Raw genomic sequence first — 144,179 nt, 5'->3', positions numbered from 1 at the left:
TTTTCAAAGTTCATTTTGGATTTCTTTCGTTGAAATGCAAGAGTTGGAATATTTCAGTAGTGTTTTTTTGTGCTTTACCTTGTCACAGTTACATTCTCTTGATTTTTCAAAGTTCATTTTGAATTTCTTTCTTGAAATGCAAGAGTTGGAATATTTCAGTAGTGTTTTGTCTTGGTTTACCATGTCACAGTTACATTCTCTTGACTTTTCAAAGTTCATTTTGAATTTTTTTTCCTTGAAATGCAAGAGTTGGAATATTTCAGTAGTGTTTTGTCGTGGTTTACCTTATCACAGTTACATTCTCTTGATTTTTGAAAGTTCATTTTAGATTCCTTTCCTTGAAATTCAAGAGTTGGAATATTTCAGTAGTGTTTTGTCGTGGTTTACTTTGTCACAGTTACATTTTCTTGATTTTTCAAAGTTTATTTTGGATTTTTACATTCTCTTGATTTTTCAAAGTTCATTTTGAATTTCTTTCATTGAAATGCAAGAGTTGGATTATTTCAGTAGTGTTTTGTCATGGTTTACCTTGTAACAGTTACATTTTCTTGATTTTTCAAAGTTTATTTTGGATTTTTACATTCTCTTGATTTTTCAAAGTTCATTTTGAATTTCTTTCATTGAAATGCAAGAGTTGGATTATTTCAGTAGTGTTTGTCGTGGTTTACCTTGTCACAGTTACATTCTCTTGATTTTTCAAAGTTCATTTTGAATTTATTTCATTGAAAGGCAAGAGTTGGAATATTTCAGTAGTGTTTTGTCGTCGTTTACCATTTAACAGTTACATTCTCTTAATTTTTCAAAGTTCATTTTCAATTTCTTTCGTTGAAATGAAAGAGTTGGAGTATTTCAGTAGTGTTTTGTTGTGCTTTACCTTGTCACAGTTATATTCTCTTGATTTTTCAAAGTTTATTTTGAATTTCTTACGTTGAAATGCAAGAGTTGGAAAATTTCAGTAGTGTCTTGTTGTGCTTTACCTTGTCACAATTACATTCTCTTGATTTTTCAAAGTTCATTTTGAATTTCTTTCGTGAAATGCATGAGTTGGAATATTTCAGTAGTGTTTTGTTGTGCTTTACCTTGTCGCATATACATTCTCTTGATTTTTCAAAGTTCATATTGAATTTCTTTCGTGAAATGCAAGAGTTGGAATATTTCAGTAGTGTTTGGTCGTGGTTTACCATGTCACAGTTACATTCTCTTGATTTTTCAAATTTCATTTTGAATTTCTTTCGTGAAATGCAAGAGTTGGAATATTTCAGTAGTGTTTTGTCGTGGTTTATCTGGTCACAGTTACATTTTCTTGATTTTTCAAAGTTCATTTTGGATTTCTTTCCTTGAAATACAAGAGTTGGAATATTTCAGTAGTGTTTTGTCGTGCTTTACCTTGTCACAGTTACATTCTCTTGATTTTTCAAAGTTCATTTTGAATTTATATAATTGAAATGCAAGAGTTGGAATATTTCAGTAGTGTTTTGTCGTGGTTTACCATATAACAGTTACATTATCTTGATTTTTTCAAAGTTCATTTTGGATTTATTTCGTTGAAATGCAAGAGTTGGAATATTTCAGTAGTGTTTTGTCGTGGTTTACCTTGTCACAGTTACATTTTCTTGATTTTTCAAAGTTTATTTTGGATTTTTCCATTCTCTTACTTTTTCAAAGTTCATTTTCAATTTATTTCGTTGAAATGCAAGAGTTGTAATATTTCAGTAGTGTCTTGTTGTGCTTTACCTTGTCACAGTTACATTCTCTTGATTTTTCAAAGTTTATTTTGTATTTCCTTCTTTGAAATGCAAGAGTTGGAATATTTCAGTAGTGTCTTGTTGTGCTTTATCATGTCACAGTTACATTCTCTTGATTTTTCAAAGTTCATTTAGAATTTCTTTCGTGAAATGCAAGAGTTGGAATACTTCAGTAGTGTTTTTTCGCGGTTTACCATGTCAAAGTTAAATTCTCTTGATTTTTCCAAGTTCATTTTGAATTTATTTTGTGAAATGCAAGAGTTGGAATGTTTCAGTAGTGTTTTGTCGTGGTTTACCTTGTCACAGTTACATTCTCTTGATTTTTCAAAGTTCATTTTGGATTTCTTTCCTTGAAATGCAAGAGTTTGAATATTTCAGTAGTGTTTTGTCGTGGTTTACCTTGTCACAGTTACATTCTCTTGGTTTTTCAAAGTTCATTTTGGATTTCTTTCGTAAAATGCAAGAGTTGAAATATTTCAGTAGTGTTTTGTCGTGGTTTACCTTGTCGCAGTTACACTCTCTTAATTTTTCAAAGTTAATTTCGAGTTTCTTCCGTTGAAATGCAAGAGTTGGAATATTTCAGTAGTGTCTTGTTGTGCTTTAACTTGTCACAGTTACATTCTCTTGATTTTTCAAAGTTCATTTTGGATTTCTTTCGCAGAAATACAAGAGTTGGACTATTTCAGTTGTGTTTTATAGTGGTTTACCTTGTCATAGTTACATTCTCTAGATTTCTCAAAGTTCATTTTTAATTTCTTTCGATTAAATGCAAGAGTTGGAATATTTCAGTAGTGTTTTGTTGTGGTTTACCCTGTCACAGTTACATTCTCTTGATTCTTAAAAGTTCATTTTGAATTTCTTTCGTGAAATGCAAGAGTTGGAATATTTCAGTAGTGTTTTGTCGTGGTTTACCTTGTCCCAGTTGCATTCTCTTGATTTTTCTAACTTCATTTTGGATTTCTTTCCTTGAAATGCAAGAGATGGAATATTTCACTAGTGTTTTGTCGTGGTTTAGCTTGTCACAATTACATTCTCTTGATTTTTCAAAGTTCATTTTGGATTTCTTTCCTTGATATGCAAGAGTTGGAATATTTCATTAGTGTTTTGTCGTGGATTACCTTGTCACAGTTACATTCTCTTGATTTTTCAAAGTTTATTTTGGATTTTTACATTCTCTTGATTTTTCAAAGTTCATTTTGAATTTCTTTCGTTGAAATGCAAGAGTTGGAATATTTCAGTAGTGGTTTGTTGTGCTTTACCTTTTCATAGTTACATTCTCTTGATTTTTAAAGTTCATTTTGAATTTCTTTCATGAAATGCAAGAGTTGGAATATTTCAGTAGTGTTTTGTCGTGGTTTACCATGTCAAAGTTACATTCTCTTGATTTTTCAAAGTTCATTTTGAATTTCTTTCGTTGAAATGCAAGAGTTAGAATATTTCAGTAGTGTCTTGTTGTGCTTTACCTTGTCAGAGTTACATTCTCTTGATTTTTCAAAGTTCATTTTGGATTTCTTTCGTTGAAATGCAAGAGTTGGAATATTTCAGTAGTGTTTTGTTGTGCTTTACCTTGTCAGAGTTACATTCTCTTGATTTTTCAAAGTTCATTTTGAATTTCTTTCGTGAAATGCAAATGCTGGAATATTTCAGTAGTGTTTTGTCGTGGTTTACAATGTCACAGTTACATTCTCTTGATTTTTCAAAGTTCATTTTGAATTTCTTTCGTGAAATACAAGAGTTGGAATATTTCAGTAGTGTTTGTCGTGGTTTACCTTGTCACAGTTACATTCTCTTGATTTTTCTAAGTTCAATTTGGATTTCTTTCCTTGAAATACAAGAGTTGGAATATTTCAGTAGTGTTTTGTCATGGTTTAACTTGTCAAAGTTACATTCTTTTGATTTTTCAAAGTTTATTTTGGATTTCTTTCCTTGAAATGCAAGAGTTGGAATATTTCAGTAGTATTTTGTCGTGGTTTACCTTGTCACAGTTTCATTCTCTTGATTTTTCAAAGTTCATTTTTGGATTTCTTTCGTTGAAATGCAAGAGTTGGAATATTTCAGTAGTGTTTTGTTATGGTTTACCTTGTCACAGTGACATTCTCTTGATTTTTCAAAGTTCATTTTGGATTTCTTTCCTTGAAATACAAGAGTTGGAATATTTCAGTAGTATTTTGTCGTGGTTTACCTTGTCAAAGTTACATTCTCTTGATTTTTCAAAGTTCATTTTTGGATTTCTTTCGTTGAAATGCAAGAGTTGGAATATTTCAGTAGTGTTTTTTTATGGTTTACCTTGTCACAGTGACATTCTCTTGATTTTTCAAACTTCATTTTGAATTTCTTTCGTTGAAATGCAAGAGATGGAATATTTCACTAGTGTTTTGTCGTGGTTTAGCTTGTCACAATTACATTCTCTTGATTTTTCAAAGTTCATTTTGGATTTCTTTCCTTGTTATGCAAGAGTTGGAATATTTCATTAGTGTTTTGTCGTGGCTTACCTTGTCACAGTTACATTCTCTTGATTTTTCAAAGTTTATTTTGGATTTTTACATTCTCTTGATTTTTCAAAGTTCATTTTGAATTTCTTTCGTTGAAATGCAAGAGTTGGAATATTTCAGTAGTGGTTTGTTGTGCTTTACCTTTTCATAGTTACATTCTCTTGATTTTTAAAGTTTATTTTGAATTTCTTTCATGAAATGCAAGAGTTGGAATATTTCAGTAGTGTTATGTCGTGGTTTACCATGTCAAAGTTACATTCTCTTGATTTTTAAAAGTTCATTTTGGATTTCTTTCATTGAAATGCAAGAGTTGGTATATTTCAGTAGTTTTTTATCGTGGTTTACCTTGACACAATTACATTTTCTTGATTTTTCTAAGTTCATTTTGGATTTCTTTCGTTGAAATAAAAGATTTGGAGTATTTCAGTAGTGTTTTTTAGTGGTTTACCTTGTCACAGTTAAATTATATTGTTTTTTCAAAGTTCATTTCGGATTTATTCGGTGAAATGCAAGAGTTTGAATATTTCAGTAGTGTTTTGTCGTGGTTTACCATGTCACAGTTACATTCTCTTGATTTTTCAAAGTTCATTTTGAATTTCTTTCGTGAAATACAAGAGTTGGAATATTTTAGTAGTGTTTAGTCGTGGTTTACCTTGTCACAGTTACATTCTCTTGATTTTTCTAAGTTCAATTTGGGTTTCTTTCCTTGAAATGCAAGAGTTGGAATATTTCAGTAGTGTTTTGTCATGGTTTAACTTGTCAAAGTTACATTCTTTTGATTTTTCAAAGTTTATTTTGGATTTCTTTCCTTGAAATGCAAGAGTTGGAATATTTCAGTAGTATTTTGTCGTGGTTTACCTTGTCACAGTTTCATTCTCTTGATTTTTCAAAGTTCATTTTTTGATTTCTTTCGTTGAAATGCAAGAGTTGGAATATTTCAGTAGTGTTTTGTTATGGTTTACCTTGTCACAGTGACATTCTCTTGATTTTTCAAAGTTCATTTTGGATTTCTTTCCTTGAAATACAAGAGTTGGAATATTTCAGTAGTATTTTGTCGTGGTTTACCTTGTCAAAGTTACATTCTCTTGATTTTTCAAAGTTCATTTTTGGATTTCTTTCGTTGAAATGGAAGAGTTTGAATATTTCAGTAGTGTTTTGTTATGGTTTACCTTGTCACAGTTACATTCTCTTGATTTTTCAAAGTTTATTTTGAATTTCTTTCGTTGAAATGCAAGAGTTGAAATATTTCAGTATTGGCTTGTTGTGGTTTACCTTGTCACAGTTACATTCTCTTGATTTTTCAAACTTCATTTTTGATTTCTTTCGTTGAAATGCAAGAGTTGGAATATTTCAGTAGTGTTTTGTTGTGCTTTACCCTGTCATAATTACATTCTCTTGATTTTTTAATTTTCATTTTGGATTTCTTTCATGAAATGCAAATGCTGGAATATTTCAGTAGTGTTTTGTCGTGGTTTACCATGTCACAGTTACATTCTCTTGATTTTTCAAAGTTCATTTTGAATTTCTTTCGTGAAATACAAGAGTTGGAATATTTCAGTAGTGTTTGTCGTGGTTTACCTTGTCACAGTTACATTCTCTTGATTTTTCTAAGTTCATTTTGGGTTTCTTTCCTTGAAATGCAAGAGTTGGAATATTTCAGTAGTGTTTTGTCATGGTTTAACTTGTCAAAGTTACATTCTTTTGATTTTTCAAAGTTTATTTTGGATTTCTTTCCTTGAAATGCAAGAGTTGGAATATTTCAGTAGTATTTTGTCGTGGTTTACCTTGTCACAGTTACATTCTCTTGATTTTTCAAAGTTCATTTTTGGATTTGTTTCGTTGAAATGCAAGAGTTGGAATATTTCAGTAGTGTTTTGTTAGGGTTTACCTTGTCACAGTTACATTCTCTTGATTTTTCAAAGTTCATTTTGGATTTCTTTCCTTGAAATGCAAGAGTTGGAATATTTCAGTAGTATTTTGTCGTGGTTTACCTTGTCAAAGTTACATTCTCTTGATTTTTCAAAGTTCATTTTTGGATTTTTTTCGTTGAAATGCAAGAGTTGGAATATTTCAGTAGTGTTTTGTTATGGTTTACCTTGTCACAGTGACATTCTCTTGATTTTTCAAACTTCATTTTGAATTTCTTTCGTTGAAATGCAAGAGATGGAATATTTCACTAGTGTTTTGTCGTGGTTTAGCTTGTCACAATTACATTCTCTTGATTTTTCAAAGTTCATTTTGGATTTCTTTCCTTGTTATGCAAGAGTTGGAATATTTCATTAGTGTTTTGTCGTGGCTTACCTTGTCACAGTTACATTCTCTTGATTTTTCAAAGTTTATTTTGGATTTTTACATTCTCTTGATTTTTCAAAGTTCATTTTGAATTTCTTTCGTTGAAATGCAAGAGTTGGAATATTTCAGTAGTGGTTTGTTGTGCTTTACCTTTTCATAGTTACATTCTCTTGATTTTTAAAGTTTATTTTGAATTTCTTTCATGAAATGCAAGAGTTGGAATATTTCAGTAGTTTTATGTCGTGGTTTACCATGTCAAAGTTACATTCTCTTGATTTTTAAAAGTTCATTATGAATTTCTTTCATTGAAATGCATGAGTTTGTATATTTCAGTAGTTTTTTATCGTGGTTTACCTTGACAGAATTACATTCTCTTGATTTCTCTAAGTTCATTTCTTATTTCTTTCATCGAAATGAAAGAGTTGGAGTATTTCAGTAGTGTTTTTTTGTGGTTTACCTTGTCACAGTTACATTATCTTGATTTTTCAAAGTTCATTTTGGATTTCTTTCGTGAAATGCAAGAGTTAGAATATTTCAGTAGTGTTTTGTCGTGGTTTACCATGTCACAGTTACATTCTCTTGATTTTTCAAAGTTCATTTTGAATTTCTTTCGTGAAATACAAGAGTTGGAATATTTCAGTAGTGTTTGTCGTGGTTTACCTTGTCACAGTTACATTCTCTTGATTTTTCTAAGTTCATTTTGGGTTTCTTTCCTTGAAATGCAAGAGTTGGAATATTTCAGTAGTGTTTTGTCATGGTTTAACTTGTCAAAGTTACATTCTTTTGATTTTTCAAAGTTTATTTTGGATTTCTTTCCTTGAAATGCAAGAGTTGGAATATTTCAGTAGTATTTTGTCGTGGTTTACCTTGTCACAGTTTCATTCTCTTGATTTTTCAAAGTTCATTTTTGGATTTCTTTCGTTGAAATGCAAGAGTTGGAATATTTCAGTAGTGTTTTGTTATGGTTTACCTTGTCACAGTGACATTCTCTTGATTTTTCAAAGTTCATTTTGGATTTCTTTCCTTGAAATACAAGAGTTGGAATATTTAAGTAGTATTTTGTCGTGGTTTACCTTGTCAAAGTTACATTCTCTTGATTTTTCAAAGTTCATTTTTGGATTTTTTTCGTTGAAATGCAAGAGTTGGAATATTTCAGTAGTGTTTTGTTATGGTTTACCTTGTCACAGTTACATTCTCTTGATTTTTCAAAGTTCATTTTGAATTTCTTTCGTTGAAATGCAAGAGTTGAAATATTTCAGTAGTGGCTTGTTGTGCTTTACCTTGTCATAGTTACATTCTCTTGATTTTTCAAAGTTCATTTTGAATTTCTTTCGTGAAATGCAAGAGTTTGAATATTTAACTAGTGTTTTGTCATGGTTTACCTTGTCACAGTTGCATTCTTTTGATTCTTCAAAGTTCATTTTTAATTTCTTTCGTGAAATGCAAGAGTTTGAATATTTAAGTAGTGTTTTGTCGTGGTTTACCTTGTCACAGTTACATTCTCTTGATTTTTCAAAGTTCATTTTGGAATTCTTTCCTTGAAATGCAAGAGTTTGAATATTTCAGTAGTGTTTTGTCGTGGTTTATCTTGTCAGAATTACATTCTCTTGATTTTTCAAAGTTAATTTTGGATTTCTTTCGTAAAATGCAAGAGTTGGAATATTTCAGTAGTGTTTTGTTGTGCTTTACCTTGTCATAGTTACATTCTCTTGATTTTTCAAAGTTCATTTTTAATTTATTTCATTGAAATGCAAGAGTTGGATTATTTCAGTAGTGTTTTGTCGTGGTTTACCTTGTCGCAGTTACATTCTCTTAATTTTTCAAAGTTTATTTTGGATTTATTTCCTTGAAATGCAAAAGTTGGAATATTTCAGTAGTGTTTTGTAGTGGTTTACCTTGTCACAGTTAAATATTATTGATTTTTCAAATTTATTTTTTGATTTCTTTCCTTTAAATGAAAGAGTTGGAATATTTAATTATTGTTTTTTCGTGTTTTACATTGTAAAAGTTAAATTCTCTTGATTTTTCAAAGTTCATTTTTGGATTTCTTTCGTTGAAATGCAAGAGTTGGAATATTTCAGTAGTGTTTTTTATGGTTTACCTTTTCACAGTGACATTCTCTTGATTTTTCAAAGTTCATTTTGAATTTCTTTCGTTGAAATGCAAGAGTTGGAATATCTTAGTAGTGTTTTGTCATGGTTTACCTTGTCACAGTTACATTCTCTTGATTTTTCAAAGTTCATTTTGAATTTCTTTAATTGAAATGCAAGAGTTGGAACATTTCAGTAGTGTTTTGTCGTGGTTTACCATATAACAGTTACATTCTCTCGATTTTTCAAAGTTCATTTTGGATTTATTTCGTTGAAATGCATGAGTTGGAATATTTCAGTAGTGTTTTGTCGTGGCTTCCTTATCAGAGTTACATTATCCTGATTTTTCAAAGTTTATTTTGTATTTTTACATTCTCTTAATTTTTCAAAGTTCATTTTCAATTTCTTTCGTTGGAATGCATGAGTTGGAATATTTCAGTAGTGTCTTGTTGTGCTTTACCTTTTCACAGTTACATTCTCTTGATTTTTCAAAGTTCATTTTGGATTTCTTTCGTTGAAATGCAAGAGTTGGACTATTTCAGTAGTGTTTTGTAGTGCTTTACATTGTCACACTTACATTTTCTTGATTTTTCAAAGTTCATTTTGAATTTCTTTCGTGAAATGCAAGAGTTGGAATATTTCAGTAGTGTTTTGTCGTGGTTTACCTTGTCACAATTACATTCTTTTAATTTTTCAAAGCTCATTTTGAAATTATTTCATTGAAATGCAAGAGTTGTAATATTTAAGTAGTGTTTTGTTGTGGTTTAGATTGACAATGTTACATTCTAAAGATGTTCAATAGTTCATTTTGAAATTTTTTCCTTGAAATGCAAGAGTTGTAGTATTTCAGTAGTTTCTTGTAATGTTTTATAGTGTAAAACTTAAATTATCTTCATTTTTCAAAGTTTATTTTTGGATTTCTTTCGTTGAAATGCAAGAGTTGGAATATTTCAGTAGTGTTTTGTTGTGGTTTACCTTGTCACAGTTACATTCTCTTGATTTTTCAAAGTTCATTTTGAATTTCTTTCCTTGAAATGCAAGAGTTGGTCTAATTCAGTAGTGTTTTGTCGTTGTTTATCTTGTCCCAGTAATATTCTCTTGATTTTTCAAAGTTCATTTTGGATTTTTACATTCTCTTGATTTTTCAAAGTTCATTTTGAATTTCTTTCGTGAAATGCAAGAGTTGGAATATTTCAGTTGTGTTTTGTCGTGGTTTACCATGTCACAGTTACACTCTCTTGATTTTTCAAAGTTCATTTTGAATTTCTTTCGTGAAATGCAAAATTTGGAATGTTTCAGTAGTGTTTTGTCGTGGTTTACCTTGTCAAAGTTACATTCTCTTGATTTTTCAAAGTTCATTTTGCATTTCTTTCCTTGAAATGCAAGAGTTGGAATATTTCAGTAGTGTTTCGTCGTGGTTTACCTTGTCCCAGTTATTTTCTTTTGATTTTTCAATGTTCATTTTTGGATTTCTTTCGTTGAAATGCAAGAGTTGGAATATTTCAGTAGCGTTTTGTTATGGTTTACCTTGTAACAGTTAAATTCTCTTCATTTTTTAAAGTTCATTTTGAATTTCTTTCGTTGAAATGCAAGAGTTGGAATATTTTAGTAATGTTTTTTCATGGTTTACCTTGTAACAGTTACATTTTCTTGATTTTTCAAAGTTCATTTTGAATTTCTCTCATTGAAATGCAAGAGTTGGAATATTTCAGTAGTGTTTTGTCATGGTTTACCATGTCACAGTTACATTCTCTTAATTTTTCAAAGTTCATTTCGAATATCTTTTGTTGAAATGCAAGAGTTGGAGTTTATTTTGGATTTTTACATTCTCTTGATTTTTCAAAGTTCATTTTGAATTTCTTTCGTTGAAATGCAAGAGTTGGAAGATTTCAGTAGTGTCTTGTTGTGCTTTACCTTGTCACAGTTATATTCTCTTGACTTTTCAAAGTTCATTTTGGATTTCTTTCGTTGAAACGCAAGAGTTGGAATATTTCAGTAGTGGTTTGTTGAGCTTTACCTTGTCATAGTTACATTCTCTTGATTTTTCAAAGTTCATTTTGAATTATTTCCGTGAAATGCAAGAGTTGGAATATTTCAGTAGTGTTTTGTAGTGGTTTACCATGTCACTGTTGCATTCTCTTTGTTTTTCAAAGTTCATTTTGTATTTCTTTCGTTGAAATGCAAGAGTTGGAAAATTTCAGTAGTGTCTTGTTGTGCTTTACCTTGTCACAAATACAGTCTCTTGATTTTTCAAAGTTCAATTTGGATTTCATTCGTTGAAATTCAAGAGTTGGAATATTTCAGTAGTGTTTTGTCGTGGTTTACCTTGTCACAGTTAAATTCTCTTGATTTTTCAAAGTTCATTTTGAATTTCTTTCATTGAAATACAAGAGTTGGAATATTTCAGTAGTGTTTTGTCGTGGTTTACCATATAATAGTTACATTCTCTTAATTTTTCAAAGTTCATTTTCAATTTCTTTCGTTGAAATGCAAGAGTTGGAGTATTTCAGTAGTGTCTTGTTGTGCTTTACCTTGTCACAGTTACATTCTCTTGATTTTTCAAAGTTCATTTTGGATTTCTTTCGTTGAAATGCAAGAGTTGGAATATTTCAGTAGTGTTTTGTTGTGCTTTACCTTGTCACAGTTACATTCTCTTGATTTTTCAAAGTTCATTTTGAATTTCTTTCTTGAAATGCAAGAGTTGGAATATTTCAGTAGTGTTTTGTCTTGGTTTTCCATGTCACAGTTACATTCTCTTGACTTTTCAAAGTTCATTTTGAATTTTTTTTCCTTGAAATGCAAGAGTTGGAATATTTCAGTAGTGTTTTGTCGTGGTTTACCTTGTCACAGTTACATTCTCTCGATTTTTCAATGTTGATTTTGGATTCCTTTCCTTGAAATGCAAGAGTTGGAATATTTCAGTAGTGTTTTGTCGTGGTTTACCTTGTCACAGTTACATTTTCTTTATTTTTCAAAGTTTATTTTGGATTTTTACATTCTCTTGATTTTTCTAAGTTCATTTGGAATTTCTTTCATTGAAATGCAAGAGTTGGATTATTTCAGTAGTGTTTTGTCATGGTTTACCTTGTAACAGTTACATTTTCTTGATTTTTCTAAGTTTCTTTTGGATTTTTACATTTTCTTGATTTTTTTAAGTTCATTTTGAATTTCTTTCATTGAAATGCAAGAGTTGGATTATTTCAGTAGTGTTTTGTCGTGGTTTACTTTGTCACAGTTACATTCTCTTGATTTTTCAAAGTTCATTTTGAATTTCTTTCATTGAAATGCAAGAGTTGGAATATTTCAGTAGTGTTTTGTCGTGGTTTACCATTTAACAGTTACATTCTCTTAATTTTTCAAAGTTCATTTTCAATTTCTTTCCTTGAAATGCAAGAGTTGGAGTATTTCAGTAGTGTCTTGTTGTGCTTTACCTTGTCACAGTTACATTCTCTTGATTTTTCAAAGTTCATTTTGGATTTCTTTCGTTGAAATGCAAGAGTTGGAATATTTCAGTAGTGTTTTTTTGTGCTTTACCTTGTCACAGTTACATTCTCTTGATTTTTCAAAGTTCATTTTGAATTTCTTTCGTGAAATGCAAGAGTTGGAATATTTCAGTAGTGTTTTGTGCTGGTTTACTATGTCACAGTTACATTCTCTTGATTTTTCAAAGTTCATTTTGAATTTCTTTCCTTGAAATGCAAGAGTTGGAATATTTCAGTAGTGTTTTGTCGTGATATACCTTGTCACAGTTACATTCTCTTGATTTTTCAAAGTTCATTTTGGATTTCTTTCCTTGAAATGCAAGAGTTGGAACATTTCAGTAGTGTTTAGTCGTGGTTTACCTTGTCACAGTTACATTCTCTTGATTTTTCAAAGTTTATTTTTGGATTTCTTTCGTTGAAATGCAAGAGTTGGTATATTTCAGTAGTGTTTTGTTGTGGTTTACCTTGTCACAGTTACATTCTCTTGATTTTTCAAAGTTCATTTTGGTTTTCTCTTCTTGAAATGCAAGAGTTGGAATATTTCAGTAGTGTTTTGTCGTGGTTTACCTTGTCACAGTTATATTCTCTTTATTTTTCAAAGTTCATTTTGGATTTTTACATTCTCTTGATTTTTCAAAGTTCATTTTGAATTTCTTTCATTGAAATGCAAGAGTTGGATTATTTCGGTAGTGTTTTGTCGTGGTTTACCTTGTCACAGTTACATCCTCTTAATTTTTCTAAGTTCATTTTGAATTTCTTTCGTTGAAATGCAAGAGTTGGAATATTTCAGTAGTGTCTTGTTGTGCTTTACCTTGTCACAGTTACATTTTCTTGATTTTTCTAAGTTCATTTTGGATTTCTCTCGTTGAAATGAAAGAGGTGGAATATTTCAGTAGTTTTTTGTTGTGCTTTACCTTGTCACGGTTACATTCTCTTGATTTTTCATTTTGAATTTCTTTCGTGAAATGCAAGAGTTGGAATATTTGAGTAGTGTTTTGTCGTGGTTTACCATGCCACAGTTACACTCTCTTGATTTTTCAAAGTTCATTTTGAATTTCTTTCGTGAAATGCAAGATTTGGAATATTTCAGTAGTGTTTCGTTGTGGTTTACCTTGTCACAGTTGCATTCTCTTGATTTTTCAAAGTTCATTTTGGATTTCTTTCCTTGAAATGCAAGAGTTGGAATATTTCAGTAGTGTTTTGTCGTTGTTTACCTTGTCCCAATTATTTTCTCTTGATTTTTCAAAGTTCATTTTGGATTTCTTTCCTTGAAATGCAAGAGTTGGAATATTTCAGTAGTGTTTTGTCGTGGTTTACCTTGTCACAGTTACATTTTCTTCATTTTTCAAAGTTCATTTTGAATTTATTTTGCTGAAATGCAAGAGTTGGAATATTTTAGTAGTGTTTTAACATGGTTTACCTTGTAACAGTTACATTTTCTTGATTTTTCAAAGTTTATTTTGGATTTTTACATTCTCTTGATTTTTCAAAGTTCATTTAGAATTTCTTTCATTGAAGTGCAAGAGTTGGATTTTTTCAGTAGTGTTTTGTCGTGGTTTTTCTTGTCACAATTACATTCTCTTAATTTTTCAGTGTTCATTTTGAATTTCTTTCGTTGAAATGCAAGAGTTGGAGTACTTCAGTAGTGTCTTGTTGTGCTTTACCCTGTCACAGTTACATTCTCTTGACTTTTCTAAGTTCAATTTGGATTTCTTTCCTTGAAATGCAAGAGTTGGAATATTTCAGTAGTGTTTTGTCGTGGTTTACCTTGTCACAGTTACATTCTGTTGATTTTTCAAAGTTCATTTTTAATTTCTTTCATTTAAATTAAAGAGTTGTAATATTTCAGTATTGTTTTGTCTTGGTTTAACTTGTCACAGTTACATTCTCTTGATTTTTCAAAGTTCATTTTGAATTTCTTTCATTGAAATGCAAGAGTTGGAATATTTCAGTAGTGTTTCGTCGTGGTTTACCATATAACAGTTACATTCTCTTAATTTTTCAAATTTCATTTTCAATTTCCTTCGTTGAAATGCAAGAGTTGGAGTATTTCAGTAGTGTCTTGTTGTGCTTTACCTTGTCACAGTTATATTCTCTTGATTTTTCAAAGTTCATTTTGGATTTCTTTCGTTGAAATGCAAGAGTTGGAATATTTCAGTAGTGGTTTTTTGTGCTTTACCTTGTCATAGTTACATTCTCTTGATTTTTCAAAGTTCATTTTGAATTTCTTTCGTGAAATGCAAGAGTTGGAATATTTCAGTAGTGTTTTGTCTTGGTTTACCATGTCAGAGTTACATTCTCTTGACTTTTCAAAGTTCATTTTGAATTTTTTTTCCTTGAAATGCAAGAGTTGGAATATTTCAGTAGTATTTTGTCGTGGTTTACCTTGTCACAGTTACATTCTCTTGATTTTTCAAAGTTCATTTTTGGATTTTTTTCGTTGAAATGCAAGAGTTGGAATATTTCAGTAGTGTTTTGTTATGGTTTACCTTTTCACAGTGACATTCTCTTGATTTTTCAAAGTTCATTTTGAATTTCTTTCGTTGAAATGCAAGATTTGGAATATTTTAGTAGTGTTTTGTCATGGTTTACCTTGTCACAGTTACATTCTCTAGATTTTTCAAAGTTCATTTTGAATTTCTTTCATTGAAATGCAAGAGTAGGAACATTTCAGTAGTGTTTTGTCGTGGTTTACCATATAACAGTTACATTCTCTCGATTTTTCAAAGTTCATTTTGGATTTATTTCGTTGAAATGCATGAGTTGGAATATTTCAGTAGTGTTTTGTCGTGGCTTCCTTGTCAGAGTTACATTATCCTGATTTTTCAAAGTTTATTTTGGATTTTTACATTCTCTTAATTTTTCAAAGTTCATTTTCAATTTCTTTCGTTGAAATGCAAGAGTTGGAATATTTCAGTAGTGTCTTGTTGTGCTTTACCTTGTCACAGTTACATTCTCTTGATTTTTCAAAGTTCATTTTGGATTTCTTTCGTTGAAATGCAAGAGTTGGAATATTTCAGTAGTGGTTTGTTGTGCTTTAACTTGTCAAAGTTACATTCTATTGATTTTTCAAAGTTCATTTTGGATTTCCTTCGTGAAATGCAAGAGTTGAAATATTTCAGTAGTGTTCTTTCGTGGTTTACCTTGTCAAAGTTACATTCTCTTGATTTTTCAAAGTTCATTTTTGATTTCTTTCATTTAAATTCAAGAGTTGGAATATTTCATTAGTATTTTCGTGGTTTACCTTGTCACAATTACACTCTCTTGATTTTTCAAAGTTCATTTTTGTATTTCTATAATTGAAATGCAATAGTTGGAATATTTAAGTAGCGTTTTTTAGGGTTTACCTTGTCACAGTTACATTCTCTTGATTTTTCTAAGTTCATTTTGAATTTCTTTCGTTGAAATGCAGGAGTTGGAATATTTTAGTAGTGTTTTGTCTTGGTTTACAATGTCACAGTTACATTCTCTTGATTTTTCAAAGTTCATTTTGAATTTCTTTCATTGAAATGCAATAGTTGGAATATTTCAGTAGTGTTTTGTCGTGGTTTACCATATAACAGTTACATTTTGTCGATTTTTCAAAGTTCATTTTGGATTTATTTCGTTGAAATGCATGAGTTGGAATATTTCAGTAGTGTTTTGTCGTGGCTTCCTTGTCAGAGTTACATTATCCTGATTTTTCAAAGTTTATTTTGGATTTTTACATGTTCTTAATTTTTCAAAGTTCATTTTCAATGTCTTTTGTTGGAATGCAAGAGTTGGAATATTTCAGTAGTGGTTTGTTGTGCTTTACCTTGTCTTAGTTACATTCTCTTGATTTTTCAAAGTTCATTTTGAATTTCTTTCGTGAAATGCAAGAGTTGGAATATTTCAGTAGTGTTTTGTCGTGGTTTACCTTGTCACAGTTACATTATTTTAATTTTTCAAAGCTAATTTTGGATTTCTTTCCTTGAAATGCAAGAGTTTGAATATTTCAGTAGTGTTTTGTCGTGGTTTACCTTGTCACAGTTACATTCTCTTGATTTTTCAAAGTTCATTTTGGATTTCTTTCCTTGAAATGCACAGTTACATTCTCTTAATTTTTCAAAGTTCATTTCGAATATCTTAAGTTGAAATGCAAGAGTTGGAATATTTCAGTAGTGTTTTGTCGTGGATTACCTTGTCACAGTTACATTCTCTTGATTTTTCAAAGTTTATTTTGGATTTTTACATTCTCTTGATTTTTCAAAGTTCATTTTGAATTTCTTTCGTTGAAATGCAAGAGTTGGAAGATTTCAGTAGTATCTTGTTGTGCTTTACCTTGTCACAGTTATATTCTCTTGACTTTTCAAAGTTCATTTTGGATTTCTTTCGTTGAAACGCAAGAGTTGGAATATTTCAGTATTGGTTTGTTGTGCTTTACCTTGTCATAGTTACATTCTCTTGATTTTTCAAAGTTCATTTTGAATTATTTTCGTGAAATGCAAGAGTTGGAATATTTCAGTAGTGTTTTGTAGTGGTTTACCATGTCACTGTTGCATTCTCTTTATTTTTCAAAGTTAATTTTGTATTTCTTTCGTTGAAATGCAAGAGTTGGAATATTTCAGTAGTGTTTTGTCGTGGTTTACATTGTCGCAGTTACATTCTCTAGATTTTTCAAAGTTTGATGTGTATTTCTTTCATTAAAATGCAAGAGTTGGAATACTTCAATATGGTTTTGTTGTGGTTTACGTTGTCAGAGTTACATTCTTTTGATTTTTCAAAGTTCACTTTTGATTTCTTTCGTTGAAATGCAAGAGTTGGAATATTTAACTAGAGTTTTGTGCTGGTTTACCTTGTCACAGTTACATTCTCTTGATTTTTCAAAGTTCATTTTGGATTTCTTTCCTTGAAATGCAAGAGTTGGTATAATTCAGTAGTGTTTTGTCGTTGTTTATCTTGTCACAGTAATATTCTCTTGATTTTTCAAAGTTCATTTTGGATTTTTACATTCTCTTGATTTTTCAAAGTTCATTTTGAATTTCTTTCGTGAAATGCAAGAGTTGGGATATTTCAGTTGTGTTTTGTCGTGGTTTACCATGTCACAGTTACACTCTCTTGATTTTTCAAAGTCCATTTTGAATTTCTTTCGTGAAATCCAAAATTTGGAGTGTTTCAGTAGTGTTTTGTCGTGGTTTACCTTGTCAAAGTTACATTCTCTTGATTTTTCAAAGTTCATTTTGGATTTCTTTCCTTGAAATGCAAGAGTTGGAATATTTCAGTAGTGTTTTGTCGTGGTTTACCTTGTCCCAGTTATTTCCTCTTGATTTTTCAATGTTCATTTTTGGATTTCTTTCGTTGAAATGCAAGAGTTGGAATATTTCAGTAGCGTTTTGTTATGGTTTACCTTGTAACAGTTAAATTCTCTTCATTTTTTAAAGTTCATTTTGAATTTCTTTCGTTGAAATGCAAGAGTTGGAATATTTTAGTAATGTTTTTTCATGGTTTACCTTGTAACAGTTACATTTTCTTGATTTTTCAAAGTTCATTTTGAATTTCTTTCCATGAAATGCAAGAGTTGGAATATTTCAGTAGTGTTTTGTCATGGTTTACCATGTCACAGTTACATTCTCTTAATTTTTCAAAGTTCATTTCGAATATCTTTTGTTGAAATGCAAGAGTTGGAATATTTCAGTAGTGTTTTGTCGTGGTTTACCTTGTCACAGTTACATTCTCTTGATTTTTCAAAGTTTATTTTGGATTTTTACATTCTCTTGATTTTTCAAAGTTAATTTTGAATTTCTTTCGTTGAAATGCAAGAGTTGGAAGATTTCAGTAGTGTCTTGTTGTGCTTTACCTTGTCACAGTTATATTCTCTTGACTTTTCAAAGTTCATTTTGGATTTCTTTCGTTGAAACGCAAGAGTTGGAATATTTCAGTAGTGGTTTGTTGTGCTTTACCTTGTCATAGTTACATTCTCTTGATTTTTCAAAGTTCATTTTGAGTTATTTTCGGGAAATGCAAGAGTTGGAATATTTCAGTAGTGTTTTGTAGTGGTTTACCATGTCACTGTTGCATTCTCTTTATTTTTCAAAGTTCATTTTGAATTTCTTTCGTTGAAATGCAAGAGTTGGAAAATTTAAGTAGTGTCTTGTTGTGCTTTACCTTGTCACAATTACAGTCTCTTGATTTTTCAAAGTTCAATTTGGATTTCTTTCATTGAAATACAAGAGTTGGAATATTTCAAAAGTGTTTTGTCGTGGTGTACCTTGTCTCAGTTACATTGTCTTGATTTTTCTAAGTTCAATTTGGATTTCATTAATTGAAATAAAAGAGTTTGAATATTTCAGTAGTGTTTTTTTGTGGTTTACCATGTCACAGTTACATTCTCTTGATTTTTCAAAGTTCATTTTTTGAATTTCTTTCGTGAAATGCAAGAGTTGGAATATTTCAGTAGTGATTTGTGGTGGTTTACCTTGTCACAGTTACACTCTCTGAAATTTTTCAAAGTTCATTTCGAGTTTCTTTCGTTGAAATGCAAGAGTTGGAATATTTCAGTAGTGTCTTGTTGTGCTTTAACTTGTCACAGTTACATTCTCTTGATTTTTCAAAGTTCATTTTGGATTTCTTTCGTTGAAATGCAAGAGTTGGAATATTTCAGTAGTGTTTTTTGTGGTTTACCTTGTCACAGTTACATTCTCTTGATTTTTCAAAGTTCATTTTGAATATATTTCGTGAAATGCAAGAGTTTGAATATTTCAGTATTGTTTTGTCATGGTTTACCATGTAACAGTTACATTATATTGATTTTTCAAAGTTCATTTGAATTTCTTTCGTGAAATACAAGAGTTGGATTATTTCAGTAGTGTTTTGTCTTGGTTTACCTTGTCACAGTTAAATTGTCTTGATTTTTCAAACTTCATTTTGGATTTCTTTCCTTGAAATGCAAGAGATGGAATATTTCACTAGTGTTTTGTCGTGGTTTAGCTTGTCACAATTACATTCTCTTGATTTTTCAAAGTTCATTTTGGATTTCTTTCCTTGATATGCAAGAGTTGGAATATTTCATTAGTGTTTTGTCGTGGCTTACCTTGTCACAGTTACATTCTCTTGATTTTTCAAAGTTTATTTTGGATTTTTACATTCTCTTGATATTTCAAAGTTCATTTTGAATTTCTTTCGTTGAAATGCAAGAGTTGGAAGATTTCAGTAGTGTCTTGTTGTGCTTTACCTTGTCACAGTTATATTCTCTTGACTTTTCAAAGTTCATTTTGGATTTCTTTCGTTGAAACGCAAGAGTTGGAATATTTCAGTAGTGGTTTGTTGTGCTTTACCTTGTCATAGTTATATTCTCTTGATTTTTCAAAGTTCATTTTGAATTATTTTCGTGAAATGCAAGAGTTGGAATATTTCAGTAGTGTTTTGTAGTGGTTTACCATGTCACAGTTGCATTCTCTTTATTTTTCAAAGTTCATTTTGAATTTCTTTCGTTGAAATGCAAGAGTTTGAATATTTCAGTAGTGTTTTGTTGTGCTTTACCTTGTCACAATTACAGTCTCTTGATTTTTCAAAGTTCAATTTGGATTTCTTTCCTTGAAATACAAGAGTTGGAATATTTCAGTAGTGTTATGTCGTGGTTTACCTTGTCACAGTTTCATTCTCTTGATTTTTCAAAGTTAATATTGGATTTCTTTCCTTGAAATGCAAGAGTCTGAATATTTCAGTAGTGTTTTGTCGTGGTTTACCTTGTCACAGTTACATTCTCTTGGTTTTTAAAAGTTCATTTTGGATTTCTTTCGTAAAATGCAAGAGTTGAAATATTTCAGACGTGTTTTGTCGTGGTTTACCTTGTCGCAGTTACACTCTCTTAATTTTTCAAAGTTCATTTCGAGTTTCTTTCGTTGAAATGCAAGAGTTGGAATATTTCAGTAGTGTATTGTTGTGCTTTAACTTGTCACAGTTACATTCTCTTGATTTTTCAAAGTTAATTTTGGATTTCTTTCTTTGAAATGCAAGAGTTGGAACATTTCAGTAGTATTTCTTTATGCTTTACATTGTCACAGTTACATTCTCTTGATTTTTCAAAGTTCATTTTGAATTTCTTTCGTGAAATGCAAGAGTTGGAATATTTCAGTAGTGTTTTGTCGTGGTTTACCATGTCACAGTTACATTCTCTTGATTTTTCAAAGTTCATTTGAATTTATTTAGTTAAATGCAAGAGTTGGAATATTTCAGTAGTGTTTTGTCTTGGTTTACCTTGTCCCAGTTACATTCTTTTGATTTTTCAAACTTCATTTTGGATTTCTTTCCTTGAAATGCAAGAGATGGAATATTTCACTAGTGTTTTGTCGTGGTTTAGCTTGTCACAATTACATTCTCTTGATTTTTCAAAGTTCATTTTGGATTTCTTTCCTTGATATGCAAGAGTTGGAATATTTCATTAGTGTTTTGTCGTGGCTTACCTTGTCACAGTTACATTCTCTTGATTTTTCAAAGTTTATTTTGGATTTTGACATTCTCTTGATTTTTCTAAGTTCATTTTGAATTTCTTTCGTTGAAATGCAAGAGTTGGAATATTTCAATAGTGGTTTGTTGTGCTTTACCTTTTCATAGTTATATTCTCTTGATTTTTAAAGTTCATTTTGAATTTCTTTCATGAAATGCAAGAGTTGGAATATTTCAGTAGTGTTATGTCGTGGTTTACCATGTCACAGTTACATTCTCTTGATTTTTAAAAGTTCATTTTGAATTTCTTTCGTTGAAATGCAAGAGTTGGAAGATTTCAGTAGTGTCTTGTTGTGCTTTACCTTGTCACAGTTATATTCTCTTGACTTTTCAAAGTTCATTTTGGATTTCTTTCGTTGAAACGCAAGAGTTGGAATATTTCAGTAGTGGTTTGTTGTGCTTTACCTTGTCATAGTTACATTCTCTTGATTTTTCAAAGTTCATTTTGAATTATTTTCGTGAAATGCAAGAGTTGGAATATTTCAGTAGTGTTTTGTAGTGGTTTACCATGTCACTGTTGCATTCTCTTGATTTTTTAAATTTCATTTTAAAGTTATTTCGTTGAAATGCAAGAGTTTGAATATTTCAGTAGTGTTTTGTAGTGTTTTACCTTGACACACTTACATTTTCTTGATTTTTCAAACTTCATTTTGGACTTTTTTCCTTGAACTGAAAGTGTTAGATTATTTAAGTATTGCTATGTCTTGGTTTACGTTGTCACAGTTACATTCTCTTGATTTTTCAAAGTTTATTTTTGGATTTCTTTCGTTGAAATGCAAGAGTTGTAATATTTCAGTAGTGTTTTGTTATGGTTTACCTTGTCACAGTTACCTTCTCTTGATTTTTCAAAGTTCATTTTGAATTTCTTTCCTTGAAATGCAAGAGTTGGTATAATTCAGTAGTGTTTTGTCGTTGTTTATCTTGTCCCAGTTATATTCTCTTGATTTTTCAAAGTTCATTTTGGATTTTTACATTCTCTTGATTTTTCAAAGTTCATTTTGAATTTCTTTCGTGAAATGAAAGAGTTGGGATATTTCAGTTGTGTTTTGTCGTGGTTTACCATGTCACAGTTACACTCTCTTGATTTTTCAAAGTCCATTTTGAATTTCTTTCGTGAAATCCAAAATTTGGAGTGTTTCAGTAGTGTTTTGTCGTGGTTTACCTTGTCAAAGTTACATTCTCTTGATTTTTCAAAGTTCATTTTGGATTTCTTTCCTTGAAATGCAAGAGTTGGAATATTTCAGTAGTGTTTTGTCGTGGTTTACCTTGTCCCAGTTATTTCCTCTTGATTTTTCAATGTTCATTTTTGGATTTCTTTCGTTTAAATGCAAGAGTTGGAATATTTCAGTAGCGTTTTGTTATGGTTTACCTTGTAACAGTTAAATTCTCTTCATTTTTTAAAGTTCATTTTGAATTTCTTTCGTTGAAATGCAAGAGTTGGAATATTTTAGTAATGTTTTTTCATGGTTTACCTTGTAACAGTTACATTTTCTTGATTTTTCAAAGTTCATTTTGAATTTCATTCCACGAAATGCAAGAGTTGGAATATTTCAGTAGTGTTTTGTCATGGTTTACCATGTCACAGTTACATTCTCTTAATTTTTCAAAGTTCATTTCGAATATCTTTTGTTGAAATGCAAGAGTTGGAATATTTCAGTAGTGTTTTGTCGTGGATTACCTTGTCACAGTTACATTCTCTTGATTTTTCAAAGTTTATTTTGGATTTTTACATTCTCTTGATTTTTCAAAGTTCATTTTGAATTTCTTTCGTTGAAATGCAAGAGTTGGAAGATTTCAGTAGTGTCTTGTTGTGCTTTACCTTGTCACAGTTATATTCTCTTGACTTTTCAAAGTTCATTTTGGATTTCTTTCGTTGAAACGCAAGAGTTGGAATATTTCAGTAGTGGTTTGTTGTGCTTTACCTTGTCATAGTTACATTCTCTTGATTTTTCAAAGTTCATTTTGAATTATTTTCGTGAAATGCAAGAGTTGGAATATTTCAGTAGTGTTTTGTAGTGGTTTACCATGTCACTGTTGCATTCTCTTTATTTTTCAAAGTTCATTTTGATTTTTTTTCGTTGAAATGCAAGAGTTGGAAAATTTAAGTAGTGTCTTGTTGTGCTTTACCTTGTCACAATTACAGTCTCTTGATTTTTCAAAGTTCAATTTGGATTTCTTTCCTTGAAATACAAGAGTTGGAATATTTCAGTAGTGTTATGTCGTGGTTTACCTTGTCACAGTTACATTCTCTTGATTTTTCTAAGTTCATTTTGAATTTCTTTCATTGAAATGCAAGAGTTTGAATATTTCAGTAGTGTTTTTTCGTGGTTTACCTTGTCACAGTTACATTCTCTTGATTTTTCAAAGTTCATTTTTTGGATTTCTTTCGTAAAATGCAAGAGTTGGAATATTTCAGTAGTGATTCGTCGTGGTTTACCTTGTCACAGTTACATTCTCTTAATTTTTCAAAGTTCATTTCGAGTTTCTTTCGTTGAAATGCAAGAGTTGGAATATTTCAGTAGTGTCTTGTTGTGCTTTAACTTGTCACAGTTACATTCTCTTGATTTTTCAAAGTTCATTTTGGATTTCTTTCGTTGAAATGCAAGAGTTGTATTATTTCAGTAGTGTTTTCTCGTGCTTTACCATAACACAGTTACATTCTCTTGATCTTTCAAAGTTGATTTTGAATTTATTCAGTGAAATTAAAGAGTTGGAATATTTCAGTAGGGTTATGTCGTGGTTTACCATGTCACAGTTACATTCTCTTGATTTTTCAAAGTTCATTTGAATTTCTTTCGTGAAATGCAAGAGTTGGAATATTTCAGTAGTGTTTTGTCGTGGTTTACCTTGTCCCAGTTACATTCTTTTGATTTTTCAAACTTCATTTTGGATTTCTTTCCTTGAAATGCAAGAGATGGAATATTTCACTAGTGTTTTGTCGTGGTTTAGCTTGTCACAATTACATTCTCTTGATTTTTCAAAGTTCATTTTGGATTTCTTTCCTTGATATGCAAGAGTTGGAATATTTCATTAGTGTTTTGTCGTGGCTTACCTTGTCACAGTTACATTCTCTTGATTTTTCAAAGTTTATTTTGGATTTTGACATTCTCTTGATTTTTCTAAGTTCATTTTGAATTTCTTTCGTTGAAATGCAAGAGTTGGAATATTTCAATAGTGGTTTGTTGTGCTTTACCTTTTCATAGTTATATTCTCTTGATTTTTAAAGTTCATTTTGAATTTCTTTCATGAAATGCAAGAGTTGGAATATTTCAGTAGTGTTATGTCGTGGTTTACCATGTCACAGTTACATTCTCTTGATTTTTAAAAGTTCATTTTGAATTTCTTTCGTTGAAATGCAAGAGTTGGAATATTTCAGTAGTGTCTTGTTGTGCTTTACCTTGTCACAATTACATTTTCTTGATTTTTCTAAGTTCATTTTGGATTTCTTTCGTTGAAATGCAAGAGTTGGAATATTTCAGTAGTGTTTTGTTGTGCTTTACCTTGTCAGAGTTACATTCTCTTTTTTTTCAAAGTTCATTTTGAATTTCTTTCGTGAAATGCAAGAGTTGGAATATTTCAGTAGTGTTTTGTTATGGTTTACATTGTCACAGTCACATTCTCTTGATTTTTCAAAGTTCATTTTGGATTTCTTTCCTTGAAATACAAGAGTTGGAATACTTCAGTAGTATTTTGTCGTGGTTTACCTTGTCAAAGTTACATTCTCTTGATTTTCAAAGTTCATTTTTGGATATCTTTCGTTGAAATGGAAGAGTCCGAATATTTCAGTAGTGTTTTGTCATGCTTTATCTTGTGAAGGTGACATACTCTTGATTTTTCAAATTTCTTTTTGTATTTCTTTCGTGAAATGCAATTGTTTGAATATCTAAGTAGTGTTGCTTCGTGGTTCACCTTATAACAGTTACCTTCACTTGATTTTTCAAAGTTCATTTTGAATTTCTTTCGTGAAATGCAAGAGTTGGAATATTTCAGTAGTGTTTTGTCGTGGTTTATCTTGTCAGACTTACATTCTCTTGATTTTTCAAAGTTAATTTTGGATTTCTTTCGTAAAATGCAAGAGTTGGAATATTTAAGTAGTGTTTTGTTGTGCTTTACCTTGTCATAGTTACATTCTCTTGATTTTTCAAAGTTCATTTTGAATTTCTTTCATTGAAATGCAAGAGTTGGATTATTTCAGTAGTGTTTTGTCGTGGTTTACCTTGTCGCAGTTACATTCTCTTAATTTTTAAAAGTTTATTTTGGATTTATTTCCTTGAAATGCAAAAGTTGGAATATTTCAGTAGTGTTCTGTAGTGGTTTAACTTGTCACAGTTACATTCTCTTGATTTTCAAAGTTCATTTTTGATTTCTTTCCTTTAAATTGAAGAGTTGGAATATTTAAGTAGTGTTTTGTCGTTGTTTACCTTGTCACAGTTACATTCTCTTGATTTTTCAAAGTTTATTTTGGATTTTTACATTCTCTTAATTTTTCAAAGTTCATTTTCAATTTGTTTCGTTGAAATGCAAGAGTTGGAACATTTCAGTAGTGTCTTGTTGTGCTTTACCTTGTTACAGTTACATTCTCTTGATTTCTCAAAGTTCATTTTGGATTTCTTTCGTTGAAATGCAAGAGTTGAAATATTTCAGTAGTGGCTTGTTGTGCTTTACCTTGTCATAGTTACATTCTCTTGATTTTTCAAAGTTCATTTTGAATTTCTTTCGTGAAATGCAAGAGTTGGAATATTTCAGTAGTGTTTTGTCGTGGTTTACCATGTCACAGTTACATTCTCTTGATTTTTCAAACTTCATTTTGAATTTCTTTCGTGAAATGCAAGAGTTGGCATATTTCAGTAGTGTTTTTTCGTGGTTTACCTTGTCAAAGTTACATTCTCTTGATTTTTCAAAGTTCATTTTGGATTTCTTTCTTTTAAATGCAAGAGTTGGAATATTTCAGTAGTGTTTTGTCGTGGTTTACCTCGTCACAGTTACATTCTCTTGATTTTTCAAAGCTCATTTTGGATTTCTTTCGTGAAATGCAAGAGTTGGAATATTTCAGTAGTGTTTTGTTGTGCTTTACCTTTTCACAGCTACATTCTCTTGATTTTTCAAAGTTCATTTTGAATTTCTTTCGTTGAAATGAAAGAGTTGGATTATTTCAGTAGTGTTTTGTCGTGGTTTACCTTGTTGCAGTTACATTCTCTTAATTTTTCAAAGTTTATTTTGAATTTCTTTCGTTGAAATGCAAGAGTTGGAATATTTCAGTAGTGTCTTGTTGTGCTTTTCCTTGTCAAAGTTACATTCTCTTTATTTTTCAAATCTCATTTTGTATTTCTTTCGTTGAAATGCAAGACTTGGAATATTTCAGTAGTGTTTTTGTTGTGCTTTACCTTGTCACAGTTACATTCTCTTGATTTTTCAAAGTTCATTTGAATTTCTTTCGGGAAATGCAAGAGTTGGAATATTTTAGTAGTGTTTTGTCGTGGTTTACCTTGTCCCAGTTACATTCTCTTGATTATTCAAACTTCATTTTGGATTTCTTTCCTTGAAATGCAAGAGATGGAATATTTCAGTAGTGTTTTGTCGTGGTTTAGCTTGTCACAGTTACATTCTCTTGATTTTTCAAAGTTCATTTTGGATTTCTTTCCTTGATATGCAAGATTTGGAATTTTTCATTAGTGTTGATTTTTCAAAGTTTATTTTGGATTTTTAGATTCTCTTAATTTTTCAAAGGTCATTTTCAATTTCTTTCGTTGAAATGCAAGAGTTGGAATATTTCAGTAGTGTCTTGTTGTGCTTTACCTTGTCACAATTACATTCTCTTTATTTTTCAAACTTCATTTTGGATTTCTTTCGTTGAAATGCAAGAGTTGGAATATTTCAGTAGTGGTCTGTTGTGCTTTACCTTGTCATAGTTACATTCTCTTTGAAAACTCAAGAGAATGTAACTATGACAAGGTAAAGCACAAAAAACACTACTGAAATATTCCAACTCTTGCATTTCAACGAAAGAAATTCAAAATGAACTTTGAAAAATCAAGAGAATGTAAAAATCCAAAATAAACTTTGAAAAATCAAGAGAATGTAACTACGACAAGGTAAAGCACAAAAAACCACTACTGAAATATTCCAACTCTTGCATTTCACGAAAGAAATTCAAAATGAACTTTGAAAAGTCAAGAGAATGTAACTGTGACATGGTAAACCACGACAAAATACTACTGAAATATTCCAACTCTTGCATTTCACGAAAGAAATTCAAAATGAACTTTGAAAAATCAAGAGAATGTAACTATGACAAGGTAAAGCACAACCAAACCACTACTGAAATATTCCAACTCTTGCATTTCAACGAAAGAAATCCAAAATGAACTTTGAAAAATTAAGAGAATTTAACTGTGACAAGGAAAAGCACAACAAGACACTACTGAAATATTCCAACTCTTGCATTTCAACGAAATAAATTGAAGGAACTTTAAAAAATCAAGAGAATGTAAAAATCCAAAATAAACTTTGAAAAATCAAGATAATGTAACTGTGACAAGGTAAACCACGACAAAACACTACTGAAATATACCAACTCTTGCATCTCAAAGAAATAAATCCAAAATGAAATTTGAAAAATCAAGAGAATGTAACTGTTATATGGTAAACCACGACAAAACACTACTGAAATATTCCAACTCTTGCATTTCAATGAAAGAAATTCAAAATGAACTTTGAAAAATCAAAAGAATGTAACTATGACAAGGTAAACCACGACAAAACACTACTGAAATATTCCAACTCTTGTATTTCAAGGAAATAAATCCAAAATGAACTTTGAAAAATCAAGAGAATGTTACTGTGACATGGTAAACTACGACAAAACACTACTGAAATATTCCAACTATTGCATTTCACGAAAGAAATTCAAAATGAACTTTGAAAAATCAAGAGAATGTTACTGTGACAAGGTAAACCACGACAAAACACTACTGAAATTTCCAACTCTTGTTTTTCAAGGAAAGAAATCCAAAATGAACTTTGAAAAATCAAGAGAATGTAACTGTGACAAGATAAACCACGACAAAACACTACTGAAACATTCCAACTCATGCATTTCACGAAAGAAATTCAAAATGAACTTTGAAAAGTTAAGAGAATGTAACTGTGACATGGTAAACCACGACAAAATACTACTGAAATATTCCAACTCTTGCATTTCACGAAAGAAATTCAATATTAACTTTGAAAAATCAAGAGAATGTAACTGTGACAAGGTAAAACACAACAAAACACTACTGAAATATTCCAACTCTTGCATTTCAACGAAAGAAATCCAAAATGAACCTAGAAAAATCAAGAGAATGTAATTGTGACAAGGTAAAGCACAACAAGACACTACTGAAATTTTCCAACTCTTGCATTTCAACGAATGAAATTCAAAATGAACTTTGAAAAATAAAGAGAATGCAACAGTGATATGGTAAACCACGACAAAACACTACTGAAATAATCCAACTCTTGCATTTCAATGAAAGAAATTCAAAATGAACTTTGAAACATCAAGAGAATGTAAAAATCCAAAATGAACTTTAAAAAATCAAGAGAATGTAAAGTGTTTTGTCGTGGTTTATCTTGTCACAGTTACATTCTCTTGATATTTCAAAGTTCTTTTTGGATTTCTTTCCTTTAAATACAAGAGTTGGAATATTTTAGTAGTGTTTTGTCGTGGTTTACCTTGTTACAGTTACATTCTCTTGATTTTTCAAAGTTCATTTTGAATTTCTTTCATTGAAATGCAAGAGTTGGAATATTTCAGTAGTGTTTTGTCGTGGTTTACCATATAACAGTTACATTTTCTTGATTTTTCAAATTTCATTTTGGATTTATTTCTTTGAGATGCAAGAGTTGGAATATTTCAGTAGTGTTTTGTCGTGGTTTACCTTGTCACAGTTACATTATCTTGATTTTTCAAACTTTATTTTGGATTTTTACATTCTCTTGATTTTTTAAAGTTCATTTTGGATTTTTACATTCTCTTGATGTTTCAAAGTTCATTTTGAATTTCTTTCATTGAAATGCAAGAGTTGGATTATTTCAGTAGTGTTTTGTCGTGGTTTACCATATCACTGTTGCATTCTCTTTATTTTTCAAAGTTCTTTTTGGATTTCTTTCGTTGAAATGCAAGAGTTGGAATATTTCAGTAGTGTTTTGTTGTGCTTTACCTTGTCACAGTTACATTCGCTTGATTTTTCAAAGTTCATTTTGAATATCTTTCGTGAAATGCAAGAGTTGGAATATTTCAGTAGTATTTTGTCGTGGTTTACCATGTCACAGTTACATTCTCTTGATTTTTCAAAGTTCATTTTGAATTTCTTTCGTGAAATGCAAGAGTTGGAATATTTCAGTAGTGTTTTGTCGTGGTTTATCTTGTCACATTTACATTCTCTTGATTTTTCAAAGTTCATTTTGGATTTCTTTCCTTGAAAAACAAGAATTGGAATATTTCAGTAGTGTTTTGTCGTGGTTTACCATGTCATAGTTACATTCTCTTGATTTTTCAAAGTTCATTTTGAATTTCTTTCGTGAAATTCAAGAGTTGGAATATTTCAGTAGTGTTTTATCGTGGTTTACCTTGTCACAGTCACATTATAATGATTTTTAAAAACTCATTTTTGATTTATTTCATTGAAATGCAAGAGTTTGAATATTTAAATAGTGTTTTGTTGTGGTTTACCTTGTCACAATTACATTACCTTGATTTTTCAAAGCTCATTTAGGATTTCTTTCATTGAAATGCAAGAGTTGGAATATTTCAGTAGTGTTTTGTCGTGGTTTACCATATAACAGTTACATTCTCTTGATTTTTCAAATTTCATTTTGGATTTATTTCTTTGAGATGCAAGAGTTGGTATATTTCAGTAGTGTTTTGTCGTGGTTTACCTTGTCACAGTTACATTATCTTGATTTTTCAAAGTTTATTTTGGATTTTTACATTCTCTTGATTTTTTAAAGTTAATTTTCAATTTATTTCGTTGAAATGCAAGAGTTGGAATATTTCAGTAGTGTCTTGTTGTGCTTTTCCTTGTCAAAGTTACATTCTCTTAATTTTTCAAAGTTCATTTTGGATTTTTTTCGTTGAAATGCAAGAGTTGGAATATTTCAGTAGTGGTTTGGTTGTGCTTTACCTTGTCATAGTTACATTCTCTTGATTTTTCAAAGTTCATTTTGAATTTCTTTCGTGAAATGCAAGAGTTGGAATATTTCAGTAGTATTTTGTCGTGGTTTACCATGTCACAGTTACATTCTCTTGACTTTTCAAAGTTCATTTTGAATTTCTTTCGTGAAATGCAAGAGTTGGAATATTTCAGTAGTGGTTTTTTGTGCTTTACCTTGTCATAGTTACATTCTCTTGATTTTTCAAAGTTTATTTTGGATTTTTACATTCTCTTGATTTTTCAAAGTTCATTTTGAATTTCTTTCGTTGAAATGCAAGAGTTGGAATATTTCAGTAGTGTTTTTTTGTGCTTTACCTTGTCACAGTTACATTCTCTTGATTTTTCAAAGAGAATGTAACTATGACAAGGTAAAGCACAACAGACCACTACTGAAATATTCCAAGTCTTGCATTTCAACGAAAGAAATCCAAAATGAACTTTGAAAAATAAAGAGAATATAATTGTGACAAGGTAAAGCACAACAAGACACTACTGAAATATTCCAACTCTTGCATTTCAACGAAAGAAATTGAAAATGACCTTTGAAAAATTAAGAGAATCTAAAAATCCAAAATAAACTTTGAAAAATCAACACTAATGAAAAATTCCAAATCTTGCATATCAAGGAAAGAAATCCAAAATGAACTTTGAAAAATCAAGAGAATGTAACTGTGACAAGCTAAACCACGACAAAACACTACTGAAATATTCCATCTCTTGCATTTCAAGGAAAGAAATCCAAAATGAAGTTTGAATAATCAAGAGAATGTAACTGTGACAATGTAAAGCACAACAAAACAATACTGAAATAGTCCAAGTCTTGCATTTTAACGAAAGAAATCCAAAATGAGCTTTGAAAAATCAAGAGAATGTAACTTTGACAAGGAAAAGCACAACAAGACACTACTGAAATATTCCAACTCTTGCATTTCAACGAAAGAAATTCAAAATGAACCTAGAAAAATCAAGAGAATGTAACTGGGACAAGGTAAACCACGACAAAACACTACTGAAATATTCCAACTCTTGTATTTCACGAAAGAAATTCAAATGAACTTTGAAAAATCATGAGAATATAACTGTGACAGGGTAAACCACGACAAAACACTACTGAAATATTCCAACTCTTGTAATTGATGACAGAAATTCAAAAAACTTTGAAAAATAAAGAGAATGTAACTGAGACACGGTAAAGCACAACAAGACACTTCTGAAATTTTCCACCTCTTTTATTTCAGGGAAAGAAAACCAAAACGAACTTGAAAAAATCAAGAGAATGTAACTTTGACAAGGTAAAGCACAACAAGACACTACTGAAATATTCCAACTCTTGCATTTCAACGAAAGAAATTCAAAATGAACTTTGAAAAATTAAGAGAATGTAACTGCAACAAGGTAAACCACGACAAAACACTACTGAAATAATCCAACTCTTTCATTTCAACGAAAGAAATTCAAAATGAACTTTGAAAAATCAAGAGAATGTAGCTGTGAAAAGGTAAAGCACAACAAAACACTACTGAAATATTCCAACTCTTGCATTTCACGAAAGAAATCCAAAATGAACTTTGAAAAATCAAGAGAATATAACTGTGACAAGGTAAACCACGACAAAACACTACTGAAATATTCCAACTCTTTCATTTAAAGGAAAGAAATCCAAAATGAACATTGAAAAATCAAGAGAATGTAACTTTGACAAGGTAAACCACGAAAAAACACTACTGAAATATGCCAACTCTTGCATTTCACGAAAGAAATTCAAAATGAACTTTGAAAAATCAAGAGAATGTAACTGTGACAAGGTAAACCACGACAAAACACTACTGAAATATTCCAACTCTTGCATTTCACGAAAGAAATTCAAAATGAACTTTGAAAAATGAAGAGAATGTAACTAAGACAAGGTAAAGCCCGATAAGCCACTACTGAAATATTTCAACTCTTGCATTTCAACGAAAGAAATCCAAAATGAACTTTGAAAAATCAAGAGAATGTAACTGTAACAAGGTAAAGCACAACAAGACACTACTGAAATATTCCAACTCTTGCATTTCAACGAAATAAATTGAAAATGAACTTTGAAAAATTAAGAGAATGTAAAAATCCAAAATAAACTTTGAAAAATCAAGATAATGTAACTGTGACAAGGTAAACCACGACAAAACACTACTGAAATATTCCAACTCTTGCATTTCACGAAATAAATTCAAAATGAACTTTGAAAAATCAAGAGAATGTAACTGTTATATGGTAAACCACGACAAAACACTACTGAAATATTCCAAATCTTGCATTTCAAAAAGAAATTCAAAATGAACTTTGAAAAATCAAGAGAATGTAACTGTGACAAGGTAAACCACAACAAAACACTACTGAATTTAAGTATGTTTCATCTCATTCGAAGACACGTAAAAAAAAGTTGAAAAAAATATATCATGTTAAAAAAAATGGGGAGGGGTTGGGGGGCGAAAAATTGGAGGGAGGGGGTGACCTTCGAGTTTGGGAATAGGGGACCTTTGGGGGGTTGATGTCTATGCTGGTTAGGGTCGTTGGTGCTTATGGTCCTTGATGGTTCGTACTCACATACACCTTACTACATGATTTTCAAGGATTTCTAAGGTTTGTTATGAATTTCATTATTAAAATTCTTTTTTTGCCATCTACATCTCTCTTAGTATTAACTTTTTAGTATACTATAACGTTAGACTATTTTAAACTGACAACACTGTTCAAACGCCACTTGTGTATTATACAGGACACATCGAAGAAGTAAAGCTAGGTCAGGTCATAAGACCATTTTATCATCGCTAACCATTTCCATAGATTGATATTGTTCCAAATATATAATAAATAAGGTATGAATTAACATGCTCTTCAGGGTTACCTTAACTGCTAATCACTATAACCCTTTTTCTCCATCTTCATACGATACAATTCGCAAATGCTATTTTCCCTATTATTCAAATAAGATCGTTCGTACAGTCAATTTGCGAATCCCTTATCCCTTTTTGCAAATGTCAATCAAACAATTCTGATTGTAGCATCCAATTTTTTAATAACAAACTACTCTCGCGTTAAGGCAATTATTCAAAAAATCAGAAAAACCAGTCGCTTTTTAAAATGTGCACATGAAACTGTAGTGTATACCATGTGAGGGAGTACTGACTCTCTTTGAAAAGGTGTAAAGCATCAAGCAAATAGTATGGGAAGGAACATAATGCCATAGAATAGCATTGGAAGGAACATAAACCCCTTAGAATAGCATAGGAAGGAACATAAACCCTTAGAATAGCATAGGAAGGAACATAAACCCCTTAGAATAGCATAGGAAGGAACATAAACCCTTAGAATAGCATTGGAAGGAGCATAAACGCTTAGAATGGCATAGGAAGGAACATAAACTCTTAGAATAGCATAGGAAGGAACATGAACCCTTAGAATAGCATAAAAAGGAATATAAACCCTTAGAATAGCATAAGAAGGAACATAAACCCTTAGAATACATAGGAAGAAACATAAACCCTTAGAATAGCATAGGAAGGAAAATAAACCCTTAGAATAGCATAGGAAGGAATATAAACCCTTAGAATAGCATAAGAAGGAACATAAACCCTTAGAATAGCATAGGAAGGAACATAAACCCTTAGAATAGAATATGAAGGAACATAAACCCTTAGGATAGCATTGGAAGGAACATAAACCCTCAGATTTGCATAGAAAGGAACATAAACCCTTAGAAAAGCATAGGAAGGAGCGTGAACCCTCAGAATAGCATTGGAAGGAACATAAACACTTAGAATAGCATAGGAAGTAACATGAACCCATAGAATAGCATAGGAAGGAACATAAACCCTTAGAATAGCATAGGAGGGAACATAAACCCTTAGAATAGCATTGGAAGGAACATAAACGCTTAGAATAGCATAGGAAGGAACATAAACACTTAGAATAGCATAGGAAGGAACATAAAACCTTAGAATAGCATAGGAAGGAACATAAACCCTTAGAATAGCATAGGAAGGAACATAAAACCTTAGAATAGCATAGGAAGGAACATAAACGCTTAGAATAGCATAGGAAGGAAGATAATCTCTTAGAATACCAGAGGAATGATTAAAGACCCTTAGAATACCATTTTAAGTTACATAAACCCTTAGAATACCATAGAAAGAAGCATAAACCCTTAGATTAGTATAGGAAGGAACATCAACCGTTAGAATTGCACAGGAAGGAACATAAGCCCCTAAAATAGCATAGGAAGGAACATAAACCCGTATAATAGCATAGGAATGAACATAAAACCTTATAATAGCATAGGAAGGAACATTAACCCTTAGAATAGCATAGGAAGGAATATAAACCCTTAGAATAGCATAGGAAGGAACATAAACCCTTAGAATAGCATAGGAAGGAACATAAACCCTTAGAATAGCATAGAATGGAACATAAACCCTTAGAATAGCATAGGAAGGAACATAAACCCCTAGAATAGCATAGGAAGGAACATAAACCCTTAGAATAGCATAGGAAGGAACATAAACCCTTAGAATAGCATAGGAAGGAACATAAACCCTTAGAATAGCATAGGAAAGAGCATAAACCCTTAGAATAGCATAGGAAGGAACATAAACCCTTAGAATAGCATATGAAGGAACATAAACCCTTAGAATAGCATAGAAGGGAACATAAACCCTTAGAATAGCATAGGAAGGAACATAAACCCCTAGAATAGCATAGGATGGAACATAAACCCTTAGAATAGCATAGGAAGGAACATAAACCCTTAGAATAGCATAGGAAGGAACATAAACCCTTAGAATAGCATAGGAAGGAACATAAACCCTTAGAATACCATAGGAAGGAACATAACCCTTAGAATAGCATAAGAAGGAGCATAAACCCTTAGATTAGCATAGGAATGAACATAAACCCTTAGAATAGCATAGGAAGGAACATAAACCCTTAGAATAGCATAGGAATGAACATAAACCCGTGAATAGCATAGGAAGGAACTTAAACCATTAGAATAGCATAGGAAGGAACATAAACCCTTAGAATAGCATAGGAAGGAACATAGTGTCCCCAAATAGCATTGGAAGGAACATAGTGTCCACACATAGCATGGGAAGGAACATAAACCAAGCAAATCCATAAGTACATGCTCTGGAAATGTTTTCCTATAGCTTCATGCAAATAGCATGGTAATTCCTATACGTCTGTTAGAATAGCATGGTAATTCCTATACGTCTTTTAGAATTCCATAGATACATTCTACTGATGTGCCCTGGTATGGAAGAAGAAAAAAAAAATAATACATTGTGCAACATCGTTTTTTACTTAGGGAGCGCTATTGCGCTGCCTATGATATTTTGTAATTGTAAGAACTAATTTGCATTTTATTTTAAATATTTTTGTCTTTTAAGAACTAATTTGGATGTTGTTAGATCTCATGTATATTCTGTAAAAGCTAGATCTCCTGTTTTATGCGCTATTTGAATTTCTAAGAATCATTTTACATTTTTGTGGCTATTTTTTATTACTTAAGATCTTTAATTTTCATTGAGAGCATTATTTGGATTTGGTAAGGTGTATCTTGTAATTATAAGAACTATATTTGACTCTATAATTATTATTTTTGTTTTTTAAGAACTATTTTAGATGTTGTTAGATTTTTATATTTTCTGTAAGATCTAGATCTACTTTTGTAAGTACTATTTGTATTTATATGAATTTTTGTTTGTTTTGTTCAAACTATTTTGTAATTTGTATTAATTATATTGTATTTTGTGTGGATTTACTTTGTTTTTATTACGGTTATTTTAAACTTGTACAGAAGAGAGCTTGAGTGAGAAGGAACAACCGTTTCGGTACCAACCGACCATCAGGCCTTAAACAGAAGGGAACAGGCATCTCTAGTACGTGCATTTTCTACAAGCCAATCAAATTATGTATTATATCCTTAATTGTATGTGAATGTTGTATTGTGTATTTTGTACAATGTATTCTGAATGTGAAAAATAGCGTTTAGTAGCCAAAAGAAGCATGTTTGAGAATCTATTTTCATTTTCTTAAAAAAGAAGAAGTAGCCTTAGTGGATGTATTTTTATAAGATTTATTTTGTATGAACACTTTTGTAAGAACATTTGTATGACATAACTGGTATGACAAAATGATCTACGTATATACCTTTCAAGGTAAATTAACTACAATGTTTAAGATACAAATATTAACAAGAATTGCTACTAACAATGATAATTTTTATTAATGCTAAATGGGGTTTTGATGTATGCTTAGTGGATGATACCATGAGCACCCATAAGCTGAATTTCAGGAGGGGGGCTTACCTGGTCTAATCGTAACTTCCAATGCTGTATAATTGAAATCTCAAAATAAAAATATAAAATATAAGGCAGCATCATTCAGCCAAGGTTGGGGTGGGGGGAGGTGGGGGGGGGGACTGGAGCCCCCCTTTGGCCTCCATATGGTCGCCCATGGATGATACCCTATGTTTTTTAGTGAACAGGACTTTTAATACACATTCAAAATTCTTACTGTTATAAGGCTCAAAATATTTTGGTCAATATTACGGATCCGCCATTTAAAATATCTAAAAAACTTCTAACATTGGAATGTTTTATTAAAATTACACTGATTGTAACGTGTTTTATTTAAATTATATTGGAGATAATCTTGTCCCTTAAAGTTTCTACACATGGGAAAACTTGGCCTCTGGGAAACTTAGCGGTAGATACTCAATACTTTTTCAAAATGCATATATGTTAAATTTGAGTAAATATATTTAATAAAAATCAAAGAGATGATTAGTGGCTATAGTAGAAAAATATTAAGTTAGCTACTAGTTTCTCACTTGCTTGTACTATTTACAAGTAATATTTGACTAATCTTAACGAGTAAAAGAAACTGCCGAAACCTCAAATATAAAACCTTCCTAGATTTCCCTCTTGGATGGATTTTAACTTGGATTTAAGAACTGTGAATAGTAACCTTAGAGCTAGGGAGTTTCTAAACACTATGCTAGGTTATGGACTACAGCCTTCTATTAATATATGTACAAGAGTGAGCCATGATTCTGCTACGTTGATTGATAACGTTTACTTAAATACTGTATATAGTAGTGCGAGTGTTATTGTAATCGACGTTTCGGATCATTTCGGTCTGTTGATATCTATTCCTTCTCTTTTGAACCGGCCAAGATCAGAGCGTTCTAAAGTACTGAAAAATTGTTTTCCCGTTAATTATGTACCGAAGTTAAAAATGAGCTTGGAGGAAAAAACTGGGATTTTTTTATATAGTAATGACATGGATGTGAATGATAAATTTACACCTTGGTATTGGATGATTAAGGATACAGTAATTGCTTGTAGTCAAGTTAGGAAGAAACGTAAGTATTTTGATTCACCGAAGAAGCCTTGGGTTACGAAGAGTATTCTAGTTTCTCTAGGTAGGCGACAGCAATTGTATAAAAAGTCCACATTAAGTAATAGTATTAGCGGTGTAAAGATTTATAAAGCGTATTGCAATGAGTTGAATAGTATGCTTCGTAAGGCTAATTTAGATTGCCTGAGTGATAGTTTTAAAAATGTGGGGGGTAACCTGAGAAAGCCTTGGAATGTTATAAATTCTGTTATTAAACCAAATAAGCCTGAAGTAACTTATAGTCTTGTTGATGGTGAAAATATTCGCCAAACTACTGAACGTATGTGTGAGCACTTTTCTAGTGTAGGGGGCTGGTTAGCGTCGTCTGTTCAGCAGCATGCAAGTGATGGTGATTTTACTCAGTTTTTGCCTGAAAGTAGTGACGTTTCTATGTACTTGCGACCGGTTACTGAACAAGAATTGTGTGATGTGGTAAATGGTATGCGAAACAGTGCATCCGAGTCAGACTTTATTTCAACAAAGGTTTTCAAGTCAATTTTTCCTCTGATATCACAACAAATTTTGTACCTGATTAATGCTAGTTTTAATGTGGTATATATCCGGAGTGTCTTAAAAGTGCCAGAGTAATACCTTTATTTAAAGGGGATGATAGGAAAAATGTGAATCATTATCGACCGAAATCCCTCCTTTCTGTTATATCTAGGCTAGTAGAAAAACTTATTAATTCTGGAGTATCTGAGTTTTTGGAGAATATTTCCTTTTTCCATTCTAATCAGTTCGGTTTTCGTAAGAGGATGTCTACTGAACAGGCTGTTTTATTTTTGACAACATTTGTGCATGATGCTTTGGACCAAGGTTTTAAGGTGGCTTCTATTTTTTTTAGATATTGTTAAAGCGTTCGATTCAGTTGACTATGAAATTTTAACTATGAAGCTAGAAAATTGTGGAATTAGAGGAAATGCGTTTAAATTATTTGAAAATTTTTTGAGAGGTAGGACCCAGTGCGTTGAAATTTCCGATGTGTGATCCGGTGAAAGAATGGTTGATTTTGGTGTTCCACCGGGTTCTGTTTTAGGTCCGCTTTTATTCTTGGTTTATATTAACGACTTAAAATTTTCTGTTTTGGATTTTTTAGATAGTGCACATTCCAATTGTAGGGTAATATTCCTAGTTTTGCAGATGATACCCATTTTACTGCCGCAGCAAAGACTGAATCTGATTTAATAGAGATAATGAGAAGAGGTATGTTAGGTATAGATAAGTGGATGGGAGTGAATAAGCTTTTGTTAAACCATAGTAAATCAGGTTTTATTATGTATGGTAGATCATCAAATTTTTACCCTTGGGTTGTTGATTTGCTAATGGAGAATTATGTAATTAAGCGTACAAATACTATCCGATACCTTGGTGTTATTGTGGATGAATGCCTTAGTTTTAAAAATCATGTTTCTTTTATTAGTAGTAAGATTGCAAGAAATGTTGGAATGATGAGAAAGTTAAAAAATATTTTCCTGGATTCTGTTTTGAGATTGATTTATTTTTTGTTAGTTCACCTGTATTTAGTATATTGCGTGAGTATATGGTCTAGCACATTTTCAGTGCATTTGCAGCAGTTACATGTAATACAAAATATGGCACTGCGAGTGTTGTCCGGAGATAATCGGAGAACCTCGGTGAGATCCCAATATGTACAGTTAAATATTATCCCTGTGTCAGGTCTTGGAAAATTTTACCATGGGTTATTTATGTTTAAATATTTTTCTAATTTTGTTCCCAAGTGTATTTTAAATTTTTCAAATTTATTTATTTTTGGTGTTGATGTACACAATTATCCTACTCGTCATGCTAGAGATATACGGACACCTCAAGTTACTAGTACTTGATCGCTATTTTCAATGCGTCATGTGGGGTCAGTTGTCTGGAATAATTTGCCTGTTTCTTTAAAAAGGTCAGCGAATCTATGTGAATTCCGTCGGGACCTTAAAACCCTTTGTCTCCATAGGTATGAATTTGTATGAATTTGTTTAAAGGGTGGTATAGTTGAGTCACTCTCAGGTTTGCCTGGAACCCGTTTTTCCCGTTTTTCCAATATATTTTTTTTTTTATTTATTGTTTTTTGTTTATTTATTATTTATGGGATGGCGGCGGGAGGTTTTGGAGTGTGTGAAGTATTGATTTTTGGTTATTGCGAACAGGAGCCGAGTGAGTGTAAGATTTTCATTTTTTCTTCTTTTTTTTTCTTTTTCTTTCTTTCTTCTTTTCTCTTTTTTTTCTCTTCTTTCTCTTTAGTATGTTATTATAAGTGTTAATTTTAAGAGGGTAAATACTTCTGAACAAGCATTAGCTTATGGAAGGTCATTTGTTTTTTTTGTGTTGTGTTGTTTTTGGAATAAACCCTTATCTTATCTTATGGAAAAGAGGTTTTTTTTAAAATATAATACGCAATATATATGAATTTTATAAATGTAAACCACGGGCTCTGAAGGAGGCTTATTGGACCATACCAACATTCATTAAATTTGGCTTAGTCAGAACTTGTTTTATTTGATTTTCATTAAAAACAATTATTAAAATTTGCAATAATTTTTTTAATGAAAATTAAGCAGAGGATTAGTGGCTAATGGCGATATCATTATAAAAAAAACGTGCCTTGGCCTCTATCTCTTGGGTGGTGTGGAAAAGAGGTCGTGTGAAAAATGATTTTCTTTGACATTTTTCTAGGTTGAAGAAACATTGCCAAAAAAAAGAATGTGAAGTTAAAGGACAAGGAGGATGTCAAAAAAAGGAGATGGGAGTCGGGAAAAGCAGGAAACAATCAGGAATCAAGTTACACTATACTTTATCCTTTTAAAGACATAGGAAGAAATCGAAGACAACCGTGACGGCAACGTTCTTCTGCTCCGGAGACACAATCGCGATGAAATTTGGTACGTCACCTCACTTGCCAGAAAGCTATTGTCTATTCCTGCTACTAGTGTGACCACAGAAAACTATTTTTGGTGGTAGGCCTGAAAGTGACTATGATAGTGACTTAGAAGAGAAATTGCCTCAGTCCACACAGAGTGGATAAGTTGATTTTCATTCACGATAACTATAGCCACATCCAGCAGTCCAATATACTTCTGAATTCTGCCTGAAGGAGTTTTTTTCGAAGCACTAATATTCAAAGATAAATGATGAATTTTGTGATATGGTATTCGAAGTTTTGCATGTAATAATTTTAGAGGAATAAAAATACTACTAGTTTTTATTATTATTTCTGTTAGAAATACATATTTCTTAGATATTTCAACTATTCTGCAAGGATTCTGAAATGCCAGAGCCATTTCGTTTTACCAGATTTCTACTTCTCTTGATGAATAATAAAGAAGACCAGCGTCCAGCCAGCAATTTGCAAAGTTTCTACCTCATGAATAGGTAGAATATCTTGTAAAATAAAATTGGATTTTAGGAAGACTCAAATTTATTCTCTTATAGGTGCGATGCCGAGGACCAGTGGTAGTCGTAATAGTAGTGGTAGCATACGAATATTAAACATTGTAATAAAAACCTTATATGCCCCCAGGGCATGACTTACAACCCTTGCCCTGAGTTTTTTTTTTTTTGGGGGGGGGGGTTTCATAATAAAAGACCTAATTCCCTTCAATCACTTTTGAATATTAAAAAGGCCACTAGCCCTTTCAATTTCCAATCAAATGAGCTCTTTTGAAGTTTCTACGACATAGCTTTCTATAAGAGCCTTATATGCCCCCAGGGCAAAACTTACAACCTTTGCCCTGAGGGTTGTGGGGGGAGAGTTGTCATACTCAAAGACATAATCTCCAGAACTTTCAACTACGTTAAACAAAATGGCTATCTCGAAATTTTGCTTGGATGTGTTTGGGGAAATGGTGGGATTGAGAGGGGCCTTAGTTGCTCTCCAATCACTTTCAACAATTAAAAAAAGCACTAGTCCTTTCAGTTTCCAATCAAATGAGCCCCTTTGAAGTTTTTACGACAAAGCTTCTCGTAAAACCCTATATGCCCCCACGGCATAACTTACAACCCTTGCCTTAAGGGATGGGGGTGGGGGGATTATCATCCTCAAAGACCTAATTTCTAGAAATTTCAATCACATTGAAGAAAATTGCTATCTCAATACTTTGAATGGACGTGTTTGGAGAAATGGTGAGCATGGGGCAGGGTGGGTAGTTGCCCTCCAATAACTTCCGACTATTAAAAAGAGCACCAGCCCTTTCAATTTCCAATCGAATTAGCCCTTTTTGAAGTTTCTACGACAACGCTTTCTATAAAAACCTTATATGCCTCAGGGCATAACTTACAACCCTTGACCTGAGGGCTGTAAGGGGGTTGTCATCCCCAAAGACATAATTTCCGGACCCCTGAAATACGTTGAACAAAATGTCTATCTCAAAAGTTTGTTTGGATGTGTTGGGGAAATAGTGGGAGTAAGAGGGGGTTACTTGCCATCCAATCACTTTCGACTATTAAAAAGGGCACTAGCCGTTTCAATTTCCAGTCAAATGATTCCTTTTTGAAGTTTCTACGACAGCGCTTTTTATAAGAAAATCTTACATGCCCCCAGGACCTAATTTATAACCCTTGCCCTAATGGCTGTGGAGGGATTGTGATCCTCAAAAACATAATTTCCAGACGTTTTAACTACCTCTATCTTAAAAAAAATGGCTATCTTAAAATTTTGATTGGATGTACTTGGGAAATTGGTGGGTGTGAGAGGGGTGCTAGTTATCCTCTGACCGCTTTTGACTATTAAAAAGAGGACAATCGATTTTAATTTCCAATCGAAAGAGTCCTTTTTGACTTTTTTATAGCACACTATCTATAAAAAAACCTTATATACCCCCCAGGGCATAACTTACAACTTGCCCCGAGGGCTCTGAGGGGGTTATCATCCTCAAAGACCTAATTCCTTAAAATTTTAACTACATTACAAAAAGGCTATCTAAAAATTTTGATTGGATGTGTTTGGGGAAAAGATGAGCGTGAGAGGGTGATTAGTTGCCCTCCAATCACTTTCGACTATTAAAAAGGGCACTTGCCCTTTGAATATCCAATCGAATGAGCCTTTTTTGATGTTTCTACGACAACACTTTCTATAAGAACCTTATATGCCCCCAGGGCATAACTTACAACCCTTAACCTGAGGGCTGTGGGGGGAATGTTATCCTCTTAGGTATAATTTCCGGACCTTTCAACTACTTTGAACAAAATTGCTATCTCAAGATTTTGACTGGATTCGAAAAAATGGTGGGCGTGGAAGGAGTATTAGTTGCCTTCCAATCCCTTTTGACTATGAAAAATGGTATTAGCCACTTCAATTTCCAATCCGATGAGGCCTTTTTGAAGTTTCTGCGACAACGCTTTCTATGAAAACCTTTTTTGCCCCCAGGACGTAACTTATAACCCTTGCCCTGAGGGCTGTTTGGGGGCTGTCATCCCGAAAGACCTAGTTTTCAGAACTTTCAACTACGTTGAACAAAATGGCTATCTCGAAATTTTGATTGGATGTGTTTGGGAAAAAGTTGGGCGTGAGAGGGGGGTTTGTTACCCTCAAATCAACTTCAACTATAAAAAAGGGTACTAGCCATTAGAATTTCCAACCGAATGAGCCATGTTTGAAGTTTCTGCGACAACAGTTTCGATAAAAACCTCAGATATACCAAGGGCATAACTTACAACGCTTGTCCTGAGGGCTGTGGGGGAGTATCGTGCTCAAAACATAATTTCTAACTAGAAATCAAACATGTTGAACAAAATAGTTATCTCAAAATTTTGATTGGATGTGTTTGGGGAAATGGTGGGCGTGGAAGGGGTGTTAGCTGCCTTCCAATCACTTTGGACTATTAAAAAGGGCACAAGTCATTCCGATTTCCAATCGAATGAGGCCTTTTCGAAGTTTCTTCGACAACTCCTTTGATACGAAGTGCCCTGGTATGGAAAAAAAATAATACATTATGCCAACATCGTTCTTTACTTAGGCAGTGCGATTGCGCTGCCTATGATACTCCTGAAACGATGCGTGTAGCCTACCTGAGTACACTAAAAGATGCTACCGTATGTGTACCCAATTTTTCAATATGCGTTAACTGAATTATTTCGAAAATGGCTTGGGGAGATAAATATGCATCCAATCCACTTAAGAATTTTGGCACTAGAAGAGTCTGTGGGATTGAAATCTAGCCACAGGGAAGCAGTAATTTAAATTGAAAGAAAGTGTACTGTATTTTCGTTCCCAATTATCGAAATAATGCATAAGCAGTATCCCGGGAATGACTGAGGGGATGAATAAGAAGCTTTCAGATAGTGTTTGGGGAGAGGGGGTGTTAAATCTTAAATTTTGGATCTGGGAAGGGATAATCAGGAGAAGGATTAAGAAATTTTACCTCGTTCCCACCTAGAAGTATTAGCACTATAATCCCTTATGGGATTAATAATTCATCGACTTTTAAGGAGCAATATACACGAACGATACTATGTGCACTCAGGTTATGAAAATAATGTATCTGCAATGTCTCCTGACCGGCTTGGGGCCTAAGTTGGAATTTTATGTGTGTTAGAGAGGCCAACTTGCCGGCAACTTTTGCATTGGAGGAAAGGACAGAGGGGTGCACTATTTTTTCTCTAACTTCTCAAAAGTTTCCGCGCTTTGAGCCCCTATGCACTTGCAACATTTACACGGTGAATTTTAAAGATAAATCGGAAGAGTTAACCGAAACTAAACGAACCTAGTTGGTCAAATTATCACATCTGCAGTCTAGTATCTTTTTAAACGCACAGTGGATTGAGCTAAAACTTTCAGGGTGTATTGGGGTTTGACAAGGGGGATTCAGTTTTTAGGTGTGTATAAGGGATGATGGGAGGGAGCTGCAAAAAAACTTCCATTTGCCTAAGTTTCTTTGCGTACTGATCCAATGACCCAATGACTTATCGTTCACGGTAAAGTAGCAAAATAAATTAAACAATCTTTTGTGCACCAAGGCTATCAAAATTGCACAATTGCATTATATCGGTGACGGTGGCTTTGGGCATCGGGGTGAAACTTTTGAAGAGTATTGAGGGAAGGGGAGGGCAAGAGTACTGCAAATTTATATTTCAAGGAGAGGACCAAAATTTCATCCCTAATATATTGGTTCATCCGAGAAGTAAGCAATATTTTTTTTAATGTATATCAGCAAGTCCCTGGGCCAAGAGTACTCTATAGCAGAGAAAAAAAACTTCAGTATTGTCCAGGATTTATATCTGTTAAAATAAATTGGTTGGGTTGACTTCTGAAGTGAATTACCTTCATGGGATTGAAACTAACCGGGCATGGGAACAGTGACAAGGGACCTGAAAGGACACAAAAATGTTTAACGAATTAGGAGATTTTGATTTGTGCTACATACACAGTTCCAGGTTTTTCTCTTCATTTGGATTGTATTTTAACAGAACGGGCGAACAAAAGAAGATAATTCTTGAAAAAATTGGATTATATTGGTTTATGGCATCTCAAAATAACCAAAACATTGTGTGCCTCTGATTGACTTTAAACTATTGGGGGAGTTACACTTAACTAAGGAATCCTCAATGAGAAAAATACATTTTGGAAGACAAATTTGGTTGTACCGATTCGTAGTGCAAGAAAAAAAAATGCTGACCCGCTGGAAAATTACAAACCATGTGAACTGGGAGCTGTTAAAGAGAGATGGACACAGCATTTTGAGAATGTCAATGAAGGTGTTGATGGTGCAGTAAATGAGTTTTTTTAAGTTGGTGTTCGTGAAATTAGGGATATATTACTGAAGACTGTGAATATGATTTTCGAAAAAGGAGAAGTACTTAGCGATTTTAGGAAAGCTTTAATTAAACCTGTGTATAATCTAGGTGATAAGAGTGAGTGTGGTAATTATAAAGGTATTAGCTCGGTTTCTGTAGGAAGCAAGGCATTGGTGTGATGAAACTTTTTAGAATTAAAATACTGCATATGAAGTTTTTAGAGAAGAAAAAAATAAAATTAAAAAATAGAATATAATTATAATTATAAAATAGAATAAAATTTTATGGATTATGTAAGAACTGAGGCTAGTAGCTGGTTTCGTATTGAATCAAAAATTAAGATCGCGGGGCTGTTTAACATAAGAATCCTTCAATTCTGGCAAAAAGCACGAAAATTGGTGGAAACATAGATTAACGCACGGGGAACCTAATGGTGACGGGAATCACGTCAAGTCTGCGCGCCAAAGCACCTTTACGAGCCCCCAAGCGCCTGAAGTGTCCGAAGTGCTAGGCCCATGTTTACCAGCATCTTTACATAAGCATCAAAACCTCTGAATATACATTTTACGATATGGCGATTCCAATGGTGGCTACATAAAAAGTAAAGGATCGCTCTGAGGCGCACAATAGAGTGCTATAAAAACCACGTAAAGTGCAAAATAGGAGCGCCTATCCCATGTTATATAAAAACAGGCAAAATCATAGTTTAGAGTACTAGAAGCCCGAAGATTACAAGCAACAGCTCGAGTTTGCACGTCAAAGAACAAATTTGTACGCTCAAAAGCACAAAACTGAAGGAAAGTTTGAAGAAACTCCGGAAAAAGTTACAACTTAGTACAAAGTATTGAGAATTCAAAAATCACAGGTAAAAATTCGATCTATCACTTTATAGCACCTTTGTAATTGCTGAAAAGTGCGCTAAAAGCGCAAAACTCATCTACTCGTTACGGAAAGTTCAGATTTGGTTGAAACAGGGCCTGAAAAACCGAGAGACAAGTGGTGTTTAAGAAAAAGTGAAACATTAAGCCGGGATCTGGTCCTGACATAGTCTTAATGCCGGCTTCAAGCGCGACAATAGAAAAATTTACAAAACATCAGTTTCTTAAAACAAGCGATAATTTGAACTGACATCGAACATGCAGTACGAAGTGCGATTCAGAGTGCCCAGCAGAGCCCACGACTCTTAATGATACGTAAAGAATGAAGGATTTCGAACACACATAGAGACCTACATGGTACTTATTAGGAGACGCGCAAACAAGAAAGCCAATTCCGTTTGCTACTTTAGCTAACTTATCTTGATTGTCATTGTTATTGGAAAATGGAATACAAAATAAGGCAATAATTATCACATAATATGGTACTTCGCTGAGATATCAGATCACATATTGAGCAACCAAGATTCTACGTTAGGCTTAAACCTTAAAAGGGACATCAAAATACATAATACATAAAATTCAATATACTTGGCAGGACTCATGGCAAGAACATAACTCGGTACACTCAAATGAGCTGCTTTTGCAGTTGCGGCACCCAGAGAATTCCGTTTTGCAATTGCTTCATATAAGTAATCGACAGGCGACAGAAGCTTAGGGAAGGGTTGACCATCGGAGAGCCCAAAGCCTATTGCTAGTCTTTTACCATCCGTATTCGTTGGGGTTCTTTCAGTAATAATGGCAAGATGAGAACTGAACCATACCTGGGCTTGAAGGTAAGCGTGCCAAATATGCTGGTGTAGCGCATCCTGGGCTGGCGGAAGTATGTCCATTGATGATCTTTTTTTTTGTGAACAGATGCTTCCTCAACTTTTTACCGACTCTTTTCCATTGGATCTGTCATATACAAGCATAATGAACTTTACAATCTATGCAAAGTCGTTTTCAGTAAGCTCTTGAAGAGGAGAAAACAGGCGGCTGAAGACTGGTGCTATGGCACTGTGCGCTTCCCATGCTTTCCACAACCCTCCTTTCCATGCCACAGGAATGCAGACACAGTGTGGCGGCCACTTAGAGAATGGAGTGACTGTGCTTTTTCTTCGCCAACTGCAGTTACTATGTAATGAACAGGAATAGAGCGGAAATTCTTCCCTTGGCCGTATGTTATGCACACCTGATCAACCCCAATAAGAGAGTACTTTACGATGAGAAGAGCAACTATATATGGATCAACCGATTTGACAATGGTGAATTTCATTTTGCAGCGCGATTGATGAAGCCAGTGTAGGACTATTCTGCTATCTCCCTCTTCTTGGTTTCTAGGATGAACTTTAGCCAAGTCAGATGGCATTCTGCTTCTTGCACTATCACCATAAGTCACGAAACCAAATGATTGGTAATAGTGTCGCAATTCTTTTTTTTACCATGGACTTAAATACGCTCTGCTTATTGTCTGAACAAGCAGTATAAGAAATACAGGAGCTGCCTCACCTATCTCACCCCTTCCATTTACCCTCTTTTTCAATTGAATTCACCCCATTTTAAATGAAAATTACCAACATTTTAACAATTTTCCATCATGAGCATTAACATCAAAAAAGGTCTTCTGAAATAAGTGTTTTTGATGTAATTTGAAAGAATATTCCATTCTTCTTATGCTACTGATAAAATGTAATAATTTAATATTTATTAGAGAGTTCGATATACTACTAATTAAGTTCAATATCAATATAATTATTATTATCTTTATAATTATTATTATTATTATCTTTCCTTTTTCTTTCAATAACCATTAAAATCATACCTTTATTTTTTTCTATTTTTTAAAATTTCTTTTCAAAATCAGCTGCTTTAGAATCAAATCATTTTGGTGCAAATATATCAACCACTTCATCTTCAAAATTAACAATAATAACAAGTTTATTACAATATTTAGTTACTACATTTTTCATTGCTTTAAATGTGTATTCTTTTCAAATGTCTAAGTTCTTCTTTCTTAACGGTTCGATTATATTTATTTTCCACTTTCATTTCTCTTAAAAGTTTCTTCATTTATTTGTAAATTATTTTATCAAACAAATTTTCTGAATCGAAAATAATTCATAGATTAACATTTAATTTATAGATTACCATGTAATCTATGATCAATAACCTTGGCATTATTCCCAAGAATCTTTCACTCGGTGAAAAATTTCTGGGAATAATGCCAGTCATGCAACAAAAACAAGTTTCAGATTACGCAACCTAGTAGGTGTATTTTGAACTATATGACAGTTGCAATGAGAGAATGAAGCGAATAGGAAATGAGAGCAAATAGAGTGGTTAATGAAACAAGCAATATTACAGGTGGAAAGTAAGAAGGGTTTTATTTATGTCTTGGACTTTACAGACATGGAGCAGTATTTATACCCGTTTAATTTCACTTGCTTCATATACTTTTCACGAGGAAAAAACTGTATTCCGTAATGTATTCCGTATGTTTTCCGTAATTCATTTTTTCGTTTAATTGTTTCTTCATTAGTCAATTCACCCGATTTGTACATAGCAAGCAATTCTAAATAGAAAGAATAAGCAGTTTTATACACAGCCTTTCTTCTGCTATTCTTAGATATTTTTCAAGTATTTCAATCAGAACTGTGTCAAGACTTAAAGAAGCAAGGGGTATCAAAGCAAAAGCAGATAAACCTGAAGCACTAAATATAAATTTAGATACCAAGAAAGCATTCCTAACATTTCCATAATATTTACAACTTCTACGATAAACAAATAATCGTTTCTTTAGCGATGAAGGTTTTTTTTGTGTGGCTATAAAAATGTGGCTATAAAAGAAAAGGACTGGGCTTAATTGGTAATAAATATTGACCGCGTCGAAGGTAATATTATGCTCAAAGGCAGAGGACTTACATCCTATAGATTCTCTGATAGCATCGCGTATAGTGCTAAAGATTTGACCAGCAAGCCTCGCGCCACAACCGTGGGAAGTAAAGTAACTATGATCGTGTCACCCAAAATCATTGAGTGAAATTAAAACATGCAGAAATATAAATGTGACCTCTTTTCCGTGAGCTATTTGGAGATCATATTCCATGGGAACGTGCCTTTGGAGACATGCGAACTAATTACCTGTTATCAGGCTGGCTACAGACATATAAAATGAAATAAACACAGGTAAAAAAGCAATGGATTTATTGAAACTTACATATTAGGGTGCACAGCAATGGATCACTTCAAATGACGGCAATAACAACCAAGTCTCTACAATGACTGCATAATAACTTGAATCGCAATGCCTGGATGCCAATATAATTCCGCTCTAAATGGTCCTGAATCTGATTTACGAATACTTTCGAAAAGCACTTTTCCCCCATATCAAATGTAGTTCTTTTTCCTGCGCTGTAAGAACTGGCTCACAATTGGCTCAAGTGGCCCAAGGATGCGAACCCTTCGTCCAATAAATTGTTTCAAATATTTCTGATGATTCAAACGTTCACACGGTTCTTATCATTTAAACTTCCTTAGAAATATTGTACGTAGCACCTTTTTTATTGCCCATTCTCTTAGCGAAATCCAAAGCTTGGATAGCGCCGTTCTTTGTCTGAGGCTAACTGCATTTTTTTTCTCTTTGCTGATTAAGGACTTTTCATTTTTGATACTAGATTTAACTTAATTTTAGGAAGTCGGAATTATCTTTAGAAAGAAGGAATTTTATTTTTGTATTTAGATATATCGCATTTTGCTCACGGTACATTTCTCCAATTCTTCTTCCATTTATATTAAGAAATAAAATCTAAATAAAATTTTGTGGATTCACTCTTTTTTAATATACTCTGCATATAAATGTCCCAATTGACATCAGTTAAATTTTGTATTGGAATAGATTGATAAGCAATTTCTTTTAATTTTTTCTTCTATTATAGACAAATTATTTATACTAATTCCGTTATCTATGTTTTGGATTTTAATCAATAAAAGTAATTCATAAATCAATAATGAAATAATAAGCAAACAACATAAATATTTTAACCATTCTTTTGCTGTTCTTAATTTCTCCGAATTGAAAACATTCATTTATAATAAGAAATAAAATCTAAATAAAATTTTGTGGATCCACTCCCTTAAATCTTTTTTTAATATACTCTGCACATAAATGTCCACCACTTAAATTTTGTATTGGAATAGAATGATAAGCAATTGGTTTATTTGAAGTCTTTAAATATTTTCCTATTTCATTTCCTGGCGGAATACCAAACGAGTCAAAGAATTCTACAAATAGATGCTTAGGGTCATTGAAATAATAAGTCCAATGAGTTCCAGGTGAACCACTTAAATCATAATTAATAACACCACATTTTTTTTTATTGATTTTATTTGGTAAATTATTTCTAGAAAATACGCCTTTGAAGTAAGGAATGTGGTGTAATTCAGCAGTTATATCAATACCTGTTATGAGATTTTTTCTTTTTTTACTCACTTCACGTTTTTTTGATAAGAAGATGAAACTGCAGTATCAGCAAGTTTTTTGGGTCTTCAAGTTTCTTAGGAACTTCAACGTTTTCAGCAAGTTTTTTGGGTCTTCCACGTTTCTTAGGAACTTCAAGGTTTCCCATTTCAACGATTTTCTGTGTACCTGGAAGTCTTAAAGCTCCTCCACCTATTTTCCCAGGTAATTTTAAAGCTCCACCAGAGTTGCCAGTAATTTTATCAGCAACTTTTTTTTATCAGCATAAGCTCCTAAGGCTGCAGCACCACTTTTTAAAACCGATTTTCCAAGTGCAATACCTAAAGGTATTAAAAACGGTAAAAATCCTCCATTTTGGACTAGCTGTTTGTACGAAACATTAATATCACATCCTTTTATTTCTTTTTTTAATTTTTCTATTGTATTCAATTGGCTTTGGTTTAAAAGACATTGAATGGGTTCTCTATAATTTTTTCTATTTTGATTTACATGAATTTAATATGTTTGTTTTGCCTTGAGGCATTTTTAAATTATTCTTTTTTGGAAAGAGGATAGATAAATTGTATACTTAATAAAATTTAGAATATATCAGTGAATTATTTTATGTAATAAAAAATATAGCATTATTTATTTTGCTTCAGCCTTCCTTTGGTTCTCTTTTTAAATGCTTCATCGGGATCTTTTTCAAGTATATTTATTATAACATTTTCGAAATTGTCTAAGCGATCAGATAACTGCATAAAACCCTTCGAGGGTACCAATAATGTTGAAAGATTAACTGTATCTACACCATTTTTGGGGTTTGCAACGTTTCTAATTCTTCTATTTTCTGAATTAATATCTTCTTTTGTTATTTTTAAGGTATTTTTTACGAATAATCCTTTGTTATCAACTCTAGTCAATATATTGTAAGATGATTCATACATTTTAGTTAATCTATTAATATCCTCGCTTGAATACTGTTTTGTAAGGATTTGTTGGTCAACAATTTCACCCTTGAAATCATTTAAAATAATTGTAACATTTCGTAAAGCAATAGCATCATTGTTTGATTTTGTATCACCTAAATTGTTTAAGCACTTACTCTATAAATCGGTATTATCATTATCATCGAGTAATCTGCTTTCACTGTTATCTTTACTGGGTTTACTTCCTAAACTTCCAAACTTATTCATTTATTATACAAATAAACTTATTAACAAATTTTATTCGATGAGTAGGATAGAAGCATATAAAACAAGCCAGTGATTTTTTTTCATAATGTCATGTCAAAGTTCTTTCTATATTTTAGAGATTCCTTATTTGTTTTCAGATCAATAAGTAAAAATTCATGATCCTTTGTAGCACGATTAAAATAGTTGAGAAGTTTTTCTTTTTTTAAGTCAGATGCATGATTTTGTCCAATTCTACCGATTTCGCTTCGATTACAGCCTTTGAAAAATGCAAAATAATTACAATTTAATTGTATGATTTTAGGGATATTAAAATGGCTTTGAGAAATATATACTATTGAGGCATTTCGTTTCTACCTCTCAAGAATAAATCTTCAATTTTTTTCTGATCCTTTTGTGTTATAAAATCGTCAAAGATAACTAAATTCATATAATTAGGGACTAAGTTGTCTACTTCTACGATATCGTTTTTATCATTACTTGCAAACAATATATCCTGCCCACTTTTTCCTTCTAAATAATTTATGCTTTGAATTAAGGCTTGATATTTGTCTTCTTCAAGATCTTTAGCATATAAATGAATTTTATTGAAATATACATATTCATATATTAAATTTAAAAGTAAATTGGTTTTACCACTACCCGAATTTCCGCAAATTAATAATCGAAAAGGCCATTGAGATGCTAGTGGATGTTTGTTATGCGATTTACTATTCGAGTGTTTAAAATCATATACTTTAGTAGGTGCTTTTTGATTCATTTACTTAGTATAAAATTTTAACACATAAAGTACTAGTAGTATATAATGTAGTATACCTACCTACCTAACTTAACTACTTACCTAACTAAATTAATTACCTACCTAACTAACTTAAATACCTACATACCTAACTTAACTACCTACCTAACTAACTTAACTACCTACCTAACTAACTTAACTACCTACCTAACTAACTTAACTACCTACCTAACTAACTAACTTTACTACCGAACTAACTAACAAACTAACTAACTAACTACCTAACTTAACTACCTAATTAACTAACTTAACTACCTAACTATCCAACTAACTTAACTACCTAACTAACTAACTTAACTACCTACCTAACTAACTTGACTACCTAACTAACTAAATAACTACCTAACCATGGGTTAAATCCCCATGGAACTGTATTAACTTTATTTTTCAACACTTTTCTTTTTGTGTCATTGGGGTATAGAGCTTTTTTATTTTGTTTTTTTAAGAACATTCTGTGTATATTTGTTCTTAAAGTATATTGGGTTTTTGATAAGACTTTCCACTTTTCCGAATAATACATCTTTACAATTCTGTAATGTTATTTTATCTTTGAAGATATTAGTTTTAATACCTTTTAATCTTTTCTTTGCTTTAGTTTCATCATCACCCTCTTTTAAATAAGCGTATACTTTTGAAATTAAACCTACAAACTCAGACATCATTGTTCCAGATAATTCATCCTTCATCATACCTATCACTTTTTTATTGACTGCAGGGAAGTTATAAGGATTATCTTTTTTATAATCTGAAGTATCGAATTGTTCTTGGAGGTCAGCTTTAATGTCTCCATAAAAATCCTTAGTTCGAATATATCTATCTATATCTATATCTATATCTATATCTATCTACCCTTGCTCTTCTTCAGTCTACAATTAAAGTTCCATTTAATTTACTCTGTACCAGTGTTATATCCCCACAAGCTCGAGTTCAGCTGAATATATATTACAGCCAAATTGTTTCCTGTCTGAAAAAAGCTGAAGAAGTGGCTGTCCCGCTTTGTCGTTTTAACCTTAAGACTAGAGGATCAATATGGAAATCTGACCCTGATTTAAAAATTGTGAAAAATCGTGCAAAATTGTGGCTTAGAATTTGGGTAGCGTGCGGCCGCCCTTTAAGGGGTCACCTTTTTGACATTAAACAGAAAACGAAGTTGGAATTTAAACGTTATCTTCGTAAAGTAAGGTACAATGGTGTAGAATTTCCCAAGACCTCTAGTCAGTGGAAACAAGTGATTAATGTTGCGAAATTTGATTCACCTCCTAATGCCGAAATCGGATCCCTAATGCCTCTTGGATTAATCATTATAATAAGATTTTTAATGTTATGAATTATGCGGTTCATTCTCAATTTGTTAACCTCTGTTCTTATGTATTACCTGCGAAAATTTACCAAGGCCATGTACCTCTCGTTTCTGCTGACCGTGTGATTCGTTGTGTTAAGAATTTAAAATCTAAATCATTTGATATTGATGGTATTAGTGTTTTTAACCTTCATATTGATTCGAAAGAATTTATTTATCATTTGCAGTTATTATTTCAAATTTGTCTATGTACGTCTTTGGTGCCTGATTCTTTTTTGTGCGGGAGTGTCTCTTCGATTCTTAAACGTGGGAAAGATCCGACTAATTGCGCATCATATAGACCTATTACGGTAGCTTGTTCGCTGAGCAAAGTTTTTGAATATGTCCTGCTTCCTGAAATTCTTCCAAATGTTGATTATGTGTCCACTCAATTTGGGTTTAAACCAAATATTGGATGCCAACATGCGCATCGAATTCTTACTTCTTTTTTAATTCAAGCACAAAAAGATGGATCTGAAGTTCATTTATGTGCGTTAGATATTTCAAAAGCTTTTGATTCGGTTTGTCAAAGCCAACTATGGTATTCTCTTACCCAGCTAGGAGTGAATTCATCTGTTATATGTGTCCTTCGTTTTTGGTATGCAAATTCATATGTTCGACTTCGGTCAGGAGAGATCTTTTTTGGTAATATTCCATTCGGTCTGGACTTAGGCAGGGAGGGGTTCTGTCACCATACCTTTTTAATGCTTGTTTATACCCTGTGCTTTCTCGTATTTTTCCGTCGTGTTTTACGGGTCTAACTAATTTATCTTATATTGCATATGCAGATGATTTATTAGTTATTAGCCGTTCAAAATTCATCCTAGCTAGGTCTACCCAGTTTGTTTCTAAGCTTTTGAAAAAAATTGACCTCGTGCTTAATGCTGAAAAATGTGAATATTTAGTTTTCAATGCTAAAAACCCAAGTAGTGATTTGAGTTGTAGTTCTTTTTCAATTAAGCTGGCTCCTGCGTTCCGTTGGCTCGGCATTAGTATCTGCTCTTCTATTTCAGCTATCCGTGTTAGTGCACTTGCAGATATTAAGAATAAGCTTAAAGCAGGTTATGCTAAAATTGTTCCAAATCGTGGCCGAGATTCTCGTAAGGCATTGGCTAAACTTTATTCTACGTAATGTGACCATTCCATTCTTTTTCTATCAGGTTTGCGCCCATTTTTTAATACTAATGATATGCAGGATATTAGAGTTTTGTATTTCCGTTATTGTAAATATCTTTTGGATTTGCCTCGTTGGTATAGAAACCGTAAGATTATTCGAATATTTAATGCAACTGATATATTGACGTCATATAATAAGTTGTACTCCAAGTTAAAAGATGAGGCCTGCAAGCGGTTGGGTTCTTTTCATCCTTTTTGCGATTGTTTTGATTTGTATTTGTAGTTTTTATATTGATATTTTTTTGCATGTGTTTTGTTTTTGTATGTCTTTACTTTTTATTTTCTTTTGTTACTCCACTTTTTTATAATTGTTAGTGGGTCAAAAATAAATTAATTAATATCATAAATAAAACTATCCATATCCATATAACATAAGTCAATGTTTTCACTATATTTAGGTTTCATGTATTCATGATGAAATTCATACATTAATAGCTTGGATAAATGTAATACAGCGAATCCGATATAAATAGGTTTTACCAGATTTATTTTTGACTTGGCCATTCTGGCTACCGAGAAATTCTTGCTAAAGATTATTTCCGATCTAAAGTTATATTTTTTAATTATTTTCTGTCTTTGTTCATCACTAGGGATTATTTCAATACTAGCTCTTTTTCTAACATTTTCCATGGTTTTCCCAAAACAAGCATTATTCATTAATTTAAAGAAATCTTTCTCGAAATCATTCTTTCCCTTTTGTCGTAATTTATTATCAAGATTGATATATTCTTTTAAATAGGGTGCTTCAGTAAATGCTAGTATTCTATGTACTTTTTCCAATACTAAACCATGTTTTAAATAAAATTCTAAATTCTTATAATGAACAACATAGTTTATTTTATTATTTAAAGTTGCACTTAATTTACATTCAAAATGTTCAGGAGCTAGTGGTAAATCTTTGTGTAAATTGTGTAACTCTCTTGGATATTCTAAATCAACTTCATATATGGCTCCCACATTATCCTTATTCATTTCTGAATGGATATGTTGCTTTAGTTGTTGGTAGTAATCTAAAGAATTATTTTCTTTTAAATTTTCTTGTATTTTAATAAAAGTAAAATATTTTTCTGGTTATTCTTGGGACATTGCCCAACCATTTAAATAATTAGCGTCTAAATACATTAAATAATTAGAAGGTTTTGTTTCATCAAAGTTTTTCATATATTTATTATTTGCTTTAGCATATCTTTTCATACACTGAGATACGCCACCTCTTATACCTTTCTCAATAAATCTATACATATATTCATCAGAAAATAAGGGAATTTCAGTTTTAGAATGTTTGAGAAAAGCTTTCCATGTTAATCCCGGTGCAGAAAAAAAAAGTGTAAGGGGTCTAGTTTATAATTATTTAAACATACATTTCTAAAATTTTCAACGACATCTGATAGAATTAAAACATTACTTTTTAAGTATAATTTAGTGTAATCTAATAGTGTTTTACATTTAAATAATTTCCAAATAGATTTTGCTCTTATGTATTTCGCTCTTATATATTCCTGTTAATCTAGAATAAAACTTGTCTATTGAAGGTAATTTTGCATCATTTATTTTTTCATAGCTATCAATATATTCATAGAGAAAAATCCCCTTCTTTATTATTTCTTTAAATCCTTCAGTATTTTGAAATACATCAGAAGTATACTTGAAATTATTTCTCAAACAGTTGCAATTTAATTTAAAATCACATTTTGCTAAATTTTCAGATAATTTATCTAATTATGAAGCCATAAAATGGAATGAATCAATGAAGCGCATTTCATATTGGGTTTGATTAACAGTAATTGTCTTATAAAATGATATAAAACTCTCCACTGAATCAAAAATACCCTTATCAGGTACTAATTCTCTAAGAAATTAATGAGAGTCATATTTTGAGAGATTATGCATTACAATAGGGATATGTTTTGGTATTCTAAAGCTTTTATTACATTCAGCATGTGTAAATCCACGTATATTACCAGTCATATAGTAATGATCTAAATGGAAATTATTATCTACTATTTCCTTGTCACAAATATGGCAGCTTTTTTAGCTGTATTATTCCATTTTTCACTTACTTCTTCTTGTGTACAACCATGCTCTTTTTGTCTATTTTCATACTCCTTGGCTATTTCTTTACAAACTTCTATTATGGTAGTTAGAAAATGTTTGCTAGCATCCACACCAAAGTATTCGTAATATTTATTTTGTGCTGCATCAAAAGAACAACATACTTGGAATCCATAGGCAAATGCTTTTTGTTCTGCTACTTTAATTGTCTTTTAACCTTTCTTTAGATTAAATTCTTCATTATACGATTCAAAATCACCTATTATACAGTAAGGTACTTTCATTTGTTTAGCTATATTCCAAAATTCAATTTTGGATCCTGGTTTAGGCATAATGATGGCAGGATTTTCACATTTTTCTTTTTTACCATGTTTTTCAAATTTTTCTTGTACATTAAAGTGCCTTCCACAGAATATACATAGATGAATTTTCCATTTAGTTTTTGATATTTGAGATGCAATTAATCTGTTTAAATCTTTAATTAAAACATAATGATTATCAAAATAGAGTAAATTAATCACATGTGTAGCATTTTTTCCATTCATCTTAGTTTTAGGAATATGAGTTCTAAGCAGTTTATTTTCACCTATTTCAAATAAACAAATTTTAATATTATAGTTATTTTCAAATTTATGAATATCTTGAATATCCATAGAATATTAGTAATCCCTGTAAAGTTGAATTCATTTTCATAGGGTTTGTATTTTGAAAGTCTATCAACATTTCTATCATTCGCTGGATAAAGATAAGCGAGTATTTACCAAAGAAAGCATTAACTATCATTATTTTTTATATTTATGCACGCTTTTTTATGTTTTACAAAATCAGGTAGTTCTTTATAAGTACCTCCCATATAATTTGGTAATCTTGTCATTCGATAATCAATTCAATCGACTCTTTCAAATTGTAAACCTGATCTTGGGATATTTTCAATGACTAATGTATGTATATTCCTGTGATTACTATTTAGATGGCTTTGATCGATATCACTATTTTTATTAAAAATCCAGGAATAACTATGATAATGAATAGGTTCGAGTTCTTCATTATCCTTCTGAGAATAAAATATTACCCGAGATGTGAATTGAACTCTGTAACTATTTCTTTCATTCATTCTATTTTTTACATCCTCAACAACAAAGTCAAACATTGTTCAAAAATCAGATCCATTTGAATTCATTGAAATATTAACTGTAAGGGAATTTTCTCTAATCCATTGAACACTTGGGCTAGTATCGTGTTCATTTTCCATCTTAAAAGTATTTTCTGGAATATCCGGAACTTCTCCTTCTTCTCTATAACGTAAAAATGAGACAGAAATGTCAATATTCCGATTTTTTTAAAACTATTTCTACGACTGAAGTGTCTAATGAGTATTTGAGTTTTGTCATTCAATTTTTATTAAACTCAACTTGTTAATTGAAATAATTTTTTACTTTATTCTTCACTTCCTTATAATTTCCAGCAGTTGAAATCTGTTTTGATTCTAAGAATTTTTTTAAGTTCAATAATATCTTTATTTCTCATAGTGTTACATTGATTTTGTAAATCTGAAATAATTTCATTATTTTCTTTTATTTCATTTTCTAACCCTTTTTTTAACTACGGAATAATATTAAATCTGTAGGGTTTTTTATCATCTCGACGATTTGCATTAGGCTCTAACTCAATCAGATTATCTTCAAGTAATATTTGATTACTAAGATGATTATTTATTTTATTGAATAGTTCATCTTTTCTACCAACAGCTTTTATATCGAATAATTTAGCTGCTGTGCGTAATTCATTAAAAGGTAAAAATTTGAAAAACATGGTAAAAAAGAAAATTGTGAAAATCCTTCCATCATTATGCCTAAACCAGGATATAAAATTGAATTTAAGAATATAGCTAAACAAATGAAAGTACCTTACTGTATAATAGGTGATTTTGAATCGTATAATGAAGAATTTAATCAAAAGAGAGGTAAAAAGACAATTAAAGAAGCAGAACAAAAAGTATTTGTTCTGTTCTGATAATTTATTTTTTATTTTGGTGAATTTGGATTTTCGTTGTAAACAACTTTTAAATATTTCTGCAATGCCTGCCATTTATTTAGAAATTATTTTATTAAACAAATTTCCAAATCTTAAAAATTTTCAAACCTGAGGAATTTCATTTTTTTTTTGATAATTAAATTTTAAGATAATTTTGATAAATTGTATTATATTCATTTTTATTTAATATTTTATCTTTTAATAGGGAATTTAACAAAGTTACAGCTTCATTTCTAACTTCATCTGATGTATTTCCAGCAGCTCTACTACCTAATAGAGTGTATAATCGTTCAATCATTTCATTTGCGTTTAGAAACAATTCAGTTCCTATTTGTGGTATTTCTATGTCCATTTTAAGGAGTTCAGCGACTTTTAATAATCTGGACCTATAAATTTTTACAAAATCAACTAGTTTAACATATTCAGGTATTCGTGTCCTTTTTTCCCACCATATTTTTGATTCCATTCACCCGATTTCTTTATAGCGAATTGAAAGAATTCAGGATGATTTATGTAATAATTAGGCAATACAAAAGAAGTTGGTTCTTGAGGATAATACTTTCTATCTAATTCATTTAACTGTTTCAGCAATTTAGTGTAAAGATTCAACTTAAGATCATATACTTTTGGTGATTTATCAGAAGTTTTTGTTTTTGATATTTCTAATGGTTCAATACCTTGAAGTAACGATGATGGTGCTGGTAATGATTCAATACCTTGAAGTTGCGATGGTACTGGTAAAGCGTTTCTTAAATGTTGATCTAATCTTAGAAATCGCCGTTTCAAATTATCATCATTTTCTTTTAAGTTTTCAACAATTGGAGCATTCAGCTCTTCAGTATATTCATGAAATCCTTCTTGTATTAACGCATTCTGTCTAACCTTTTGTCTTAGTATTTCCCTGTTGTTAACTATATTTGTTAACAACTTTTTTAATTCTTTAACATCCATTTATATAGATTAAATTATATATAAGAACACTACTATTATAAATTAATAACTTTTGATAACTCTTTTTCATAACAAGCACCAATAATTAACTCACCCGGTTTATCGGATAATTCATACGTAATACGAGATGTCTGTTTAACTATAGCAATTTGAAATATTTCCGTTGTATAATTTGGAAGATAGCCTTTATCAAAAACACTCTTTTTCGTATTAATTCTAACCAAATCACCTACATTAAATTTATGTTTCGTTGTTTGAGAATCTATGTCTGGAAACAGATTTTTATCCACCCTGTTTTCATTTTCTTTTTTACTAGCTTCTATTGGTTTCATTTAGATTGATCTATGATATGACTTATTATAATTGTCAACTAATGACGGTAATACATCTATCCAACGTTTAGTATTGTTGTAAGTAAAATGTTTCCATAATTTCTCTTTAACAGTTCTATTAAATCGTTCCACTATTTGAGCTTTCAATTCACTTTCAGATGAAAACAAATGAATTTCATGACTTTTTGAAAATACTTGAACGTTTTTCATAACAAATTCTCTACCTTTATCTGTTTGTAACTTTTTAAGTTTTCTATTTTTAAATAAATCCGTGAAAGCATTAATAATTTCCATACCCATTTTATTTTTTAAATGGATACACCAAGCATATTTACTAAAACAATCAATCACTGTAAGAATGTAATTAAAATTATTATTTTCATTTTTATAGTGTTGTATATCAACTAAATCAGCTTGCCACTGTTCATCAATACTATGTATATAAACTCGCCTTCTTTCAAATGTGTGATAAGAGGAATGGTGTAAAGAATAAATATTTTGTTTTTGCAAAATTTATTTTATTTTATCTTTTGAAACAGTACAACCATTATCTCTTAATTTTCTATGTAAACCATCAATCCCTGAAAGATTAGGGTAATTTAATTCTAAAAGCTTGTCTTCGATTTGCTTATACCCAGCTTTTTGCTCTACCCAGGGTTTTTGTTCATTGCTTCCTTTTTTAAAAAACAATTGTTCACATATACCTTTAATCATTGGCAAATCATTTCTTTTTGAAACTGCTTGAGTCATTGAAGTAGTAGCAGTAACCTTTTTATATCGCATACAATAAATCTTACTTTGTAAATTCATTTCCATTCATAAAAGACTGAAATTATTAGATAATTTTCTAAATAATAAAAAAAAATATTTTTCTTAAAAAAAGTATTCTATTAAATGGGTTTGATTATTATTGAAGGTAATAAAAGTGAAATTGAACAATCTTATACAATTACTCCCATTAGATTACATTGTAATTATTATTATGAAATTACTTTAATGCAGTGTAGTTTAGGGTATTCATGACTTAATATTAGTCATAGACTTAAAAACAAAGCATCTGAGTTTAGAAAAAATAAAGATGAACCATGGCTAAATGTTGTGATACACAATGGTGTGTATAAAGAAGAGTGTTTAAATTATTTAAGTCATTATTTTAATGCTTCTAGAGAAAATTGTCCAATAACTGTTTCATCAAATCCTGCAACAATGAGATTCATTATATTATTAAAAGATAATTATGAATTTAAATTTAATAGTCATTTAAGTATTATTTTAGGATTTGAAAATGATGTTAAATTATCAGATAAAATTAATGAAGGTACAAAAGTTCCAAATATTACAAGAAATGTTTATAAAACCCAAGTCCATTGTTCATAAGTTGATAGTTCAATCGTTAATGGAGCTAGATCTGATGTAATATGGACATTTGCACCTAATACCGAACCAGGTTGTTTAATTGTAGAAATTCCTAAAGAAAGACAATATCTCTTAATAAATCGAAAAGATTTTATTAATTCTTGAAAATGAAAATTACAGATCAATTAGGTAGACTTATCGATTTTAATGGTGAGAATGTTGGTTATGTATTTGATTTGAAAAAAGTTTAATGAAATTAAAAAAGTTTTAGTTAATGATTTTCTCTTATAAAATTTTTACTATAATAAATGTTGATTAATAAAAAGCAATTGCTATACACAAGACAATATGGTAGTGGTATTGGTAGTTCTTTAAGAATATAGCTAACTCGGAATTATTCAAGAATTCCCTGAAAAATATAAAATATGGAGCTTTATCAGTGTATAATAACATGATTAAACCTCGATTAGAGTTAGTAAAAAGTAGAGTTATTGAATATGGTAAAGAATTCATCGATTTAAATAGAAAAGAATCAGATGATGTATTTAAAAATAAAAAATCGATGAAAGAAGCTATTGGAAATAATAAAAGGTGTATAGATAGAAGAGGTCGAGATCTCTTAAATACGTTGATTACAGGTAAGGGATTAAAAATTTTAAAATGAAAAATTATTTAATAAATTTCTTCTTTGTATAAATGGAGGTTGTTAATGAAGTTGTTGCCCCTTATTGGCAAATATTTGAAAAGCCTATTGTTGATGACTCGACAACGAAATATGAATTTAAAAAAATTGGAGAAACAAATGTTAATGTTTCAAAATTAGATAATTTTGAATTTATAATAAAAGATTTAGAATCTTGGATCCTTCTTAGTGATAGCTATCTTCATGCAAAAATAAAAATATCGCGAGAGGATGGAAAGAATATGGATGCTGTAGGTAAGGCTACTTTAAAAAATAATGGGTTTAATCTGTTTAAAAATGTTGAATATATCATTAATAGTAAAACAATTGAATCTATTGATTATGTTGGTATATCGACAGCCGTTAAAAATCTATTAGAATTTTCTGATGATTATTCGAGAAGCACAGCAACAAATGTGTTATTGTATAAAGAAAACGCACAAACAAATGATTCATTTACAGAGAAATGTAAATTTTTAAATAATTCAACAGCCGAAAAAAAACATAAAATTACGACAATTAAAACAAAGAAAAATTGTTTACCTATTAGAGGTCAGTTAAAAGGATACAATGAAACAAAAGAAAGTCATGTAGTTATCTGCGTTTACCACTGTCGAGACTCTTTGCATTTTGTCAAGACATTAACCGCGTATTTAGAGGTGTTACACATAAAATTGCGCTGAAAAGGAATAGTACAATAATATGATTATAAAAAAGGGTCCTCAAAACTTTAAAGTAGATATAATGTATTTATCTTGGATTCTACTAGTATTAAATCCTGGTTTATTCATTAGAAATGAGTTAGAAGGTAAATTAGTTAAAAAGAGTTCATTTGAATTAAGATGGGTTACAGAAAACAGAAAAAATAGTAATGCTTTACAAAATAATATGGTATTTGATCATACGAATATTGAAAAAATTGAAGTGAGAGTGAATGGCTATTAATATCCACACGAAAAATTAAACTATGATTTGAGTTATGATAATGAGGATTATTCTAATGCTCATCAAATATTTTTACATTTAGGATACAAACATCGAACTTTGGTAGTGGAACTATTGTTGGCTATAATAACTTTAGAACAGTATATCCAATGTTTTGTTTTGACGTTTCAAAACAGGAACTTAATATTTATGCATCTGGATCAAATGTTGATATAGAAATTAAACTTTTGTTAGATCAAGAGCCTGCTGATTCATACAACAATTACTGCGTTATATTTTCAGAAAGAAAAGCAAACATGGATGTCATTGATCATAAAGTATATGTTAATCTATGAATTATTTTCGATTCAGAAAACTTGTTTAATAAAATAATTTTACAGATTAATGGAGAAACTTTTAAGAGAAATGAAAGTGGAAAATAAATACAATCGGACCGTTAAGAAAGAAGATTTAGACATTGGAATAGAATACACAATTAAAGCAATGAAAAACGTAGTAACTAAATATGGTAATAAACTTGTTATTATTTTTAATTTTGAGGGTGAAGTGGTTGATATCTTTGCACCAAAAAGGTTTGATTCTAAAGCAGCTGATTTTGAAAAGAAATAAAAAAAAAAAATTTAAAAATATAAAGGTATGATTTTAAAGGTTATTGAAAGAAAAGGGAAAGATAATAGAATTATATAGATATTGATATTGAACGTAATTAGTAGTATATCGAACTATTAAATTATTACATTTTATCAGTAGTATAAGAAGAATGGAATATTTTTTCAAATTACATGAAAATTTCTTATTTCAGAAGTCCTTTTTTGATGTTAAAGGTCATGATGGGAAATTGTTAAAATTTTGCAGATTTTCATTTAAAGTGGGGTGAATTCAATTTAAAAAGGGGGTAAATTGAAGAAGTGAGATAGGTGAAGCAGCTCCTTTATTTCTTATACTACTTTCGTGCCGAATCTAAAATTACCCTGATCAGATATTGAAGGAGGGAAAGGCAGGTTCTCGTGTTTGAAAAACTCAACCAAGTCAGCCCCTCTGGTGTTACAACAAATCAAAAATCATCAAAAACCTTGAAATCAGAGTGAGGTTTCTCGGTCACGACTTCAGAATAATACGTTGTGAGCAGAGTTACAATATCAGACTTCATACCGAATATTAGATTACCCTGATCAGAGATTAAAGGAGGGAAAGGCAGATTCTCGTGTTTGAAAAACTGTTCCAAGTCAGTGCCTCTGGTGTTTCAGCCAATCAAAACCATCAGAAACATTGGAATCAGACTGAGGTTTCTCAGTCATAACTTCAGAAGATTAAGCTGTGAGCAGAGTTACTAGTGGGGGCATTTAAGGTTCAAGCGGTTAGTACTCTGGAATACAAGCGGTTCCATGTTTCTAGCGGTCAGCTGGCAATATTCCTATTATAGCCGTGGCAAGATTCCCGGAATTCCATTATTTCCATATGAGTAATAGGAGTGGGGTCGGTATAATAGACAAGTAGCAATAATAGGGGTTATTAACCCACCTGTTCCATTAAAGGGGACACAGCTCACGACACACTCTCACGCTTTAAATAGGTCCATAGCGGATTTCCATTGGATTTCGACGAAATCCCTGTGACGTCACAACAATCAAAGAAAATAGCATAGGATTTTAAACGCACAGATAGGAAAATATAGCACAGGATCCCCGTGACACTCCCCAGGTGTTTCAATATTTCCCCTAGAAACCGCCATCTGTCTAGAAATCTACCTTTTTCTGGAGGATGACCATGTTTCCAGGTGTCCCTTTATGTCTTCAGTATTAAAAAATAGTTCAGCGTGTCAACATCAAAAAGGATGCTAATATATTATTGGATATTGAAAGTGTTAGCGAGATGGAACATAGAGTGCCTAAAGTAGTAGTGGAAATTAAAAGGGGTTGCCGATTAGCCCTAGAATAGGACAAAATATATGCAGGATATGTTATATCATTAAGCAAATTCAAGTCGGAAGAATAATCTGCTACTAAAGCGAATATAGTGTATATACAGAGACTACAAGACGGATTAAATGCGTTTGCGAAATATATTGAAGAGAACAATCTATAAAAAACGCTTTTTTACTAGCGAGATTCTTTTTATTTGGTAGTGAGAGTGTTAAAATGGATAGATTCGAGAACCAGAAAATCTTACGTAATTTAGTTAAATTGAAAAATGGGCTGATTTTATATGATGATTTTCTAAAATTATTCCTTCAGAGAAAGCTTCTCGAGAAATGCTTAACGATATAACGGAAATTAATCCCCAATCTTTGGACTATGAAACTTTGTCGTCGTTGCCCAGTTGCTTTTTTATAGATATATTAATTGACACAAAATGATATTGTGGTTTTGCTTTTGTAAGTCAACAAGAAATCATATCTAAACAAGTTTTGTGACGTCACTCCTCCTAAAAGACATTTTATTGATCGTGAGTCAGTTTCTTTTTGGAAGTGAGACAGTCAACATCGAAAAATGTTTTACACGTGTCCATTATGCTTGTATACATTGGGCGGCTGGTCATCCTGTAAGAATTGTACTTTTGCTGATGACTATAATGAAAAGTGTAGATTCTGCAATCCACGTAAATTGCATACAGGATATGATGTGCAAATTAAAGACTGTAATTCCTGTTTTGAATAGATTTTTTACTCTCATAATAGAGGATTCTTATATTCCAATTGTAACTAAGATAAATGTGATAAATGGGAAAATACTTACCCTTGCATAATTACGAAAAACCCTAAACGTGAGTTCAGTTTGTTTTTAAGAGAGTGGTATCGTCACAGCTTTAAATTGTTTTGGGAAGAAGAATCTTGTCTACGCTTCAATTGCTGGAATTATAAAAGAGCCTGGTTCTTATGACATTGCTGTGAAGATACTGGCTACTTGGATTATAAAACTACAGACTTATATTTAGCTGTTACAGAAAGTGATTCTTCATATGAGAATTTTGTGTGTGACATTGCTTCAAATAAGCAAATTGAAACACGTGAATTTTATAATATGAATCAGAATAGTATTGTTGACTTTACAAAGAGATTAAATAAAAATGAAGTTACATTATATTGTAGAAAATGTGGCCCTGACTTTGCATGCCAAGGTGAATACAAGTTTAATTCTGACGAGCTGCTACCACTAATCGTTTCTGATGATCACCTATACGTAGAAGAAGAAATCTGAAGAACACAGCGTTTTGTGCATACAAATTTTACTAATAAAGAAATTTAAATATATTTTTAAAGCCTTTCACTATTAGGGCACTGAAATTTATATTGTATAGGTAGGAAATATTATTTTAAATAGAAATTCATTCAATAGACGATTGTCGCAATAAATCTTGAAGAATTGACTGTAAGTATGTCCACGACTTTGGAAAATAAAATATAACAGTGAATGAAAACCACAGGTTTTGATTGATAAATGTTTGAACCGCTTCCGATTTCGAATAATAGATATTCCACCCTGCTCAAAAAATTTTTAATGTGAGGTGTGTAGAATGTATACATTAGGCCAAGAGGATAAAAAAAATGTAATATTGCTTCTTGTTTGAAAGATGCATAACCAATCTCCTGTATCTTACAGTTGATGGACTGCTATTAACAACGATAATGCTATTGTTAACATGTTGAATATGATCCAAGAAATCCGAAGGTATGCAATACGATTTGTATTTGGACATTTATAGATCCACATTGTATACATTGAGCATTTGATCTGTGTTCATGACACCAAGTTTAATAGAACACTACCAACAGGGGTAATTTACCAAGAGGTTGCAAATTGATTTAACGAGATTAACGCAATACTTTCCTCCAATGGACCGGCCAAGGTACACTCCAAACGCAGAGAACCAGTTCGGATAATACTCGTACCTTGAGTACTGGACACATCCAGTACAATGATACCATGAGTTTTCGCAAACATTTTTTCGGTTACACCATTTTCGAATAATTCTGAAACTCGATCTAGGGATTGCATTGTCAATTCATATAGGGTCCTGTAGGATTTATCAAAGGATAAATTGTAGAGAGGAATCCCATTTACTTTACACACAAGCGACGAAATTCCAAACAGTTAAAATTTATGCAGGGAATTTGACCACAATCTTACTGCGCTAGCGCTTTTTACAAAAGCCGATGCAAGTTTTGATGGAATTTCGCCATTGATAATTTATGAATCAGTATAGGAACGCATACTCGTAGCAATATGGCGTTGATTCGTCATTGTATTAGGAACGAGCAATTTGATATTATTTCGAGAGGCTCTTAATTTTTCAATTACCAAAGCAACAGAACTCATAACTTTTCGCACATGAAGTATCACCGAGGTGAAAGAGACTGTTATATCGGGTGCAGTGCCAAGTACTTTTCCCAAAACATAATTGGATGGCGCGAGTTCTACCATTATATCAGTTTTAACATTGGGAGGCAACCATTGAGGTATATTAAATATCTTATGATTTAGTTTAACGACTAAATTCAAATCTTTAGTTGTCGCATCTCTAAGAATATTGGTAGTGTCAGTGTCCGTTTTATATTCACATCCAATACCCATACCTCCCAAAGGTTATATAAAACATTGGAGTCATCAACATGAACTGTATATAACCTGAAGAATTTGAAAGATAGTTGCTCGTGCTCACCAATGTTCCATTTTGAAGTAATTTTGTTATTTTTACTTCAAATTTTGAAGTAAAATCTATGAAATAATCTTCATTGGAATACATTTAAAAATGGGCATTTCAAGAGAGCGGTTGTAGCGGATAAAATTGTTTATAGTATCCATATTTTACAGTGAAATCTACATTTTATGCTTTGAAAAGGTTTAGAGATGATTTGACTGAAGGATGAGTTCTATATGTGGTAGATATGCCAATTTCTAGCAAAAGAAAACGTTTTCGGTTCTTCTTACTTTCTGTTTTGATGCTTTACACTTCCGAGCTTGGTTGACTGATGAGTGATGAGGTCTTTCGCACCCTTTTTAAACCTTTTCCGCTTTGTCTTATTTACATGTCTAGCCAAGGGATTGCGCACTGAACCTGAGATTTTGTGAAATACTTACTTTAAAATACTTCTCAGAGCCCCAATAATGTAGTGCAGAGGACGCAACATCCGTGGCAACCGGTGCAATATATTTTTCATCCAGGCGTAGTGCAGAACGAAAATTAGCCAACTCACTGAATGGGTCAAAAACGACACGTAATCACAGCCAAACCCTTTATTATTGCTAGAGTATCGCCCAATTCACTTCTTAATGTTAACTTACAGAGCTCCAAATACGAAGTGTTAACTGGAATGTATTGAAGGAGCTTTATATTCTAGTGATGAATGTGTTCACTAGAGGTTTTTGCTGAAGAATACATAGGAGGGGTACATTGGCAATAACGACTCTTGATCTCTCAAAGAAGGATGCGTAAAGAAATATACAAATGTCCGAGGAGAATCCGGGTGGATACTCTGTGAAAATGACACGATCCATACTGCTAGTGCTTCCAGCACTTTTACCAATGATTATATTATGTTTAAAACCAAGAACATCTCTTAGATTACTGTTGAGAATAGCTTTATCATTGTCAATGGGTGAACTAATGTAGATATTTGCCCTCTTCTATTGAATAGTTGAACTGAAACGCATCATTTTTCTGAGCGAAAATTCTTCTATTGATAGCACGACACAATTCATTTATACTCCCAAACTCCTTGTATGATAATATGAAAAAATAATATTCATATGAATTTGTCTTTCCAATCAGTTGATCGTTAACGAGTGGCCAATCATGTGGTCTGATTCTTATATCATGTTTACGATCCTTTCTTAGGATATCATATATATTTTTGAGTATGCAATCTATAAGAGCAACTTCATACATTCGCTTAAATTTAATGGCAGGGGAGAGTTTTGTCCAACAATCGCTCGTTTTATTCAAGTCGTCATAGAGAGGTTCAGAAGATTCGGACATGGATGTCACATAAAAAGCATTAGACATTATGAACGTCTTCAACGCATACCACAGTATCAAAATCAGAGTTGCATCCTAGCCAGCGAACAAGCAACTTTCGCTTACCCTTGCGAGTACGAGTATTTAATACCTTTTCAATTTTGTACAATCCACTATTTCCAACTTTCTACATAATCATAAAAACTGCCAAGAATCACATCATCTTTCATATAACGAAGACGTTACGTTATAAGTTTTGTGTCCAAGACTTTTGATACTTTAAAAAGTTCAGCGGACCATAAGTAATTACCCTTTTCAAAGATATTTCTTGTACGATTGATTCAAATAGTATCACTAACATTAAATTTTTTCTTCCCTGCCTTTCATTAGAATATTGTTTAAGAGAAACGGTATTGTTACTACGATGAACCTAAAGAGGGCTAAAACTGGACAAGGATTGATGAGGATGTTGATTATAAATCATCATGATTTTATCTAAATATTGAATAAATACAGCAGTAATTTTCAATGTACAATATCTCAAAATTAAAAGCCGAATAGTTCGTAGCATACCTTCAGCCAAAGTCAACCAAATAGGATCGTGACTATGATAGAGTACTGTACTATATTTCAATAAAACCCTTTTAACATGTGGATTAACAAATTCGCTTCTCCTATCTGTTTGAATTTTTCTATACGAATATTGTTTAAGGATGGATTCAAGGGCTTTAGCAAATTCATCGCCTCAACTAACAATATTTATTGAAAGTAGAATATATTTTTACGGTATATTATGACGTGTTTGAATCTGGTCTAGAGTCAATAGATCTGCTTGTAATATATGCAACTTGTAATATATGTTTCTAATACAGTGTAACTGGGCTGCTTTTGTAAATACTGTTTTGCTAGCTTCTTTTCAATCCTGGTAACTTTAGACAGTCTGGTGGGAGAAGGTGAACTTCCTGGTTCTCCAATATTTTTATAAATGCCTTTCAGAACTTGATCCATTTTTAAGGTAATCGTGGTGTAAAGCACCCGCTACCCCTTTGCGTACTAAATGAAGTGGAAAGACGCGTTCGTTTAATACCCCAATAAGACCCACTTGGCGTGCTATCGGATGATATATTCGTAATATTTCTTCAAATTCTTTTAATCGTTTTAAAACATGTTTATTCCCAATAAGACTTTAGGGAAAATTTGACGACTTTAAAAAATTTAAGTCTTTTGCGATTTGGTCTTAAAGGATTTCAGTCTTTTGCGATTTGCAATCAAATATGATACAAAATGAATTAAATTATAACTCTTGCCATAGATAATAACTTCATAGTTTTCTTATCAATCTGTTCATTTTCAGCGAGATAAGTCAAGAGTCTTTTACTTTGCTCACGATGGGATGGGGGCAATAAGTCTACAAGACTTGTTAATAAATCTTATTCTTCTTTTTTCGTCTTTTTAAAAGTTTCAAAGCTTTCATTACTTTCAGAAGGTTGATCTATGAAATTTACTTTGAGCAGTTTTTTACGATAAGATTTATGTTTGTTGACACGTCGAAGGGCATTTTGAAACAAAATATTTTTTCATCATCGGTAATTGTTTCATTGTTAATAAATTTATCAAGATTATCTTCAAAATGCTCTTTTGGTGAAAGAACAAGGTCAATTGACGTCTATTTATAGGGTTTAGTCATAAAGAGAATAGTGTTTACAATTCCTGTGATTATCGGCACTAACAACGAAAAGAAACTATCACCCGCTTGAACAAGACATTTTCTTTTGCAATCTCTTCTCTTTTTGCTGGCTAGAGTACGTACACGTGAACGATGTATCTTTGCCTGTTGTCTAACACCATCTGACAGCTGAAAATTAGCTTTCGTTAATTAAAAAAAAGTTCAGGTAAGAGATTAATGAAATCCTTGTCAATACCATGTTTGAGTATAGCTATCCTAATCCACGGTTTTGAGTTGGCTAGGACAGAAAATTAATGTCTGTTTTCAGGTAGTTTCTTCAGCGTCATGACGGCGAATAATGACCATTTTTACTATTCACGGGTAGATATGCAGTAAATTTATTATCAAAAATATCAGTGATTACACACAACTCTTCGGGTGTGTTTTGATTCAGATCCGATAAAATGCATCCAAAAGGTTTATTAGTAGCTTGATTGTACGTGAAAAGTTATAATTTGGGTTCGCCTGGGTATATTTGTTTGTTTTGAATTATAAGAGAACTTGAATCGCGAACAACTCTATAGATGATATAGTAGGTACAATTCAAACCAAGTGTTCTCATACATATACTCTGATGAAAAAGATTATGGAGAACAACAGTTACAGAAACATTTTCATGATTTGACCGGACCTTGAATAATTGTAGCATTTCCAGATACCATTCTACAATAGATTCAGCTGATCGTCAATAATCAACCACGAATTTGGCACAATACTATTAAAAACGTCAAGTCCTTTTATAATTTTATGCTTGGTGCAATACTCATTATTTTGCCATCGGATTCTTACCATAGACTATAGCAATAATAGATATTTTACAGGTTTTCTAAGAACATTTTATCACGATTTTGAATTATTTTCGTTAATAGGGTTGTTTTGCCAGACACTGACTGTCCACAAAGAAAAGATCTAAATGGTGTTTTAAATTGATGCATACTTCTCCAATGGCAAAATTCAACTGATCGAACCTAACCACAATTTATTGAATAAATACTCAAAGGAAATAGAATACATGGTTTCTTTTATGGAAATAAATACATATACTTAAAATGGCAGTGTATCACTAAAAACATTAAAAGCACTTTAACATGTCCCTAGGCGCAGTGACCGCTGTGGCAGCCAGCACCAACTGTGGGGTGGCCAGCGTGTCCGGGGCAGGGTGATGGCCCGCGGAAGGGTGAGGGCCCGGGGAAGGACAGCGATAAGAATAAAAAAAATAAATAAACACTTTACGCAATAAATAAACAAATAAACACTTTAAATTCATCACTTTGCGCTACGAAAAAATAAATATAAATATAAATAAATATAAAATATTTGTGAATGACTAGACATAAACAAGTAAAAAATAGGCAGTGCTGAGCAGGATACAGAAAAACGGCCCTCCTCCCCCCCCCTCCCACTGACGGCCCCCTCCCCTTCCAGCAACTATAGGGCTTGCTCCGAACTGAGTTGTCACCTGTAATCTACACATTGAACTCGATATGAAGTCTGGTAATGACGGTGTGGTAGTACCCTTACATCGTTCCCACCTACATAGAATTTGTCTGATATGGTGGACATCGCATTTTTCGTCCCGAACTGTATAGTTTTTATACTTTAATGAGCGAATAGCCAAGAAAATTGCTCTACGAACTAGATTATTTTCTGTACAGTTCGTATAAAAACTCATGTTGAAATTTTCCTGTACATGGTGTTAGGGCACCCCTTTAGAGACTTTTTTGGTAGCCTCATTGTGTGTTCCTACACAGTACTCCATTGGACCAGGAAACACATCGTGGGATACCAAGTCGCTCCCCGTCTCGGATTTTAATATCATCAATTGATTTGGGGCCTAGTGTTTCACTGGCTCCGGATAAATGGACTCGTCCTAGTTAGTGTAATCTATACGGGAGCCAATGTACTCTCCATTTTCCTAATCGTATAACAGATTCTCGGTTTTAACCTTTAACAGGAGTGAATCATTGTCTCTATAATACACTTGAACTTTCCCCCCTCCCGGCCATTGGAACTTACACGCATTGTAATAAAACTCCAACATGAGTTTTTTGAAGTTTCTAATATGGTATTGCCAGCGGCATTTTTCATTTAAAACTACGTTTCTTTTCTTCCCATGTAAAAGGACCATGCTGGAGTCTATGATCCTGAACGGTGTGAGGGTATGATCCGCAATTATTCGTGCACATTCTTTTGGGTTACATACAACGTTACAACCACTTCTATTGCGCCAACTCTCGCAAATTTTACCAAAGGCCGAATTCAAAATGAGTTTAAAGATTTCTTTTTTGAGCTTATGTTTCCGCTTCAGATCTTTTTGACAAAATTGTCAAAAAACGTCTTCATGTATGGCTTTTGATCGAACTGGAGGGCTCTATGAATCTTTTTAACACAGAAACAGTTGTCCAGCACCCACCCCAAAAGAACGTAGCGTACAGTAATATTCTGTTTCAGTTCAATGTCGGTAATAAGCTTTTGTTTCGAAGGTGTCCAGTGCATATCCTTATTGTCTATCAAAGATAAATTGTAGGGACTCAAAGAGTTTTAGGCACCGGTCTATTTATGCACGGGAAAACAAAGTCCTTTACTGAGTCCTGAAGTTCCAGAGATATTTCTCCATTAATTTTGAAAAAACACCCTTGTGGGCCATTCTCCTCAACAATGCAAATGTTGGTAAAATCTCGACCAGAACGATTGTCAAGCCACTGGTAATTCCCACACGGCAAATAAAAGTAAGATATTGCTGACGGATAAAGGGAATTCATATACAAGAAACAGAATTCGATTTTTCACCAGTGCATTGTCCAGTTGGGGTGGTTTCAGTGATAAGATCCCCCGGAAAACATACCCTCTACGCAGGGATCTAACTACAAATAAGCGCTGAATAATTCTTAAAATTAGCGGAGCAGAAATAGATCTGATCGCTGACGTGATCAGATCTATTTCTGCTCCGGTAATTTGAAGAATTAAATCCAACACCAGATGAGGAGTTGAAAATTATACCCCACATAAAACCCATATTCTTCATAAATTTTGTCCGTGTTTTTACAGACAATGTCCAACAACGTAAATACTTCACTAGCCAAGTACATTTTACAATAATCCCACCCATTTTTACACCCTCCCATAGCCCAAATCCTCTTGGAAAATTCATAATCGGTATTGGTGCAGTGACGATCGAGAAGTGAATAATAAAACTCTGTGATGGGTTGTAGTTTTTCCTCACTTAGCTTCAGGGGGGAGCTGTAGTACACGTACGGGTATATACCGTGACATGGTAATAAACCATACAGTTCTTCATCTGGAAATTGCTGTTTCGGGAGGGGAAAACTATTATAATCATCGCTTTTTTTTACTTGAATCAATTGACTTACAGACTTGGGGAGGAAGCTAAAGAAATCTAAGAAACGGATTTTCTTCAAGCACATTTTACCATTTTACCATTTACCATTGTTTTCTATTTAAATTCTAAGACTAGCAACTTTTCATCCAGATTTTCATGCAACTTTCCCATCTACTTGTTTGTCATCTACAAATTCAATTTTCTGCAATCGTGCCAACGATGGTAATACAAACTTTAAATCGTAGTTGGAATATTGTACGTTAACCGGTAAAAATTATTGCTGCTTAATATTTACATTACACGATTTATGAGCAAACCCCAGAAAGTTACTCCCTCTCGATGAAAATTCCTGACATAAATCGTCATGATTGCAGACTTTCGCATCCCCTCAATAATTTTCTTCTTGCAAACATAACAAATATCTAGATTTTTAATAGCCAACTCGTCTTCTGGTGATAGATTCATTGGATAATCCATGTGGGCCAGACTCTATTCTAGACTCTTTTCGCGCATGGGCAAAAGAGACAACAATGGTTTCATGTTCTTTAGCACGACACAAATTTAATGGATCGAACATATCCTTGAGTAAAGCCTCGAAGTCAAATGTCACCTTGTTGCTCTGCAGGAGCGTGTTCTGAAAACTTTTGAACCGCAAGAGGGCATTCTCTCCCGAAACCATCTCCAAGGAACTCTACCTATGACGCTTTCAATGTTTCAAATCATTTTTCAATTTTAACTCTGTTTAAAATCCAGACAAACAAGTTGGACAGTAATAAGCGTGAACTTTGCTTCTTACCCTCACTTAAAACCCTGCTAATATGGGGGATGGGAAAGAAATGTCCAATTGACTCAGGATCTATGGCAGGCTCGTAGAGAATCCATACCCAGTGTTTCACTGATTCAATGGACGGAGCCCTTACGGAATATAATACCCTTTTTTATTACTAAGTTCTTCTTCTCCATATTCTTCTTCAAACTGTAACACTGTAACCAAAATCTTTAAATGTTCGTTTGCCCTCTCGAAAATGTCTATCCCATTTAGTGTTACAGGATATTGGCCTTTTAAACAATTAAAATTTAGTTTAGGAAATTCTGCTCCCTTCCCGGCCCCATTAACTGCTAAACCGTAGAAATATGTCTTACTAACACCCCGATTTGCCTTGTGTTTAAGCCCTGCAACAAGGAGAAAATATTTGAAACACTCCAGGCCCGTTTCGAAAGAGAATCGTTGTACACCCTTATTACCCCTCAACTTTGCAATATATTTTACATCTCTCCCTCCCCCTCCCACCTCTTAAAACAAAGTCTTTTTTAATTTAGTTAGACTGACTTATATTTTTCAATAAATAAAACCGCAAACCCACTCCCGTTTTCATCGTACCCTTCCATCCTATTAACAATTTCCCCTACCCTATCCGAAAAGATATCCTCAAAATTATGCAAGTCCGGAGGAAGCGTTTGCATACTCGTTTGCAGACGATACTCGCGCCAATCACCCGTACTTGCATTTAAAAAATTATTTTAAGCGTGATTGATGCTTTAATGCTATTCCTGCTCCGCCTCCCGCATATGGTTTTTGAGCAATAGCTGAATCTTTTTGACATAGGAGTACGCTAGGTCAATTGCATCCGTATGGATACTACCAATTGTAAGGCAGTAAAAATATCAATGTTGCGCAAAGCGGTATCTGCTAAATATAGTTCTGGTAATAGTGGAAGTGATCCGGCACCTTTTTACTTCCCTATATCACCTTGCGATGGGAGCGCTCTCTTGACAAGTGGCACAGGATCTGGAACACTTTCCAAAAGGTGACTGCTGAGGCCGAGACTCCGCAAAATCTGTCTAAATAAAACATCGAGGGAGCTACATTAGCCGGACTCACCCCCGCCCTTGGACCCACTCGCGTTTGCTACTCTCCAGGAGCTGTTCAATGTTCATAAGTGATTCAATATCCACATAGAGATTGCAGGTCCCTTGAGACTATGGTGTGTGAAACTAGAAGAATAATAAGAACATATTAGCTCACTAGAACACAATGCCCTATGAAAAAAGAGAATGGTTAAGAGTGAGTATACACTATCCAGAGGCATAATAATGCCCCTCAGAACTTATAGACACCATACTAGTCCTTGGAACGCTTCATTGTATTATAAATCATAGAAGGATACCACGATTCACTTGGTACCTTAGACCCCCTAATACTGATCAAATATATGTAGGCCTAATTTTGGGGCTCTCAGGGGGAGCTCCTGATACCCCTTCCATTATTAGGAACCCTGAAATAACCTTTTTAGCGGTAAAACACTAGTTTTAGCCATTTATTTTGAGATGATCAAACTAGAGGGGCTTGACATATATCTTGGATGTTTAATATTCTAACGAATAAAAAATAGCGAAAAGTCAAAAAACTTTATAAAAACTAACGAGTAAGCACTTAAAAGAATAAAAACTCTCTCAACAACCTGAAAAGGCCAAAAAATGACATTATTAAAGTGAAAAGCTGATCAAAGCTTGAAAAATTTAAAGTAGATTGTAAAACAACCTTGGTTTTAGACCAAATTTCTTGGGAGCAATAAAGGTCTTTAAAACTAAGGGCAGGGGGTAGCATAAAACCTTAAATGTCAATATTGCAGCGAAAAATAGCATTATTAGACTGAAAAGTCTCTTCATAACCTGGAAAACGCGAAACTATTGATAAAAACTAACGAAAATCCTGAAAAACATTTAATATCCTAAAACTGGTTTTTTCGACAAGTAAAAATAGCAAAAATGCCTGTAGTAAGCTAAGAACTTACGTTGAGAAAAAAGAATCAAAGAATGCCTTATTTTCTGAAATACATTTTGGGTGCGATGGGAATCTTTAAAAATAAGGGCAGGAGGCAGGCATATAACCTGACACTTCAAACATTCTAGCGCAAAAATAGCATTATTGGACTGAAAAAAGTTCCTTCATAGCCTGATAGAGGCGAAATTGTAAATAAAAACTAACGAAGAGCCTGGAAAACTTTTAATGTCCTAAAAGCGATTTCTTCAACAAGTAAGAAATAGTGAGAAAATGTCTGTAATAGGCTAAGAACTGAGGTTGAAAAAAAGAATGAAAAGAATGTCTTATTTTCAGATATCTCTTAGGTGCAATGAAGATCTTTATAACCAAGGGAAGGGGCTGGTGTATAACCTGAAGGTTCAATATTCTAGCGAAAAGTCAAAACTATTGATAAAACTACAGAGTTGACACTTAAAGGAAATTTAGGATAGGGTAAAAGCTGGAGAAGTATAATTTCAGTGTCTTGGGAACGGTTTCTTCGACAACTTAAAAAATAAAAAAATGCCTTTATTAGGCTCCCTTCAGAAGACTAGGAGCTTAGGTGGAGAATAAACAGTGAAAAGATTGCTTTATTAGGTTGAAAGAAATAAATTTACTTACTTCTTCAAATTTTGCCGACGCTTGACGGAGGACTTGCGAAGAGGGTCCAATTAAAACATGATGGAGGGCTGCGACTTGACTTTGGTCATATGGGGCAGCAACCTGATGTGGAGCGGGGTGCTCACCATGGTAAAAGCAGCCGTCCACTCTCTTTTTAATTTTCCTGTAGGTGGGGCAGTGCCTTGTGTGACAGCTTGATGGACAGAGGTTTGCATAGGCCTCACAGCTCTCGAATGCCCAGGCATGGCACGATGGGGGGCCAAGCGGTCAGGCATCACATGATAGGGAGCAGGGGGCACAGCCGTGGATGGCCCAGTCCTCTCCAGCCGTTGTACAGGTGTCACTGCATTGCCCCTTGCCCTCTTGCTTGGAGGGGGAGGGCGGGGAGTTCCTAGAAAACAAGATTTAGCATAAATTATTGGAAATAATGCTTCCCCATCTAGAGTTGAAAAGAAAAAATTTAGTATAAATCCCATAAACTATCCGGAGGGGGGTCCCATGGATCATGTAATGAAAAAAAGATTTTCTAGTTGGGGGTCAAACCTGCATACAATCTTGCTTAAGAAGACTTTGTGATAACTAAGCCATTTTCAAAATTCATTGTCAGCTTTGTATGCAGGTATTTTAAGCTTAAAAGAAAAACTTAAAAAACTATCATTATTCAACCGTCTGAGTCTAAAAAGTGTCTAAATTCCAGGCCAATAATTCAAAATCGTAATTGCAATTGAGAATGCAGGCTTATTTATATGGTTATAAAATAGGTATCGTACTGACTTCAAAATACCGTCTCAGGGCTAGTATGTAGACTCCCTTTCCAATATAGCAAAAAGTAACTAGACTAGAATTTTTTGACAAATATTCGCAAGAATTTTTGTCTAGACCTAGGATGGAAATAAATATTCTATTACGCGCCACATGCTCTTGTTAGAGCCCCGTCTTACACGCAATTTCCAGCTTGAAAATTAAACTAATCGTGCCAAAAAGTATTCGTCTCTTCCCCGTAAGATTTATTGAGTCAATTTTGCAGAGAATCGTCGCCTGAAATACCATCCCTGTTATTCCACTTTAATTCTGATTAACCCGACAATCAATAAACCTCGGAGTCAAAACTAGGGGAGGGGACACATTTTTCTTTACTTAGTGAAGCTGTCCCCTTTAATAAATAAGTTACATTTCATGTGAAGAAGCAGTTTGTTTCACCTTAGTTTGCTCTTTTTAGAAGCGCTCTCCTTACACTCAATTTCCAGATCCTCCCAAATTAACACAGACTAATCAGGAATAAAAATGGTTCATCCCCTGAAGATTTGTTGTCAACAAAGCTTGTATAATTACACTCTAGAAATAGAGACGTTATTCACAACAATCGTTTGCCAATTTTAGACAATAGGGGGACAGGAATTTTTTCAGAAAAAACAATTATTTCTTTTGAAAAGATTAATAATCATCAAATGGTGGATGAGGTTTGGGAGTGCTACATGGTAAATAGGGGATAATAAAATGAGTATAGACAAGATGGTGTGGTGGAGGGGCCGATAGGGCTTGGAGGAGGGGGAGTTAGGAAATACTAGAGCAAAGAGACTCACCTTTTGAAAACGAAAATTATCCATTATTTTCTATGACAGTTTTATCACCTTAAAACATCTTAACGATACTGAAGTAGAAATGCCCTTCCCTCAGCGATTTATAGGGTCCCCGGGACACAAGGGCTTTACATGGGGCTTCTATTTTTAGAGGTACTGGGACAAGAGAACTACAGAATAGATGTCTAAACTCCTATATGGGGGCTTCTATTTTTATAGGGAGGGACTGGGCATCGTCCAGAAATGGTTACGAAATGACACAAATGACGGTTGCTAGGGGGAACATTGGAGCACCTGGGGGGGTGTCATGGGAAGTCTGCTAGCTAGAAACAGGGCGATGTTTGAAATTCTATGCTATTTTTCCTAGGGATATCCCATGAAGCCTGCCAGCCGCTCAGAATCTTGGCAGGGCATGCGCTCGGAATCTTGCCAATACTGAAAAATACTGGAACACCTGGGAAGTGTCACAGGAATGTCATATTAATTTACCCATCTGTGCGTTTAAAATCCCATTTTAATTTTCCTATATGTGCGTTCAAAATCCATTGTTAATTTTCCTATCTGCGCGTTTAAAATCCCATGATAATTTCGGGGTTGTAACTTATGCCCTGGGGGCATATGAAGTTTTTATAGAAGGATTTGTCGTAGAAACCACAAAAAGGGCTCATTCGATTGGAAATTGAAATGGTTAGTGCCCTGAGATATTCATTTTGTTCAACGTAGTTGAAAGTTCTAGAAATACGACAACCCCTCCCCCCCCCCCACAGCAGTCAGGACAAGGGTTGTAAGTTATGCCCTGGGGGCATATATGGTTTTTATAGAAAGTTTGTCATAGAAACTTCAAAAAGGGTTTATTTGATTGGAAACTGAAAGGGCTAGTGTCCTTTTTAATAATCGGAAGTGAATGAAAAGCAACTAACCCCCCACTCACGCCCACCATTTCCCCAAAACACATTCAATCAAAGTTTTGAGATAGCCATTATGTTCAACGTAGTTGAAAGTTCTGGAAATTATGTATTTGAGGATGATAAACCCCCGAGAGCCCCCAGGGCAAAGGTTGTAAGTTATGCCCTTAGGGCAAATAAGGTTTTTATAGATAGCGTTGTCGTAGAAACTGCAAATGGGGCTCATTCAATTGGAAAATGAGAGGGCTAGTGCCCTTTTTAATAGTCAAAAGTGATTGGAGAGTAGCTAACACCTCTCTGACGCTCACCGTTTCACCAAACACTTGCAATCAAAATTTTCATATACCCCTTTTGTTCAACGTAGTTGAAAGGTCTGGAAATTATGTCTTTGAGGATGACAACCCTCCCCCTATAGCCCTCAGGACAAGGGTCGTAAGTTATGCCTTTGGGACATTTAACGTTTTCCTAGAAATTTTTGTCATAGGAGCTTCAAAAAGGGCTCATTTGATCGGAAATTGAGACGACTAGTGCCTTTTTTATTAGTCGAGAGTTGATCAGAGGGCAAATGTCTCCCTCCATGCCTATCATTTCCTGAGTTTTTTTCAATCCCAAAAGCCTTGTTATATGATATTTGGACTATTTTGAATAAAATGGCAATCTCAAATTTTTTATTGGATGTTTTTTAGGAAAATACGACGTTTGGGAGGATAGCTGCCCTCCGATCACTTTAACTATTAAGAAAGGAACAGAACTTCCGATTACCAATCCAATGATCCCCCTCCGAATTTTATGTGACCACCCTTTCCACAAAAACCTTACATGCCCCCAGAACATAGCTTAAAACCCTTGCCCTTAGGACCCTGGGGGGGGGGTGGAGTATGTCATCCTCAAAGACACAATTTCCGGACCTTTCAACTATCTCCAAAGTTTGATTGGATGTGTTTGGGTTAATTTTGGGCTATTTGACTATTAAAACGGCCACCAGCCCTCTCGATTTCCAACTGAATGAGCTCTTTTTGAAATTTCAACGACAACTCCTTCTATACGAAGTGCCCTCGTCTAAAAAACCAAAAAAAAAATAATACATTGTGCCAACATCGTCCTTTACTTAGGCAGCGCAATAGCGCTGCTATGATACAGATTGTCAATAACATTTCTTGTCTTGGAACGAAAATGATTAGTAATAACTACTTATGATTAACGAATATTTATTTTTGGAGCATTGCCATAAACCAATTTTAAACATTGCTAATGGTATTCAGAAGCTAAATGAAAGCTTTTCTGTTATGTATGCAAATTCATCGATTCTGGCTGTTCTTCACTAGTTGCGAGGAAAAGTTTGAAGACTGGAAAAATGTAAACAATTTGCTGAAAAGACACAAAGAAAACACTTTCCATAGACAAGCCATAATTTTGTTGCTGTTTGTAATAACAAGGATGAACTTCTCGGTCCTCAACCATCGAGCCAAGTTGAGAGCGAGCAAACATACCGGCGAAGAACTTACTGCAAGTCACTTAAGTTACCTAATCTTTAGCAGAAATAGTTCTTGCAAAGGAGAAACAGAGATATTGCTCTCCCTACTATCGTGTTAAAAGTGTGCTTTCATTCAATTGCTCATTTTTGACGTATCTTAATACCTACAGCGATATGGCATAAAACATAGATAATGGCAGTAGAGATCTGGTTTCGGCCCAAGACTGTATTACAGATTGTGGACTTCAGTTTGAAGTTGCCACTATCTTCACCGACCTTGGTTCTGGAATTTTGAATGACGGCTCTTTAAAAAAGCGTAGCTTTTCTTAGAGCCTCCACCCGAAATGTTCCAATATTTATCTTCCATCAATTTTGAAGCTTATAGCTTGATTAGTATGGCTTATTTTAGAGGGGAAAGGAAAAGGCGCAGACATACCAACACGTACACACACGCACTTTAAAAAAAAAAAAAATTCTTTGTAAAATTGGTTGTAGTTAGCCCTGAATTATGCTCCAGCCACTGCTCCAATTATAATAACGGAAAATTATTTAGAGTATATAAAAACTCTATTACCGAATATATATTCCGAATTATATATTATATATAATTTCTCTTTACACTTAGGTTTGACTGTGTGTACCAATTTTCTTAAGAACAACTCCTGAAAACTTTTTATTTAATTCTCCTTTAAAAACCTATCTGTTTAAAGGGTTGGTAAAAGGGCAATCTTCAAATTTCTGAACTTCTTCCCCTGGGGTTTTTGGATCATGTTATCCCGAGAAGCATATTCATTAACCCTGTGACTATTCAAGAAAAAAGACTATCTTGAAGTATTGATGCCGTCCGAACCATGAGGGCAACAGCATTGCCATTGGCTGGTTGTTATCCAATTACTATCATTCTACCCTTGACAGGCACTGGAACTTTGAGCTTCGATCGAATGAGCACAAGGCCGAGTTTTTAAGACCGCTCCTTCCATTCGAAGTGGCCGGAGGAAAACGGAATGATTTCAAATATCAGATATAAGGCATTTCACTCTATAACTCTATTGACTCTGACAACAAAATAAAACAAAATTTTAAAACATTTTTATCGATTGAATTTTAGCAAATCTATAGAAAATACTGGATAACTCCATTTCTCTAAGTACATTACATTGAATGTTCATTGAGTTGAGACTGGATTGAACATAATATATAATTATTCCGAATATTTAAATACTACGTCAATCTCCTCGTCTTTAACGATTGTAAGCGTTAGAGATTATACATAGAAAATTTAATTTTTTTAAATATATAAAAGCCAGATTTTACATTACAAAAGATTATAATATAGAAAAAAAAAGTTCTCCGCTATAGTTAATAATTACTAACCGCAGCGGAGAACTTTTTTCTTCTTCACTAAAGAATATACAGAATGAGCTAAGGGATACGAAAAGACTGGATTGAATAAATAATCTAAACTGAATGAACATTCAATGTAGTGTACTTAGAGAAATGGAGTTATCCAGTATTTTCTATAGATTTGATAAAATTCAATCGATAAAAATGCTTTAAAAATTTATTTTATTTTGTTGTCAGAGTCAATACAGTTATATATTTATTTATTTATTTTATTTTTAACCCACTGTACAATAAATGTAAAATAGTGGAGTAATACAAAAAAAAAAAAAAAAAAAAAAAAAAAAAAAAAAAAAAAGAATAACGACAATCTAACCACAAATATAATCACTAATAAAAAGAACGGATAAGACTGTGATGTGGGCCCAACCGAAAACTAGCATCCTGACTAATCTTTGCTTGCACCACTTCAAGCAAGGACAGGATTGCTCTTGTACCATAATAACCAACAAGGTGCCGATTGCACACAGCAAGTAGCAAATACAATAGGAACTTACAGTACCTAAAATAATTAATCTTCATTTGTTTCAGATCATGCTTAGTAAAAAGCGGATACTGCCCAGAAGCGGATAAAATCGCATGGTCACAGAAACTACCGTAGAGTTTAGCAAGACCATGCCTATTAAACGTCCACGGTTTGCAACTACTTTTGCATAACCAGCTTTAAGCTTATCCTTCGAATCACAAATAAATTTACGCCGGATGCTTCCTTCGGATTCACATATGGAAATACCAAGCCATTTGATAACAGTGACACTAGGTACCATAAAGGTGTTGCAAGCAAGGGGAGTAGCAGGGGGATTAACAGCGTTGAAGAGTAAATATTCACATTTCGAAGTATTTAATGATAGGCCTATTTCACTAAGCATAGATCCAACCATGCTAACATTCCGTTCAAGCCTTCTTTTGGAACGACTAATCAGGAGGAGGTCATCAGCATATGCTAAATAAGACACTTCCGAAAAACCAAAAAAACAACTGGAGGGAATCTTATTAGTCACACTTGAAATACAAGCATTAAAAATATGAGGCGAAAGAGCTCCTCCATGCCTAACTCCGCATTTAACAGGAATATTTCCAAAAGCACATCCATTCGATTTAAATCTCACATATGAATTCGAATACCAAAAACGTAGCAGAGAAATAATCGATGGGTTTATACTAAGCTGATTTATAGAATAAAAAGTCTGACGGTGCACAACACTGTCAAAAACTTTAGATATGTCTAAAGCACATATATATAATGATTGACTTTTCGTTTGTGCATCCTTAAAAAGAAGAGACAGCACCCAATGTGCATTTTGACAAGAAATCCAAAAGTTTGCTAATATTGCAGGCGACAGCAATAGGCCTATAAGAATCACATTTATTTACATCTTTTCCTCTCTTTACAATTGAGGTAACAGTACCACATAGGAAACTATCAGGCACTAAAGAACAGAAAAGACACATTTGAAAAAGTAGCTGCAAATGTTTTACAAGTACCCGAGAATCTTTCCGTAAATGAAAACCACTTATACCATCAATATCAATAGACTGAGACTTCAGCCGCCTGATCGAATCAGTAATTATCTCAGCTGACACAGGAGAGACGTGCTTTTGTTGCATTTTTTCGGGAAGGCACTTAGCAAGGAGTTGGGAATATCGGCTATGTACAGCGAAATTAACACGGTAAAAAATATTAGAATAATGTTGGATCCAAGCTGATTGCGGAATATTATCACTCTTATAATCAGTAAGCTTAGAAGAATTCGTCACAAACTTCCACTCTTTCGAACTATTTTGAAAATTAACTTCAGCTTCACGGACGGACCTCAGTTGTCTTTTATAAGCCGTTTTTGTTTTACGTTTAATATCAAAAACAGTACCACGAGAGGGACGCCCACAAGCAATCCAAATACGTAACCATAGCTTGGCCTGATTTTTCACTTTTTTCAAAAGAGGGTCATAATTCCAAACAAACTTTCGCATGTTGGACCGAATACGTTCAATTGGGACAACTACTTGTTCGGTTTTTTTCAAACATAAAATGATTTGATGATAATACGTATTCAATTGCAAACGAGCACTGGGTGAGGTAACTCCGCAACAGAGAAGGTTATCAGGCCCATTAATGGTACTCAGCGGGCTTGCAAGCGTGGCCACATATAGAGGCCAATCACATCGATTCCAATTTTGCCGTTGAAACCACTTTTTTTCTACGGATTGGGGAGCATTTATTACTAGTTTAGATGTGACTGACACACACAGAGATATGCGTATGTGGTCATAATCTCTTTCATCTTCATCAACGTGGACAGTTGAAGTTGTAACACCAGCAGAGCATACACAGTGGTCAAGGTTAGACCGGGAGCCGCTGGCTTGTATGTAAGTAAATGGAAGATCTTTTGTCAGAATCCGGAAACCAAGGGGGAGGCACTCGAGCAGTGAATCAGATCGGGGGGAGGACATGTCATGTCACAGTTCATGTCACCCATTAGTAGCCAATCATAACCAAGTTTCTCAATACCCGATACCAAATTTTTCAATTTTTTGCACGCTTTAACAAAAGGGGTGAATGACGCAAGATTATTCTTATTACGCGGCAAATAAACATTGACTAGTACAAGATCGCCAATCCTGACGGCTAAATAAATATCATCAGATCCGTAACACTGTGGGGAAAGGGAAGAGAGTTTCCAATTCAGCACGCAAGCCAACCCACCGGAGGGACGACCACGAGTTCTTCGGGCATTTGTAGAAAAAACAATGTGGCCGGGGCTACGTCGAAGGAAATTTACGCTCACAGCCGGCAATAAATGTTCTTAAAAAAGGACTACATCAAATGTATCAAGAAGATTATCAATACAAATGTCAGTAGAGGTGACCCTATAACTCCCATTGCCCACCCCTGCTGCCACCTATAACTTTTTTTTACATAATTCATGGATGGTTATGTGTGTTGGTCGATTTATTTGATGATTTATGGTTTTTGTCAGTGAGAATGAAAAAACAGGAACTTTCTCACATTTTTGTATGTTTTTATGGTTTTTGTCAGTGAGAATTTGAAAAAACAGGAATTTTGTCACATTTATGTCTGTTTTCATAGATGGTTATGTGTGTTGATTATTTGACGGTTTTATGGATTTTGTCAGTGAGAATGGAAAAACAGGAACTTTGTCACTTCCTTCTTGTTGTTGTTCAAGCCAGATGTTACGGGCTTCCGGGAAACAGTATCTGTTATTGTTGTTCAAGCCAGATGTTGTGAGTTTCAATGGTAGCAGTTAGACCCCCCATTCTCAGGCAATCAGAGGACTTTGTTTACATAACAATTTGACCTTGAGATTTCGTATATAACGGGCATGCAATGTGATTCAATTATCAGAAAGTATTGTGACACAATGGATAGAACAATTGACATAATTGATGATCTTGAGACCTTGGCAACCGCAATTAGCAATGTAAGTGCATTTTTATTTTCAAAGGAATTTTCCTTGGTCACCCTCCAGTATATTCAGCTAAAACGTAAATATATTCCTATACCCTCAACCCCCCCCCTCCACAAACCATACTCAATGCAAAACGTAAATATATTCCTTTACCCTCAAACCCCCCCCCCTCCACAAACCATACTCAATGCAAAACTTAAATATATTCCTTTACCCTCAAACCCCCCCCCCAAACCATGCAATCTTTATAGTCACTAGAAAACGTGAATATATTCCTTTACCCTCAAAACCTATCCCCCCCCCTCCATTGTCTTACAACCCCAAATTCTCACAAAAAGAAATACCTTTTCGACAAATTCCACTATTTATTTTCGTTGGACACCCTCCAGTATAATCAGCTAAAACGTGAATATATTCCTTTACCCTCAAAACCTAACCCCCCCCCCACACTGTTTTACAAGTATAATTCTTGCCAATAGAAATACCTTTTCGTTAAATTCCACTTTTTATTTTCGTTGGACACCCACCAGTATATTCAGCTAAAACGTAAATATATTCCTATACCCTCAAACCCCTCCCCCCCCCTCCACAAACCATACTCAATGCAAAACGTAAATATATTCCTTTACCCTCAACCCCCCCTCTACAAACCATACTCAATGCAAAACGTAAATATATTCCTTTACCCTCAACCCCCCCCCCAAACCATGCAATCTTTATAGTCACTAGAAAACGTGAATATATTCCTTTACCCTCAAAACCTATCCCCCCCTCCCCCATTGTCTTACAACCCCAAATTCTCGCAAAAAGAAATACCTTTTCGATAAATTCCACTATTTATTTTCGTTGGACACCCTCTAGTATAATCAGCTAAAACGTGAATATATTCCTTTACCCTCAAAACCTAACCCCCCCCCCCACACTGTTTTACAAGTATAATTCTTGCCAATAGAAATACCTTTTCGTTAAATTCCACTTTTTATTTTCGTTGGACACCCACCAGTATATTCAGCTAAAACGTAAATATATTCCTATACCCTCAAACCCCTCCCCCCCCTCCACAAACCATACTCAATGCAAAACGTAAATATATTCCTTTACCCTCAAACCCCCCCCCCCAAACCATGCAATCTTTATAGTCACTAGAAAACGTGAATATATTCCTTTACCCTCAAAACCTACCCCCCCCCCCCATGGTCTTACAATCCCAAATTCTCGCAAAAAGAAATACCATTTCGATAAATTCCTTCCCTCTATATTTCCAGCTAAATCCCCCCCCCAACAAACCATACTCAATGCAAAACGTAAATATATTCTTTTACAGTCAAATACCTTTTCGATAGAAATAATTTTTCTGTAAATTTGGCCTTTCTGTAAGCCTTATCAACTTCTGCCTATCTCTTAGCTATTAATCCGCTATGTTTTGACTATACATTTCCGTGCAAGCATATAATTACTTTATCACCCCTTTTCCGGTGTGCTCACGGTATCGATCTAGCCAAAGGGTTTGTTTTCGTTGTCAAATTAAAACGATTTTAGGCAATAATTAGATTGTGGATTCGTAGCCTCTATAGAAGTAGAGAAACAGATTATTTTCAAAATAATTGCTAACAATATATTTAGGACATTATGTAAAAGGAGGGAGGGCAATACATCGCTTCGAACAGCTTCGTTGTAAAGTGCCTTACGTAAAAGGAAGGAAGGCAATGCCTTCAATTCTAACAGCTTCGTTGTAAAATGAAAACAAACTATTTCTTCGCATTAAAAGTAAGGGGGGATTCTGTCTGTAGACATGTACACCCATTGACAAGAAAACTAATGTGTAAATATATACGATGCGTCTCTAGGCATGCTTTTAATTTTTTAAAGATTTCATTAAATTTTAATTTATTTTCCTGGGCTTGAATCCTGTATTTTTGTTGGGGGAGGGGGTTAGCACTTTTATTAGAAATAGAAAAAATAATTGCTTCTTCATCATTTAGTGATTTTGGCTATAACATTTGAATAAAAGGTAGTAAGATATGCCTTTCGCTTGAATAAAACTAATGATTAACTCAATGAGAGGGTAGACCTAGGGTGGGTTAATTTTCCTAAATTTAGGGGCGAGAGAATATGGTTTTTTTGCTTTACTTCATTGCGATAAATACTTTTCTAAACAAAATTATGATTAATAATTTTCATTCTTTAAAATAAAGGGGGAAATTATTTTGATTTGATTTTTTTCTCTTCTTTAAGGCAAATTATGAGGAATTTCCGGACCCTACATCGATGAGACCTATGTCTGACGCAAATAGCGAAGAATGCTTGTCGCCGCCACCGGCTAAGAAAGCGAGGGCCAATAATGTGCCCCCTGCAAAGGCTACTGTCATGCAATATGGTCGCTGGCCAAAACCCTCTAACTCCACGGTGCCTGCCCAAGTGCAGCCTCTCAGAAAACCAAAGAGAGAGTGGGCGAATAGCTTCAATGCCGAAGCCCCACCTACGCAAGCTTTTTCAAGGGCCTCAGAAGCTGCCCCGGCTGCACAGTCATATGATAGTGCTGGCCTGGCTGCGAAGGAAATTAACGTCACCAGTCCCTCCGCCCTCCAGCATGCGCTACCTGGTCCTCTAATAGCTGCTCCGGCTGCAAAGCCATACGATATTGCTGGCCCAGCTGCACAAAATCATGAGGTTACTCTCCAACATGCACTACCTGGTCCTTCGAGCACCCAAGCTCACATAGATCACGCAAATGTGAGCTTTTTTTCCCTACCTTTCTATTTTTTCCAATGTTTTAATTCCCAATATAAACTTATATCTGCGAGATATTAACCCCTATTACATATCAAAATGTAATTTTTTGCTAAGAAACCCCTCTGTTCTCAGTTGCTATCGATTCACATATACTTTATATACAATTTACACTCAAAATGATATACAGTTCATTATTGAATATCATATTGCTTTAATCTTCGACATAAGCTCTCCACACAAGCATACAAATAGATCTGTTTAACCCCCTTTTCCTGTTCTATCATTAGCGAGGGCTAGGCCACCAAGTCTAGGCTTTTAACATAATTATGTTGTATTAGCTGTGAATTGTCTGCAAAATTAGGAAGTTGGAATTCTATGTAAGAGCGAAACAAGTTATACCCCCAAAAATAATAAATGCTGAAAAGTGGGGGGGGGCATAATTGCTTTCGAATTTTTATGATCATTTAAAAAGTGCACTAGAACTTTTAATTTCCATTCATATAGTTTTAAGATAGATTATTCCAAGTGTCAAATATGGGCGTTCTAATTTGCACTGACCATTGCTATTTTAGTGAGGGGAATTAAAGCTCCTGGTTCAATCCTGGACCACTCACACGAGACTTAGAACATTTTTGATAGGGCATTATATAAAGGGGACTGGGACGCGTTGTGGGAGGCGCTGCATGAAGCACCGCGGGCCCCGAGAAGTGACGCGGGGATGCACCGCAGGATGTGCTGCAGAGATGCCCCCCGCAGGGGGGTGCGCCGCGAAAAAAAAAAAAAAAAAAAAAAACTTCTATGTCATATCTTTGTTTGTCGTTAAGCTATTTTTCATTTATAGGATTGTGTTTTCGTCCCATATTCGCCGTCTAGTGAAGAAGGGGAAGAAGAGGCAGCGGACCTTCAAGACAAAGAAACATTGGATGATATCAATGAAGTACCAGATAATATTGATGTGTTTTCAGATGATTATTTTAATGCAAAAGCTAGTACAGTTGAGCAGGTAGACTTGAGCCCGAACACTTTGCAACTTTTAGATGATTTCGCTGGGAACCCTCCTCTATCCCCCACTGATTACCTACTTCCACTTCAAACATCTGAAGTGGAACATAGCCCGAAGATCGTTGAAAAACTAGGGGGAGGGGGTACATCAGTCACTGTATTACAGCTCTCCGACACAATGTTAAATAATATAGTTGGTTTCACTGCAACATTGGGTGATACTGTTACGTCACTAATGGTGGGGAATTTGGTTTATAACCCTGGAGAGAGTGTTCACGATGATTTAGAAATAAGTCGAGCACCGCTGGAGAAGCACATTCAATTGTGGGGGGGTAGGGATTCAGTTAAGGTTTCTATTGTTTTAAAGGTTTTTTATTTTAATGAGGGGAAAAGCGAGGTTTACTATCATTTTATAAATTCCGAGATGCGCATAATTTATCCAAATTTAGAAAATTTTGAGGGAGTTTTTAGTGAGTGGGTAGGGCAAATTATAGCGCATCTCGAGAACTATAATGAAAATGGGAGTGGGTCTGTAGTTATATTTATTGAAAATTTAAGTATAAATATATGTAAATTTAAGAAAGATTTTATTTCAAAAGGGGGGGCTAGTTCTGAGAGGGTTACAATTTTGAATTATAATCCAGATCTGGTAGGTTGTCGCGGTGTTCAGAAGATCTGTTTTGAAACAGGTCAAATGTGTTTCAAGTATGCTTTCCTCATATCAGCCTTTCAACCTCTAGCAGATGACGCAACCAAGAAGAATTTAGATTACTGGGCTGTACATGGGAAGGACGGGTCCAATTTCCCAGTTGTAGAATTCTCTTGCTTAGAAGTAAAATACCCAGTAATGCTACGATCGATTGACAGGTTTGAAAGGGCCAATGCTCATTTAAATATCGGCGTTACAGTGGTACAATACGAAACACAATTTGAAGATGGAACTCGTCCTAAAAAGAAGGGGGTGGTATTCCCAGTACGGGGCCCGTCAGTTGATTTGGTTAAAAACTGGGTTTGGTTGCTATACACACCACCTAAACAACCAAATGCATTTGATCATTTTAACCCTTTCACTGACATTCGTAGTGTTCTGGGGTAGGTTACAAAGGGGCGGGGGTCCTGTTTCTACTGCCCAACCTTCCTCTCTAGATTTTGTACTGAATTACAGCTGAAAAGTCACATGAAACACTTTAGATGACATGGATATCAGACAGAGGAGATAGTTTCAGGGGATAGAGCCATTCTACGCTTTAAAAATTTCCAAAATACCCTTCTCAAATGCAAAAAAATATCTTTGGATTGTGAAGCCAAGCTAGTGGAGGTGAATGACCCCCAATATCCAAACCGTATCAAAGAACACCAGGCCATTGCAGTGTCCTATGCTCATGCGTAAAGAGACAATTCTAATACCATGCGGTTGTTAGAAATAGTTCAGACATTGGATGAGAATGAGTGCATGGTCAAGGCATTGACTAAACTGATTGGCACGGCTAATGGTGCTATTTCTCGTTTGAGAAATACGCATTATCCAATGGTGCTGTCTGCAGAGGATCGTCTCACGATTAAAAATCAAAAAATATGTTGGGTTTGTAAGGGGGAGTTTGTAGAGGAGGATAAGGGGACTAAAGGGAAAAGAGGGGGGAGGGGGAAAGTCAGAGACCATGATCATTTGTGGCAGGAAATATCATCTGGGGGTAGTAATTTTAGGGGGGGTAGCGCATCAATCGTCTAATTTAAATGTTAGCCAACAGTTTTTTATACCAGTTTTTATTAACAACTCTAACTATGACTTAAAATTTATTTTACCAGCACTGGCACGAATGCATAGGGAGGGAGGGGGAGTAAATAGTCAGTGGGTAAATAATTCATTTATCTATAACATTATTCCCAAATCAGCCGAGAAGTTGTTGCTTCTTGAGCTGAAAAGCCAGGTAGTAGATAATGAGCATACGTGCTGGAATAAAATTGGGTCTTTATATTACTTTAGTTTTTTCCTCAGATACATAAGTCAACTGATTCAAGTGCCGAAAAGCAACAATTCTTATAGCTTTCCCTTGCTAAAATAGCACTTTCAAGACATGGAAATGTAAGACTTATTAATCAACAAAGGTCTCTATTCATACGATTATTACTGCTCTGGCGTTTACTGAAGCGAGGAGAAACTTCCTCCAATTGAAGCATTTCACTATTCACTGACCAACAATGAATGCACAGTCGAGGATTATTAGTTTGCCAAGAAGGTGTGGGCTAAGGGGGATTGTAAAAATGGGTGAGATTATTGTAGACTGTACTTGGCCAGTCATATTCTTACTCTGTTGGATATAGTCTGTAGGAATACAGACCAGATCTATTCAGAGTTCGGGATAGATATAGGATATTATTTTTCTACACCCCATTTAGTAATGGATTTAATTTTAAAAATTAGCAGGGAGGAAATAGGCCTAATCACTGACGTAGATCAACACCTTTTTGTAGAGCGTTCAATGAGGGGAGGGTATGTTTTTCACGGGGACCGCGTCTTATCAACCGATCCGAGCGGACAAAGCACCGGTGCAAAGTCAAATGTAGTGTTCTTGGACAAGAACTCGTTGTACCCCTCGGCAATGTCTCATTACTCTTTGCCCTGTGGGAACTATCAATGGCTTGAGAATCCTTGTGAGTTCCCCGACATTAACAACGTCGAGGGCAACGGGCCACAAGGATGGGTCTTTGAAATTGACGGTCAAATTCCGCTGGACCTTCACGACTCAGTCAAAGCTTTTGTTTTTCCCTGTATCAATCGACCAGTGACCAGGGACTCGCTGAGCCCCTACAATCGATCATTGGTTGAGAATATGGGGATGCATTGGACCCCCTCTAAACAAAAACTGATTACTGATTTGGACCCTAAAGAGAATATCGCTGTTCACCATGTGCTTTTGCACTGGATGGTGAACAATGGCTTCAAAATCACCAAAATACATAGGGTCCTGCAGTTCAATCAGAAACCTTATTTGAAAACGTTTATCGATAATTTTTTCGCTAAACGTTCTTGGGCAAATTACAAGGTGGAGACAGACTTGTACAAGCTCATTCTAAATTCAGTGTTTGGCAAAATATGTGAAAGCGTTAGTGACAGATCTTGCTGTGACGTCGTGACTGACCCTCTCGAGAGTGCACAATTTATTGCCCACCCTTATTTTACATCATTAACGAGCATAGAGGCCGGCAAGGTTCTGCCACACAGGAAAAAGCGAAACGTGATACTGAACAAGAATATCGCAGGAGGCAGTTCAGTACTAGAAATTTCAAAAAAGTTAATGTTGTCCTTCTTTTACAATGTGTGCAAGGTGCACTGGCCACGGGAGGGGAGGTTCAAGTTTACTATGGGGATACAGTTTCTTTGCTGTTAAAGGTAAATGGGACTGAAGATTTATTGGGTGATTTGCAAAATGGGGTGCACATCAGCTCGCGGATGGATTTCACCAACTGGAATCCATCCCTCTACCCCGAGCTGCTAAAATGTCAAGCCCCCAACCAAGTATCAAAATTAAAATCTGAAACGGGGAGTGATTTGATATCAAGGGGGGTGTTCCTGGGCCCCAAAGTTTATTGCGTGGAAACACATAGTGGGGATGAAAAGAAGACATGTAAAGGGGTGCCTACGCACTTTGTAAAGAGCAATTTCAACATGAGCGTGTACAGAGACTGTGTAAAAAGTAGCCTAGTGCCAAGAGCACAAGTGCTTGCAATTCGCTCTCTACAGTATATAAATTACACTGTGAGAGTGGAGAAAAATGCAATGTCATGTATATCTGACAAAGTTTATGTGCTCGAGAATGGTGTGAGTGTCCTACCTCACGGTCACTATAGTATTTCAGACCGAGTTGAATGCGTAAACTATCGTAATCAACTTGGTCTGGATAAACTAATCTAACCAACTAACCACCACCACTTAACCAATCATAAATTGACCTATCCAGCTAATCTAGCCGCAGCACTAACCCATCCACTACCCTGGAGCAGTGATGACACCTATTGTTTTTCCCGCGCGGCTCCCGGGGGGTGGGGGACCAGTCCCACGCCTGGCTCCCGGGGGGTGGGGGGCCACCAATCACTGTAATGTTCAACTGTGCTAGTTCCAAATGTATTTTGTTGTTTTCAAGTGTTGTACAAAAAGTGTTTTTTTTTGTAATGAAAAGTGTTGATGTACAGAAAAGTGCTGTACAGAAAAGTGTTGTACAAAAGTGTTGTACAGAAAAGTGTTGTACAAAAAGTGTTATCATTGTTCATGTTGACCAAATAGAGTTTTCATTTTGACCAAGTGTCATGTTGAACATATATTTGCTGTAATAAATGTTGCCATGAAATATTGTTTTTGTTGTTCTTGAATAGATAGATCTATGGGAAAATTACTACTTATTCATTGGACACATATGATTTACAGTTAGTCATAGTCTGACTGTTGTCAACAACATGTACCAATTTAAAACGCCCTTCAGATCATTTCTGTGTGGACGCTCAATGTTGGGGAAAACAACGCTTTTAGCTAGAATAATTCAAATTTGCGATAAAATGTTTTTGGAAAAACCGAAAAAAATCTACTATTGTTATAGTATTTGTCTATATTCCTATGATAAAATAAAAGCTATTGCCACAACCATGCAAACACCATTCATGAGAGGACTTGATGTTTTCAATATTCTTGAACCGAATTCATGGCTGATTATTGATGATTTGGCTGAATCCATTGAACACTTCTCACAGAAAATGCTATAACTGTTCATTGTCCGATCTCATCAAGAACACATTTCCATAACTGTGGGACTGCACAATCTGTTTCATCAGAGAACAAGTATGCGAACTCTTGCTTTGAATTTCACTATCTATATTATCTATTGAGTTAGGCATTTTTATATCTCGCTAAAAAAACTAAAAAAGAAGATATAACCCCGCGAACCAAAAATTATGTTTTCAGCGTAAACTCAGGTGACAAGCAAGCCCAATGGTTACATTTTATTGGATCTTAATCTAAGCACACCCGAGGATCATCGAGCAGTCACTGACATTTTCGGCAATGAAATTACAGTATATCTTCCAGTGAATAGTAGAAAAGGCTATTAGTCGCTATTATGACACTGAAGAAACTACACGAACAACGGCATTTATTTTCCGTTTTAAGCACTTCAAAACCCTTGCTTAGGAAGGCTATACTTAAACATGGTGTCGACAATGATTTCATTAATCTAATATCTGAACTTTGTTTAAATTTAACTGAGAACAATGTTCAACTGCCAGAAGGTGTTAGACAACATAAAACGAAACAACTTTCAACTGTAGGGGCCTGGGCTTTTAAAAAAATGGGAAAAAATTTAAAGTGAACACGACTCCTTCAAGCAGGCGGTAGCTTTTTCTCACTTTTGCTGCCGATAATCGCAGGACTTGTAAACAGTTTTCTCTAGAGAATGGCAAAACCCTATAAATTGACACCATATGAACTTGTCCTCTCGCCCGTCGAACATTTTGAAGACAATCTAAACAAATTCATTAATGATGAGAATATTGCCGATGATAAAAAACTGCTTTTACTTCAAGATGCTTTGCGACGTATGGACAAACATATACCTTATCGTGAGAGACCCGTCGCCGATCTCTCTAAACATGAAACATCTCCGGATTCTGTACACTCGGAGGAGAAGGAATTGAATTCAATTGTATTGAAAATTGGGAACCTGCTATCACTGTCGTATCGGGAACAGAGTAAAAGAATATTATCATATCTCATGATGTAAACTGGTGATCAAGCTCAAGTTGATAGCACAGGGAAACAACTTATAATTCGAGGAAAACGCTATAATCTAGTTGATTTAATTTTTGATATTGTAACGAATCGTAAAGGACTCTTATCCTTTGACGATAATCTATACACCTTTCTAAGTGTATAAAACTTTCCCGAAAGTCTTATTGGCAATAAGCAAATTCTAAAGAAACTAAGAGAATATAGTCCTCCAACAACACCATTTAAAAAAGAAGAAGATTCAATATTTGAAAATACTAGCACCACTGATTTTACAACACCTGTGGCTGCTAGTCAAAAGCGAAGACGAATTGATTCAACCTCCAGTGTGCAAAAGGGGAGTGGACATTACACTACGAGTTTGTGTTCAAAAGGTATGAAGTTTTTAAAGGTGTCTATGAAAATATTGGCGAAGCAGGGAGTTTAAGTTCTCCCAAAACGCATTCAAGAGCTGTGTCCGGCACCACATTGAAAAATGAAAAAGATTATTTAGAAAATGAGCCGAGTTACACACTACATCGGGATCATAGACTTCGCTGTAAACAACATTGACAAACTAAAGACTTTTACCCTCTGCATATAATATAAATGGACCTTTTAACTTTTGACGATGTTCAACGACATTACAATACACCCTACAAATACATTCTAGTGGTAATCAATATTTTTAGTCACTATGCCTATTCCAGTCCATTGCGATAAAAGAGAGCTATTGAAGTTGCTCGGGCCATTGAAAGTATTCTTGAACAGGATTCCTATAGAAAAATTCAATCAGATCGTGGTAGTGAATTTGTTAACCCACATGTGCAAAAGGTTCTTTTGAAATATAATACGACACTCTATCACAGTCATAGTCCGATAAAGGCTGCATTGGCCGAACGGTTAATAAGAACTATTTTTCTATTAATTTTAAGATATTGCACTTTGAAAAATACATCTGCTTTTATTCACGATTTAGATAAAATCATGCAGATATACAACATCGACCACATCGATCTCTGTCCAACTCTAGCCCTCGGGATGTTCACTACAGTGAGAATACATTTGATGCTTTTCTAAAGCAATACTCCAATGGTAATGAGAAGAAAAAGAAATTTAATGTTGGTGATACTGTTCGAATTAATAGAACTACTGATATTTTTGAAACGGGGAATTATTTATGGAACACCGAACTTTTTAAAGCGTCCGAAATCATAGATACTATACCCATAACTAATCGGCTGCGATACACCAAAGATGATGAGATTCTTGGTGGTTTTTATGAATATGAACTGCAAAAAATTAGAAACACTAGTGAAATTTATCAAATTGAAAAGATATTAAAGAGTCGTACTCGTAGGGGCAAGAAACAGTTGCTTGTTCGCTGGCTAGGATACAACTCGGATTTTGATTCTTGGGTCAGTGTTGAAGATATTAACAATGCCCAATGATTTCTATGTGACTTTCATGTCCAATGTTTCTGATCCTCTCTACAATGACTTGAATAAAACAAGTGATTTTTGGACAAAACTCTCCCCCACCATCAAATTTGACGGAAAGTATGAAGTGGCTCTTGTCGATTGTATTGGTTGGATTAAATCAATTGGTTGGATTATCCATATATTGAATTACCCTACGAGGAACTCACCTGTATGAATGATTTATGTCGTTCTATTAATAAAAGAATTTCCGCACGTAAAAAAGGAGCTTTTCATTTCAACTATTCAAAGGAGGAGTGCAAGATATACATTAGTTAACCTATTGCCAGTGAAAAGGTTATTCTCAATGATAACCTAAAGGATGTTCTTGGCTTTAAGCTCAATATAATCAACGGTAAAGGTGCCGGAAACACAAATTTCATTTTTGCTGAACACCCGCCTGCTTTCTCCACAGACACTTGTATATTTATCTACGCTTCATTTGTGGAAACATCTCGGGTTGGTAATTCAAATGTTCCCTTCCTACGAGTTCTTGAACGAAAAACAAATCGAGAGAATATTCACCACTACAATATAAAGCATCTTCAGTATATTCCTGTAAACACTTCCTATTTGAAACTCTGTCAGTTTACATTAAGAACTAAATTGGGTGATCCAATAGCAATTTCAAAAGGTTTGGCTGTGATTACGTGTCATTTTTGACCCATCGTTGAACAGCAAGATGTCTAATAGAAAAGCGGTATTCACTTGTCCTGATATTGACTGCTATGTTAATACTCTTGGCCCAAGACAACAGGGTAATGGACTGGACTATTACAAGGGTCGCTCGTCAGTGTCTGGCTATGGTCTTGATAGCTGGTTTTCTAAGCTGTTTCGCTCTTCACTACCACTGGCTAGAAAATATCTTTTACCTGCTGCGACGGATTTTGCATCCTCTACACTATACGATTGGGGCTCTGGCAAGGATTTTAAAAAAAGTGCTACAGAAAATCTTGGGTCCAGTGCGTGAACCCTTGGCGAGAAATTAAAGCAAAATGGTAAAGGTTTAAAAAGGTTAAGAAACAATGCATCACTCATCAGTCTCTACTCAGGACGGAAACGAAAGACATCCCTTTTGTCAAAGAAAAGAAGGAAAAAGCCGATACGTAGTGTAACCAGAAGCCCTAGGAAGAAAATTATTAGATCGAAACTTGATTTCTTCTCTTAAGATGTCCTACCTACCACATAAGGATTCTCAACCTTCAATCACCGCCTCATTGAATCTATTCAATGCCGAAAATGTTGATGTGAGTGTCAAGCATGGATACTATGAACAATTCTATCCACTACAACCCCTCTCCGATAATATCCACTTTCAAATTTATTCCAATGAAGACTACTTTATGGATTTATCGTCCACATTTATAGATTTACAAATGAAAGTCCGGAAATCCGATAATACAATGCCAGTTCGAGCTGATGGGATATCCTATGAAAATTGTATACTACATAATTTATTTCGTCGAATTAGCGTCTACATCAATGGCACGCTGGTGAGCACAAGCAACAATCTCTCAAACTATGCTAGCTATATTCAATTCATGCTGATGACATCCAAGTCATACAAAGAACTGAGAGGGGCCTCCAATAGATATGAATATATTACTAATACTGATAGTACAGATGCACTTAAAAATGCTACAGCTAGTGAATTACATCTAGTTGGAAAAATATATCATGAAATATTTAATATACCCCAATGGCTACCACCCAATGTTAAAGTAGATTTAAAATTAATGCGTTCACCATCTTATGTTATTTTGAGACAAGAACGTGCTGCCAATCTTAATCAACGCCTCTCCATTTCATAGAAACTGCTACATGAGCGTAAACAAAAGTTTTTGAGCTCTGTTGCATTGACAGTGGAAAAATTGATATCTACAGGACCTACTATTAAACTAGTTATTACACACACAATCACTAATCACCGTCATATTGCAATGGGGTCACGCGCATTCACTGATTCATCCTTTATCAATGGCGAAATCCCATCGAAATTGGCATTGGCATTTGTAAAAAGTGCTAGTGCAATAGGATCATGGACTGAATGCCCACATAAATTCGAAATGTTTGGACTTTCATCTCTTGTATACAAAGTAAATGGTATCCCACTCTACAATCTTTCTTTTGATAAATCCTATAGAACATTGTATGAGTTGACCATGCAAACCCTAGATCATGATTCGCAACTATTTGAAAATGGTATAACCGAAGATATGTTTGCTAAAACACATGGTATCATTGTATTGGATTTGTCTGGCACACAGGATATGAGTATAGTACGTACGGGGACTGTGCGTTTAGAGTGTACATTTGCAAACCCATTGGCTGAGAGTATTGCCCTAAATCAATATGAAAACTACTAGGAAATCACCCTCGAAGGTAGTGTTTTACTAGACTTGGTGCCATGAACACCAGTCAAATAATAAATGTTTTTAGTAAGGACCCCTACATTTCCCAGTACAAATCTTATTATCTGCCCGCAGACTATCTAGGAAAAATTCAAAGTGCGAGCAATACCTTGATTATTGTTAATAGCAGTCCATCGACTGTGCTGACGGGTCATTGGCTGTGCATCTATCAAACAATGAAGACGATTGAATTTTTTGATCCTCTTGGTCTACCCTATACATTCTACACACCACACATCAGCAACTATATTGAGAGCAGTGGTAAAACTATTATTCAAAATCGGAAGAGGGTGCAGGATCTAACGTCTAAAAGCTGTGGCTTCCATGTGCTACTATATTTTGTGTTCCGATGTCGTGGTTATACTTACAAGCAGTTTCTCCACATTTATGGTGACAATCCACGTCTGAACGACTTTCTAGTGGAAAATATACTTACAAGTGTATTTAATATTGATTTCAGTGCCCTAAGAATAAAGTGTTTAAAAAATGTTTGTGAATTTGTTTATTAATAAAATGTATATATACAACAATGTCTTTAAATCTTCACTTTTAGATTTCTTCATCGGTGTATAGGTAACTGTTGTGAACCATTAATACTGGTAAATCATTTGGAGTCACTGTATATTGATCTTGATTGACTGCAAAGTCGGAGTCACATTTTCTGCAGTACAATGTAACTTCACTCTTGTCATACCTCTTTGTATAGTCAATGATACTATTTGCATTCATATTATGAAATTCACGAGTTTCAATCTGTCTATTTGAAGCAATATCACATACTGTGTTTTCAAGTGGTGAATCACATTCGGTAACTGCCAAATAAAAATCGCTTGGTTTATAGGCATAGTAGGCAGTGTCATCACAGCGATGACGTAGAAACCAGATTGTCTTGTTACCCCAACAGTTGAATCGTGGACCAGATTCCTCTTCCCAGAATAATTTAAATCCACGACGATACCAATCTCGTAGAAATAAACTAAAATTACGTTTAGGATTCTTTCCAATCATACCGGGATATGTATTCTCCCACTGATCACATTTATCATTGTGACAATTGGAGCATAGGTGCCGTCTAGGATGAGAGTCACATACCTCCTCAAGACATGAATTACATCCTTTAATTTGTACTGCATAGCCTCTATGTAATTTGCAAGGATTACATAATTTACACTTTTCATTATAGTCATCAATAATTGTAAAATTCTCACATTGAGTCCAACTGCCAAGAGTGTACATGCACAATGGGCATATATAGAACATTTTTTGATTTCCGATGTCAACTCACTCACAGCTAAAACGAAACTGATCCTCCTCGTTCGATAAATTCAAAGTGTAGGAAAGGGGAGAGGAGTAGCTTTGTAACGTTACCTCATTCGAAGGAGGAGCCATCCACATGGGCAATGAAAGTATATCCACAATATGATTTTGCCGTGTCGTGATCAATATATCAATAAATTGAGTATAAGCATTTTAATCACATTTTAAAAGTTTAACATACAATAATCCGATAGCGGAAAATCAGTTTTCATTATATTGTCAAGTGTCCCCCGAATGAATATCTTGCGATGAAGATACAAGTTAAGAAAATCCTCATCAAAAATCAAATGTTTTTCCATAAACACTAGATTTGATCTAATTCTCTCTTTCTCAAATTTATTCATTTTTCAATCCTTTCACTCTGACTGCCAACTCTAGACTGACCAGAAAAGAAATTTGGCTCGGAAACAACAACGACATCGACCTTGACATTCGCTGAGAGCGTGTCCAAAACAACAACAACAACATTGACCCCATTAACCACGTGTTCCCCTTATGACTCTATCGCGTGCCCAAAACAACATCAACAACATTGACCTTGGCATTCGTTGAGAGCGTGCCAAAAACAACAACAACAACATTGACCCCATTAACCACGTGTTCTCTCTAATGACTCTATCATGTGCCCAAAACAACAACAACAACATTGACCCCATTAACCACGTGTTCTCCCTAATGACTCTATCATGTGCCCAAAACAACAACAACAACATTGACCCCATTAACCACGTGTTCCCCTTATGACTCTATCGCGTGCCCAAAACAACAACAACAAAATTGACCTTGACATTCGTTGAGAGTGTGCCAAAAACAACAACAATAACATTGACCCCATTAACCACGTGTTCTCCCTAATGACTCTATAGTCCATAAAAGTGACAAAGTTCCTGTTTTTCCATTCTCACTGACAAAATCCATAAAACCAACCATAAATGTGACAAAATTCCTGTTTTTTCAAACTCTCATTGACAAAAACCATAAAAACAGACATAAAAGTGAGAAAATTCCTGTTTTTTCAAATTCTCACTGACAAAGACCATAAAACATCAAATAAATCGATCTACACACATAACCATCCATGAACTATGTAAAAAAAAGTTGTAGGTGGCAGCACGGGTGGGCAATCGGAGCTTTAGGGTCACCTCTACTAATGTCCTTATCTTTGGTCCCATTAATATTAAAAGAACAAATAGAGATAGGCAAAGATATCATTTGGCAATACCTTTGGTAGCAATAGCACGCAACTTGGGACATCGCAAACTATATGACACATGGTCTCCACCACATTTAGCGCATTTAGGGGACAACTGACAGGGAGAGTCCTTTGATGATTCGTGGCGATCGGAGCATCGGGAGCATTTCACGACTGGGCTTCTGCAATTGGCAACTACGTGGTCAGGAGAACGGCATCTATGGCAACAACGCGGGATCTGAAAATACTCAAAAACGCGCAAAAATTCATAACCAACTTTCAATCCAGTTTTAATGGCATTGATCTTAGTTGCAGCATCTACAAACGAAATTTTGAGTGCATGGGAAGTTCCAAGCCTTGTTACGTTAGAGACTCCAGGGTATTCAGTAAGGCGAGAGATATCGTAATCAGTGACTATACCCTTTAATAGACCAAAATATTTCTTTTCGATAAGTTTAGCTTTAGAGTTCGCTAAAACTGAGGGCACAACCTTGCAAAAATCATTCACGGCCACATTATCGATTCTTACAACAAGTTTATCGTTAGACGACCGTATGCTGCTAATTGCCTTATGACCGGAGATCTTGTCAATTACCTCTCTACGTTTTGCTGGGTTATTCAAAACCTTAGGCACATTCGAGATAACAACTGTGGCTAGATTATCATTCGCGGGGACAGTAGGTAATGCCGGGAAATTCATATAGTAATTTGTGAGCTTAGAATCAATAACTTCTAGAGTTCGGCCCATTTTATTAATCTTGGTAGCTAAGCGTGAATATGCTACAGCAGGTATGGTAGGAACTTCGGTTGGAAGTCGGATCACATAAATAGGAATAGTTTTGTTCTCAGAATCACATTTCCGGATTAAATCAATCATATCTCTGATATTGTTTGTAATTGCTTTATTGCCAACGCGCTTAGGACAACAGTCATCAGGAACTGTAGCTGAATAAAGTTCAATCTTTGCATTTGAAACAGCCCAATTCTTGAAAAAATCAACCGCATGACTCACGATGATATCGTCGTCAATTCCCGCTTCTAAATTCACTTGGATAAAGTTCAAAACAGGCAAATAAACATACCTGTCATTATCGCTTGCAGCACTCATAGTCCGCTTTAAACCGGTTTATCTAGGCAGGCAATTCACATCACGTCTTGTCCTGGCAAGAGCTAAATGAATACTGAAATGCGTGAAGAATGAAATATAGAGTGAAATGCCTTATACCTGATATTTGGAATCATTCCGTTTTCCTCTGGCCACTTCGAATGGAAGGAGTGGTCTTAAAAACTCGGCCTTGTGCTCATTCGATCGAAGCTCAAAGTTCCAGTGCCTATCAAGGGTAGAATGATAGTAATTGGATAACAACCAGCCAATGGCAATGCTGTTGCCCTCATGGTTCGGACGGCATCAATACTTCCAGATAGTCTTTTTTCTTGAATAGTCACAGGGTTAATGAATATGCTTCTCGGGATAACATGATCCAAAAGCCCCAGGGGAAGAAGTTCAGAAATTTGAAGATTGCCCTTTACGCAACCCTTAAAACAGATAGGTTTTTAAAGGAGAAATAAATAAAAAGCTTTTCAGGAGATGTTCTTAAGAAAATTGGTACACACAGTAAAACCTAAGTGTAAAGAGAAAGGTATTGAGGAGGGGGCAACCTCTACATATGCAGAATAATTTCTGTTCGTTTTGAGTTTTAATATTGCTCCTTACCTTCGGTTGAAAAAACTTATTTATGTATTTAATTTCTGATTGTTTTTCAAATAATGCCCCTAAATTTGGCTCACCCTCCTTGAAAAATTCCCTCCCCTCACATAAAACTCCTCCGTTGAAGGTCCCTCCCATTCAAAATAAAGCCCCCCTCAAAATTCCCTCTGAACAATTTATCCTAGGTGAAGTTCCCCCCCCCCCCTTAAAATTTCTTGCGAACGATTGAACTTAAAAATTCCCCTTGGCATACTTTTAATTAAAAAAGATATTACTTTCTAATCGCTTTTTTCAATCAATCCCCCTTCCTTGAACATTTTTTCCCGGAAATCCAAACCCTCTGAAAAATTCCCAAGGACAATTCCCCCGGAACATCTCCATATTCAAAATTATACCTGCAAAGAGAAAGTAAGACAAATAAAAATAATTTCGCATATGAATTCTGTGAAATCTCCCCACTTTAAAATTTCTCCTGGAAAGTTCATCCCCAGAAATTTTCCTCCCTGCAGAAAATTCTCCCCATGGAAATCCACCCCACGCACAAAATCTCTTTCCCCCTAAAACGTTTTTATACTTCCTAATAGCAACTACTACGCGCAAACCATGGGCAAATTTCGTAACTTACAGGCCTTTCCTCACAGGCTAAGGCATAGTTATCGGATTTTTCAACTACGCTGAATAAAATGGCTATCTCAAAATTTGGACTAGACGACTTTTTGGTCACTTAAAAAAGGGGGCTAGTTACCCTCCAATAGTTTTGGTCACTTTTAAAGGACACTAGAACTTTTAATTTTCATTCGAATGCACCCTTTTCCGATATTCTGTGAATATTAATTTGTTACCATCACCCCTGGAAAAAAACAACAACAAATAAACACACATCCGTGATCTTTCTTCTGAAAAAAAAAGAAGCAAAATTCCATGTTTTTGTGTTTAGGTGCTTAAAACTTCTACAATAGGATTCTCTAATACGCTGAAGCTGATGGTGTTATTTTAATCAATTTTTTTTAATTTCTTTTTCTTTACTTTTAAGTGGTGTTTCCCACATTTTTTGAAAATCAGGCAAATTTTCTCAGGCTGGTAGCTTTGGATGGGTAACACTAAACTTGATGAATCCTAAATATTTGAATCAGCTTAAGTTGAAACTTTCAAGGATTTATTTCTTGATCAAAGAGATTCCATCTGATTTTGAAACTTCCAGGCGTAGGTTATGCGGCCAAGAGAGCCTTATTTTGCACTCAAAAATACTTTGAGAGCATGGTACTTCCTATGATTAAAACGTCGATACTCAAGTCAAAATAGAAATAAATATTGGCTTTTCAAAAAAAAAAACCTACCCACTTCATATGAAAGGGGTGGTCTTGAGAAATTCAGAGGAAATAATTCAATTATAAACTAAAAATTCTGGTGCCATGTTTAAAAGTTGAAAGTGATTGGAGGGCATCCAGTACCCCCCCCCCCCCAACGTCCTTTTTGGCTGCCCTCACCTCGAAGACATCCAATCAGATATTTAGATACCTATTTTGTTCAAATAGAGTAAAGGTCTAGTGAATATGCCTCTGGGATGACAGGGCCCCCAGAGCCTCTAGGATAACATGGCCCCCAGAGCCTCTGGGACAAGGGCTGTAAGTTAAGCAAGTTTCCACTGGTTACATATAAGGTTTTTTATTGGGAAAAGTGGGAATTTTTATCCTGACTCTCCTAAGAGGCTTAGGGTATTAAAGTGGAGCTTTCAGGAATTTTTTAGGGAGATATAGGACACAATCGAAATACTTTGTGTATATTGCTGGAGGCGTCTGAAAAGGCTAATGATATTAAGGTGAAAATTCTGGGAATCTTAAGGGGGATGCTAATCTAAATCAAAAGACACTATGTGTATTTCGATTATCGAAAGGCCGTACCTACAATATTTTAGGAGCGGCTAACGGCATTAACTTGAAACTTTCAGGGCCTCCACTAGAATTACTACTACTGCGACTGAAACTGCGACTAAGACTACTTGTGACTGTGACTAGGACTACCTGCGACTGCGACGACTTGCAACCGTGACTACTTGCATCTTTGACTAAGGCTACTTGCGACTGTGACTGTGCCTACTTGTTATTGCGGTTCCTTCTGACTATGACTGGCACTATTTGCGACTGCGACTACTTGTAACTGCGACTAGTTCCGATTTTCTCTAAGACTACTTGCGATTGTGGCTGCGAATACTTGCGACTGCGACTACTTCTACTTTTGGCTACTTTCAATAAATGTTGAGGGCACGTTGAAAAGTGATCAGAGGGTGACCATCCCCTTTCTCACCCTTTTTATCTAACCCCCTCAACACTGATCGAAAATTCAGAAAAGACATTATATTCAAAGTACTCAAAAATTCAAAAAACCATACCTCCAGAGATGCCATGCCTCCACACTCCCGTGAAAAGGGATGTGAATTTGTAATACAGGATTTATCACTGAGAAAGGGAGGAGAGAATTTTTGATCCTGGGTGTGACCAAAAAGCCCTTGGGTATTAAGGTGAGACTTCATCGAATGGTGAAAGGGGATGTTGAAATAAATTAAGACACTATGTAAGTAGGAATGGGTCAGAAGGTACTGGAAGAACAACAGAGGGCGCTCTTAACATGCAGGACGAAAAATATTCAGCCAATCAGAGGCCTAGGATCCCTGGATGACCAAGATCACGTGCCTCTTTCTAGACCTGTTTGATGGTTATATTGTTTCTTGGTTTGATGTTGTTTCTTAGTTCTGTTCTGTTTGTTGATGATTAAGTTATGGTTGTTGGTTATGTGATTTGATGTTTTTATGCCAAACGAATACAGGGAGAAGTTTACATCATTGCCAGATAAGAGTTTCATGGTTATATTATGTTATGTTAATGCTGTTTGATGGTTATATTGTTTGATGGTTCTGATTGTTGATGGTTATATGGTTTGATGTTTCAATCCCTATCCAACAGAGACAGAAGTTTACATTGCCAGATAAGAACGTCTAACGGGACAGGATCACGTGTCTCTTTCTAGGTCAATGGATTTACGTAAGGTTTCTCTTACATCGCAATTCAACCTTGAGATTTTGTTTATAATGAACCGGCTTTGTGGTTAAAGTAGCATATCGTTTCACGACTGAATGGAACAAACATCGAGTACTGTGGATTGAGAAGTTTTAGCTACAAAAATATATAATGTGAGTTCTGTTTCGTAAATTTTCTTAGGTTTTTCCAAATAAAATCATTTATTTTGTAGTCCCCCCCCCCAATATATTCAAATTCAGGGTAAACCCCCCCCCCCCAAAAAAAAAAATTATTTATACTTTGTTTCAAAATATACTCTTTTTTCCACTATGTAAACCCCCCCGCCTCCCTCCAACCATTCATCACCATTTAATTCTTTCAATTGAAGTTATTACTAAAAAAGTGTCATTTTCACATGCATTTAAAACCATCAAAATATTCACACTTGCGTTTAACCTAACCTGTGTGGGAATACTTCTCAAAAGGGGAGCTTCGTAAACAAATCTTTTCGCACGTGCCATGTCTAAATTAACAAAAACAAGTATGGTAGCTAGACAAGGAAATGATTAAGGCTACAGGCTTTGCGTAACTCTAGACGGTCTGAAAAAGGGATGAATTATTTGCAAAATTAAAAGAGATGTTTTTAAGACATGGAAATTATGTAAAACGGGAGGGGGGGGTGCTAAACCCATCTAGAGTGCGTTCTTTTAGGTACTTTTGAAAGAGCTTGTGGGAAAAGCGAGCCATTTTACCTTTCTTACGATAAAGTTTCTTTTATATTCTTGGGGGGGGGGGGAGCGTGAAAACTATGGTTTTTAACTTTCATAGTATTAGTCTAGGAAGCAATGTCTTTAATTTGGAGCAGAGGGTTGGTAAAATTAGACGTATGTCTCGTGCACTCTAAACAAAGACATCTTTTATTAACATAGTGGAAAAAGGATGCTTTTGCAGATAATTATACCTTATGAGAGGAGTGTTCTATTTTCAAATGGCTTGGATGAAAGGAAATCCTTCATTTATGAAGAGAAATAGTGGTTTAGTTAAATCTTCCAAGTCTTATATTCCCAGAAAGAAAGGGAGGAACCAATTTATCTATTCTTTAGATAAATAATAGTATTTTTAAAAAGCTTAAAATATAAAAAAAAGTTAAGCAAGAGAGGCATGATTTCTGACAATGATAAAGAAGGGTGTGTTTTAAACACACTTGTATAAAACATTTATAGGTATATTATAGTAAAAAAAGCGATCTATGATATTCACCACTCCAAATTGTTCAATCTTACTATGGTTAAGAAAGTTCCTATTAGCGCAAAGGAGTTGCGCATCGAATTTCGAAATCGGGTGTTTTTTTCATATGTATCGGACCCCTCCATTAAGGTGGGTAGAGTTATTCCATGAAAAACTAAACTTTCTTTCTTTTTAAGGACAATTTTGAGAAATGTTTTCCACCAGACAAGAAGTCAAGAACCGCTGTTAAAACACCTGTGAGGGCATCAGTTGTCCAGTATGGCCGTTGGCCAAGACATTCAGCTCAGTGTACCGTGCCTATACATGGCCATTACGTTGCTGGTCCGTCCACCCCCTATCAAGCGTTGCCAGGGACTTCAAGACCAACTCCCTCTATATGTGTGTTTTGGGTCTATTTCATGACTTTTCAAAGGCCTTTGATATGGTTGACCACACTGTTCTTTTGTCTAAACTATCTTCATTGGGAGTACATGGAGTCCCACTAGAATGGTTAAGATCTTATCTGTAGGGAAGGTCTCAGTATGTTTCAGTTAATGGTAATTCTTCCACTACTTTGCCTATATTGAAGGGTGTCCCACAGGGCTCAGTGCTTGGACCACTTTTGTTTTTAATTTACATTAATGATCTCGTTGATGGTCCTCATCCCCTTGTGCACCCTATTCTTTTCGCTGATGACAGTAACTTTTTCATTGCTGCAGTGGACTTGCCATCTGCCACTTCCCTAGCTCAAGGTCTTCTTGATAAAATAAAAGATTGGTGCTGGTCAAATGGTATGACTCTCAACAGCCAAAAAAGTGCCATTGTACACTTCAGGACCCCTTGTCGTATGAGAGTCGTAAGGGAGCCAATCATCATGACTTATGGGAATGATGTTATACCGCAAGCTGCTATGGTGAAATTTCTAGGTGTGTATCTTGACTGTTTTCTTTCTTTTAAACCTCAAATAACTCACACCCGATCCCTCATCCTCCGTCAGTCTTCAATGCTGCACCGGGTTAGTTCATTCCTCGCTCATGATGTTATTCTTTCTCTTTGTTACGTTTATATTTTTCCTTACCTTTCTTATTGCTGCTCTGTCTGGGGCGATGCTAATAAATCTCTTCTCTGCTCACTTCAAAGGGCCCAAAACAGGGCAGTGAAGGCTACTTTTTTTCTCCCTCGAATTTATCCTTTCTCTGATCTTTATAATGATACTCGAATAGCTCCACTGGATCGTATTGTGGGTAAAAGTAATCTTTATTTAGCGTATTCTGCTTTTCTAGGTACACTTCCACCGCCTCTGCAGAAATTTTTTTCACGGACAGGCTCAGGTAGGTACTCTGATTTTTCACGTAGTTCTTCTCGTAGACTTATTTACCCCAAACGTTCATCTACAGCAGCCCAGAGGTCTGCTGTTTATAAATTAATTCAGTGATGGAATTCAATCCCACCAGATGTCCCGTTATTTCTGTCTGCAAAGGCAGTTATTCGTCGTGTCTTTCCAGTTTAGTAATGTCTAATTTCTCTCTCCTTCGTTTATTTTCCCTGTTTTCTCTTTTCCTAGTGTTTCTCCTTTTTGTGTTTTTCCCTTATATGTTTGTTTGTTTTTTTGTTTTTTTTTACTATATGGTAGTGTTTATTCTCTTTAATCTTTATTTCATATATATTGTTTAATTTAGAGTAATATATATGGTTGTTTTAGTGCTTTTTTATGTTGTAAGGCCCACAACAAGCCAAGCTTCTTGGGCCAAATAATTTTTCTTTACGTTTGTAATAGAGTTTAGTATTAATAAAAAGATTGATGATTGATGATGATTGACAAGGCAAGAATGAGCCCCATTCAGCCCTCAACATGCAATCTCCAAATCTTAATGTAAGTTCTTAAATTTTATTTCCGCTAGTGATTTTTCTCCCAAGTCAATTTGAAGGATAGAGATTGTACCGTTATACTTCGATATAATTCAAGGTTCTAATTTGCGTAATATTGTTGTCATGGGGCATTTGATAAGAGATGCGAGACTTAACTGTCTGCATTTTATCGTATGTTCCGAGAAATCTTGAAAATAACAGACTTGCATTAATGGATGTAATTATAGGATCAAAGTAGGCTGGTTTATACACATTGAAAATAAGCTATTTTCAGGAGATGACACGAAGGAGATAGACTACCCCTTTCAAACCAAGTAACGACCCCGGTTTTTTCCAAAGCAGATAAAGAGTATTAATATGAAATTTTTGGAGGTTGTTCGAACAAAATCAAAATCTACTATGTCTCGCTTAGATTGTGAATATTTTATATCACTAATGCATATGGGGTGGCTATTAAATTGGAACTTTCAGGATATATAGAGTGGGGAACAGTGAATTAACCAAATGGTACTATGTGCACAAAGATAGTGATACTACTAATACTACTTCCGCTAAGCATGTTTTTTAAGCAAACATTTTAAGTGATATGAAAATAATAATCCAATTTACAAAATAGGATTATTTAGACACTTTGAAAATAAGCTATTTTCTTTACAGTCTACAACGGTTCCATATGCACTACCATCTCATCCATCAGAAGAAACAAGTTACGAAATATGTGTTCGCATTGACGCGCCAATGGACTTTCGTGACGATCAGATCACTGAAACACCAGCTATCGACGAACAAGATCTCGAACGATATGGTAAATTCTTACGTTATGGCGATGGTAGTGTTAATTTAGACGATATACCTTCTGACATTGACAGTTTATTGAATAATAGTAGACTTGAACAAGGTAATGCAGTTAGTTCAGAGGGTGATTTACCATGGTTAAGCCCAAATAAATTGCCAATTATAGATAATTTTAATCGCGATTTAAATGAGAATGGTTCCCCCACTGATTTAATGAATATAGTCCCAATTCAATCAAATTTAATTGAAAATGAAATGGCTTCGATGAATTTTAGTACAGTGACCAGTCCTATTGTTGAACAAAGTGCGGGAGGGGGTGTTGGTGATAATATACCTAAGGGGGAGGGCTTAGCTAATGATGATGAAATACAAGGGGGAGGGGGTAATGATATACAATTCACGTCACTACCGGAATTTTAACAAATAAATTCGATATTGAATACAATAGTCTCTTATACTGAAAAATTCGGTGACCCATTTAATTCACTTATGGGAGGAAATTTTATAACCGACCCCATTTATATCGTTCGAGAATATTTAAAAAAAATTCGTGCACTTTTAGAAAACCAGATCCAGGTATGGGGAGGTCGGGACTCCATTCAGGCCTCAATTGTTTTAAAAATATTTTATCTAAATGAGAGTCATAGTGAAGTGTATGATCATTATTTACACACCGAGATGTTGGTGTTGCACTCTCATTTGGAGAATTACGAGACAGTCTCTATGCTATTGATTGACAATATTATCACTCATCTCAAAAATTATAATGAGAATGGGAGTGGTTCAGTGGTTTCATTTATTGAAAATTTAAGTGTTAATATATGTAAATTAAAAAATATTTATTTTAAGAGAGGGTGGGGCGGGGAGAGGTCTCTAGTTTTAAAATATAATCCCGATTTAGAAGGATGCAAGGACATTCAACGAATCTGTTTCGAAACAGGTCAAAAATGTTTCAAGTACGCTTTCCTCATATCGGCTTTCGAACCTCTAACACCTGACGCTTCAAAGAAAAAATTGGAATACTGGGCCTTGCATGGGAAGGAGGGGTCTGATTTTCCTATAGTAGATTTCTCTTGTTTAGCGGGAAAATTTCCGGTAACACTCAGGTCAATAGATATTTTTGAATGGGTCAATGCTCATTTAAATATCGGTCTTACTGTTCTCCAATAAGAAACAGAATTTCAAGAGGGTATACGTTCTAATAAAAAGGGGGTAATATTCCCAGTAAGGGCCCCGTCAATTGAATTGGCGAAACATTGGGTTTGGTTGTTGTACACACCACCTAGTGAACCCAATTCAATTGGCCATTTCAATCCTATTACGGATATTAGTAGAGTTCTGGGGGAGGGAAAGAATAAGGGGACACAATACTATTGTCCAACATGCCTGTCTAGATTTCATAGTGATTAAAAGCTACAAAATCATCTGAAGCATTGCAGGCGTCACGGATATCAGTCGGTGGAAACACTTTTGGGTGACCGTGAAATTTTACATTTAAAAAATTTTCAGAATACGCTCCAGAAAAGCAATAAAATAAGTTTGGATTGTGAGGCTAAGCTGACGGATGTGAACGACCCACAATTTCCTAATCGAATCAAAGAAAATCCAGCAATTGCGGTTTCATATGCCCACGCACAAAGAGACAGCTCTAACACTATGCAATTGTTAGAAATAGTTGAAACATTCGACGAGAATGAGTGAATGATCAGGGCATTGACGATATTATTTGTCACTGCAAATGGAGCTATTTCCCGTTTGAGAAATACCCAATACCCGATGATATTGTCAGCAGCGGATCGCCTAGCCATAAAAAATAAGAAAATATGCTAGGTTCGTAAGGAGGACTTTGAAGAGGAGACTAAAGGGAAAGGGACGAGGGGGAAAAAGACTAGAAGAGGGACGAGGAAAGTCAGGCATCATGATCACTTTTGGCAGGAAATTTGTTAAGTGGGTAGTAATTTTCAAGTTGTAGCACACCAATCGTGCAATGTGAATGTAAGCCAGCATTTTTTTATACCGGTTTTCATTCACAATTCAAATTATGTTTTGAAATTTATTTTACAGGCTTTGGCACGTACACACAGAGAGGGAGGGGGAGTAGATAGTCCATGGGTAAATAACTCATTTACGTACAATATTATCCCCAAAGCTGCTGGGAAGCTGGTGCTTTTAGAGTTGAAATGGCAGGCAGTGGATAATGGACACACGAGCTAAAATAAAATACGTTTTTTAGACTACTTTAGTTTCTTCCCCAGGGCTCTCTGTCAACTCATTCAAGTGCAGAAAAGTGACAATTTTGATAGTTTGCATCTGCTTAAACAGCACTTTCCAGACAGTGAAATGTATGACTTACTGACATATAAAGACATACATGCATATGACTATTGTTGATCTGGGGCACGGTTAAGCGAGGAGAAACTCCCTCCCACTGATGCATCCATAATTCACTTACCAATAGTGAATGCACTGACGAGGACTAAATGGTTTGGATTATTGTAGAATGTACTTTGCCAGTTATGTGTTAACTCTTTTGGATATTTTCTGAGAAAAAACACAGATCAAATTTATTCCGAGTTCGGGCTAGACATTGGCTTTTATTTTTCAACACCGCACCTCGTCATGGACTTAATTCTAAAAATTAGTTGGGAGGAAATAGGGTTTATCACTGAAGTGGATCAACACCTTTTTATAGAAAGATCGATGAGAGGTGGGTATGTTTTTCATGGGGATCACGTCCTAACAACGGATCCATCAGGAAAAGACACCGCTCTAAAGTCTAATGCAGTTTTTCATGACATGAACTCCTTGTACCCCTTGGCAATGTTTCACTACTGTTTACCATTCGGCAATTACAAATGGCTTGAAAATCCTTGTGACATCCCCGACATTCACAATGTCGAGGACAATGGTCCACAAGGATGGTTCTTTGATATTGACGGTCACATAATAGTGGAACTTCACGATACAGTAAAAGATTTTGTATATCCCTCTGTGAATAGACCAGTGACCAAGAAGTTATTGAGCCCATACAATCGGTCTTTGGTCGAGAATATGGGCATGCACTGGAACCCCTCCAAATAGAAATTAATTGCCGATCTGGACCCGAAACAGAATAATGTTGTTCACCACATCCTATTGCGGTGGATGGTGAACAATGGTTTAAGGGTCACAAAGATAAACAGGGCCCTGCAATTTTATCAGAAACCCTACTTGAAGACGTTTATTGACACCTTTGTCAGTAAACGCTCACAGGCAAAAGTAAAGTCGAAAAAGAAATTTAAAAACTTATTTTAAATTCAGCTTTTGGAAAAATATGTGAAAGCGTACGATACAGATCATATTGTGACGTCGTAACTGGCCCCAAAGAATGTGCACGAATTACTGCCAACCCCAATTTTACAACATTCATGAGCATACACCCGAATATGGTTCTACTACACAGAAAAAAGAGAAATGTTGTACTGAATAAGAATATAGCGTGGGGTATTTTAGTACTTGAAATTTCCAAAAAACTCATGCTGTCGCTCTTTTACAATGTGTGCAAGGTACAATGGCCAAGGTACAATGGCCTGTTGTTAAAAGTTAAAACTGGGGATTTATTAAATGATTTGGAAAATGGGGTGCAGCTCGCGGATGGAGTACACTAACTGGAATGAGAGCATCTACCCCGAGCTGGTGAAACGCCAGGCCCTCCAATCAATTATTAATGTTAAAGTCGGAGACGGGGAGTGATTTAATATCCAAAGGGGTGTTCCCTGGTCCTAAAGTATACTGTGTAAAACACACGGCAAGGATATAAAGCAGGCGTGCAAAGGGGTGCCTACGTAATTTGTAAAAAAATTTCGACATGAGTGTCTATGGAAACTGTGTAGACAGTTGCCAAGTGCAAAAGTTCTAGCAATTCGCTCTCTACGATATAGGAACTATACGTCAAAGTGGGAAAACATTCCATGTCATGCATATCCCATAACCTCTATGTTCTCGAGAATGGTGTAAAAGTACTCCCCCAAGGCCACTATCGAATTTCAAATCGAGTTGAATGTGTGGACTATCGAAACCAACTCGGTCTGGATAAGTTAACTTGAATTCAAAAAGTATCAAAATGGGGGGTTGGGGGACAACATTTTCAATTATCATTTTGCTGCACCAGATATTGTGTACAGTTTGTTTTTCCCAACGGCCCCAGGGGGTCCCACCCGCAGCCAGCCTTCGGCCCTGGAGGGGTAGGGGGCCCTTGGGGGGATTCTCATTTTCTCTTCTTAGTCTAGAAATTTCTTCAACTGTGCTGCTATTGATAGTATTGTATTTTAAGAAGTTTTTTGTCAATAAGTGAAAAATATTGTTGTTGCTATTTGTGCTGTATTTTAATTTGTTTTTGCCAAACAATGAAAAATATTGCTATTGTTGTTGTATTTTAAGTTGTTTTTGTCAATAAATGAAAAAATATGTTTTCTTGTTCTTGTTAACCTACTAGATAGAACTATGGGAAAATTATTATTTATTCATTAGAAAAGTATGGTTTACAGTTAGTTGTAGTCCGACTGTTGTCAACAGCAGTATATATCAATTTAAAATACCATTCAGGTTATTTCTGTGTGGCCCGTCAATGTCAGGCAGAACGAAACTTTTAGCTAAAATAATTAAAAATTGTAATAAAATGTTTTCGGAAAAGCCAAAGAAAATTTACTGTTGCTATAGTATTTGGCAAGAGTCATACGGTCAAATAAAAAATCTATTACCACTGCCACTTCCATGCCAATACAATTCATGCGGGGACTTGATGTTTTCAATAGCATTCAGTCAAACTCATGGCTTATTATTGATGATTTAGCTGAATCAATTGAACAGATCTCACAGGAAATGCTACAACTGTTTACCGTTCGCTCTCATCATGAATACATATCCATAACCCTAGTTCTACACAATCTCTTTCATCAGAGCAAGTGTATGAGGATCCTTGCTTTGAACTGCACCATCTATATTATCTACCGAGTTGTTCGTGATTCAAGTTATCTAAAAACTCTCAATAAGCAAATATATTCCAGCTCCCCCAAATTTCTACTTTCAGCGTACAGTCAGGTGACAAATAAGCCCTCTGGGTATATTTTGCTAGATTTTAATCAGAATACACCCTAGGATCTACGCGTAGTAACAGATATTTTCGACAAAGAAATTACTGTATATCTTCCAGTGAACAGTAGAAAAGGTTATTAGTTGCCATCATGACATTGAAGAAACTACATGGAAAAAGACATTTATTTTCCGCTCTAGGCACTTAAAAACCCCCCCTCAGGCAAGCCATGCTCAAACATTGTGTTTACAAAGAATTTATTAATCTATCACTAGAACTTCGTTAAAACCAAACCAAGGACATTGTGCAGTTGTTAAATGGATAATGACAACAGACAAAGCAACATCGTTCCGCCGTACGCGTCTTTACTTAATAGCACAAAGGACAAAATTTTATAAGGAAACGTTATCCTTAGTTATCCAACAGCTTTTTAACACTTTCACTGACAACAATTGAAGGAACTGTAAATAGTTTTCACTAAATGGATAAACCTCATAATTTAACCCCAACGGAAATCGTCCTCTCACTCGTGTAACACTTTGAGGATCGTCAATTTGAAGACAAGCATATACATTAATGATGAAAATATTGCCGACGATAAAAAGCTAGTTTTACTTAAAGATGCATTGCGTCGTGTGGACAAACATAGACATTATCGTGAGATATCCAGTGTCATTGATCACAAACAGGAAACATCTCCCCAAGATTGTGCAGCAACACAATCAAAGGAGAAAGAATTGAATTCCATAGTGACATCAATTGGAAACCTATTGCCAATGGCCTATCGAGAACAGAGTAAAACAGTATTAACATATCTCATGTCGGAAAGCGGTGATGATTATCAAGTTCAAGTTGATAACACAGAAAACAAATTATAATTCAGGGAACAAGTTATAATCTAGTTGATTTTATTTGTGAAATGGTTACGAATCGTAAAGGACTTTTATCGTTTGACATTAATCAATACACCTTTTCTAATTGCATCAAACTTCCCCAAAAGTGTTATTGGCAATAGGCAAACTCTAAAGAAATTAAGATAAAATAGTAGAGGTACCAGTCCTCTAACAATACCACCATTATAAAAGAAGAAGAAGATGAAGATTTTAAATTAATCTTGGCAAATACTAGCACTCCTAGTAGCAGCAGCAATGATTTGATGACACAAGTACCGGCTAAAAAAAAGCAAAGACGTATTGATATCAACTCATCGTCACAAGCACCACCCTGCACTGTGCAAAAGGGGAGTGGACATTACACTTCGCGTTTACGTTCAAAATGGATGAAGTTTTGAAACATATCTATGAAAATACTGGTGAAGCGGGAAGTCTAAGTTCCCAGTTGCCTCTGAACTAGGTGGCAACACATTAAAAAATGCAAAGGAGTATCTAGAAAATAAACCGAGTTACACTTTGCATCAGAATCGTAGGTTTCGTGGCAAATAATATCGAAAAACTAAAGCCTTTTTCAGTCTGCATATAATGCAAACTGATCTTTTAACTCTAGATGCAATTCAACGGCGTCACAATACACCCTACAAACATATTCTAGTGGCAATCTGTGTCTTTAGTCGCTATGCCTATGACATTCCATCGAGAACAAAGGGAGGTGTTGAATTTGCTCAGGCTTTAGAAAGTATTCTTGAACAAGATTGCTATTGAAAAATTCAATCGGATCGCGGTAGCGAATTTGTTGATCCTCATGTGCAAAAGGTTCAATTGAAACATAATACAAACCTCTATCAGAGTCACAGCCCGATAAAGGCTGCATTGGCTGAACGATTGATAAGAATGATTCGTCTATTATATTCAAGATATTGCACACTGTAAAATACTGATGCTTTTATTCTTGATTTAGATAAAATCATACAAATATATAACCAAAGACCACATCGATCCCTATCCAATGTTAGCCCTCGGGAATTTCTTTGCAGTGAAAATACATTTGACGCTTTTCTAAAGCAATATTCAAGTGAAAATAAATTGTGAAGAAGAAATTCAATGTTGGCGATACTGTTCGAATTAATAGAACCACCAATATTTTTGAAAAGGGGAATTATTTATGGAGCACTGAACTTTTTAAAGTGTCCAAAATCCTAGATACTAACCCTACGACATATCGGCTGCGAGACACCAAAGATGATGAGATTCTCGGTGGTTTTTATGAATATGAACTACAAAAATTTAGAAACAGTAGTGAAATTTGAAAAGATATTAAAAAGTCGTACTCGCAGGGGCAAGAGACAGTTGCTTGTTCGTTGGCTAGGATACAACTCTGATTTTGATTCTTGGGTTGCAGTTGAAGACATTAACAATGTCCAATGATCTCTATGTGACATTCATGTCCAATGTTTCCGATCCTCTCTACAATGATTTGAATAGATCATGTGATTTTTGGACGAAACTCTCCCCCTCCATCAAATTTGACGGAGCGTATGAAGTGGCTCTTGTCGACTGTATTCTCAAAAATACAAATGACATCCTGAGAAAGGTTCGCAAATATGATATAAAAATTAGACCCTATGATTGGCCGCCGCCCCCAGAAGATCAAGAACAGATTCAAAAGAGCATTTGGATGAATTATCCATAAATTGAAATACCCTACGAAGAACTCACCTGTATGAATGATTTATGTCGTTCTATCAACAAAAGAATTTCCGCTCGGAAAAAGGAGCCTTTCATTTCAACTATTCAAAGGAAGAGGGTAAGATCTACATTAGTTCACCCATTGCCGATGAAAAGCTTATTCTCAATGATAATCTAAAAGATGTTCTTGGCTTTAAGCTCAATACAATCAATGGTGAAAGTGCTGGAAACAATAATTTTATTTTTGCTGACTACCCGCCTGCCGTCTCCACGGACACTTGTATATTTCTCTACGCTTCATTTGTTCAAACATCCAGAGTTGGCAATAGCAATATCCCCCTCCTACGAATTATTGAACGAAAAACCAATCAAGAACATATTCACCATTACAATATAAAGCATCTTCAGTATATCCCTGTAAACACTTCCTATTTGGAACTCTGTCAGTTAACACTAAGAACTGAATTAGGTGATCCCCTAGCAATACCAAAAGGTTTGGCTGTGATTACATGCCATTTTTGACCCATTCAGCAACAAGATGTCTAATAGAAAAGTGGTATTCATTTGTCCTGATAATGACTGCTATGTTTATATTCTTGGCCCAAGACAACTGGGCAATGGAATGGAATATTACAAAGGTCGCTCATCAATGTCTGGCTATGGTCTTGGCAGTTGGTTTTCTAAGCTGTTTCGCTCTGCACTACCTCTAGCTAGAAAATATATTTTACCGGCTGCGACGGATTTTGCATCCTCTACACTGTACGATTGGGGCTCTGGCAAGGATTTAAAAAAAAGTGCTTCGGAAAATCTTAGGTCCAGATCGCGAACCCTTGGCGAACAATTGAAATTTCATAAAAATTGAAAAGGTTTAAGAAGTTCGAGAAACAGTGCACCACACATCAGTGTCTACTAAGGACAGAAACGAAAGACATTACCTTTGTCAAAGAAAAGAAGGAAAACCTTAAATCACTTCATCTTTAAATCTATTCAATGCAGAAAATTTTAATGTGAGCGAAAAACATGGATACTATGAGCAATTTTATCCAGAACAACCCCTCTCCGATAATATCCACTTTCAAATTTATTCCAATGAAGACTGCTTTATGGATATGTCTTCGACATTTATAAAATTACGAATGAAAGTCCGGAAATCCGACAATACATTGCCAGTTCATGCTGATGGAATATCCTATGAAAATTGTATATTACATAATTTATTTCGTCAAATCAGTGTCTACGTAAATGGTACTGTGAGCACAAGCAACAATCTCTCGAATTATACAAGATATATGCAGTTCATGTTGATGACACCCAAGTCATACAAGGAATTGAGAGGCACCTCAAATGTATATGAATATATTACTGATACTAATGGTACAGATGCACTTAAAAATGCTAAAACTAGTGAATTACATCTAGTTGGAAAAATATATAATGAAATATTCAAATATCTAATGAAATATAGCCCCAATGGCTACCACCCAATATTAAAGTGGATATAAATTGAAGCCTGCTCCATCCAATTTCATTTTACGAAAAGAACTTGCTGCCAATCCTGCAGTTCATGCCTTGCTGCCAATCCTGCCAATATATGCAGTTCATGTTGATGACACCCAAGTCATACAAGGAATTGAGAGGCACCTCAAATGGATATGAATATATTACTGATACTAATGGTACAGATACACTTAAAAACGCTAAAACTAGTGAATTACATCTAGTTGGAAAAATATATAATGAAATATTCAAATATCTAATGAAATATAGCCCCAATGGCTACCACCCAATATTAAAGTGGATATAAATTGAAGCCTGCTCCATCCAATTTCATTTTACGAAAAGAACTTGCTGCCAATCCTGAGATAACTCTCTCCCTCACCTCGGCAATACTACATGTACGAAAGCAGCAGGTTATGAGTTCTGTTGGTTTGGCAGTGGAAAAACCGAGATTCAATGCAAATATTATTTAACATCTAGTTCCTCATACAATCACCAATCAACGTCATATTGCCACAGGCTTACGTATCTTCACCGACTCATCCTTTATCAGTGGCGAAATTCCGTCAAAATTAGCATTGGCATTTGTAAAAACCGCTAGTGCAATAGGATCGTGGACTGGCTGCCAACATAAAGTTGAGATGTTTGGGCTTTCATCTCTTGTCTGCAATTTAAATGGAATCCCACTCTACAATCTATCTATTGATAAATCCTGTGACATTGTATGAGTTGACAATGCAAACCCTAGATCATGATTCACAACTATTTTAAAATGGTATAACCGAAGAAATTTTCGCTAAAACACATGGTATCATTGTACTAGACCTGTCTGGCATCCAGGATATCAGTATAATACAAACGGGGAGTGCGCGTTTAGAGTGTACATTTGCCGACCCATTACCTGAGAGTATTACACTAATCTCACTAAATCAATTTGAAACCTATTGGGAAATCACTCCCGAAGGCAGTGCTCTTCTAGACCTTGCACCCTGAACACCAGTCAAATAATCAGTGTATTTAATATGGACCCCTACATGTCCAAATACAGATCGTATTGTCTGCCCTCGGACTCTCTTGGTAAATTCAAAGTGCCAACAATACCCTAGTTATTGTTAATAGCAGTCCGTCAATGGTGAATACCGGCCATTGGGTATGCATCTTTTGAACAATGAAGCGATTGAATTTTTTGATCCTCTCGGCCTACCCTATACATTCTACAGTCCACACATCAACAATTATATTGAAAGCAGCGAGAAAACTATTATTCAAAATCGGAAGAGAGCACAGGATCTGAGGACTAAAAGTTGCGGTTTCCATGCGCTACTATATTTCGTGTCCAGATGTCGTGGCAGTTTCTCAACATTTATGTAGACAATCCACGTCTGAACGACTTTATGGTGGAAAATATTCTCTCAGACTTGTATAATATTGATTTTAGTGCCCTATGAGTAAAGTGCTTAAAAATTGTATGTGGATTTACTTATTAATAAAGAAAAAATGTATACAACAATTTGTGAATTTGTTTATTAATAAAGAAAAAATTTATTCTACGTTTTAGATTTCTTTTTCGGTGTATATGCAATTGTCGAGAACCACTAATGCTGGTAGATCATTTGAATTCACTGTATATTGATCTTGATTGGCGACTAGGGTAGGGCTACTTTCTCTACAGTGCGATATAATTTTATTCTAACGATGTATTTCTTCATAACTAATGCTCCAATTTATAATCGAGACTAACAATTTACATGTTTCAATTTTTCACTGTGATGCTGCATCACACAGAGTGTTTTTAAGTGACAATTAGTATTCGCCAGCATCCTAATAAAAATCACTAGGCTTATATTCATAATAAACAGGGTTGTCACAACGATGACGTAGAAACCAAATTGTCTTGTTACTCCAACAGTTGAATCGTAGTCCCAATTCTTCCCCCTAAAACAATTTAAAATCACGACAATACCAATCTCGTAGAAATAAACTAAAATCACGTTTGGGGTTCTTTCCAATCATAGCGGGATAAGTATTCTCCCACTGATCACATTTGTCATAGTGGCAATTGGAGCATAGGCGCCCTCTAGGGTGAGAGTCACAAATCTCTTCAAGACATGAATTACAGCCTTTAATTTGTAAAGCATAGCCTCTATGCAATTTACATGGATTGCATAAATTGCACTTTTCATTATATTCATCAATAATTGTACAATTCTCACATGATGACCAACTGCCAAGAGTTTAGTTACATAGTGGACATGTATAGAACATTTTTGGTTTCCGATGCCAATTCTCTCACAGCTAAAAAGAAACTAATCCTCATTCAATAAATTCAGAGGGGGATGGGAAAGGAGTAACTCTTTGACGTTACATAACCTCTTTCGAAGGGTGAGTCATCTACATAAAATCTAAGGCAATATTTTTAAAAATATATTCATGATATTACTCTGCTTGGTTTCAATTAGTATATCAATAAATTGAGTAAAAGCATATGATTCACGTCATAAAATCTTCATAAAATAGTCCAATGGGGGAGAATTATTCCCCATTATACTGTCATGTGTTCATGTGTCATGTGTATCTTCTGTTGAAGTGATAACTCAAGAAAATCGTCATCCAAAATCAAATGTTTTTCCATAATCACAAGATTTGATCTAATTCTCTCTTTCTAAAATTTATTCATTTTTATAATCCTAGCATTCTCACTGCTGACTCTAGACTAACCACGATTCGTTCTACTTTAAGAATATTTGATGACCTAAAATCTAACAAAAAGAAAAGGGTGACATTTCCGATTTCGAAACAATATTATTGTGCGTGTATAATTACAACAATAATATATATTGTACATATACAATTATCGATACAATTTATTGTCATCTATATGCTTCACTATTGCATTTAAAGCACTTTGAAGTCTATTCACATGTGCTTTATCCACTTTTGCCGCGAAGCATAATTGGTCCTCCATTTTAAATTTGCTCAAAGATAAAACATATTTTGCATATACTTCATCCCATTCAAGACAAAGCCGTGATCCTCTCGTGATTTCTACCGCAATGTTTGGTGCTCTTGTATTGCTGCTGCTACTTACTCCAACATCAACTTTTAATAGTGTAAACAGTCTATTAATTATTACAGATAAATCTTAATGAGTAAATTCAACATCCGCACACACCTTGAATTTTACTCTGGAACTAACAACAACTATACAGAAATTACTTCCTTATATTCAGTTTGATGAAGATCCGTTAATGTTTCTAACTCCTCGGAATGGCTCCGAAAGAGAATCCTGATCCTGTCCCGTTAGACACTCTTATCTGGCAATGATGTAAGCTTCTGTTAGGATTCAATAGTCATTGAAACATCAAACCACATAACCATGAAACAGCACAAAAAAGCATCAAACAATATAACCATCAAACAGGTCTAGAAAAAGTCACGTGATCTTATTCGTCCAGGGATCCTAGGCCTCTGATTGGCTGAATCTTGTTCGTCCTGTATGTTAAGGGCGCTCTCTGTTGTTCGTCAAGGACCTTCTGACTCATTCCTACTTATGTATGCCCAGGTTATCAAAATGGCTCAGTTGTAATATCTTACGAAGGGCCAAGAGCATCACTTAAAACTTTCAGGGCCACTTCTTTTACTACCACTGAGACTGCAACTACTTGCGACTGTGACTACGACTACTTGTGGCTGCGACTGCGAATACTGTGACAACTTGTGGATATTTTCAACTGTGGCTACATGTGGCTCTGACTGCTACGACTTTCGACTGCTACTACTTGTGACTGTGAAAGCGACTATTTGCAACTGTGACAACTTGCGAACACGACAGCTAGTGACTTTGTCTACTTGTGACTGTAACTTCCTTAAACCACGACAACCTTTTACTGCAACTAATGCTACTTGCAATTATGACTTCGAATACTTCCAACAACAACTACTTGCGATTCTGACTGCGACAACTTGCGACTGCAAATGTGAAAGCTTGCGACAATGACTGCTATTACTTGTGATTGGGACTACTACTACTTCTTTTGTTACTACTTTGATTTTGACTGTGACTGCAATTGCTACTGCTATTTCTATTATTCCAACTAAAACTATGAACAAAATCCAACGAGTTTAAGTACATCCTGATTATCAAAATGGTATAATATACCGAGTTATCAAAAGGGCTTATCTACAGTAGCTCAGGAATGGCTAAGAATATCAAGTTTAAATTTCAGAGGCTGTTCAAAGGGGTGTTGAACTAAACCAAAAGACTGTATGTGCATTCAGGTACTCAATAGGGTGTTCTTGAAAAGTCCCAGGAACAGTTAAATGTTTTAAGTTTAGAATTTCAGGGAATAATGAGGGGGGGGGGGGTGTTGAAGTTAAAGAAAATATGTGCATCCCGGTCGTCCAATGGGCGTAAGTGCAATATATTAGGAACGGCTAAGATTATTAAGTTGTAACTTCCTGGAAATTGTGACTGGGATGTTGAGCTAGATTAATTAGAAAACCTTTTTCCACAAAAAGGTTTTGAAAGGCTTTTTAAAGCTGAAATATCGGAAGGGTAACTACCTCCCAGGAAGTTATGATGTTGGTAGACTACAGGATAAGAATTTGAGAGAAACTTTCCAGGAACGGTTGAATCCTAAACTTGAGAGTTTAAAATTTGATAATGTGGAAGATGGTTGGAATAATTTTAGAAAAATAATTTGCGAAGTTGCTGAAGGTGTCTTAGGCAAGAAAGCTAGAACTGCAGCTAAGAATATTAGTGAAAAAGCTTTATGTTTGATAGAAAGGAGAAAGGACTTTTACAAGAATTACCTTAGTGATAGATCATATGAAAACAAAAGGAATGTAAAGAAAGTGGAGAAAGCATTAAAATACGAATTAAGGAGGTGTGAAGCAGAGGCAATGGATAAAATTGCCGAGGATCTGGAAGATGCAGCTAGACGGCATAATTGTAAACTATTGTACTGGAATGTTAAAAAATTGAGAGGGAGTAGTAAATGCGGACTTGGCCCAGTTAAAGATATGAATGGGGCCGCAATTAGCGATAAGGAAAAAAATAAAGAGAGATGGGCCGAACATTTTGAGAATTTGCTTAACCGAGATCGAGTTGAAGGAAGAGATGTAGAAGAAAATGAAACAGTTTGTGATACCTTGGATGACAAGGAAGATTTGTTTTGTGAGGAAGAATTAGTGACAGTACTAAAAGGACTAAAAAATAATAAGGCTCCAGGTGCTGATACGGTGGTAAATGAGTTTTTTTTAAATACGGTGGCTCTGATGTAAGAAAAAAGTTACTGAAGATTATGACAATGATTTTTAAAAAAGGGGAAGTACCTAACGATTTTAGGAAAACCTTAATTGAGCCACTTTATAAGAAAGGTGATAAAAGTGAGTGTGGTAATTATCGAGGGATTAGTCTTGTCTCTATAGGTAGTAAATTACTTAGTAATATGATACTTTTTAGACTGAGAGATGCTGTGGACACAGTTTTAAGAGAAGAACAGTGTGGTTTCAGAAAAGGTAGAGGATGTGTCAACCAAATTTTCACTCTTAGGTTAATAATTGAGAAGTGCCTGAGTTTTCAAAGACCTTTGGTCCTCAGTTTCATAGATGCATAGATTATGAGCAAGCGTTGAGCAAGTATATGCTCATAGATTATGAGCGAGCGTTCGATTCTGTTGATAGAATAGCTTTAGTAAAGGTTGTATCCTTGTATGGTATACCAGGCAAATACATTAAAGTGATTAGTGCTATGTACGAGAATAACACTGCAGCAGTTAAGGTAGGAAATGAGGTTAACAGCTGGTTTTGTATTAGATCAGGAGTTTTGTTCTATCCCCCTTTATATGGATTATTTTGATGGACTTTGTCTTAAGGAGCACAGGAAAGGCAATGGGAGACCACGGAATCAAATGGGGAGGAAAAAGTCTCCTGGACTTAGATTATGCTGATGATTTAAGCATCCTAGATGAAAGTGTCAGCAAAATGAATAAGGTTTTAGAGGTTTTGCGAGTTCAGGGTGCTAGAATAGGTTTGAAAATTAATGTTAAAAAGACTAAGTCACTATGGCTAGTAATAAGTGAAGATGAAAAGGTGAAGTTGGGTAATGAAAAGATTGATCAGGTGGACAGCTTCACTTACCTTGGTACTATTATTAGTAAAGATGGTTGGAGCAGTGAAGATGTCGAAAGTAGAATAGCCAAGGCTTAAGGTGTTTTTTCACAGTTAAAAAAAAGTTCGAAAGAATATGAAGATAAATCTGCTAACCAAGATTGGAATTTGAAAAGCTACAATGATGGCAGTAGGCAAGTATTGCTCTGAAGCATGGGCGCTCCGGAAAGCGGATGAAGATTTGCTATATGGTGTCCAGAGAAATGGCTTAAGGATTGTTCTGGGTACCCGGCTGACTGACCGTATTTCGAACAATAGGCTATACGAAAAATGTCGTCCAATACCACTTTCTAGGGCTATAATGAAAGAAAGGTTGAAATGGCTAGGGCACGTTGGGCGGATAAAGGATGACAGATTGCTAAAGATTGTCCTTTTCGGCCAATCGTGTAGGGCTAAACGGAAAGCAGGTCGTCCTCGTCTGGGGTGGGAAGACGTCATAAAGAAAGATTTAAAGGAAATGGGAACTTCATGGGTGGGCGTAAAAAGGGAGGCTTTGAATAGATCGGGATGGAGGAAGAGCATGCGTAGCTGTGTTGGCCTCAGGTGACTAGGTGCTGCGGTGAGTTGTTAGCACTAGTAGTAGTAGTTTCCACAAAATAAATTTTTCAAAGAAAAGTAAAGAAATTCATTAAAGCAAAAATGAATCAAATAATTTACCAAGCTTAAAACTACCACAAATAAGCATTGATAAATAAATGAGGCCCAAAACGAACAGAACTTACAGTAAATAACCGAGTAAAATTCAAAACGGGCAGAAATTAACATGAGTAGGGCTAAAACCCCTATGCCTTCCCAGAGACAGAACATAATTTGCACTTTACTGAAAAAATACAAATGAATGTGCATTTACAGTTTTAATATACATATGCTGATATTTATTCCTTAAAATGTTAATAATATTTGATTCATTAATGTTATAAAAATGAAAACATTTAAAATTATTTATTTTTATATATATGTTTTTTTTAATTATAGTAGTAGCAGTAGGAATAGAGTTAATAATAGTTACCTTAGCTTTAGTAGTAGTAGTAGAAGTAGCAGTACTAATAATTGTAGCAGTAGTAGTAATTGGAGGAGTAGAATCAGTAGTGTTATGATAAAAATTTTGTCTTTTGGTTAGTTCAACATCCCCCACAACAAGCGTTGCATATTTTAATTTCATACACGAAACTGTTCCTAAGATATTGTTGATATGGCCTTTTGACAACCTGAATAAATGGGGGGGGGGGGCGAGTTTCCCTGCGATCTCTTGACTCTTAAAAAGTGAACTAGAACTTTCAATCTCTAATCAAATGAGCTCTCTATGAAGTTTATACGAGCTTCCCTTTCATAAGAACCATATATGCCCTCAGGGCATAACTTAAAACGCCTGCACCAGGCCCTGGGGGATTGTATTGTCACCGGCGCTTTTCTTATCTGACCCTTGAACTATTTTTAGCAAAACAACTATCTCAAAATTCTCATCAGGAGGGTTTGGAAAAAGAAGGCGGGGGGGCTAGTTGCCCTCGGATATCTTAAAAAGAGATCTTTTGATTCTTAAAAAGTGATCTCGAACTTTCACTTTCCAATCAAAGGAGCCCTCTCTGAAAATTATACGAGCATCCCTTTCATAAGAACCATATACGCCCCCAGGACAACACTTACAACGTCTACCCCCAGACTCTGGGGGGTTGTGTCGACACCGGAGTTCTGTTATTTAATATTTTAACTACTTTTAAAAAAATTGGATATCTTAAAATATGTGGCAGATGGGTTCGGGGGGAAAAGGCAATGGTGGCTAGTTGCCCTCCAATCTCTTGACTCTTAAAAAGTGAACTAGAACTTTCAACTTCTGATTAAATAAGCCCTCCATGAAGTTTATCCGAGCATTCCTTTCATAAGAACCATTCATGCCCCTCAGGGCATAACTTATAACGCCTGCCAGGCCCTGGGGTTTGTATTGACACCGGAGTTTTTCTTATCCGACCTTTGAACTTTTTTTTAACAAAATGCCTGTCTCAAAATTTTCATCAGATGGGCTTGGAAAAAGAAGGCGAGGGGAGGGCTAGTTACCCTCGGATTCCTTTTGATTCTTAAAAATTTAACTCGAAGTTTCAATTTCAAATCAAATGACCGCTCTCTGAAGTTTATATGAACATCCCTTTCATAAGAACCCTATATGCCCCAGAGCATAACTTACAACGCCTGCCCCTGGGCCCAGGGGGGGCTGTTTCAACCCCCAAGTTTTTGTCATCTGACTTTTGAACTATTTTTAACAAAATGGCTATCTCAAAATTTTTATCGAATCTCTTAACAAAATTTTTATTCAATCTGTTTTGACTCTCAAAAACTCAACAAAACCTTTCGATTTCCAATCAAATGAGTCCTCTCTGAAGTTTTTACGAGCATCTCTTCCATAAGAACCATATGTTCCCCCAGGGCATAACTTACAACGTTTGCCCGTGGGCCCTGGGGGTTTGTGTCGACCCCGGAGTTTTTTGTTATATGATCTTTCAATTATTTATAAAAAACGGCTATCTAAAAATTCTTATCGGATGGGTTTGAGGAAAAGGGCGTGGGGAGGGATAGGTTCCCTCCGATCTCTTTTGACTTATAAAAAGTGAACTCGAACTTTCAATTTCCAATCAAAGGAGCCCTCTCTGAAGTTTATACGAGCATCCCTTTCATAAGAACCATATACGCCCCCAGGACAACACTTACAACGCGTACCCCCAGACCCTGGGGGGTTGTGTCGACACCGGAGTTCTGTTATTTAATATTATAACTAATTTTAAAAAAATTGGCTATCTCAAAATTTGTAGCAGATGGGTTTAGGGGGAAAAGGCAATGGGGGATAGTTGCCCTCCAATCTCTTGACTCTTAAACAGTGAACTAGAACTTTCAACTTCTGATTAAATAAGCCCTCTATGAGGTTTATCCGAGCATTCCTTTCATAAGAACCATACATGCCCCCCAGGGTATAACTTATAATGCCTTCCAGGCCCTGGGGCTTGTATTGACACCGGAGTTTTTGTTATCCGACCTTTGAACTTTTTTTTAACAAAATGCCTATCTCAAGATTTTCATCAGATGGGCTTGGAAAAAGAAGGCGAGGGGGGCTAGTTACCCTCGGATTCCTTTTGACTCTTAAACATTTGACTCGAAGTTTCAATTTCAAATCAAATGACCGCTCTCTGAAGTTTATACGAGCATCCCTTTCATAAGAACCCTATATGCACCAGAGCATAACTTACAACAGCTGCCCCTGGGCCCTGGGGGGTTGTTTCAACCCCCAAGTTTTTTTTGTCTGACTTTTGAACTATTTTTAACAAAATGGCTATCTCAAAATTTTTATCGAATCTCTTAACAAAATTTTTATTCAATCTGTTTTGACTCTCAAAAACTCAACAAAACCTCTCGATTTCCAATCAAACGAGTCCTCTCTGAAGTTTTTACGAGCATCTCTTCCATAAGAACCATATGTTCCCCCAGGGCATAACTTACAACGCCTGCCCCCGGACCCTGGGGGCTTGTGTCGACCCTGGAGTTTTTGTTATATGATCTTTCAATTATTTATAAAAAACGGCTATCTAAAAATTCTTATCGGATAGGTTTGATGAAAAGGGCGTGGGGGGGGATAGGTTCCCTCCGATCTCTTTTGACTTATAAAAAGTGAACTATAACTTTCAATTTCCAATCAAATGCACCCTCTTTGAAGTTTATAGGAACATTTCTTCCATAAGAACCATATATGCCCCCAGGGCATAACTTGCAACGCCTACCCCCAGGCCCTGGGGGGTTGTGTTAACATCGAATTTTTTTTCAGACATTTTTTGCAAAATGGCAATCTAAAAAATTTTTTGGATGTATTTGAGGAAAACAGGGCGTGTGGTGGGGCTAGTTGCCCTCTAATCTCTTTTGACTCTTAAAAATTGAACGGGAACTAGAACAATTTCAATTCAAATGATTCCTCTCTGAAGTGTTTACGAGCATCCCTTTCATAACAGCTATATATGCCCCCAGGCATAACTCACAGTGCCTACCCCGGCCCTGAAGGATTGTTTCGACCCCGGAGGAAAATAGGGCGTAGATGGGGGAGGGGTCTAGTTGCCCTCCGATCTCTTTTGACTATTAAAAAGTGAACGGTAACTTTCAATTTCGAATCAAATGAGCCCTCTCCGAAGTTTATACAAACATCCCTTCCCTAAGAACCATATATGCCCCAAGAGCATTACTTACAACGCCTGCTCCCGGGCCTTGTGGGATTCTGTCGACACAGGAGTTTTTCTTATCTGACCTTCTAACTATTTTTAACGAAATGGCTGTCTAAAATGTTTTATGGGATGTGTTTGGGGATAAAAGAGTGTGTGTGGGAGGGGCGGCTAGTTGCACTATAATATATTTTGATTCTTAAAAAGTGAACTGGCACTTTCGATTTCCAATCAAATGAACCCTCTTTGAAGCTTATACGAGCATGCCTTTCATAAGAACCATACACGTCACCAGGACAACACTTACAACGCCTACCCCCGGGCCCTGGGGGGTTCTTTCGACACCAGAATCTTTGTTATCTTATTTTTGAACTACCTCGTATTTAAAAAAAACAGGCTATCTCAAAATTTGTAGCGGGTGAGTTTGGGGAAAAAAGGGCGTGGGGGGGCTAGTTGCCCTCCAACCTCTTGACTCTTAAAGAATGAACTATAATTTTCAATTTCTAATCAAATGAGCCTTCTAGGAAATTTAAAAGAGCATCCCTTTCATAAGAACCATACATGCCCTCAGGGCATAACTTAGAACACCTGCCCCGGGCCCTGGGGGACTGTACTACTTCGATTGTGACTGTGACTGCAATTGCTACTGCTTTTTCTATTGTTCCAACAAAAACTATGAACAAAATCAAAAGAGTTTAAGTACCTGCTTATCAAAATGGTATAGTATACCCAGTTATCAAACGGGTTTATCTACAGTAGCTCAGGAATGGCTAAGAATATTAAGTTTCAATTTCAGAGGCTGTTCAAAGGGGTGTTGAACTAAACCAAAAGACTCTATGTGCATTCAGGTACTCAATAGGGTGTTCTTGAATTGTCCCAGGAACCGTTAAAGGTTTTAAGTTTAGAATTTCAGGGAATATTGAGGGGGGTGTTGAAGTTAAAGAAAATATGTGCATCCCGGTCGTCCAATGGGCGTAAGTGCAATATATTAGGAACGGCTAAGATTATTAAGTTGTAACTTCCTGGAAATTGTGACTGGGATGTTGAGTTAAATTAATTAGAAATTTTTTTTCCACAAAATAAATTTTTCAAAGAAAAGTAAAGAAATCCATTAAAGCAAAAATGAGCAAAAATAAATCAAATAATGTACCAAGATTAAAACTACCACAAATAAGTATTGATAAATAAATGAGGCCCAAAACGAACAGAAATTACAGTAGATAGCCGAGTCAAATTCAAAACGAGCAGAAATTAACATATATAATATATATATATATATATATATATATATATATATATATATATATATATATATATATATATATATATATATATATATATATATATATATATATATATATATATATATATATATATATATATATATATATATATATATATATATATATATATATATATATATATATATATATATATATATATATATATATATATATATATATATATATATATATATATATATATATATATATATATATATATATATATATATATATATATATATATATATATATATATATATATATATATATATATATATATATATATATATATATATATATATATATACATATATTTTTTTTATAGTAGTAGCAGTAGGAATAGAGTTAATCGTAGTTACCTTACCTTTAGTAGCAGTAGTAGAAGTAGCGGTAATAATAATAGTAGCAGTAGTAGTAACTAGAAGAGTAAAATCAGTAGTATTATGATTCAAATATTGTCTTTTGGTTAGTTCAACATCCCCCACAACAAGCGTTGTAAGTTTTAATTTCACACACGAAACTGTTCCTAAGGTATTGCTGATATGCCCTTTTGACAACTTACATACGGATGGCTGGTTGTCATCTATACAAGAGAAATTTTTAGTAATATTGTCTGAAAATTTCACCTTCATACCCTTAGGTAGGCCTATAGTTGTAATAGTAGTCAAAGTAGTGGTATAACTACTTGCTGGGACCGTTGGTCCTGGTTTGTTTCAGATAAATGTCCTTCCCAGATTCTTTTCTTTTGGATCCCTTAATTATTCTCTTTTCCCTGGTAATAATTATTAATTTTCCCTTAATTTTGGCTGTGCCATTTTTTCCTTCTTTAACTGCGTAGTTTGTTAAACAAACCACGAGGCTTTAATTGCGCAGTTAGGGATGATTCACCATAGTTAAAAATTACTTTCAGATAACAAGTTTGGTCCGAATTCTTGGGGGGGTGAAAGAAGGGGCATAAATCCGATTCATTTGAGGTAAGGCAGTAATTGGTAAGCATTTAAATTGGCTGGAAAAATTTACCTACCTCCCATCGCGGGCACGCGGTTGAGCGGTCTAGGGAAAAATTATGATGGTGTGAGTTCTTTTATATCAATATGCGTGATTGAATACAGTAAGCTTTTTTATACTATATAATCTTTGATTCTTTAGCCTAGGTAGAGGCCAAGGATATAGTTAGACATATTACCGGTAACCCAGGGGGGTATCCTTGGCCTTTAGAGTGGCCCCTTTGACCGTTCGATCACGTTATCTTACCCTGAGGCAGGCTATATTGTAAATTGGGTACTGACATAAGTAGAATGCGCCTTCTGGATTCTAGCAGCCATATAGCAATTTCTGGTTTGGTAGGTACAATCTGGTTAGGTGGGTATAATCTGGTTTGGTTCAAGTTTTTCTGACACAATTTACAGACCATATTTCTACTTCATATATTTTTTGATAACTTGATAGGTGATTTGAATAAAAGGAATTCAAATATTTTGTCTATGAAATAGAAGCTAACTCAATTTGCGAAAATGTATTCCATTTGTACAACTCTGATCTGATTTAATTGTCGCCGACAATGAGATTTAATCACTGCTAAGCCTATTGTTATTGCGAAAGGGTTACCCAATTTACTTCTTAGTGTTAAATGACAAATTTCCAAATACGATTATTTTGAAAAGCAGACAAAAAAATTGGACACTATAATCAGAATTATTTGATTAACATTTAAAAAGGGTAATGAGATATGTGATCTCTATAATACACAAGTGATGTTTGATAAGTATTGTCAATTTAAAATAGGATATAACTTTCCCTTTGTTCCCTCATTTCTGAAGGGCAGGATATAACTTAATTTACTTAGACAATGAACGATATTAATTAATGTTTTGAATAATAGGAATGTTAATGATTCTAATTAGTGATTGGATTGTATCAGTGGAGAAAAAAGGATTAAACTGATTAACAGTTAAGGTAACCCCAAAGGAGCTGTTAACTCAGGTAATTTGTTATAAATTCGAAAAATACCTAACGACGAATCGGAAATGGTCGATTAACATTTGCAAAAAAAGGAGCAATGGGATTTGCGAGTCGGAGGAGATGGGGTGGTTATGCACTGTATAATACACAAGTGATGTTTTGGAGAGTTAGGGGTCGTGTGTGTCTCTTTAGGCTATGTGTGTCTCTTTGGGGCGTTTGAATCTTTTGGTCTGTATGTGTCTGTATGGGCCTTTTTGTCTCTTCGTGCTGTTTGCGTGTCTCTTTGGGCTATGTTTGTCTCTATGAGCTGTGTGTCTCGTTAGCCTGTGTGTGTCTCTTTGGGCTGTCTGCGTCTCTTTAGGCTGAGTGTCTCTTTGGGCAGTTTGAATCTTTTTGGTCTGTGTGTGTCTCTTTTAGCTTTTTGTGTCGTTTTGGGCTTTGTGTGTCTCTGTTGGATGTGTGCGTCTCTTTTGGCCGTGTGCATCTCTTTGAGCTGTATGTGTCTCTTTGGTCTGTTTGAGTCATTTTGGTCATTGTTTGTTTCTTTTGGCAGTTTTTGTCTCTTAGGGGCCGTGTGTGTCTCTTTGGACTATGTGTGTCTCTTTGGGGCGTTTGAATCTTTTGTTCTGTATGTGTCTGTATGGACTATGGGCGTGTTTTGTCTCTTTGGGCTGTGTTTGTGTCTCTTTTGGCGTTGTGTGTCTCATAGGAATGTGTGTATGTCTCTTTAGACAGTGTGTGTATCTTTGGGCTGTGTGTGTATCTTTAGGCTGTGTGTCTCTTTGGGAAGTTTGAATCTTCATGGTCTGTGTGCGCCTCTTTTGGCTTTTTGCATCGTTTTTAGCCTTGTGTCTCTCTGATGGATGTGTTCGTCTCTTTGGGTAGTGCCCGTCTCTTTTAGCTGAATTTGTTTCTTTGAGCTACATGTGTCTCTTTGGGCTGTGGGTGTCTCTTTGTGATGTGTGTGTCTCTTTAGGTTGTGTTTGTCTCGTTGGACTGTGTGTCTTTCTGGGGTGTCTGAGTCTTTTTGGTCTGTATGTGTCTCTTTGGGCTGTTTGAGTCTGTTAGGTCTGTGTTTGTCTCTTTGGGGTGTGTTTCTCTTTGGCCTGTCTGTGTCTCTTTGAGCTGTTTGTGTCTCTTGAGGCTGTGTGTGTCTCTTTGGGCTGTGTGTCTCTTTGGGCTGTTTGAGTCTTTTTGGTCTGTTTGTGTGTCTCTTTGGGCTGTTTGAGTCTTTTTGGTCTGTGTTTGTCTCTTTGGGCTGTTTGTGTCTCTTTGGGCTGTTTGTGTCTTTTTTGGGCTGTGTTTGTCTCTTTGGGCTTTTGTCTCTTTGGGCTGTTTGTGTTTCTTTGGGCTATGTGTGTCTCTTTGGGCTGTTTGTGTCACTTTGGTCTGTGTGTTTTTCTTTTGGCTGTTTGTGTCTCTTAGGGGTCGTGTGTGCCTCTTTGAGCTATGTGTGTCTTTTTGGGGCGTTTGAATCTGATGGTCTGTATGTGTCTGTTGGTGCGTATTTTGTCCGTGTGGACAGGGGGCGTCTCTCTTTGGGCAGTGTGGGGCTCTTTAGGCATTGTGTGGGTCCTGAGACTGTGTGATTGTCTCTATGGACTGTGTGTGTCTATGTATGAGGAGCGTCTCTATTGGCAAGGGGAATATTATCGGTCAGTGTGTTTCTCTTTTAGATGTTTGTGTCGTTTTGGGCTTTGTGTGTCTCTGTTGGATGTGTGCGTCTCTTTGGGCCGTGTGCATCTCTTTGAGCTATATGTGTCTCTTGGGATGTTTGAGTCATTTTGGTCTGTGTGTGTTTCTTTTGGCTGTTTGTGTCTCCTAGGGGTCGTGTGTGTCTCTTTGGACTATGTGTGTCTCTTTGGGGCGTTTGAATCTTTTGGTATGTATGTGTCTGTATGGGCGTTTCTTGTATCTTTGGGCTGTGTGTGTGTCTCTTTGGGCTTTGTGTGTCTCTTCGGACTGTGTGTATGTCTCTTTAGCCTGTGTGTGTCTCTTTGGGCAACTCTAAGTGATCTAGGTTCACTTAGAGTGGCGCGCCACTCTAAGTGAACCTAGATCAACCCAACTTTTTTGATATCTCTCTCACTGTGACTCTGTTTCTGTGTCGGGTTTGTGTGTGTCTCGTCTCTATGTGTGTGTCATCTCTGTGGGTTTGTTGTGCAAGAAAACAGTCTGGTTGAAAAGGTGGATTTTTTGTAATTCTCACTTTTTTTGGAATGGGTGTAGGAGCCAATGGGAAATCTCAGCTCGTTTGGAAAGGTGCCAAGCAAAGGCAAGTACATGGCATATAGTTTCAGAACGTGTTTAATCACGTTTCTTGAATGAAGTATCTGTACTGTATATTCAAGAGGTGAAATCAATAAAGAGCGTGTTACCTACTTACAAATATTTTCATAATTTCTTGAATAAAATTTCCGTATTGTGTATCCAAGAGTTGACTTCAAGAAAGAAATTGTTACTTACTGAGATTTTTTTCATAATTTCTTGAATTAAATTTCTACATTGTGTAGCTAAGTGAAAATTGTTTGTGATAAAGAGAAAAAAAGTTACTTACTTGCGTTTTTTCATAATTTCTTAAATGAAGTATCTGTACTGTATATCCAAGAGGTGAAATCAATAAAGAGTTTGTTACTTACTTACAAATATTTTCATAATTTCTTGAATGTAATTTCCGTATTGCGTATCCAAGAGTTGACTTCAAGAAAGAAATTGTTACTTACTGAGAATTTTTTCATAATTTCTTGAATTAAATTTCTACATCGTATATCTAACTCGTGAAAACAGTATAAAGAGTTTTTTATTTACTTAGTATTTTGTCATAATTTCTTGAACGAAATGTCTCTTTGTTTATTCAACAGGTGAATTCAAGAAAGAGCTTGTTACGTACTTACAAATATTTTCATAATTTCTTGAATGAAATTTCCGTATTGTGTATCCAAGAGTTGACTTCAAAAAAGAAATTGTTACTTACTGAGAATTTTTTCATAATTTATTTAATTAAATTTCTACATCGTGTATCTAAGTGAAAATTGTTTGTTATAAAGAGAAAAAAAAGTTACTTACTTGCGTTTTTTTCATAATTTCTTGAATGAAGTATCTGTACTGTATATCCAAGAGGTGAAATCAATAAAGCGTTTGTTACTTACTTACAAATATTTTCATAATTTCTTGAATGTAATTTCCGTATTGTGTATTCAAGAGTTGACTTCAAGAAAGAAATTGTTACTTACTGAGAATTTTCTCATAATTTCTTAAATTAAATTTCTACATCGTGTATCTAAGTCGTGTAAACAATAAAGAGTTTGTTATTTACTTAGAATTTTGTCATAATTTCTTGAACGAAATGTCTTTTTGTTTATCCAACAGGAGAATTCAAGAAATAATTTGATACTTAGTTAAAATTTCTTAATAGTTTCTTGAATGAAATTTCTGTATTGTGTATCCAAGAGGTGACTTCAAGAAAGAATTTGTTACTTACTTGCGATTTTTTCATAATTTCTTGAATTAAGTATCTGTACTGTATATCCAAGAGGTGAAATCAATAAAGAGCTTGTTACTTACTTACAAATATTTTTATAATTTCTTGAATGAAATTTCCGTACTGTGTATCCAAGAGTTGACTTCAAGAAAGAAATGGTTACTTACTGAGAATTTTTTCATAATTTCTTGAATTTATTTTCTACATAGTATATCTAACTCATAAAAACAATAAAGAGTTTGTTACTTACTTAGAATTGTGTCATAATTTCTTTAACGAAATGTCTATTAGTTTATTCAACAGGTGAATTCAAGAAAAAATTTGCTACTTAGATACAATTTTTCATAATTTCTTAAATGAAATTTCAGTAGTGCGTATCCAAGATTTGACTTCAAGAAAGAAATTGTTACTTACTGAGAATTTTTTCATAATTGCTTGAATTAAATTTCTACATCGTGTAGCTAAGTGAAAATTGTTTGTGATAAAGAGAAAAAAAAAGTTACTTACTTGCGATTTTTTCATAATTTCTTGAATGAAGTATCTGTACTGTATATCCAAGAGGTGAAATCAATAAAGAGTTTGTTACTTACTTACAAATATTTTCATAATTTCTTGAATGAAATTTCCGTATTGTGCATCCAAGAGTTGACTTCAAGAAAGAAATTGTTACTTACTGTGAATTTTTTCATAATTTCTTGAATTTAATTCCTACATCGTATATCTAACTCGTGAAAACAATAAAGAGTTTGTTACTTACTTAGAATTTTGTCATAATTTCTTGAACGAAATGTCTTTTTGTTTATCCAATAGGTGAATTCAAGAAAGAATTTGCTACTTAGTTACAATTTTTCATAATTTCTTGAATGAAATTTCCGTATGGTGTATCTAAGAGTTTACTTCAAGAAAGAAAGAAATTGTTACTTACTGAGAATTTTTTAATAATTTCTTGAAATAAATTTCTACATCTTGTAGATAAGTGAAATTTGTTTGTTACAAATAGAAAAAAAAAGTTACTTAATTGCAATTTTTTAATAATTTCTTTACTGAAGTGTCTGTACTGTATATTAACGTGGTGAAATCAATAAAGAGCTGGTTACTTACTTACAAATATTTTCATAATTTCTTGAATGAAATTTCCGTATTGCGTATACAAGAGTTGACTTCAAAAAAGAAATTGTTACTTATTGAGAATTTTTTTCATAATTTCTTGAATTTAATTTCTACATCTTGTATCTAAGTCATTGTGTATCCAAGAGGTGACTTCAGGAAAGAGTTTGTTACTTGCTTACAATAGAACTATTCTAAAGAAAAAAGACGGGTTAAGCTGAAAGATATTTATTGCTTAAACGTATTGACACACAACCCAAAGAGACAAACAAAGCCCAAAGAAACATAAACAGCACAAAGAGACACAAACAGAACAAATAGACAACCACAGACCAAAAGGATTCAAACAGCCCAAAGAGACACACAAAAAGACCGTATACACACAAACACCACACAGACACACACAGCCCAAAGAGACACACACAGCATCAAGAGACACAAACAGCTCAAAGAGACACAGACAGCCCAAAGAGAAAACACAACCCAAAGAGACAAACACAGACCTAATAGACTCAAACAGCCCAAAGAGACACATACAGACCAAAAAAGACTCAGACACCCCAAAAAGACACACAGTCCAACGAGACACACACAGCATAAAGAGACACACACATAACAAAGAGACACCAACACCCCAAATAGACACAAACAGATCAAATAGACTTACACGGCCCAAAGAGACGAAAACAACCAACAGAGAGACAAAACGACCAAAACGACACAAACAGCCAAAAGAGGCACACACAGACCATAAAGATTCAAACTTCCCAAAGAGACACACAGCCTAAGGAGACACACGCAGCCCAAAGAGACACACACAGGGGAAAGAGAAATACACACTGACCTAAGAGACACACAAAGCCAAAAGACACACACACACAGCCCAAAGAGACAAAAAACGACAATACAGACACATACATACCAAAAGATTCAAACGCCCCAAAGAGACACACATAGCCCAAAGAGACACACACGACCCCTAAGAGACACAAACAGCCAAAAGAAACACACACAGACCAAAATGACTCAAACATCCCAAGAGACACATACAGCTCAAAGAGATGCACACGGCCCAAAGAGACGCACACATTCAACAGAAACACACAAAGCCCAAAACGACACAAAAAGCTCAAAGAGACACACACAGAACAAAAAGAGTCAAACTCCCCAAAGAGACACACATCCCAAAGAGACAAAAACAGCACAAAGAGACACACACAGGCTAAAGAGACAAAAACAGCCCGAAGAGACACACAAAGCCCAAAGAGACACACACACAGCCCAAAGAGACAAAAAACGCCCATACAGACACATACAGACCATAAGATTCAAACGCCCCAAAGAGACACACATAGCCCAAAGAGGCACACACGACCCCTAAGAGACCCAAACAGCCCAAAGAAAGACACACAGCCAAAAATGACTCAAACAGCCCAAAGAGACACACATAGCCCAAAGAAACACAAACAACCCAAAGAGACAAAAGCCCAAAGAGACAAACACAGCCCAAAAAAGACTCAAACAGCCCAAAGAGACACAAACAGATCAAAAAGACTCAAACAGAACAATGAGACACACATCCCAAAGAGACGCACAAAGCCCAAAGAAACACACACACAGCCCAAAGAGACACAAACAGCCCAAAGAGACAAACACAGACCAAAAAGACTCAAACAGCCCAAAGAGACACACAAACAGCCCAAAGAGACACACACAGCTCAAAGAGACACACAGCCCAAAGAGACATACACAGCCTCAAGAGACACAAACAGCTCAAAGAGACACAGACAGGCCAAAGAGATACACAGCCCTAAGAGACAAACACAGACCTAAAAGACTCAAACAGCCCAAAGAGACGAATACAGATAAAAAAGACTCAGACACCCCAAAAAGACACAGAGTCCAACGAGACACACACAACCTAAGGAGACACACACATCACAAAGAGACACCCACAGCCCAAAGAGACACATAAAGCTCAAAGAGACAAATACAGAACAAAGAGACTTACACTGCCCAAAGAGACGCACACAACCAACAGAGAGACACAAAGCCCAAAACGACACAAACAGCCAAAAGAGGCACACACAGACCAAAAAGGGTCAAACTGCCAAAAGAGACACACAGCCTAAAGATACACACACAGCACAAAGAGACACACACTGGCTAAAGATACATACACACAGTCCGAATAGACACACAAAGCCAAAATATACACACACACAGCCCAAATAGAAAGAAAACGCCAATAGCCAATAAATACACATACAGACCAAAAGATTCAAACGCCCCAAAGATACACACATAGTCCAAGGAGACACACACACGACCCCTCAGAGACACAAACAGCCAAAAGACAGACACACAGACAAACAAGACTCAAACTATCCAAAGAGACAGATACAGCTCAAAGAGACGCACATGGCCAAAAAAGAAGCACACAGCTAACAGAGACACACAAAGCCCAAACCGACACAAAGAGCTAAAAGAGACACACACAGACCAAAAAGATTCAAACTGCCCAAGAGACACACAGCCTAAAGAGACAAACACAACCCAAAGAAACACACACACAGGCTAAGAACACACACACAGCCCGAATAGACACACAAAGCCCAATGATACGCACAAATACCCCGAAGAGACAAAAAACGCTCAAACAGACACAGACAGGGCAAAACATTAAAACGCCCCAAAGAGACACACATAGCCCGAAGCGACACACACGACCCCTAACTCTCCAAAACATCACTTGTGTATTTTACAGTGCATAACCACCCCATCTCCTCCAATTCGCAAATCCCATTACTCCTTTTTTTTGCAAATGTTAATCAAACATTTCCGATTCGTCGTTAGGTATTTTTCAAATTTATAACAAATTACCTCAGTTAACAGCTCCTTTGGGGTTACCTTAACTGTTAATCAGTTTAATCCTTTTTTTCTCCACTGATACAATCCAATCACTAATTAGAATCATTCACATTCCTATTATTCAAAACATTAATTAATATCGTTCATTGTCTAAGTAAATTAAGTTATCTCCTGCCCTTCAGAAATGAGGGAACAAAGGGAACGTTAGATCCTATTTTAAATTGACAATACTTATCAAACATCACTTGTGTATTATACAGATCACATATCTCATTACCCTTTTTAAATTTTAATCAAATAATTCTGATTATAGTGTCAAATTTTTTTGTCTGCTTTTCAAAATGATCGTATTTGGAAATATGTCATTTAACACTAAGAAGTAAATTGGGAAACCCTTTCGCGATAACAATAGGCTTTGCAGCGATTAAATCTCAATGTCGGCGACAATTCAATCAGATCAGAGTTGTGCAAATGGAGTACCTTTTCGCAAATTGAGTTAGCTTCTATTTCATAGACAAAATATTTGAATTCCTTTTATTCAAATCACCTATCAAGTTATCAAAAAATATATGAACTAGAAATATGGTCTGTAAATTGTGTCAGAAAAACTTGAACCAAACCAGATTATACCCACCTAACCAGATTGTACCTACCAAACCAGAAATTGCTATATGGCTGCTAGAATCCAGAAGGTGCATTCTACTGACATACCCAATATTTACAAAACTGTTGGGGTAAGCGCGGTTATCCCACTATAATATTTGGCACCACTGGGGGCCTTCCCCTCCATTAAGTGGTGTAGCACCATTTTTGCACCTATAAGTGGTGACACCCGTACCTTACCACACTAATACTACTCCACTTAGTACACTTAGCCATTGCTATGATTAATTAAAAAAAAGCTTTCCGAACAAGAAGTTTTTCAAAGAAAAGTAATTGCCATTTTAAACTTAAGATCAGCAGATATAAATACCTGTTAAAATTCTAACTCAAAACGGCCAGAAATTACTATTAAAGGATAAATGAAATCCAAAATGAACAGAAATCAAATAAGCAATTATAGCAAAAAGACATGCAACAAGTAATAATATAAAACAAATAAATAAATCTGAAAGTGAGTAATGCCTAAATTGAATATGCAAATCAAGCTGAAAACACAAAAAATGTTTTGCCATTGAAGTACAAATGAAACCCAGAACGAACAGAAACTAAATAAACAATTAATGCAAACAAACATAAAATAGATACTAATGTAAATGAATAAATAAACCTTAAAACGAATGAAACTTAAATTAAATATGCAAATCAAGCTTTAAACGAACAAAAATCACTACAAACAAGAGTTTGGGTATCGCTACCTTCTCTCACTGTAAAAGTCTAAAACCTACTGAATCATAGGCACTTCACTGAAAATTATATGTGTCTTGAACAGTCTTGGAAAGTTTAAACAAAATCAACTTAAATATTTGAAATATAACGATATTATATTTTGAAATATCCATCAGTTCAAGATTTCATTTCAGCGTAATTTTCATTTTCAATGCTGTAAGAACTGGAAAAGAAAATATTTGTAACATTATTCGTTTTCAGTGAAGAGCCAATGACGCAGTAGGTCATCAAGATCAAGTAGTCATCTTGAACAATTTCAAAAAGAACTAAAAAATTAAACTGAATATTTGATGTATAATGATATCGATTGCTGAAAGATCATTAGTTCAAAATTTTCACCAATGTTTTCAGTAAAGCACCAATGACGCAGTAGGTTTTAGATACAGTGCAAGAAGGAGGTGATACCCGAAACTCTTGTTTGTGGTGATTTTTGTTTGTTTCAAGCTTGATTTGCATATTTAATTTAAGTTTCATTCATTTTAAGATTTATTTATTCATTTACATTAGTATCTATCGTATGTTTGCATTGATTATTTATTTAATTTCTGTTCGTTTGGGGCTTCATTTTTGCTTCAATAGCAAATTATTTTTTTTCCGTTTTAAGCTTGATTTGTATATTCAATTTATGCATTACTCGCTTTTAGATTAATTTATTTATATTATTACTTGTTATATGTTTTTTTTTTGCTATGACTGTTTATTTAATTTTTGTTTGTTTGGGGTTTCATCTATTCTTTAATAGTAATTTCTGGTCGTTTTGAATTTGAATTTTGACAGGTATTTGTGTCTGCTGATCTTAAGTTAGAAATGGCCTTTAATTTCCTTTGAAAAACTTCTTCTTCGGGAAGTTTTTTTTGTTAATTTTTGTTCTTTTTTAATTGCAGAAACTTCCAAGTTTTTTAAAAATTCAAGATTTCAAAATCTTTCAAAAACTTTTTTTTTCAAAATCAAACGTTCATAAAATATCAAAACTAGTATCAAAGTAAGAATACCAAACTAAAAAATGGGATTGTGTCAACCTCGGAATTTTTATTGCCTGATGCTTGGACTATTTTTAACAAAATGACTATCTCAAAGTTTTTATTAGATGGGTTTGAGGAAAAAAAGCATGGGGGTGGGGCTAATCGCCCTTTGCTCTCTTTTGACTCTTTAAAAGTGAACTAGAAATTTCCATTCTCAATCAAATGAACCCTCTCTGAAGTATCTACGAGCACCCCTTCTATAAGAACCATATATGTCCCCAAGGTATAATTCACAACGCCTGTCCCCGGGCCCTGGGGAGTTGTGTCGACACCGGAGTTTTAATATCTTGTGATTGAGCTATTTTTAACAAAATGGCTACCTCAAAGTTTTTATCGGATGGATTTAGGAGGAAAAGGCGTAGAGGGGAGGGGCTAGTTGCCGTCCGATCTCTTTCGGCTTTGATAAAGTGAGCTAGAACTTTTAATTTCCAATCAAATGAGCCCTCTCTGAAGTTTATACGAGCATCCCTTTTATAAAAACCATATACAACCCCTGGAAATACCTTACAAAGCCTGCCCTCTGGGCCCTGGGGATTTGTGGCGACACCGGAGTTTTTGTTATCTGACCTTTGAACTATTTTAAAAAAGTGGCTATCTCAAAATTTGTATCTGATGGGTTTTGGGAAAAAGGGAATGGGCTGGGGCTAGT

This window comes from Artemia sp. Qi Xiang Cuo, chromosome 5 (assembly GCF_049724085.1).
Source record: "Artemia sp. Qi Xiang Cuo chromosome 5, ASM4972408v1, whole genome shotgun sequence".
Taxonomy (NCBI): Eukaryota; Metazoa; Arthropoda; class Branchiopoda; order Anostraca; family Artemiidae; genus Artemia; species Artemia sp. Qi Xiang Cuo.
This window is presented reverse-complemented; position numbering follows the sequence as displayed.